Here is a 103,285-nt window from a genome sequence, read left to right on the forward strand (position 1 = left end):
ATTACCTATTTGCAGATGTGACATGAAACTGAATGGCTTTTTAATGTATAGTAGTTTAAGAAGAAAGTTTTTAAGACCTTAGAACTAGGAGAGAAGTTTCATTTATAAAGTTTTGAATTTCTGAGCTATTTATTAAAAAGAACACATAAAACAATTTCACATTTGGAGAAAAGGAAATAACACAATGTCTTGGGAACTGGCACTGTTTCTGACTATCATACATTACTTCTTTATATTACAAACTACCTATAAATATACTTGCTCTCAGGCTTTATGAAAAAATCAAATGAGCATGTTGTGTGGTAGAAATAACATCAAATTAAAATTAAGGAATACTAGATTCTAGCCCACGAAATAGCTGTGGGACCTTGGGCAATCTTTTAATTCCTCTGGGCTTCAGAGTTATTTTTTGGAATTTGAAGGGATTAGACTAATCTCTAAATTCCCATCCGGCTTGAAAATACAATGTTCTTACAATGCTATATTTTAACCTTTCTCTTACATGGTTTCCCCCCTCACTAGAAACTGAACACCCTTTTTGTGAGTGGGAAACAGGAATCAAACCTTATTTATCTTTGTACCTCAGTGCGTAGAACCAATGCCTCGTTTCTTGACTGAATGAATGAGTGCACCCTACAGAGCTTCTAGTTTAAAAAGGCATAGCAAATTTATGGTATAACAGGTTAGTGGCTAATGTTAATATAATTATGTTATTATACAACAATAACAAATGATTGTGCATTAATATGATTGTGGATATTCAATATACAGATTCATTCTATTGTTAATTTGTTGAAAACCATTATTTTAGAAAAGGAAATCTAAACCGAAAGGTTTCCTTAATTTTGACGAGAGAAATTATGTGCTAGTTACATAGTTTTTTTTTTTCAGTTACATAGTTTTGAGAGAGGCTAATTCTACTAAATTTCATCATCCTAAGAGCAGTGTCCACTTATATCAAGCAGGTATCGAAGTGATCACTCTCCAGTACCATTTTGTAGAAAAGATTTTTATCTTTGCCTTGCTACCAAAATTACAGACTGAAAGACAATGTGATCAAGGAAATAAGGAACTAGAGTATATAGACACATGGAGAAAGTAAGCATACATGCGTGTGTGTGCACATATACACACACAGTTTAACTCAGTAACTCAAATGCCTCATGCACCCATTTTAAAATTAATATTTAGTGCAGGCTTACTGCTGAAACAGTTTCAAAACATCTCTAATATGGAATGGAAAATGAAGAGTGATTAACTATAAAGTCTATATAGGTGAAACAAATGGACAGTTCTCCCACTTCTTTTGAACAAGGGCAGATGTCTCCCTCTGGATATACCCCAAAAAGAGAGTCACAAGGGATTCCATTTCTCTGTTTCAGTATCAATGTGACTGAAATTTGAAGTGCATTTACTTCACAATTTCCTGGACCTGCACTGTTGGGAAAGTGAAGGTTTTTTCTAATATTCAGCTATCAGGCTCAATCTGAGTTTGAATGGTACTCACTGATTAACTACATAAATTGACACAAGCACAATAAGTTTTTTATTGTTAAATTACTGTTACCATATGCAGAGCAAAAAGTAAAGGGACTGATCTACTTGTGCATTAACATTTTAAATTCTTGAATTATAAACAAGTGAACAAATGATCAGTTAGGAAAGGAAAACTGAAGGGTTTCTTTATAAGTCTACTAATTTCTCTAATAATTAATAAAACATGCTCAAAAATTTTAGAAAAACACCTTTTTCTACATATGATATATTAATAAACAAATTATGTTTACCTCAATAAACTGTAAAGACTCCTTCAATATTAAGGACAGTCTATCTCTGGCTAATGCAATTATTATTTGGATATAATATAAGCATCAAAAAATAAAGTGGTGGCATAGTTCAAAATTTTCCAAAGTGTTAATACTCTTAATGCTGAGTTTCCAGTTCCAGAATTGTCCATTCCCCTTGGGGTGAACAATCTTCAGAGGAAAAACTAGCCATGGTGATGCTTGCTGAGGAATCATCAAGGGGAGAGGTTAGTTCACTCCATCTGTTCAAAGTGTCAACATGTGCTTTACCCTGAGGTTTTGAGCTGTCTCGTGCTAAAAGTAGTGTCTGGCTGATTAGATACTGTGCTAAATTTAAGTCTTCAGGAACAGAATTCGTAATATTTAAGTTTGAATCCTGTTCAGAGAGCAGTTGCTTTAATAGTGTCCAATCTTGTTCTGCAAAGTGCTGATCATCTTCAAAATCCATGTCTGTAACATGTGTTTCTGATTCCATTTTCTGCTCAAATGCTTCTATTACATCCATCTCATATATTGGAGAGAGGGTTTTTGAAGGCCGATGGTCATACATGTAGGTTTGTGCCAGTGTGTCACAATCATCTATGTCTCCTGAAATAATTCATAATACTACACAATGTAAAAATTGCACATGTTGGTACCCCTCAGAGTTTTGTAGAACAATATTAAAACAATATATTAGTTATAGTCCAAAAAAACAGAATGGAAAAAATAACACTTATACAAAATTGACAAGATTATTGAGGCATTTCTTTTTCTATATTTAAAAAAAAAAAAAACAACCGAAGGATGTTTAGCAGCAAAATCAACATAGGCAACTAACAATAATTCTCCATACTTTAATTTGAAAACTTGTGATACAGAAAACAACAAAAATTATTTAAACATAAACATAGAATGTGCACATGTATCTAATTCACTACAATATGAAATTAAAGAGAAAAAAAGACATGGTTATTTGATGGTGACTTTAAGTTAAGTCAGTTCCAAAAGGGGAATAAATAGATTTTATCTAAAGCCTTATTTGTATATTGCACATGCAAAAGAGGATGCAAGCAAGGACAAACAAAAAAATACAAATTTAAAGAGCTCCCTATTGTTGTGATTTTGCTGAACAAGGGCTATTAATCAGTGTCTTTCTTAGTTCTGATATACAATAGCTATGCAGTCAGCCACTATTGCATATTTTAAATGTGGGTCATTAGTTTAAATTACTATAATAAGGAAGACAAACACACAAAACAATTAGACAGGAAATCATCTATACATATGAAATAAGCCTGGGCTTTTTTCATATATTATTGTTGCTTCTAAATATAATCTCTTTTAGGAAATGTATCTTTTTACTTGAAAGTTTTAGAATTATAGTGATCCTCAAAGTTTTAATCTCTGTAAAATGCATATAAATTGTAATAATTAATCTAGTTAAAATAGTTCAGTGCTTTTAGTTATATTACTATAGTTATTGCACAGCCCTCTTAGATATATACTAGTATAGTATAGTCCATAAAACATATCCAATGTATAATAAAATTTCTAATAGTCAAGAATTCTATGTTAAATTAGACATAAATAACTAAATAATAGCAAACTAAGTTTTTCTCTTTATTCTTTCATGTAAAATCTCTTAATAGATTAGCTCTAATAATAACCAAAATTTTACTAGATCTTAACTCTGCACTAGGATTTTAAGGGAACAATAAAGATTAACTAGCTAGTTTTCATATTATTAAGAAATTTAAGTTTTCTTTTGAAATTTGTATCTGTTACTTAAGTAATTATTCTAACTAAAATAAAACATTTGGGGCTACCTACAACTTCTAAAATTCTATAAACTCATTTTCTTATGGAGTTAGCATTTCTATTTCTGTACGTTACCTGCAGATAAAGCAATATTAGCTTTTTTGGTAGCTGTAGAATGGTTCTCTTTCACTTGACCTTCCTGAGGCAGAAGTTGACTCCGACAGGAGTCCAGAAATTTTGTGGAGCTGTTCTTTGGTATGTCAGAATTGGGTTCTCTTTGATGAAGCTCCAAATGACATGGTCTTTCTTGAGATTTTATATCATTATCTGAGAGTCTGCTATGTTGCTGAAAGTCATTACCCACATTGCTTCCCCTGTTTACTTGTTTATCTTCTGGAAGAAGCTGTCTGCCTCCTTTGGACAGGACATCTACTGTGAACTTTTTTCCTGTGGCTGAAGCACTCTGTTTATCTTTCCTTGATGAGTCAATGCTGCTGGGACCCAAGAGAGAGCTTTCGTTTTTATATACACTATTGCCTTTATCTTGTTTACATTCTAAAATACTACCTTCACGTCCTTGTGTGTACCTGGAATAGCATGTCTTTCTTTGATGTTCATGAGAAATGCCATCAAAAACATCAGAAGGTGAAAGAGAATTCACAGAAGGCTGAAAGGCAGTATGAGCTTCCCCTTCATCAGATCCTAGTTCTTCACATTCATCTACTGAAAGTAAGACTGATCTTTTAAAATTTTTAGTTGCAGAAAACTCGTGATTTTCATTTTCTGTTGCATCTTCAAAAGCCAAATTAATTATTCCCTGAAACTGCTGAGGAGCTGAGTTAGATGTACAGAAATTTTCTCCAACATTTTCAGCTTCAGATCTTTCATCTTCTGTTTCATCTGCTGAGGAAGAAACTTGATCTACTTCTTGAGCAAAATGGACACTGCCTCGTAGAATATTTTCTTTTTCCCTAGGGTGGGCTACTGTAGATCGAGACCAAATTTCTGGCCGTTTCCTAGGAATCTCGTCATCACTTGTCGAATTAACTTGGAAAAGATCATTACTACTTTGCTTTTTCATTTTCACCTCAATTCTTAAGTTACTGTCATATATTTTTAATTCTTCAGGAGTACTGGTATCACTGCTACTTCTTCCAAGAAAATCATGGCACAACATAGTGCCACATTTAGAAATGCCTCTGTCATTTGACCCATCATCATCCTGAGACCCTCCAGCATCATAGTCTTCAGATCTGGGCTTTATGTCATCGGAGGATGTGGTGGCACTGCCACTGTCAGATTCAGGACTCTCTCTCTGAGGCAGACCACTGGTACTCAAATTCCAGTGGCTCAAAAATGGAACTTCTGCAGTTTCATGGCTCTCTGGAGTTTCTGTTGTTTCCATATCTTTAGGAGAATTTTTTCCTGATATTTGTTCCAAAACACACTTGGACGAAATATCTGAGTCTGCTGTAGCATGTTTGATTTCACTCATAGCAGAGTCATCAGACAAGTGACGAGGAATTTTCTGTTCTTCTACATGAATTTTAGATTTTCTGTCATCTTGGAGAGAATTTAAGGTACCATTTGTCCTTTCAGGAACACATGGTAAAACATCTTTGACACATCTAATGCTTAATCTTTTGTTTATATCTTGTTTCCCTCCTTGCTTCTCCCTATCTGATACTGAATGGATTTGCTCTGCATTTGCTGAGTCTAAATCACAAACAGGATTAGAGTTCAAGGAGTTTTCACTGGGATTTGAAATCATGGATTTTAGGACAGTGGTGTTATAAAATTTTGGATCTGCATTACCACTCCCATCAGAAAGGCAATGTATTTTAGCTGTGTTGTGATGATCTGATTCTTTGCTGGAAAATTTTGTTTCACTTTTATGTGAACAAATCTGTTTTGACTCCAGTTCATGCTTTATTGATTTATCCAGATTTGAAATAGTTTGGCATTCTAATACTAATTTCTCTTTCTCTTGATTGCTTAATGGCTTTTGTGGGTCAGGTTTGCATGATGACTGGAATGCTTCTCTACTGCTGATTTCTGATGTGAGATTAATTAGAGGTTCATCAGGCTTCCGTTCAGAAATATCATCATCCTTGTTATTATTATCATGCACATCATGAAATATATTTTCTTGGACAACACATGTTTCACTTTTTAAAGGTCTTTCAGAAGAAGGCTGAGTTTTCAATATAACCTGTCCAGGAAGCGTTTTCTGTTTTGAATCTTTATTACTCAAAGTTTCACTTTTCTTAGACTGATTTAAGTTTTTAGACATTGCCGCTATTTTTGCATTAACCTTAGGCAAAGGTGTGTGTCCTTGCTTGACAATTTTTTTCTTAGGTGTTTGTTTATCTGTAGTTGTATTGTGGTCCAATTTTGTCACATTTTCATCAGACTGCCTTGAAGAGACTGAAGATTTTACTGAATTTGGTGACTCGCCTTGAGATCCTAATAAAAGAAAATTTAAAAATATAATGCACTTTCTAATTTGTGAATGAAATGCAATATCTGTTTTTAAATTACATTGGAAGAAATAAAATAAACAATGAAATGACATATCTATGACAATGGACAAAAGATTAGGTGTTAGTAACATGATAAAATAAAAAATTTTTTATTACAAATATAGGGGGACTATTCCAGCATCTTAGCAAAATTACTTAAATAGGATCTTTCTTCCTCAAGAGTCTTGATCCTTATGCCAGAATTGGATTTGCATAAATAAATGAGGGTGCAAAAATCCGATTTTCTTATATCAAAAGAGCAGGAAGGGTCTTCCCTTTGACGTTTTTGGGGGAAAAAAAGATTGTTCCACACAGCTGAAAGAAGAATCAAGCTAAATATAAAATAGAAATGTTGAAGTTACTGGCTTTTTTTTTTTTTCTGTCAAACATGAACAAAACTAATTTACTTCTCATAACAAGATCATTATTATTGTAGATCATTTGGGTTAACTACTTAGATGTGCAGTGGAAACTAAAACTGGTAATTGGAGGGCAAGGATTAAGTTTGAGAATCTATTTGTTTACACTGGTTGAGTCCTAGAGATGATAATCAAAACTATCAAACAGAATTGCCAAATCTTTTTAAATGTTTAATTTTTAGTTATTACTAGAACATGAATAATTTTTCTCTGGCTTATTTTAAAATTTACTTTCAGTATTAATTCATTATCAAACTCAAAATTGTTTTTAGGTTTTTACATACTGCTCTTAACCTACATGAATGCTTAATGCATAAAGCAAATTAATTTTAAAATCAGTTATTAAGTCAGCTAAGTATGCAACCTGATCAGTATGCTTTTCTTTCTTAGAACATGGCAAAACAACAGGCACAGCACAGAGGGAAAATTCTTCTTCCTATATATCACAGTTCTCATGACTGTGCCATTACTTTTTTTTTTTATGTTATGTTAATCACCATACATTACAACATTAGTTTCTGATGTAGTGTTCCATGATTCATTGTTTGCGTACAACACCCAGTGCTCCATTCAGTACATGCCCTCCTTAATACCCATCACCAGGCTAACCCATCCCCCCACCCCCCTCCCCTCTAGAACCCTCAGTTTGTTTCTTACTTTTTTAAAGGGCTCTAATATTAGTGCTGGTTTTGCACATGGAATTCCTATAGTTATCAATGAAACTGAAGAAACCTGGGCATAATATATAGAAGGACCAAAAATACAGATAAATTAGTGACTCCCTTAATTACTTCTCATAAAAGACAATAAAAACCAAACCCACACCCTGAAGTACCAAAATACTTATCTAGGGGTGCCTGGGTTTCACTCTTGGTTTTGGCTTAGGCTCAGGTCACGACCTCAGGGTCCTGAGATCCATCCGCCCGCCTCCTCCCCAGCTCTGCCCTCCAGAGCCTACTTGGGACTCTTCCTCTGACCCTCCCCCTGCGTGCAGGCCCACGCTCTCTCAAATAAATAAATCTTTAAAAAAAAAAATACTTATCTAAAAGTAAAAGTGTAAAATCTCTATAGTATTACACAAATCTAAAATGAGTGAAACCATGTTAGATTCTTATTTGTTGCTAAAGTTCCAAATCAGAGTTCTGCTTATTCAGTTTAAACACAGAAGTAATACCCAGGATTATATCGGCTTTACCTTGAGTTTTAGCAAGATTAGACGAGGCGTTTTTTGTCCTCTGCTGAGCTGTAGCACACCCACTGCCACTTCCTTTTCTCTTTAAAATTGCCTGTGGTACTGGATCACTATATCCTTTGCTAGTGACCTTCTTTAGCACACTAAGAAAAATGATTTGCATTCAGTACTGCACTCAGATGGCAACACATGAACTTTTAAAAAACTCATATATGAAATATATTTTTTCTCAAAGAAATTAAAAAGTATCTTTTTTTCAAAAAATAGAAAAACCTTATGTTCACAGGACTTTACGTTTATAAACCTGCAGGTCAAGTATGACAAAGCAATACATAATCAAGTGCCACAAGTGTAATCTATCATTTTGTATCAATAATCAATCATTTTTCATATACTATTTTCTTTTAATAAAGTTTTAAAATATTGTGTAAATAAATATATTCTCTAACAAAGAAGAAAAGATATTTTTTAAATATTTAGCTAGAAGTTAGCATATAATTAACTTTCAGAGAAAGCTAATATATAGGTAAAATAACTAATGAAGATTTACCCGCTACTTATATTAGTTTCTTCTTGAATCCCTTTTTTATTTGAAGTTCCACTGGTAACTTTTGAAACAGGTCGAGATTTTACTGCTGTAAATTAAGAAAAAGTCAGTCATGAAACAGAACACTGAATATGTAAAAGTCATGCATAAATTCACTGGCCAGACACTATATCCAAAAATAAACGTTAATGTGGGAAGAAGTATGTTTTCTCTCAGTTTGCATGAACACATGTAAATAAATGCCTTCTGGCATCTGAAACTAAATAAACATCCAAACACAGAATCATTTTTTTCTAGGAACTTTAACTGTCAGGAGCTATTCAAAGTGAGGGTACTAAAACCCACCTACAGTAGAAGTTTTGGTACTTTCCACACTGTTTTTTACTGTCTGTCCTGGAGATTCACAAAAGGACAGTTTATCACCTGAAGGCTTCTCTTCTCCTACTGATCCATTTTCTTTTGGTTCATTCAGGCATTCAGTGGAAATCAGTAATTCCATACTTGAATTGGTCGATCTGCTGGAAGGCCCTGCGATGCTGAGGCATGGAGAATCTTTTCCTGTCACTTTCTTCAAAGGCTTTGCTTTGGCTTGCACATTTAAGTTTCCAGTGAGTACCTTGGGTCTGGCACCTGTAATGTGCCCTTCCTGATTTCTCACTCCTTTCTCATTTAATGAATTTTTCTGTCCATTTGCTGCTGCTGCTGATCTTTCCACAGCTTGTCTAGGCGACGTGTTTGTTGACTTAGCATTATCACTGTTTTCTGTTTGGGACTTTATTATAGCTTTGGGCTTTCCAGAAACATTCTTCCCCCCAGTTTTAAGTTCTTTTGTAACCTTAGATGCTGTTTTTGTACCACCCTTTTCCTTTAAATCATCATGTTTCAAAGTTTTATTTACAGTGTTTCTATTAGTACTTGAATGTCCAGATGCTCCTAATCCATCAGATTTCATCTTTTGCTTAGCAGAGGGATAATTCCAACAATCCTTCTTGATATTTCCTCTCCAAGATTTGTTTTTTATAACACCAGAGTCAGAAACTTGTCTCCTTTGCTACAAAGAAGAAAAAAATTCTTTAGAACTTGACTGAAGTCTTTGACTTACAGTACTTTGTTTCAATAAGCCAGCTTTTCAAAGAGGAGAAAGTAAAGATCACATTATGATATAGGGCCACTCAAAATTTGAATTATCTTTGACCATTTGAATGTATCTTTAGTCACATTCCCTTAATTGAATCTGAAATATAGCATAAAAAATTAAAAGGCAATTCTTTTTTAAAAAGGCATACTATTTAGCTTTGTGAAGTTATGGTACAGATTAACACCTAAAGGTGTCAGGATGCCGTGGGTCAATGATAACAATGCCCAATATTTTTTGAGGGCCCACTCCCAGGTTCTGTGCTAAAACACTTTTCATACGTTATCTCACTTAATACTCACAACACTCCTATGAGAGAGCTCCTGTTGCTATCTCTATTTCGTAAACAAGAAACGGGATTAAATCCGGTATGTGATTTACCAAGGTCACATGCTTGTAAGGATGGAAGTAGGACCTGAGCTCATGATTTACTGCTTTAAGCAGGTAGTATAATGCCGGCTTATATATGGTATAATTTGAGGGACATTATAAAGATTTTCATTAAAAACTGTCTCTTCAATCCTATCCAAATGCCAGAAATTTTATCACTAAAGGTTTAATCCTTGGAGCTGGGGGCTGCAAGCCCCTGGGAAACGAGACAGTACCTCTGAAAAGTTTGGCTTTTGGAAGAAACAAAATAGTAATACAGCTCTGGCTATATGGAGAAAGTGGAGGAAAAGGGGTCCTAAAAATAGGTGAAGTAGGTAAAAAGAGGAAAAGAGGACACTTAAGACACTGAAGACAATGCGCCTATATCATTTTGGTTAGAACCAACCTTGCTATGGAAGGAAATAACAACATTTTAAAAAGTGGTAGGAAGTGCAGAATAAAACTTTAAGATTATATTGCCACTCTTTATGAAATACGTACCCCCCCTTTGAAAAGCTGTATGAAACTGCAGAGGTCTGAGGAAAAGCCTGTGCTGTCTTCATCTTTTTATCCCTTAGAACTGTGCCTATAACATACTGGGTACTCAAAAAATGTGATGCACGTTGTCAAACCTGAGCATATATTGATATACAGTTCAAGGGCTAATATTTCTGAATATAGAAAACTTCCATTTACATTAAAAATTTGTCTAAGATAAAGATAACATATATGGGGGGTGTGAACACACACACACACACACACACACACACACACACACACAGTAATAAATAACCTGGCTAAGTTTAAGGAAAAGCTAGGTGTAGTGCTAATAAAGGTAATCATTAGGTTCTTGTCTCTTATCTTTAATTGACTTAGGATATTTAAGAAGTCATTAACATCTCTGGGCCTCACATTCTGTATTTCTAGAGGGTGGAGACTGGTCCTACTCAGGGCAGTGTTCCAGGATTCTATGTAATATTTATAAAGTTCAAATAGGTTTGGTCCTCATTTTTTGTTTTCTTGATCAAATCTTAGCTCAAAAAATAACCTTTCTCTATTTTTAATACCTAAAATCAGGTAGACTTCTGATTTTAGACTTCTTCTCACCCTTAAAATTGATCTACTTAATTTACTGTATCCTTGAATCTGTCTATTTTAAATTTAGCATCATGCTATGGGTGAGATCTATGCAGTATATAGGGTAACCATACTCCTTTAGAAACTTTATATTAACATAGTATAGCATGATGAGGATTCAATGTATACACATATCTAGGCATTCTCTAACTTATATCTGCAAAGTTTATATATATTTCTTACATACAAATGGCCAGGTGGGAAGATGCATGCTACTGACAAATATGAGACCACATGCTATTGAGAAAAATGAGAAAAAGAGGGCAACTCTCAAGAGAATTCCCCTTAGACACCCTTTTGGTTCCAGTACTATTCCTTTTTTTGTTTGTTTGTTTAACTTTTTATTGTAGTAAAATTTACACATAATCAAAAGAAGATAGAATAGTATAATGAACCCCCATGTACCTATTATCCAGCTTTAACAGTGATCAGCTCCTGGCCAGTTTTGTTTCATATGTAACTACCATTTTATTTTGAAACAAGTCCCAGACATCATTACCTTAAGTATTCTGGTACCAGCACTCTTCTTAAATCTGTCTTACCTCATTAACCTTCTCCCACTTTCAGAAGATCTCATCTCTTCTTGTAAAACACATTTATTCATTCCGTACTTACTGAGCACTTACTACATACCAAATAATTGCACATTAATTGTTTCATTTAATTTTCACAATAATTCTGCTAGGTTTTATTAGTCCATTGTACAGACAAGCAAGCTCACCTATGGCCGAGATAACAAATGTGAAGTCAAGGCCACACTGTCCTGGCAACTGTGCCAGGTGGCAGTGTTGCATCCCTTGCGCTTGGCTGGAGAGCCTTCTTCCTCCACCCAGCCTTCCCTCCCACACTCCCACACACACTTTCCCGCCCCTATGTAGGGGTAGGCAAAAACACCTTAGGCAGATAAAAAATGACGCTGAGAGGCCCCAGGAAACCTGTACCCTGCACTCAGCCTTTTGGCCTCATGGAGGCCACACATTTTCCATTTCACTCCCTCACAAAACCAATAAAATTCTAGGTAAGGATTTAAAAAAAAAAAAAAAAGTGAAGTCAAGGTTTTAATTCTTATTATACGATGTCTAGCACCCATTTCAGTATACTGCCCTTCTGAGGGAAACATATTACCCAGTTTTCTTCCCACTGTGGTTAACAGCATAAACCTTCAGGCAACCTGAATGCCAGGAAGGTAAGGAAGAGCAATGAGAGTCTGTTCTCTTTCACTGTAAGGCAAGGAAAGAAGAAAAGCCTGGTTGATAAGAGTGAGTAGAACAGCAGAAACAAAGGCAGATCGGGTAATTCTTGGGGGCCCTAAAAAAACACTGGGGATAACAGGGAACATAGAGAAAAATATCCTAAGTTACCACTTCTTAGAGTATGTTCTGTGGAACCGTACAGTATAACTAAGAATGGTCAAGGGCGAGTCTAGCAGCGTTCCATGCTTAGGGGAAGAAAAATGTTTCACATTATAATAAATACACCAACTCATTTGTGTGTGGGAAGGGATAAAAAAAAAAAAAGACAAAATTTACCATCTTAACCATTTTTAAGTGGGAAGTCCAGTAATGTTAACTATATAGACCTTGGGCAACAAATCTCTAGAACTTTCTCATCTTGTAAAACTGAAATTCTATACCCACTGAAAAATTGCCCTTTTCCTATACCTCCAGCCCCTGGCAACTGCTATTCTCCTTCTTGTTTTTCTGAGAGTTTGACTACTTTAGATACCTCAGATAAATACAGCAAGTAACTTTTAAAGTAAAACACAACTAACTATACTCTTGGTACTGATTGCCTTTTTCACACCAAAAATGTACTGTGTGAATTAAAATCTTAGTATAGAGAAAACTGGGCCAACTAAAATCTTCTTTAAGAAGTAGGTTAATTAGAAAATTAGACATTGAATTAGGTCTAGAATTTTAGACAACTTCTCATCTGTTGGAATAGCTCCAGTATGTTAGTTGCCAAAAAGGTTTTCAAGGAAATAAAAAAGGTAGAATAGCTCACTTCCTATGCCAGCTGGGTATTAAAAATCCACATAATTTAAAAATTTATAGAATATTTGCTTGATTAAAGACTCAAAATTATTTTCATTAAGAAACAGCTTTACTTAATGAAAGAATACATTTAAACAATCACTGAAATATAAAATAATGAAATTTAAATTATTTAGCTTCTTTTTTCATTTGGACCTGTAAAATTTTAAAAGTTTACCTGAGAACTACTGAATACAGGCTTTTTGCCAAGTCTTCGATCATCACCTTTGTCAAATGCAGCTGTAGAAAGAAACAATTTATTTTTATAGGAAACACTAACATTACCATAAAAGTAGAGGGAAAACAGTATGAAAAAGGTCATGTTTTAATGGAAGTAACTTAAAAAAGGCTAAAAGCAATCTAGTACACACAAATAATTCCATATTATATTTTAGAACTTCTTTTTTAAAGAACCCTATTTTCAATCTTATTTTCTGGTCTCTATGGATTTTATATTATTAAAATTAATAATAAATGTAAAATCTCATGAGAGGATTCATACATTTACAAAAAACGAGAATTTTCTCAAGCTGTGAAGTTTTAGAGATAACTGGTTTCATTTAGTTTTCCAAATTTCAAAAAATTATGGATTGTGGCAAATGTAATATTTTATAAACCATTAAATATGAGAAAGTGTCTATCCTAAAAAATGTAAAAATACTCTGTTGAAATTAACTACAAATATTTCCTGGTTTTGCAGCGATATCATGAGGAAGAAGGAAAGAGAAGAGAAAAAAATAAGGTCCTGTTGAAAATAAAACAAGAAACAATCTTCAAACCTATATCATTCTTTTTAGAATTAATAAAAATTCACTTTCTAGATTAGGTTTAAATGGGAATTATTGGGGAACTCATGTTTTTATATTCTTCAAATAAGAATCTGAATGACGTCAGGAAAATATATAGAGATAATGGGATGAGAGCTATAAATATAGTTCAGCTAATGTATTTATTTCTTTTGAAGGTTATATTTCAAACTATTTAAAACATAGTTTGAAGAAATATCATCTCCAAAATCATTTGTTATTTATTAAATCAGCTGGTGAAAAATATATTAAATTATATGTAACATTCCCATTGCATCTTCTACTACTTGTGTTCTATAGGATCTGTGCTATAAGACAAAGCAGGATCCTAGAAATGGTATTATAAGGACTGATTTATACTAAGCAAATGACTTTGCACTATCCTATACAAAAAGAAATTAATATAAGATTTCTCCCAAAGGTCAGTAACTCAATTAGAATATAAGAAATGCTATAACAAAGACAATCTAGAATCATTCCTTTATCTGGGGTTTCCCAATGCAGTAACTATCTGTAAGTCAGGACTCATTATAATTCAACATACTGAAGATTAAAAAAAATATATTATTACACTGATAGGATAGATTGAAAAGTTCTTTTTGACAATTAGTACAATTACCAATAACATTTTATTTTACATATGTATACATATATATTTGTATGTATTTTTAATTAGCACTTTATAGAATTAAGATAAAGAACGTTGTTTAAGGCACAACTTAACTATGAAATCCTCTAAAATGAAGAAAAACAAAGTTTACTACCAATCAGAAGAGAGCTGAATGACACCTCATGCAATGCCGATCTTATTTCTTCACACTGAACAGATTTTTGTAGTAAAAACTGTCATCTAAAAATCAGTATAGAAATAGTCATAAGGAAAAAAATCTCAAATTCCTGAAGACCTTGCGATTTTCATTGTTTCATGATTTTGTTCTTTCATTATTTTGTTGGAATTTCTGTGAAAAGTGCTCTTCAGTTCACATCTAGCTACACTATCATGTTATGCTCATAATGCAAGACAGAGCAAATCATATTCTGACTATCCCATTAAAGAATTTAACATATCTATGTACTATCAAGAATATATCACATATGGGCTTTCATGTTTTATAGTACAAAAACGTTCGCTTCCTAAAATATAGTCTCTTAAAATGTTTTTAAAAGTATACTTGCTGAATCTGCAAATATTTTTTCTAAGGCACCTGCTTTAACCCAAAAATAGTCATGAAGCCATTTTTAGTTCCACACCCTCAAAATTTTTATCTTAATATTTTTGAAACAAACATACATTCTGAGCATTATACATCTTTTGTTTAATGCTAACGTTTCAAATGGTACCTATTAAATGTCAGAGACTACTGTGAGGCTCCTGAGGGACACTCCGCAATACCACACACCGTATCACTGAACCAATCAATTGTGAAATAAAGCCATCTAGTTTAGACAAAACCACAAGAAATGATATATTATGCAAAAGATGGAAAAGCTTTACGGCAAAATATATTTAAAAAGGAAGAGAAAGTATGTTTGGTAATATGTTCTACATGGATTACATTTTCCTATACTTCTAATCTCTTTATAAGAACGCTTTTAAGCAAATTTAGCTGGAACATTGCTGCTAATATAGAGTAGGATTAAAAACTGATAAATACATATATAAAGGAAATGAATCATTTTCCAAGAACAGCAAAGCATGATTTATTAAAACTGCCTAAACATACTATCACTAGTTTCAATTAGCAAGCTATTATTGAACAGAAGCAAACAATATTAATCCCACCACTTATTAGCATCCCCTCAAAATATCTCGTCACAGAGATCGTAAAATAAGAATAAAAAATCTCAAGGCTAACATACCTGCTTGGATTTTCTGTTGATCATCTGTGCTCATCAGCTTCCAGCTTTCTGTGTGACGAACAGCATAGAAAGACTGAACCAGGAAGATCCACAGCTTATCACGCAGAGCCTGGATCTTGCACGTAAAACCCTGTGTTCAAGCAACAAATCAGCAGCTGGTGAGAGCCACATTGTCATAGCAACCAGTCATTATTCCTTTCCGAATCTACTTACTCCTAAGCTAGATCAATGATGTCATCACTTAGATTTTTTAAATCGTCGGGTACATGTTATTTATGAAGGCTTACTCTTCAAAAACAGAATTTTATAGTGAACATGAAGCTAAACCTTACCGTTTTAACCAAACATTATTTTAAATCACCAGTGGCCTTTACATGAATACATGAATACCTTCTACAGCCTTTTCAAATCAACTATGACATTACAAGGTCAAATACTCTATGTAACAGTAATAAATATGATGAAATTTTTTATCTTTCTTGTTGAACAAATACAAAATGCCAATAATTTGCAATAAGCTTACTAACATTGATTAAGTGCATTTAAAAATAGTATCTTAATTTTGCTTTTTCCTAGTCAATCCAATTTTAAATATGATTTTTTTTCTGAAGACAAAAAGGAATTAAGAATATATTATAAAAATAAAAATAGATTATTAAAAATTCTAAAAAATTATTTAAAATGTTCTGTAAGTTTTATATGTAGGACATTTAATACAGTGACAGGGGAGAAATACTAGAGTTACACTGTACCAATTAATATTGTTAAGTTCCAAACTATGTTTAGAATTAGTGAGTCAAACTGCCAAATTCTGAACTTTTGCAGTATGTCTGTTTAGAGGTAAATGAAATTAAAAAATTTTTATTTTATGAAAAATTCCAAACAAACACAAGGGTAGGGACTATAACCAACCCCCTATCACCTAGTTTCAATGAACCATGCAACATTTAAAATGTGCATATATTTTAAAATCTTAAAACAATTCAAATATTATATCATTTAAATAAATTTCATCACTTTCAATACCATTTCCTTTGTACTGTCAGAGTTCAGTAATGTGTCCAGAGCCATAAGAAGAGAGCAACTATTCTCAGTGGTAATGTTTTCTTCAATTGCTTTTAAAATTTTGTCCAATAGATCAGCTGTGCTGCTCATTGCTTGTGACTACAAAACAGAGACATTTATATTTAATAGGAATACATGTAAAATGTGTAAGAAATGTGAAAGTCTGGCTTAACAACAGACCATTTATCATAACTGGCCATATGAAGTCAACCAGAAATCTTATCCTCTGTTAATAATATAATTATTATAATTACATAGTTACGATAATAACCATTATTATAAAAATCCCTTTCCTTTAAAAAAATATCTGCACACAACACACACACACACACACACACACTGTTCCTAGGAGGCAAAATAGTCCTAAAAATGGAACTAGAAATAAATAATCAAAGTTCTTTATTCAATAACTAAATTTACAACAAGTGGATCCCCAATAAGACTGAGAATTTTGCATGGACCATAACTGTATTACTGACAGAACAGTATCTTTATGACTGGTTTCTAAAATATGGCTTATGCTGATTGAGAGCTACTGTTGGCCAGAGTTACATTATGCCTTGCCAGTGCATTCATACCTGCCCCCTCCTGCCTTCATTATCTTGTGAGCCAAAAATCCTGTCCATCACTGCTCTAAATCCTATGCAAGCGTGCCATCTGCTATGGAATTTATTTAAGTCACACTAATTTAATCAAAGGCAACCTGCATTTGAAAACTCTTACATAATGGTAATCAGAATACAAAGATGGGGCTAAATATAGGATATAATTTTAGACATAGTACCTGTAAGAGAAGAGCAAAATTTTCACTTTGAATGATCTTGGAGAAGTTTTCTATAATAAATGCAATACATTCTTCTTGCAGCTGAGATGCCATAGTCAGTGCTACTTCTGTCCACTTCACTCTGGGTAAGCTGATGATTAGCCTGTCACTTTCCATCAGAAGAAAAGCAGCATTCTTATCATTCTTATAATTTCAAAAAAATTGGAAAAAAAAGTTAATTACTATTCATATATAACTTTCTAAGCAAATAAAATACTTTTGTTTTCTTATGATGTTTCCTGCAAAAAAAAAAACCCCAAATTCCAGGTAGCTAATGTCTTTGTCATTACTTATAATATTTATTTGTTCATTCAGAATTATCCAAAAGGGCAAAATTTGAGCTGGGAACAAACCACCTCTAAAAAACCTGAGAACAGAGGTATAATATAACTACAAAGAAAAACTTGACCTCTCTGTGATTTTCACTACTGAATTAGTTTTTGTGCTTATAGATATCATTCATAACTATATGGCTACACTGACATAACCTTAATTCTTTTCTGACTATAAAATACATGTACTTTATTACAAATTTAGAAAGGTTAAAAATTACTTATATTCTCCAATGATTTTCTTCCTCCTGTCTAATTAGGTAAGACTCTATATTTTATTCATTTAATGATGATTCATTTTTATACCACAGGAAAAAAATATTCATGAATACTGATCTCTATGGAAGGCAGAATGACAATTTACAAATACCATGTGCTGCAAGGGAAAGGAAAAAATGGCAACGTATACATTACTTTATCTTATTCATATTTGATTTCTAGTTCTTGAAACAATGCTTAGTAAATAACTGTTTAATGAGTAAATAGTTATCTAATAGATAGTAGCAGATTGAAAAACATGGCCACAAACTGTTTGTAGCTCCATCCATTGAGAGTTGGAATTTATTTACTCATCCCTTGAATCTAAATTGGCCTTTTCACTTGCTTACAGAAATAGTGGTACTGTGCAAGTTCCAGAGCCAAGGTCTCAGGAAGCCCTGCAGCTTCTGTCTTTATGCTTTTGCAATTCTGGGACCACAAAGCCATGAAGGAGCTGGGTAAGAAAGAGCACATAGAGTGGGAACCCAAGCTCCAACTTAGCCACCAGCTAAAAGCAGCTGCAGGACAGAACTCAGGAAGAATCAGTAGAAGAATAACCCGGTCAACCCACAAAATTATGAGAAATAATAAACTGTAGTTTTAAGTCACTTAGTTTTGGGATAGTCTGTTAAAGAGTAATAGATAACTGATAAATCTGGAAGTGACAGACTGAAATCCTTAACATAGGCTGCATGATGTAAACTTTGCACACCCTTTGTATGTTTCAGATCTCAACTCAAACTCTATCTTCCCTGATCTCTAGCCCTACATCAGATCCCTTTTATATGTGCCATCAGAGAACCTGTCCCTTCTCTTTAGAGTACTTGATTCATTTGTAATTATTCGATCATGAACACAACTACTTGATTAATATTTGTCTCTCTCACTAGGCTTTATGTTTACTGAGCGTGAAACCATGTCTGTTTTGGCTCACCACTATATCCCCAGGGCCTAGTACAGAATTGGGTCATAGTAGAGCCTCAAATATTTGTTCATTTCTTAGCATCATCAGAGGGTGAGAGTCTATATGTGAATTCCTAAGCTGAATTAAGTTTAATCCTTGAACAACAAAACTTTTAACATTTTACCCACTTACCAAGAATTCTTTTAAAATGTATTATATAGTTCCCTTACTTTATTAGAGTAAAAATATCGTACATTGCTATAATTCCTTTTATTTATTTATTTATTTATTGGTACCAAAACCCTTTCCTCCTCTGGTGACATCCTGAGTAACTGTGCTTTTAAGCAATAAGCTCAATTTGCTCTACTATAGGGACTGTTCTGGTGGTGAAGCCAAATGTAGGGTATTCAAATAAACTTGGCAGGTATCTACAAAGTGCTGACCACACACATAATGTTATGTGCTATGACAATTAAAAAAAAATACAGATATAAAGTATAGTAGTAATTTATGTTGGAATCTGTTGGAAAACTAAATTTGGACATAAATGATAACATAGGTGGTATGTGATCTTATTCCAATACTGATCTGAAGACATAACATTAAATGTTAGAGTTCAAAGAAGGTTGAGGTTCAAAGGAAGAAGAAAATGTAATACATTTCTAGACCAAACACATAAAATTTTAATCCAACAGTTAACATATGTTCCAAACTTCAACAATATATAAAGGGTAGTACTAAGTCACCCATTTCCCTCCTCCCAATCAATATTATTTATTTTCTGTATCTTTCCAGAGTTATTTCATACATACACACACAAGAAATATATGTAACATTGCCCTTATTTTACTCAAATGGAGGAATTAATATGAATGATACTCTATACTCGACCTTTATACTTAGAGTACAACTTAAATATTTTTCTTATCTGAATATAAAGAGCCTTGTTATTGTTTTAACAGCTACATAATAGCCCACAATATGGATAAATCATTCAACCAACCCTCCACTTATATTTACATTGTTTCTGATTTTTTGCTGTTACAATGTTGTAATGAAAGATCATGTAAATAAAATTATTTCATACATATGGGAACATTTCTATAGGATAAATTCCTAGAAACAGAATTGCTGGGTCATTACTACCTGTCTTAGCTTGGGTTCTGCCTAAACCCCGAGCCTGAGAAACAGGCTTGTATGCAGATTATTTATTTTGGGAAGTGATCCCAAGAGAATCTGAGGGCATTAGGGAAGTGAAACAGGGAAGGAGGGTAAGCCAATGGAAGGGTATGTTTTCCTTCTTTTTTTTTTTAAGGTTTATTCCATAAAACTTTTATTTCAAACTGATAGACACACACACAATGCGTATGTGTGTATCAGATCACAATGTAAAATATATTTCTTACTGTGGGTTAAGGTTTTATTTATTTATATTTTTTCATATTTGATCATTTTATTTTTTACAGATATATAATTTTACCAATACCTAAGTATCACATTTTCTTTTTTTTTTATTATGTTCAGTTAGCCACTGTATAATACATCATTAGTTTTCTTTGTTTCAAGTTTTTATTTAAATTCTAGTTAATTAACATATAGTGTAATATTACTTTCAGGAGTAGAATTAGTTTTTGATGTAGTGTTCAATGATTCATTAGTTACCTATAACACCCAGTGCTCATCTAGCTCCTTACTACTCAGTGTGAGCCACACAATCTGCATCACCCGGAGCTTGTTAGAAACATAGAATCTCAGGCTCCACCTCTGACTTACTGAATTAGAATCTACATGTAACCAAGATCTTGAAGTGTTTTGTGTATATATTAAAGTTTGACAAGCACTGATATAGCATTCACTATTATAGGCAACTGGGGCTCAATCTTGCAGGGACCCTTTGAAAAGCCACAGAGAATGCACTTTGATTTATTCTGCCCTAGGGACAAAACAGGGAAACATTTAACCACTGGCTCCCATCTCCCATTAATCAAGGCTTATCCCCTGGGATGTTAACTTCCTTCTTCGACTCCCAGGTTTGCCTAGGTGTCAGAATTACTGAGTTGTAGGGACCTTGTGTAGAGTGATAGTGAAGACTTAGGACAGAAAGTGAGAAATATGTTTGATGTGGCTGAGGGAAATTGCTGCTGGATTGCACACATATGCAGCTGGATCCTGCAGCAATGGCTGGAGTTCACACATTGGCCAAGAGGATATGAGGTGGGGCACCAGAAGTATCCTAAACATTGCCAATATATATTCAATGGAGGACTGTTTTCCAAACTGTAGATTTCTCTCCTAGCAACCTGGAGAAATATTTTTAGTGGCTTACGATCAGCATTAGAAAACAAAACAGAGAGAAAAGAGAAAAATAGGAAATATCAGTACATCATGTAATAATGGTAAGTACTCTTCTGTGAAAGTTGTTTTGGTTTTATATGTGTGAGTGTACTGGGTTACAGTGTAAAAAGAAATTCTTACTCTCAGTCACAGTCAAAAAAGGTTGAAAACAAAGCAAAAGTTGTGCTAATTCTTTTCATTCTAAAAGATAAAAAAAATTTTTTTTAAAGATTTTATGTATTTTGAGAGAGAGAGAGAGAGAGAGACAGCGAGAGAGAGAGCACAAGCAGGGAGAGTGGGAGAGGAAGAAGCAGGCTTCCCGCTGAGCAGGGAGCCCAACGTGGGGCTCTATCCCAGGACCCTGGGACCATGACCTGAGCCGAAGGCAGACGCTTAACAACTGAGCCACCCAAGCGCCCCAAGATAAAAATGGTTTGATACTGTAATTTCCATGTCCATTTCTCTTAAATGAAGTTGATTTATTCAAATTAAGAGGTGTTTGTATCTTCTTTGTGATCTAATTTTGTCCTATTTTTAAAAATCAACTTATAGAAATCCTATCTATATTAGGAAAATTAGAATCAAAAGTATGATATGAACTGTCATTTGTCTTTACTTATGGTCATTTTTACTACACAGAAATTTTGCATTTTTATTTAATCAGAATTTTTTAAGTCTTCTGAATTTTATATATCCACTCCCCTGCCAAGGTTATAATTCTCCTAGGACTTGTTGTAGTATTTTAATGGCTTTTTTTTTTTTCACATTAAAACCTTTGATCTAGGGGTGCCTGGGTGGCTCAGTCGTTAAGCGTCTGCCTTCGGCTCAGGTCATGATCACAGCGTCCTGGGACCGAGCCCCGCATCGGGCTCCCTGCTCAGTGGGAAGCCTGCTTCTCCCTCTCCCACTCCCCCTGCTTGTATTCCCTCTCTCTCTGTGTCTCTCTCTTGTCAAATAAATAAATAAAATCCTTAAGAAAAAAACACAAAAAAACAAAACCTTTGATCTATTTGGAATATTTCCCTGGCATACCAGGATGTGAGTTACAGATTCAACTTAAAATTTTTCCAGCCTAGCTTCCTGGTTGTCTTAATACCATCTATTGAACAAACACTATGACTCATATTATTTCCTAATCCTTACGATATTGTGTTAATCAAATAGGTCTTAAGCTATCCTTTGGCCTTAGGACTAATAGCATAATATATACCATTTTGTTTTACGCTAGAGACCATGCCCATACCTACTTTTGTTTTAACTTTCCTAAATTTAAAAACTCTTCACAATTTGCTTTTTTAAAGGGCTTAAACAAAATATTCTGACACAGAAAAATCTAATCATGTTTTGAAATAGTTCAAGTAATTACACATTATAAAATCATAAATTTTCTAACCCCTTTCTCTCTTATACTCATGCCTCCCCCCTGCTTTCTCTTCTTCCCAAAAGCAATGGTTGTACATGGTAGGAGGGAGCAGTCACATCTTACTGAACTGCCCTCACATTAATAAAAAACAAACGAAACCCTTCAAATATAGTTCAATGCAGCATTTTCTTATCTCTGTTGGTATATGACAGTGTTGGGCATGTCACTAATGGAGGTCACCAATGGAGTAGAGCACCCAACATGGCACATGCAGCTGAACTGAATTAGAACAAAAGACTGAGAAGATTGTCTGCTCTTTCACTTTTTGGATAACTTATTTTAAATTTTAATTTGAAAAAATTAAAAATATTCTATTAATTTTTTTTAGTATAGTTGACACACAATGTTACATTAGTTTCAGGTGTACGACATAGTGATTCAACCTCTCTATACATTATGCTGTGCTCACAAGTGTAGCTCCCGTCTGTCACCAGACAACACTATTACAGTACCGCTGACTATACTCCCTACGCTGTGCCTTTTATTCTTGTGACTTACTCAACTCCATAACCGGAAGCTTCTATCTACTAGTCCCTTTCACCCATTTTGCCCATCCTCCCACCCCTTCTTTCTTACAACCCCAATTTATTCTGTATTTATAGGTCTGATTCTGCTTTTTGTTTATTCATTTGTTTTTTTTAAGATTCCAAATATAAGTGAAACTATATGGTGTTTGTTTTCTCAGTCTGACTTATTTCACTCAGCATGATACCCTCTAGGTCCGTTCACGTTGTCACAAATGGTAATATCTCATCCTTTTTATGGATGTGTAATATTCCTGTGTGTATATGTGTGTGTGTACATCTTTTTATCTATCTATTAGTGGACATTTAGGTTGCTTCCATATCTTGGCTATTGTAAATAATGTAGCAATGAACAGAGAGGTACAATTATCTTTTTGAATTAGTGTTCATTTTCTTTGGATAAATATCCAGTAGTGCAATTACTGGGCCATATGGTATTTCTATTTTTAATTTTTTGAGGAACCTCCATACTGTTTTCCACAGTGGCTGCACCAGTTTGCATTCCCACTAACAGTGCACGAAAGTTACTTTTTGTTGATAATGCTGCCATAAACATTGGGGTGCATGTGCCCCTTCGAATCTGTATTTCCGTATCCTTTGGGTAAATATCTTGTAGTGCAATTGCTGTGTCATAGGGTAGTTCTATTTGTAACTTTTTGGGGAACCTCCATGCTATTTTCCAGAGTGGCTGACCAGCTTGCATTCCCACCAACAGTGTAAGAGTGCTGACAACTATGCTGTGTCAAATTCCTTTTTTTTCCATCTCTTAATGATATTATAGGCAAATTCCAGTATTGGTGTACAGAAATGCAACAGATTTCTGCACATTTACTTTATATCCTCTGACTTTGCTGAATTCATGTATTACTTCTAGCAATTTTTTGGTGGAATCTTTTGGGTTGTCTACATAGAGTATCACATTGTCTGCAAGTAGCAAAAGTTTGACTTCTTCCTTGCCGATTTGGATGCCTTTTATTTCTTTTTGTTGTCTGACTGCTGAGGCTAAGACTTCCAGTACTACGTTTAAATAGTAATGGTGAGAGTGGACATCCTTGTCTTGTTCCTGACCATAGGGGAAAGGCTCTCAGTTTTTCCCCATTGAGGATGATATTAGCTGTGGGTCTTTCAAATATATGGCCTTTATGATGTTGAGGTTTGTTCCAACTATCCCTACTTTGTTGAGGGTTTTTATCAAGAATGGATGCTGTGTTTTGACATGGAACTTTAATGTTAGTACTCATCATAGTCTAACTTGTATTTTGCTTAGTTATTTAAATGCCATTTCTTCCATCAATTTGTGAAATGATGAAGTCAAGGTCCACACTTCTTAAAAAAAAATCTTTGCCCATAGTGAGCACCTACCACATTATCTTCAGAATGGCAGCAATTGGTTTTAAGATATGCTTTGTCATTTACTGTAGACATTGTGAACTTGAATAAAGCACTTACTTCTCTGATTCTCTTTTCTCATATGTGAAATAGAGATACCTGTCTTATATAAAATTTTTAAAATGAAAATTATTTTTTGAACTGTAAAGATCTAAAAACACCTACTAAATAATAACAATAATAATAACAGTAATAGTAGTAAATGATGTTTCTACTTCTAGTAAACTGAATTATAGCTGGGCCATTTGTTTGCCTTCATGAACAGGGAGTAACTATTCACTGACCAAAGAAACTAATACAAAATATTAAGCAACAAAACTACACAGTCCTTCATTAGTCTAAATATAGATTGAGATTTACTTTTTGCAGTGGTATCTCACTAGCTGATGGTCTACACTTATTTTCCCGGTTAGGTTTAGATGTATCTTCCACGTCACCCAGTCTGATGTATCATTCAGGGTTCAATCAGAGAAAGAGAACCACTAGGAGGTAATTATATATATAAAGGAATTTGTTACAGGGATTTGACCATATGCAATCGTGGGAGCTGGTTAAATGGTCTTTGCATATGATGATGTAGTTTGAAGACCACAGGGAAGGCAGCTTAGAAGGGAGGACAGATATAAAGTACAGGACAGCAAGAACAAGCTGACATCCAAGAGCACAAACTATAACCCACAAGGATGAACTCATTTCAGTTCTCACTGCCTCCAACCTGGATGAAATGGGTATCCTTCAGGAGATGCTGGTGCCCTTCATCATGGAGCTAACCATATCCTTCGCACAGGGGTAAGAGCAGCCAAAAAAGGACAAAGGGCAAGGTGGAGCAGTTGCAGCTCGTCTGCTACTCCATGCCAACTAGGTGAGCCAGTAAACAAGCAATATGTATGAAAGAAAGTGCCTGCCCCAATAGTCCTGGTGTTTAAAAAAAAAAAAAAAAAAAAAAAAGGCTGCTGCTTCACTTTTATCCTCCAAATCGCATCCCAAATTGTCTCCTGTGGCCACTTCAACTGGAAACATTCAAAGAGGGAAATTCTGGGAAACACAGTTTATCCTAACCAAGCTGACAATGTTACAAAACTTACTGCAGCCTGTCCTTTGTCAGCTTGGCACCCATACACTTCTCTTTAAACAATATTTAATTCCCAAATGGAGACAATAACAAAGTTATGCTTTTTGCCTAACATGGTATAACTATCCTGTATACAATGAACATGCTAACCCTTTCCCAATAAGAGGATACAAAGTCCCTTTTTTGTCTTTGGATGATATTTATTGTTTTCCAGACTGATTCACACTCTCCTTTGGTATCCTGTAACTTTAATACGGAGATATAAAATTAACTATTATTAACATGCCTTAGATGGTAGAGATATGAGACAGTGGAAAAAGTATATACAAACAGTGGTTTATATAAACAAATATTCACATAAAAAAGGGAAATGGGTATTTATATCATCACTACTACAGCACTCATTTCTGTAACTGGTAACTTGGTCATAGCTGGTATTTACCAAGCCTGCTGTTTGAGGATGATAGAAAACATGGAAAGACCAGTGAAATCATGAGCATGGGCTCACTGCCAGACTTGATTTACTGTGAAGTGAGTTCATTAGTCACAAGTGATGCTGTATGAAATACCATGATTGTGAAAAAGGCAATCTGTAAGTCCATGGATAGTGGTTTTAGCAGAAACACTGGGGGCAAGGAAGGCAAATCTATATCCAGAGCAAATGTCTACTTCACTGAGAACACAGCACTCTTTTCCAAGTAAATGCTGGTCCCCTTGGGAAATGTTGCCATAGAGAAGTTTCAGCATTGTATCCAAATCTACTTTGGTGAGTGGAAGGAAATTCATGTTGATACCATAGCACAACCTCCATCTGTGGCACCTCTCTCCTTTTGTTCATGAACCAAAATATACTTCCTAGTGGTTCTGCATCTCTGAACCCTAACTAATGAATCTGGTACAGAGGAACAGAATCTTAAGGACAGGTTCTCAACTGGTTCTGGGTTATCTGGAATTGGTTCTCTCATCTTGCTTTTATAATGTAATTCTACATTTATATTTAAAACACTGAAAGTTCCTATAAAATAAACTTTTTGATGACAAACACAAACAAGGGTATTCGGATTATACTCACTAAAGACTGAATCAACATATTAAGACAACTTTTCTGAATCTCAGAAGGTACATTTGCAAAACTTCTCTCAGACCAAAACCTTGCAAAATGCTTTACAATCCACCTGTTAAAAAAAAATCGAAGAATCCTAAGTTAGAGAAATGAAAATATTTTTAATTATAATATATAATACTTTTATTTCCAATGATATAAGTTGTACATATATATGTGATGAATAACCTTTATAGTCAATTTTTTTAAAGACCTTTATAGTTAATTTTGTGAGTTCTCTGATGGACTTAACTGTCCTTCCTTTTCTGTAAACACATATTTTAAATCCACTCTGAGTTATATGCACAGATTTTAACATAAATAATCATGGTTCAGCTAAAATAAAATTGATCCCAAGCATCTTGAGTAATATCTAAGTCAATACTTTTCCTCACAATTGTTACAACTAGTTAAGCATTAAGCTATACATAATGTGCCCAAGAAAATAGGCCAATTCCAAAATTTCCCCAGAAAATGAGAAGAATGGAAGAACAAAATCCCTACATTAATAGTATCAATACTACTTCAGATCACTTACTTCATGCAGTCAGCAAAAAGACTGTCCACTCCAACTGTATGAGCAATAATCAGGCACTCTAATACAGATGCCAACCTTCTGGGAACAGGCTAAAATTGACAGAAAACACCACATGTATTCTTTTTCAACTTACAGAGGCTAAAAGTATTTGGTTCATAAAGATGATCTGATTTATAAACCTAAACTGCAGAATAAATGTGTGTAATTCAAAAGTCTGGTCTATTAAAATTGAGTATCACTAACAACCTTTAGTTTTCTAGAATAGAATTTGAGCTCTCTCAGCTGTCAGAATGCACACAAGTTTTATTCTAATTTCATTTAGCTTAATTTTATTTATTTAAATTCAATTTAATTAACATAGAGTGTATTATTAGTTTCAGAGGTAGAATTTAGTGATTCATCAGTTGCATATAACACCCAGTGCTCATTACATCACGTGCCCTCCTTAATGCCCATCACCCAGTTACCCCATCCCCCCACCAGCCCCCCTCCAGCAACCCTCAGTTTGTTCCCTATAGTTAAGAGTCTCTTATGGTTTGTCTCCCTCTCTGTTTTTGTCTTATTTTTCCTTCTCTTCCCCTATATTCTATCTGTTTTGTTTCTTAAATTCTACATGAGTGAAATCATACGGTATTTGTCTTTCTCTGACTGACTTATTTTGCTTATATTTGGCTTAATTTTTTATTTTATTTTTTATTTTTTTATTTTTATTTTTTTAAGATTTTATTTATTTATTTGAGAGAGAGAATGAGATACAGAGAGAGAGCATGAGAGGGGGGAGGGTCAGAGAGAGAAGCAGACTCCCTGCTGAGCAGGGAGCCCGACGTGGGACTCGATCCCAGGACTCCAGGATCATGGCCTCAGCCGAAGGCAGTCGCTTAACCAACTGAGCCACCCAGGCGCCCTTGGCTTAATTTTTTAAAGTAAAATGGTATAATAATTTCTAGAACATCACATTGCAATGCAACCATATGGTCTAATCTGCTTCCTAAAGTATAAATATAACTCTAAGTACATGTGCAATGGGAGGTCCTACACTGACCTCAGACAAAATGATAGAATTAGATCATAATTATATAACATATTTTTAAAAGCTCATATACAGAAGTAAAGAATTAAAACAAATAAAATGTAGATATAAATAGTGACAACAAGTCACTGCTCTTGGTGTTAAGCCTCTGTGCTACATATTGCCCATATCATTTATTCTCAGGTTTTGGATTATATCCTAAGCACATCTATTGCCGATTAGGGTGAATAGAGTTCAACTTCTCTTTTTACACATTCGTTTATTGTAATGTGAGGTTTATACACTTAATAAAGATCACTGATCAATTTATGTATATAGTCTCTAAATGTGTCCTTCTGAAGATCCCCTGCTCTCAGAGAAGAGCAAAAGCTTCTTCAGAATTGGATTCAGCATTGTCTTTCTAATAAGGTCAGTGATTTCCAACTTTCAAAATTATGAAGTGCTATTAATTTGAGTTTCTAATACTCTTCTCCTGAAGTATTATATTAATGTTTAATAAATTGAATGTAAATATTTTGTTTTGCAAATTAACATTTGGTTTTTCCCTTTGAGGTAACTGGAGGTACTTTAGGTTATTCTAAAATCAGAAATGGCTGTCACTATATAGATTATACAGTGGTAATTCTACCAAGTTAAATTATTTGGTTTTCTGAACCACTTCAGATAACAGCATCAAACTCATGGGAAGAAATTACTGGTATAAACATAAAAACACCAAGAGTCTGAAAAATTGTAAAACTAAAACAAGAGTTAAAAAGTCCAACAATCTAATTTTATTTAGGAATAACCAGCCCTTTACATTGTGATGTCCATTAATTGATATACAACTTAAGAAAAATTTCCATAAATAATATTAAAATACAAAGTAACTTGGGGTGCCTGGGTGGCTCAGTTCATTAAGTGTCTGTCTTCAGCTCAAGTCATGATCCCAGAGTCCTGGGATCAAGCCCCGTGTGGAGTTGCCTGCTCAGCAGGGAGTCTGCTTCTCCCTCTGCCTCTGCCCCTCCCCACTGCTTGTTCTCTCTCTCTCAAATAAATAAAATCTTAAAAAAAAAAATACAAAGTAACTTGCTGCTTAAAGCAGAGACTAGCAAACTATACTTGTGGGCCCACCACCACCAATCTAGCCCACCACTGTTTTTTTGTGAATAAAGTTTTATTTGAACACTGCTATGCGGTTCATTTACATATTGTCTATAGTTGCTTTTGCTCCACAACAGCAGAGCTGAGTAGCTGTGATAGAGAACGTATGGCCCACAAAACCTACAATATTTGCTATCTGGCCTTTTACAGAAAAAGTTTACTGACCACTGGCTTGAGAGGTTAACTTTAGCTATCTGAGAATTTTACTTATATAAAAATGCTAATTCCCAAGTATTTTGTAACAGGATGACTGACCTTTAGTCATTTTCAAAATATGCTTGCAGAATTGGGGATGACATATATTTAAATTACTATCTAAAATATATTTTTAAAGAGGTGGCAAGGGGCACCTGGATGGCTCAGTCAGTTAAGCGTCTGACTCTTGGTTTCAGCTCAGGTCATGATCTCATGGATTGTGGGACAGAGCCCCAAGTGGGGCTCCGCACTCAGTGGGGAGTCTCCTTGAAGATTCTCTTCCTCTGCCCCTCCCCCCACTCTCACACCAGAGAGTGCTCTCTCTCGCTTTCTCTAAAGTAAATAAATAAATCTTAAAAAAAAAAAGAGGTGGTAAAAAATATATAATGTAAAGCTAACTGTAATTCTATAAATTAAGTCTAAAAATTTTAACTGTGTAAAATGTAAAATTGTGAAGTTAATGAAATAACTAAAGCTTGTCAGTAGTTCCAGGGCCAGTTACCCATTACTTTATACCCAAATTTGTATTACTGTGGAGTATGTTATAATAGGCTTACTATATTTAAGTCACTGCCAAGAAACTATGTAAAGCAAAAAGTTTAAAGATCAAGTGATAAAATAAAAAATTATTGTCACAAATATCTGTTACCACAATAATACAGATGATATTAAAAGAAGCACAATAAAATGAAATAAGTTTTCAACAAAGTATACTGACAATCTTTTTAAAATTTCATTTTCTTGTTTTAATGTCAACAAATATGCCCTTTGCGTTTTTAAAATTAAGTGAATTACTGCAAGTAAAATGCAAGAAGCTGCAATAACTATACATACTCCACGGGAGGAAAAGATGGCGGAGGAGTAGGGGATCCTATTCCAACTGGTCCTGGAATTGAGCTGGGTATCCACCAGACCACTCTGAACACCCACAAAATCAGCCTGAGATGTAAGAAGATATACTTGGATCTCTACAAACAAAATATCGCAGGCAGTTGGTTTTGAGGTATGAAGCGGGAAGCCATGATTCCACTGGCAGGTATCGGAAGATTAACAGAAGGGGGAGGGAGCTGCTGGGATCCTGCACCACTGGTGCACAATAGCCTCCTGCGCTGGGGACTGGGCACAGACTCGCAGACCAGTAGGGGTGGGTAAAGGACTTTAGGGCAGCCCCCTGGACTGAAACCTGGAGTGGCAGGGCTTGCGTGCGAACTGGGGGCAGCCGGTGGTTTTAGAAGCACAAAGGACAGAGATGTGACCCCGAGCCCCGACCTGGAGGCAAGGACTGGGAGCCCTGCTGAGGGGCGCACAACCCAAGACACTGGAGTTTTTAGCAGCACAGACAGAAACAGAGACAGTGTGGCCTGGAGAGCTCACTAAAGAACAGACTGCGATCTCTCTGTTCTGAGGCAGAGGGTTGGAAACGGTCTCTTCTGCTCTGACTCTCTGAAGAGACGCAGAAAGCCACCAGGGAAAGCCGCCAGAGAAAAAAACCCCAAAAAACTGGTTTTTCACTGAGCCCATCCCCCCCCCCGACAAGGGGCAGGGCAACTCTGCCCAAACAGGGTGGCCTGAGTAACAGCACGGCAGCTGTTACTAGCTCCTCCCCTAGAAGACAGGCTGGGAGAACAAGAGGCTGACAACCCTAAGGTCCCTATAAAACAGGTGCATCTTGCTTGGGTTGTGGTCAATAATTTGGACTCTGTACATTCCCTCAACCATCCCTCAACAGAATGACTAGGAGGAGGAACCCCCAAAATAGGAAAGACTCAGAGACTTGACTTCTGCCACAGATTTACAAATGGATACAGATATAAGCAAGATGTCGGAAATGGACTTCAGGGTAACAGTTATAAAGACGATAGATAGAATGGAGAAATCGATTAATGGCAATATAGAGTCTCTAAGGGCAGAGATGAGAGCTGAACTGGCAGAACCTAAAAATGCTATCAATGACATCCAATCTAATCTAGATACTCTAACAGCTAGGGTAAGAGGCAGCAGAATGAATTAGTGATCTAGAAGACAAATTGATAGAAAAGAAGGAAAAAGAGGAGGACTGGGAGAAACAGCTAAAAATCCATGAAAACAGAATTAGAGAAATAAGTGACACCATGAAATGTTCCAATGTCAGAATTATTGGGATCCCTGAGGGGGTGGAGAGAGAGAGAGGACTAGAAGATATATTTGCACAAATCGTACCTGAGAACTTCCCTAATCTGGGGAATGAAACAAACATTTGTGTCCTAGAGGCAGAGAAGACCCCTCCCAAGATCAAGGAAAACAGGCCAATGCCCCGGCATGTAATAGTAAAACTCGCAAATCTTAAAACCAAGGAAACCATCTTATGGGTAGTTAGGGGGAAGAGATTCCTTACGTACAGAGGGAGGAACATCAGAATAATGTCAGACCTATCCACAGAGATCTGGCAAGCCAGAAAGAGCTGGCAAGATATATTCAGGGTACTAAATGAGAAGAACATGCAGCCAAGAATACTTTATCTGGCAAGGCTGTCATTTAGAATGGATGGAGAGATGCAGAGCTTCCAAGACCAGCAGAAACTGAAAGGATATGTGACCACTAAGCCGGCCCTGTAAGAAATATTAAGGGGGGTTCTATAAAAGGAGAAAGACCCCAAGAGTGATATAGAACAGAAATTTACAGAGTCAATCTATAGAAACAAAGACTTCACAGGCAATATGATGACAATAAATTCATATCTTTCAATAATCACTCTCAACGTGAATGGTCTAAATGCTCCCATAAAACGGCACAGGGTTGCAGAATGTATAAAAAGACAGGACCCACCCATATGCTGTCTACAAGAGACTCATTTTGAACCTAAAGATACATCCAGACTGAAAGTGAAGGGATGGAGATCCATCTTCCATGACAACGGACCTCAAAAGAAAGCTGGAGTAGCAATTCTTATATCAGACAAATTAGATTTTAAGCTAAAGACTGCAGTTAGAGAAACAGAAGGACACTATATCATTCTTAAAGGGTCTACCCAACAAGAAGATCTAACAATTGTAAATATCTACGCCTCCAACATGGGAGCAGCCAACTACATAAGCCAACTGTTAACCAAAATAAAGAGTCATTTTGATAATAATACGTTAGTTATAGGAGACCTCAATACTCCACTCTCAGCAATGGACAGATCATCTAAGCAGAAAATCAACAAAGAAACAAGAGCTTTGAATGAAACACTGGACCAGATGGACCTCATAGATATATACAGAACATTCCACACTAAAACAACAGAATACTCATTCTTCTCGAGCACACATGGAACTTTCTCCAGAATAGACTACATACTGGGTCACAAATCAGGTCTCAACCGATACCAAAAGATTGAGATTACTCACTGCATATTCTCAGACCATAATGCTTTAAAACTGGAACTCAATCACAAGAAAAAATTTGGAAGAAATTCAAACACTTGGAAACTAAAGACCACTCTGCTCAAGAATGTTTGGGTCAACCAGGAAATCAAAGAAGAACTTAAACAATTCATGGAAACCAATGTGAACGAAAATACATCAGTCCGAAACCTATGGGATATTGCAAAGGCGGTCCTAAGGAGTAAACACATAGCCATCCAAGCCTCACTCAAAAAAAAAAAAACAGAAAAATCCCGAATTCACCAACTAACTTTATACCTTAAAGAACTGGAGAAAAAGCAACAAATGATGCCTAAGCCACACATTAGAAGAAAAATAATTAAGATTAGAGCAGAGATCAATGAATTAGAAACCAGAAATATGGTAGTAGATCAACGAAACTAGAAGCTGGTTCTTTGAAAGAATTAATAAGATCGATAAACTACTGGCCAGACTTACCCAAAAGAAAAGAGAGGGGACCCAAATTAATAGAGTTATGAATGAAAGGGGAGAGATCACGACTAACACCAAGGAAATAGAAACAATTATTAGAAATTATTATCAACAACTATATGCCAATAAACTGAGCAATCTGGATGAAATGGAGGCCTTCCTGGAAACCTATAAGCTGCCAAGACTGAAACAGGAAGAAATTGACAACCTGAATAGGCCAATAACCAGGAACGAGATTGAAGCAGTGATCAAAAACCTCCCAAAAAACAAGAGTCCAGGGCCTGATGGATTCCCTGGGGAATTCTACCAAACATTCAAAGAAGAAATAATACCTATTCTCCTGAAGCTGTTTCAAAAAACAGAAACAGAAGGAAAGCTTCCAGACTCATTCTATGAGGCCAGCATTACCTTAATCCCCAAACCAGGCAAAGACCCCATCAAAAAGGAGAATTTCAGACTGATATCCCTGATGAATATGGATTCCAAAATCCTCAACAAAATCCTAGCTAATAGGATCCAACAATACATTAAAAGGATCATCCACCATGACCAAGTGAGATTTATCCCCGGGATGTAAGGGTGGTTCAACATTCACAAATCAATCAACATGAAAGAACACATTAATAAGAGGAGAGAGAAGAACCATATGGTCCTCTCAATTGATGCAGAAAAAGCATCTGACAAAATACAACATCCTTTCCTGATTAAAACTCTTCAGAGTATAGGGATAGAGGGAACATTCCTCAAGTTCATAAAATCCATCTATGAAAAACCCACAGTGAATATCATCGTCAATGGAGAAAAGCTGAGAGCCTTTCCCTTAAGATCAGGAACATGACAAGGATGCCCGCTCTCACACTATTGTTCAATATAGTACTAGAAGTCCTAGCAACAGCAATCAGACAACAAAAAGAAATAAAAGGTATTCAGATTGGCAAAGAAGTCAAACTCTCTCTTTTCGCAGATGACATGATACTTTATGTGGAAAACCCAAAAGACTCCACCCCCAAATTACTAGAACTCATACAGCAATTCAGTAGTGTGGCAGGATACAAAATCAATGCACAGAAATCAGTTGCTTTCTTATACACTAACAATGTAACTGTAGAAAGAGAAATTAGAGAATCGATTCCATTTACAATAGCACCAAAAACCATAAGACACCTCGGAATAAACCTAACCAAAGAGGTAAAGGATCTATACTCTAGGAACTACAGAACACTCATGAAAGAAATGAAGAAGACACAAAAAGATGGAAAAACATTCCATGCTCGTGGATCAGAAGAATAAACATTGTTAAAATGTCTATGCTGCCCAGAGCAATCTATACCTTCAACGCCATCCCGATCAAAATTCCAATCACATTTTTCAAAGTGCTGGAACAAATGATCCTAAAATTTGTATGGAATCAGAAAAGACAGTGAATCGCCAAGGAAATGTTGAAAAAGAAAAACAAAGGTGGAGGCATCACGTTGCCTGGTTTCGAGCTATATTACAAAGCTGTGATCACCAAGACAACATGGTACTGGCACAAAAACAGACATATAGACCAATGGAACAGAATAGAGAGCCCAAATATGGACCCTCAACTCTATGGTCAAATAATCTTCGACAAAGCAGGAAAAAATATGCAATGGAAAAAAGACAGTCTCTTCAATAAATGGCGCTGGGAAAATTGGACAACTATATACAGAAGAATGAACCTCAACCCATTCTCTTATACCATACACAAAGATAAACTCAAAATGGATGAAAGACCTCAATGTGAGACAGGAATCCATCAAAATCCTAGAGGAGAACACAGGCAGTAACCTCTTTGACATTGGCCACAGCAACTTCTCAAGATACATCTCCAAAGGCAAGTGAAATAAAAGCAAAAATGAACTGTTGGGACTTCATCAAGATAAAAAGCTTCTGCAAAGCAAAGGAAACAGTCAACAAAACAAAGAGGCAACCCACAGAATGGGAGAAGATTTTTGCAAATGACACTGCAGACAAAGGGCTGATATCCAAGATCTATAAAGAACTTCTCAAACTCAACACCCAAAAAACAAATAATCAAGTCAAAAAATGGGCAGAAGACATGAACAGACACTTCTCAAAAGAAGACATACGAATGGCTAACAGACACATAAAAAAATGTTTGTCATGTTTAGCCATCAGGGAAATTCAAATCAAAACCACGTTGAGATAGCACCTTACACCAATTAGAATGGCAAAAATTGACAAGGCAAGAAACAACAGATGTTGGAGAGGTTGTGGAGAAAGGGGAACTCTCTTACACTGTTGGTGGGAATGCAAGTTGGTACAGCCACTTTGGAAAACAGTGTGGAGGTTCCTCAAAAAATTAAAAATAGTGCTACCCTATGACCCAGCAATTACTCTACCAGGTATTTACCCCAAAGACACAGATGTAGTGAAAAGAAGGGCCATATGCACCCCAATGTTCATAGCAGCAATGTCTGCAATAGCCTAACTGTGGAAAGAGCCGAGATGCCCTTCAGCAGACGAATGGATAAAGAAGATGTGGTCCATATATACAGCCATCAGAAAGGATGAATACTCAACTTTTACATCAACATGGATGGGACTGGAGGAGATTATGCTAAGTGAAATAGTCAAGCAAAGAAAGTCAATTATCATACGGTTTCACTTATTTGTGGAACATAAGGAATAGCATGGAGGACATTAGGAGAAGGAAGGGAAAAAGGAAGGGGTGGGAATCAGAGGGGTAGATGAACCATGAGAGACTATGGACTCCAGGAAACAATCTGAGGGTTTCAGAGGGGAGAGGGGGAGCAGGTAGCCTGCTGATAGGTATTAAGGAGGGCACGTGTTGTAATGAGCACTAGGTGTTATACGCAAATAATGAATCATGGAACACTACATCAAAAACAAATGATGTACTGTATGGTGACTAACATAACATAATAAAATAAAATTAAAAAAAAAACCTATACATACTCATAAACATATTAAAAACTAGAGGCAATGGTCCAAAGGCTATCCATAAGAGATTTTTAAAAAAAAATGTTATATGTAATTGGTTTATTAAGGAGTCTCAGCCCAGAGGAGATAATAAGATAAAACTTTTTTCCCAATTAGTGCTGACAACTATGCTGTGTCAAATTCCTTTTTTTTCCATCTCTTAATGATATTATAGGCAAATTCCAGTATTTTCTGGTTATTTTTGGTATTGGAATTCAGCACAGTACTGTTTAAACACCTATCTTATATTTTACCTTACATCTTTCTCTCCCCCATCGCTGACTACATTTACAGTTGGGGAGATCTGGAATAGGAAATAGAGAACATGGTCTGGTCTCCTGCTCCTCCATTTTCTGGGTCTAACTCTTGTGGAAGAGGGCTACAGATGGGGCCACGGATGGCCATATAACTAACCAGACACAACATGGTAGTAGGTTGATGTCACTGAGTTTGCTGTAATTAAAATGTTGATGGCCTTTGCTGATGACTCTTTTAGGAGCACACTGAATTTCACCCTAGCCTCTCAGTGGATAAGGATTCTTTTAGTGGTTCATGATGCACAGCGCTTCCCTAGGTGGGACACAGCATCATTTGGCCCTGTACCAGCATCCTCTCATCTTCATAGACCACTAAGATCCCTGCCTACCATGTGTAACTGGGGTGTGGAGCAGATGCCCTATACTTTCTTCTATATATGACAATAGCTATTGTCCCTAATAACCAAGCTAGTACTGGCTTCTCCCTTTAGAAATCCCCACATCTGAGTATACTCTCACTGGTTTCTCAGGCATATTCCAGACTCTCCCAAGAAATCTCTTACCGTTTTCTCTTATTCTTTAATGGAAGCTCCAGAGTGGGCTGGTTTTACAGATGTGGTATATGTCCATCTGAGGGATAAGACATATCTCCTCATTACAGATACCCTCTATCTTTAATCTTTATTCAGGATATGCTTATATCTCCCTCCTAACTTTCACTTGGCTGGGAAGATGGGGGAAGCAGATGAATGAGAAGGAAAATCTTTCATCAGAATCCTTAATCCTTCACCTTCTACAAAGTTGAAGACACCACGGACCACCCTCCTTCTTCTAGTCCCTTACTTCTAGAGACTGGAATGAATGACTGATTAAAGGTAGCTGAGGAGTTTAACTGTTTCTCAGTAAACCCTGAGTGGGTGATAGTGGAGGTGGTGCTATATGCAACTATTCATGGCTCTGTTTTAGTACATGGGGTACTTCTTCAGCTACTACTTATGTAGAGATAGGAAAAGTCCTACCTAACACAAAAATCTAAATTTAAATGTTATTCAAATTATTCAAATTACCTAATTAAAATTCATACAATGCATACTATTGTCTCAAGTACCCAATAAGAAGGAAATGCTGATTAAAACAATTCTTCTATGATTTATTTTTCTGTTGATTATAAAAGTAATACATGGGGGCTCCCGGGTGGCTCAGTCGGTTAACTGTCTGCCTTAGGCTCAGGTCATGCTCCCAGGGTCCTGGGATCAAGCCCTGCTTCAGGCTCCTTGCTCAGTGGGGAGCCTGCTTCTCCCTCTTCCCTGTCCCTTCCCCCGTGCTCGTGCTCTCTCTCTCTCTCTCTCCCCTTCTCAAATAAATAAAATCTTAAAAAAGTAATACATGACCACTGTAGAAAATTTAGAAAATGTAGAAAAGCATAAATTAGAAAATAAGAAATAACCTATCAGTCATAGTGTAAATTAAAACAATGGAGAATCTAAGAATAATGTACAAAATGGCATCTGTACAAATGCATAGTATGAGATCTTTCTTTAGACAATAAATTTATGTTTGCATAAACTAAAGTTAAAAGTTAGTATTCATACTCCACCTGAGGAGACTGAGAGAAATATATTCCACCCAAGTACATGCTATAAAGAGAAGTCACAGAAAGGAAGAGTGTACTTTCAGGGAAAAGAACCAATGAAACACTTGTGATAAATGTGTTTTGATAAATGGAGAAGGTAACTTTGGTCCCTGACTTCCTTAATTCCAAACCCTGACTGAGTCCCAGGTGTATATTCTACCTTTGAATTATAAAGGATATTCCTATATCCTTTCAATAAACCCCATGTCGATTTTATTTTACTTAAATGAACTGAATTCATTTCTAGTTTTTTGCAAACATACCATATGAGCTGTTTCCCATAAGTTAGAGTTCCCATAAGTTAAATTGACTTAATGTTTTAAGATTCAAAGCACTATCCACTATCAGAGTTAAAAGTCTAGTAGGTAATAATGGGTGACTTTAAGCATTGGGTACAAGATTTCTGAGACTCAATAATTACCTTCTGAAAGAAATTACAGTAATCTCTTCTTAAAATATAGATTGCTACTTCTTTTAATCCTTCTAGTCCATACATATCAGCCATATTGAGTATCTGACTAAAATAAAAATAGATGTTAATTCTCCAATTTGAAAACCAAGGAATAACACAATAATTTCCTGATAATATATAGTCTGTCTAGAAAAATAATCTAAATTATTTTAACTCTAACTTTCTGCCCTACATAATAGATATCCTTTATGAATAATAAAAAGGACAAAGGTCAAAAGCTGAAAGCACTTTCACATGACTTGGTTAGTAGAGAATAACAAGAAGTAAATTTGGAGATGTTTCAATCAAATTCCCCTCATATTTTCAGTGACATATATATCAAAGTTCAGGATGCTGTTTCAAAGGCTGTAAAAGTTACAAAACTCTTTGCAACAAATTTGTATAATAAAAACTTACTTAGGAGAAGGGTAATTAATTGATGCTTATCATATTGAAAATCCCTACAAATGACCTTAAGATTGGAAACAGTATCCAATGACTCTGAGAGTTTCCATTGCTTCTTTCATTTGGCAAGTATTTCCCAGCACCACACTTACTTTAGGTACTTAGGAAACCGACAAGTGTTGAGAGCATGATAGAATTTCACATAGGTTTCCAGGGGGAAACTTCAGTACTTAATCCCCTGAGACATGACACTTTCCCTCCAAAATCATGTTTATTCAGTTTGTAATTAAAGGAACCAATGAATATTTAAATTAAAAGAGCAGCTTTCATTTGTTTGATATTAGAACAGCAATAAAAGAAGAGGACATCCAAAAAATTAGAAGAGCAAGGTAGATTTCACTTTCCGGTATGATTTTAGCAACTTAGATGGCATTTCACTAAAGAGTACTTAATAACCATTGTTGGTCTTTAAGATACCTATATTCTTAAAGTAATTTTAAGGTTTTTCTTTTTCTTTTCTTTTACTGTTTAAGAGAGTAAACCTAAAATTTAAAAATAAAGTAGTAAGAGAACTGTTTGAAATTTGATAAAGATTCAATTTTACTTTATAAAAACCTGTTATTTATTTTCTAAAACAAATATAAGATTTTTCTAATAAAATTTGAGTCAAATACTTTTCTTAATCTTATCACTGTGAGTTGCTAGATCATCTTTTCTTCTAAATAAGGTGACATTGTTTTTAGATATTCCCAACACACAAGATATGGCAAAATAATAAAAGTGAAGCTTTTACTTCACTGGTACTTTAAAACATAGCTCAACAAAGCAGAAACCACAAAGTAGTAATACTTTTATGTTTAAAATCACTAAAAAGTAATACATACCCAACATTAGCTTTGTCTGGAAAGTCCAAAGTTCCTCCATATATAAAATTCATCATAACATTCATTTCCACATGGTTTATACTGAAAAATAAAAGAAAACTTAATTCAAATCCAGAAATAATTAAGGTTTAACTGATATCAATGATACATTCTATTTTCTAAAAAATTTTAGCCAAGATAAAGGGTTTTTTTTGTTTTTTGTTTTTTTAAAAGATTTTATTTATTTATTTGAAAGAGAGAGAAAGACAGCTAGAGAGGGAACACAAACAGGGGGAGTGGGAGAGGGAGAAGCAGACTCCCTGCTGAACAGGGAGCCTGATACAGGGCTCAATCCCAGGACCCCAGGATCATGACCTGAGCCGAAGGCAGACGTTTAACGACCGAGCCACCCAGGCGCCCCTAGCCAAGAAAAGTTTTAATCTCACTTTTATCTGAAGAATATATTCTTCAAATAACATCCAGTTATTCCATTAATTTAAAATTAAGTATAAATGCAGCTATCGATTTTTATATAAGTAATAAAATGTTATTAGTATGTTATCAAATCACTGGTACTTGTTGAGCATCTTCTGTAATGAACTTTTATTTTTTAAAGATTTTATTTATTTGACAGGGAGAGTGAGAGAACACAAGCGGGGGAACAGCAGAGGGAGAGGGAGAAGCAGACTCCCCACTGAGCAAGGAGCCTGAAAAGGGTCTCAATCCCAGGACCCTGAGATCTTGACCTGAGGTGAAGACAGATGTTTAACCGACTGAGCCACCCAGGCAGCCCTGTAACTAACTTTTAGAGTTAGAAGGGATGTGAGAGGTCACAATACAATCTCTTGCTCATTAGGAAATCCTCTCCCCCGCATCACTGACAAATGGCCTCCGGTCTTCTTAAAGCCTCAGATAAACAACTCTATACACTAGAAAGATTCTTGTTACGCTGTACAGATTTCTGAATGTGTAATACCTATCCAGCTGCTCTAGTTTGACCAGCATCCTCTTTATACAGATGAAAAGTAAAGATATGACTTAAGAAGTAGTCTGGAGTGATAATTTTTATGTCCTACTGACTACTGGATCTCAAACTGAATTCACGGCCTCCTTCCTCTTCCCTACCTACCCCCGTGCCCCAGGCTCAGTCTTCTTTCTGCTATTCCTATTTTGTTCATAGTACTGTTATAGGGCTTCTTGCATCTTGTCATACCCTCTGCCTCTGTGCAAAGGGGACTGAATTATCTGGTTCATGGGCAACAATCACTGGTCATTGTTCAGGAGGAACTCAAATTGAGAGGTAACTATATTTCCTTTTTCCTTTCTTCTCTGCTGAACAAGCATGAGGAGGTGATTGGGAAGAAGTGCATCTACTATACAATTTCAGACTTTCTTTTGGGTGGGTTATCACAGAAGGGACATAGTAAGCAAGTAAACTTTGGTTCTTGCATTAACACACATTTTACTGCTTTAACAGTTTTTATCTATAATAAAGGAAATGTTAGGGCGCCTGGGCATTGACCCTTGATTTTGGCTCAGGTCATGATCTCAGGGTCAAGAGAGGGAGCCCGCATAGGACTCTATGCTCAGCAGGAAGTCTGCTTGAGATTCTCTCCCTCTCTTTCCCTCTGCCCCTCCCCCTGCTTGCACACACATTCTAAAATAAATAAAATCCTTAAAAATAATAATAATAATAAAGGAAATGTTTTCTTACTTCATCTGCTAGTTCTTTCATATTATTTTGATCAGGAATAAAGTATATTATTTGCCCACCCCAACTCTAATACCATCTAGATTATCATCTACATACCTAAGAGGCTGAGGTTCATCTTAATCTTCTCCCTCATTATATCACATCACTTATACCTTCAAAATTTCTTGAATTCAGCCTTTGCTGTCTATTTCTCCTCTCACTACTCTGGATTAGCCTCATTTTCTCTCATCTGTACTATGACTATATCTTCTCTCTCATGCTGGTTTCCTACCTGAAATAATCTCTTCATATCCCATTTCCCACACTGCTATTAAAGTGAAAACCCTTCAACAATTCTCCATAGCCCATAGAAAAAAAGTCCAAATTCCTTAGCTTGGTATATAGTGTTCTTTGATCATCTTACCTCTAGTTCTCCCTCTCTAGAAGCTGTTCCAAGAAAAATGAACTACTCATTTCCTATACCTGAACTACTTACAATTCTTTATACATCTATGCCATAGTACATCTGTTTACTGTTTAAAATGCTCTCCCTCTCTACTTATTTCATCTTGCAGACACCAGACATGTGGCTCTTTATCTCTGATTGTTTCTTTAATGTCCCCAAGGCCGAAAAAAAATCACTGAATGGTAAACAGTAATAACTAACATTTACTGAGCACTTATGAGCCAGTTACTGAGCTAGTAAGTATTTTGAATGCCATTTGCTCATTTAATCATAACTCAAGGGCGCCTGGGTGGCTCAGTTGGTTAAGCGACTGCCTTCGGCTCAGGTCATGATTCGGGAGTCCCGGGATCGAGTCCCACATCAGGCTCCCTGCTCAGCAGGGAGTCTGCTTCTCCCTCCGACCCTCCTCCCTCTCATGCTCTCTGTCTTTCATTCTCTCTCTCTTAAATAAATAAAATCTTAAAAAAAAAAAAAAAATCATAACTCAATAACAGATATTATTAGTCTTATTTTATAAATGAAAAACTGAAATTAAGTAACTTGCCCAAGGCCAAATGGCTAGTGATACACTATAATTTAAATCCAGGCTGACTGACTCCAAAGTGTAGGCTCTTAAGCAGTACACTATACTATACATTTCCATTATCACATTTATCAAACTGATTTGTAATATCTTTGTTTACACATTTGTTTCTCCTTTAGACTGAGTTCTGCTGGAGCAGGCTGTATTTTAGATTTATCCTTGCATTTCTAGTAGCAGCCGAATGTCAGCATTGATTCAGTATCCCCCAGGATGAGAATTTTCTTCCCCCACACAATACTGGAGCTCTGCAGTGGAATCAGCGCTGATAAGATTCCTACACTTTGTTAAGCACAGTATCTAATATCTGCTAAAGAAAAGAAAGAAGGAAGGCAAGAAGAAAAGAAATGGAGTCCCACAGGGTAGGACTCAGAAAGGTGTTTGATTCTATTATCTTATAATAACATATGCTCAATAAACGTTTGAAGAATGTTTAATGAATGGCTTGTTAAGGCACTTATGGCATCTTCCTAACCCTTCAGAGGAATACTGAGTTGAAAATATACAAGTATTTTTCAATTATTTTTTTATTTTATTTTATTATGTTATGTTAATCACCATACATTACATCATTAGTTTTTGAGGTAGTGTTCCATTCCATGATTCATTGTTTGTGTATAACACCCAGTGCTCCATTCAGTATGTGCCCTCTTTAATACCCATCACCAGGCTAACCCATCCCCCACCCCCTCCCCTCTGGAACCCTGTTTGTTTTTCAGAGTCCATAGTCTCTCATGGTTCACCTCCCCCTCCAAATTCCCCCCCTTCATTTTTCCCTTCCTACTATCTTCTTTTTTTTTTTTTTTTTTAACATATATTATTTGTTTCAGAGGTACAGGTCTGTGATTCAACAGTCTTACACAATTCACAGCACTCACCATAGCACTTACCCTCCCCAGTGTCTATCACCCAGCCACCTCATCCCTCCCACCTCCACCACTCCAGCAACCCTCGGTTTGTTTCCTGAGATTAAGAATTCCTCATATCAGTGAGACCATATGATACATGTCTTTCTCTGATTGACTTATTTCGCTCAGCATAATACCCTCCAGTTCCATCCACGTCATTGCAAATGGCAAGATTTCATTCCTTTTGATGGCTGCTTAATATTCCATTGTATATATATATACCACATCTTCTTTATCCATTCATCTGTCGATGGACATCTTGGCTCTTCCCATAGTTTGGCTATTGTGGACATTGCTGCTATAAACATCGGGGTGCACATACCCCTTCGGATCCCTACATTTGTATCTTTGGGGTAAATACCCAGTAGTGCAATTGCTGGGTTGTAGGGTAGCTCTATTTCCAACTTTTTGAGGAACCTCCATACTGTTTTCCAGAGTGGCTGCACCAGCTTGCATTCCCACCAACAGTGTAGGAGCGTTCCCCTTTCTCCACATCCCCGCCAACATCTGTCGTTTGTTAATTTTAGCCCTTCTGACTGGTGTGAGGTGGTATCTCATTGAGGTTTTGATTTGGATTTCCCTGATGCTGAGCGATGTTGAGCACTTTTTCATGTGTCTGTGGGCCATTTGGATGTCTTCTTTGGAAAAATGTCTGTTCATGTCTTCTGCCCATTTCTTGATTGGATCATTTGTACTTTGGGTGTTGAGTTTGATAAGTTCTTTATAGATTTTGGATACTAGCCCTTTATCTGATAGGTCATTTGCAAATATCTTCTCCCATTCTGTCGGTTGTCTTTTGGTTTTGTTGACTGTTTCTTTTGCTGTGCAAAAGCTTTTTATCTTGATGAAGTTCCAATAGTTCATTTTTGCCCTTGCTTCCCTTGCCTTTGGCGATGTTTCTAGGAAGAAGCTGCTGTGCCTAAGGTCGAAGAGGTTGCTGCCTGTGTTCTCCTCTAGGATTTTGATGGACTCCCATCTCACATTCAGGTCTTTCAACCATTTTGAGTCTATTTTTGTGTGTGGTGTAAGGAAGTGGTCCAGTTTCATTCTTCTGCATGTGGCTGTCCAATTTTCCCAACACCATTTGTTGAAGAGACTGTCTTTTTTCCATTGGACATTCTTTCCTGCTTTGTTGAAGATTAGTTGACCATAGAGTTGAGGGTCCATTTCTGGGCTCTCTATTCTGTTCCATTGATCTATGTGTCTGTTTTTGTACCAGTACCATACTGTCTTGATGATGACAGCTTTGTAATAGAGCTTGAAGTCTGGAATTGTGATGCTACCAGCTTTGCTTTTCTTTTTCAACATTCCTCTGGCTATTCGGGGTCTTTTCTGGTTCCATACAAATTTTAGGATTATTTGTTCCATTTCTTTGAAAAAAGTTGATGGTATTTTGATAGGGATTGCATTAAATGTGTAGATTGCTCTAGGTAGTGTTGACATCTTCATAGTATTTGTTCTTCCAATCCATGAGCATGGAATGTTTTTCCATTTCTTTGTGTCTTCCTCAATTTCAATCAATGTGATACAATACATTAATAAAAGAAAGAACAAGAACCATATGATCCTCTCAATAGATGCAGAAAAAGCATTTGACTAAGTACAGCATCCTTTCTTGATCAAAACTCTTCAGAGTATAGGGATAGTGGGTACATACCTCAATATCATAAAAGCCATCTATGACAAACCCACAGCAAATATCGTTCTCAATGGGGAAAAACTGAGAGCTTTCCCCCTAAGGTCAGGAACACAGCAGGGATGTCCACTATCACCACTGCTATTCAACATAGTACTAGAAGTCCTAGCCACAGCAATCAGACAACAAAAAGAAATAAAAGGCATCCGAATTGGCAAAGAAGAAGTCAAACTCTCACTCTTTGCACATGATATGATACTTTATGTGAAAAACCCAAAAGAGTCCACCCCAAAACTGCTAGAACTCATACAGGAATTCAGTAAAGTGGCAGGATATAAAATCAATGCACAGAAATCAGTGACATTCCTATACACCAACAAGACAGAAGAAAGAGAAATTAAGGAGTCGATCCCATTTACAATTGCACCCAAAACCATAAGATACCCAGGAAGAAATCTAACCAAAGAGGCAAAGAATCTATACTCAGAAAACTATAAAATACTCATGAAAGTATTTTTCAATTAATTTAATACACATTTACTGGACCCTACTATGGCTAAGTACTGGTTTCTGCTGATTCAAAAACTCCACATCTTTAATGCTTAGGAAAAAAGTCAAATCTCTACATATTCTTATTTATATACTATGGATATGAGAAGATGTGATCTCAGAATAATTATGTCACATTATCTGTAGTCTGTTAATCTAGAACACTAGCATAATTACTACAATGTATACTATCCCATGCACTTTCCTTCAAAATTTCAAGAGCCATTCTTATTGTTAATGAGAATTGGTCATTTATGTTTAAATAATAGTTTCTTTTAAGACTTGACATATTTAAGTAAAAGATAATAATGACTAAATAAAAACAAAAGTAGTTTTATTAAAATAAATAGCAAAATCTAGACATTTGAGCTTATATATCAATATATATGATAGTTATAAAAATGACAAGAAACCACTTTCCTGCAGTTTTACAGATGTTTTACTAAACTGCATTCTCATTACAGTGTTGTAAGTCATCTGTATTTTTACTAAAAGTATTTATAATGACATAATCAACTGGCCTAGAAAAACAACAAATCACTTCAAAAGCCCACAATTTAAATGGAAAGACTGAAAGCACTATCCCCATTTAAATGTAATCAGAATAAAAGCTTTTAGGAGATGAAAACATTACATACACTCAGGGAGAAAAATCTATCAGAGCTCTAAGACCAGAGAATAAACATGCATTTCATCCACTAAAATCTCTGTGCTTCATGTGTGCTTCCTAAAGTTTAAGGATTCTTTGTGTGTGGGCTAAAGTAACATAAGGACTTATTTATAAGTTAGTTCATTCACATTCAATATTTATCGAATGATAGGCTCTATTCTAGACCTTGAGGATACAAGAAGCTTACATTCTAGAGGTAGGACATGGACAGTAAATATATAAACAAATACATAAAGAAGACAATTTTAATAATAAAAGTGCCATGAAAATAACACAACAGGATAATATAAAAGAGGGTAACTGGAGAGTTGGGCTACAGTAACTTTAGGTGGAATAGTATGGAGAAAACCGAGGGGCCAGACCATATAGAGTCTTACAGGTTGTGGTAAAGATTTAATTCTGTGATAAGAAGGCACTGAACAATTTTAGTCAGAAGAGAAATATATCTAATTTATATTTCAAAAGATCATCCTGAAAATTCAGTGCAATCCCAGGAATCTCCAAGGGAGATGAGAAAATCCGAATTTATGCTCCAAAGCCCCAAACCACCACTGAAAGACTTCTATTTACATAAAATGTAAATATGTGGAGTTACAGAAATATTGGCTATGGTTCAATTTCTAGTGCAGGATGTCGAAAATTTCCCCCTTCTTCCACCAAAACTGGAGAACTTCCTTCCACCTCCTAACACCAGGGCATAGGTAGAACGAGGATTAGGGGACTCTACTATTCCTACCTCAATTTATTGAAGGCTGTCCCTCTTGAAAAATATCACGTGCATTATGTCTATGAGTTACCAACTCATTAAAAACACTGTGATTCTTTTCTGTAAGGACAGACAGGATTTCATTCTAATCTACTGCAGAAAACATCCTGCAGACATACAACAATGGCACAGTTCCAAAAAGGGCTGCTGATCAAGCAAAGCAGGCATTGTTGTCCTGGTACTGGTAATGGCCCTTACCTGAACCCATTTCTCTCTAGAAAATGAGAATAATCTAATCTAGGAAAAAAACAAAAGACAAATATTAATAAACACTATATACTACATACCAAGTACTATCTCGTTTAACCCTTCCAGTAACCTCAGGAAACTCAGGGAAGGTAAGCAATGTCCCTCAAGTCATGTAACAAGTTAGGACTGGATGTTGGACTGCCTATAATGACACCAAAGTCCATGACCTTTCTACTACACTACATTACCCATGGATACATCTACTCAGGTTCACAATATAAGCTAATGTGAAGAAAGAATTTGTTTTGTAGATTACTTTGTTATAATATAAAAATTCCTAAGAGTTGTGATTTTTTATTTACTTTTTTAAAGCTTTATTTATTTGTTTTTTTGTGTTTTTTTTTTTTAAAGATTTTATTTATTTATTTGACACAGAGACAGACAGTGAGAGAGGGAACACAAGCAGGGGGAGTGGGAAAGGGAGAAGCAGGCTTCCTGCCGAGCAGGGAGCCCGATGCGGGGCTCGATCCCAGGACCCTGAGATCATGACCTGAGCCGAAGGCAGTTGCTTAACCAACTGAGCCACCCAGGCACCCCTATTTATTTGTTTTAGAGAGACAGAGACAGAGCATATGTGTGTGTGTGTGTGTGTGTGTGTGTGTGTGTGTGTGTGAAGTGGGGGGAGGGGCAGAAGGAGAGGAAGAAAAAGAATCCTTCAAGCAGATTCCCTGCTGAGCAGGAAGCCTGATGAGGGGCTTGATCTCACACCCACCAGATCATGACCTGAGCCGAAACCAAGAGCCAGCTGCTCACTGACTGAGCCACCAGATGCCCCAAAAGGTGTGATTTTTAAAAAGCAAAATTCCTAAATCCCTTTTAGCCTCAAAATTCCTAAATTCCCTTTAGCCTTCCTACAGCTTTATATCCCATGATACTAATAACATTTTTTTAAAGATTTTATTTATTTATTTATTTGAGAGAGAGAGAGTGAGAAAGAGAGACCACGAGAGGGGCGAGGGTCGGAGGGAGAAGCAGACTCCCCACCGAGCAGGGAGCCCGACGTGGGACTCAATCCTGGGACTCCAGGATCATGACCTGAGTCGAAGGCAGTCGCTCAACCGACTGAGCCACCCAGGCACCCCAATACTATAAACATTTTAGGTGGTAATTTGAACACAAATTGATATGTGGTACAAGAGGAAAAAGCAAACGTATTATGTGATAATAATAATGGATGTATATAAAACCCAGTATCTTTCATTTTACTGTTAGAAAACCTTGCTTTATCAAACATGATAAAACAGTTGAGGCAAAAAGAAATGCATCCTTATTTCCAATGTGCTAGCACTGGAAGTGAATAAGGGAATTAGGAGTGAGCCTCCACTGCGGATCTAGCAGCTCTAGGTGAGATGAACCAGTAAGGAGCAGACTTGCTCACCACAACCGAAGTGATGGGAAAATACTGTAAGGGGAGTGAGCCTGATCATTGCTGGCACTACTACAATGTATTTTTTATTTGGATGCCACTTTTTTTTTTTGTATAGTTGACACAAAACATTACATTAGTTTCAAGAATACAACACGATGATTCAGCAACTCTGTATGTTATGCTGTGCTTACCTCAAGTGTAGGTACCATCTGTCACTGTGCAACAGTATTACAATACCATCCACTAACATATAATGTATTATTTGTTTCAGAGGTACAGATCTTGCACAATTCACAGCGCTCACCATAGCACATACCCTCCCCAATATCTATCACCAGCCACCCCATCCCTCCCACCTCCCACCACTCCAGCAACCCTCAGTTTGTTTCCTGAGATTAAGAATTCCTCAGATCAGTGAAGTCATATGATACATGTCTTTCTCTGATTGACTTATTTTGCTCAGCAAAAAAAAAAAAAAAAAAAAAAAGAAGATAGCAGGAGGGGAAGAATGAAGGAGGGGAAATCGGAGGGGGAGATGAACCATTAGAGATGATGGACTCTGAAAAACAAACTGAGGGTTCTAGAGGGGAGGAGGGTGGGAGGATGGGTTAGCCTGGTGATGGGTATTAAAGAGGGCACGTTCTGCATGGAGCACTGGGTGTTATATGCAAACAATGAATCATGGAACACTACATCAAAAACTAATGATGTAATGTATGGTGATCAACATAACATAATAATAAAAAAAATAATAATAATACCATTGACTATATTCCCTATGCCATGCCTTTTATTCCTGTGACTTATTCATTCCATAACTGGAAGCTTGTACCTCCCACTCCTCTTTAACCATTTTGCCCACTCCCATGCCCTCCCACTCTGGCAACCATCAGTTCTCTGTATTTGTGGGTCTGTTTCTGCTTTTTGTTTGTTTATTCTTTTGTTTTGTTTTTTGGATTCCACATATAAGTGAAATCATGTGATATTTGTCTTTCTCTGAATGACTACCACTGACCAACTTTAGTAGCTTGTTCAAGGGAAAGCCAAATACAACTCTGAAACAAGTTTGGCTACTTATATTTGGCTTTTCCTTGAGCAAGTTACTAAAGTTGGTCAGTGGTAGTCAAGCCATATTATAACAGGAGATATTTATCCATCATATCCATCATAATTAAGGATGGAAAATTACAGGTAAGGGAGTAGAGACCACTAGTTGATGATACTATTTCTTTCTTGTCTACGGACCTCTTAATAAATAGGCTTCATCTTTAAAAGCCTGTGGGTTTTGAATGTTTAATCTGATCACTCACGAGGGCTGATTAAGGATTGCCTTTATTCCCATAGCTAAACTCCGAGGTCATCTTAAACAATATAAAACAGATAAAAGTGGAGCAGCTCTGGTTGAAGGAGTGCCCCTTCCCATATAGATTTCCCCTCAGATCCCAATCTCATGCCATGTGTTCCCTAACATACCTACCAAGAACTTTAGGGTCCTATGGGATAAAGTTTGAAAATCACTGATTTAAACAGTGGAGTAGAAGAGCAGTCTGCACTAGCTCAAGAGTTCCCATGCCAATGGGAAAGTTCTAAATTCTTTAGTGACTGTGGTGGAATGGACACTGAGTTAAGTATCAAAAACCATGTGATTTACATTCAGTACAGGCACCTATTTAACAGGTGACTCCAGGAAGATATTTAACTTAACTGATCTTGTTTTTATTCATCTGCAATATATGAATATACCCTGCTCTCTGAAAGACTGATTCTAAAAATAAAGGGCATAGTAAATGTGGAAGAAGCCCAGAAAATACATGGTGTAACTATATGGTATTATTACTGCTGAGGACAGAATCTATTTGGAGAAAGGAAGAAAGAGCTACATAATGGGTATCAGATAGTAAAAACTGTCACTAAACCTACAAGGGACTACGATTTCTTCCAGGAAAAAAAACTAGACATGAGCTTTCTATAAATTACTTTCCCCTGCTGTAGAATAAGATCCCATAATCATACTTTTCTTTTGACTTTTATCTCACTACACAGAATCATGTGATTTTTAATGAATGTCAGAAGTTGCATTTTGAGTCAAACTAGTATTATCTCTCCATTTAAATTTCTGCATTTAAAAATTCAGAATAAAAAACTGAATTTCTGAATTCAGTTCTAATGAGAGTGGATTGACAGTTCTTTAAAATGATGTCTAAAACATGTGAAACACAGTCCCTGGACAAGTTTCCAAAATTACACCAATGTAGACTCTGGCCTCTACTAGCACTATTCTTCTTTCTATATTCAGTGGATATTTTAAATTCATCATAAAGAAAGAGATCTTATCAGTAGGATATATACATCTTTCAGACTGTTTTTCAATAGTGATGATAAAATTTCACTGCTTTATCTACACATTCCTTTTACCCACAGGATAATACATTCTTTAGCTTGGCATATAAAAGCTTCCATAATCAGAAACTACCTGGTTGCCAAAGGCAGGGGGTAGGAGGGTGGGTGAAAGGTAAAGGTGTTCAAAGGTACAAATTTCCAGTTATAAGACAAATAAAGCCTAGGGATATAACTTATAGCATGGTTACTACAGTTAATAATACTATATTGTATATATGAAAGTTGCTAAGAGAGTAGATTTTAAACATTCTCATAAGAAAAATATGTATAACTATGTGAGATGATGGATATTAAGTACATTTATTGTGATAATTATTTTGTAATATATACAAAAATCCAATCATTATGTTGTACACCTGAAACGAATACAATGTACAATTACATCTCAATTAAAATTTGTTTAAATAAAAAAAAAAGAGCAGCTCAGATGGAAAAATAGGGAAACAGGGTTACTTAAATGTAAATATTATTTTTTTTAACATCACCAAAGCAATTCATGTAATGTTTTAATGCTATATTAGTGAAGGACAGGAAAAACAGAAGAAAAACAAACCTGCATATATATGTGGAGGACAAATTAGTTAGAGAGGAAGTTCATTTTAGTAGCAATATCAAGTAAAAAGTTGGTGGTTATATGCCATTTTACATCCTCCATTATTGTCTCTCTATTACTATTTCATTAGTCTTTTTTTTTCTTTAAAAAACACACTGTAATAAGGTCATCCACATGATTCCATGGATACATAATTGAAATCACTAATGGTGGCAGCTGCTGAAAATACATCCAAAAGACAGGTTGCAAAATACACTGAAATATGTGTATTGAAACTGCGGTAGTATAATTAAAACATAATCTTCAAAAGGCCCTAGTATGAAGAAAATGGGGTTGAGTCCTTTTGCATTTCATTTCTACTAAATGAATAAAATATGAAAAAAAGGACAAAATAAAAACACATTATATATTCTTATAAATAATGTTTCAAAATTCCATTTTTTATAGAGTGAGAAATTACAAAATGATAGGCATTTGGAGATCTGTTCTAGTTAGGAAGAGAACCATTGTGACTGCAACCAAGAATCAAGATCAAAGCCAGGGTGACAAATAAATGGTAGGAATTGATCAATACTTTCTGTGCATCCATTGTCATGGAATTGCCACTATCACTATTCCACACCCAAACCTCTGGCTAAGATGCAGGGCTGAGGGGTTCCCTCAGAACTCCCAGGTAATTTTCCTACTGAGAAAGCTCTCCCCCATACTATAGACTCTCAAGGGATCATCTGTGACCAAAAAAGGTTTCTTTTTCTCATTTAAGGTACTAGTTCATCTCTTAATAACTATCTTGGCAGTTTATATAAACTGCCACCAATTGTGCAGATTCACCATTGCCTTATGATAGGTCAATGAAATCCACATCTATCCAAATTACTCTTTTAAAAAAAAAAAAAAGGAAAGAAAGAAAAGAAACTACCTTTTGCAGACTGAATATTTACAGCCCCACCCACCCAAATTGATATACTGAGGCCTAACCCTCCAATGTGGCTATATTTAGAAATGGGGCTTATAAGGAATTAAGGTTAAATGAAGTAATAGGGTGGGGCCCTGCCCTAATGTGCTAAAATTAGTGTCCTTGGGGCGCCTGGGTGGCTCAGTTGTTAAGCGTCTGCCTTCGGCTCAGGTCATGGTCCCAGGGTCCTGGGATCAAGCCCCGTATCGGGCTCCCTGCTCAGCAGGAAGCCTGCTTCTCCCTCTCCCTCTGCCTGCCACTCTGCCTACTTGCGCTCTCTCTCTCAGTCAAATAAATAAATAAAATCTTTAAAAAAATTAAAAATAAAATAAAATTAGGGTCCTTATAGAAGATATACCAGAGAGTTCTCTCTCTCCCTTCTTTTCATCTCCCCATGCCCCCATGCACTAAGGAAAGGCCATTAAGCACATACAAAGAACCAGCTGTCTGCAACCCTAGGTAAGAGCTCTCACAAGACACAAATCTTGCTAGCGCTCTGATCTTGCCAAATTGTGAGAAAATAAATTTCTGTTGTTTAAGCCACCCAGTAGTGGTATTTTGTTATAGCAGTCTGAGAAGACTAACACATTATCTCTATTACTAAATGCTTTGTACTATCTCTCATTTTCGGAAGATGTACTTTGACGAATTCCACAACATGAGAAACATTTCACTGAACACATGGGGAAATCAGATTCATAAAGAATGCTTTGTATGAAGTATTATTTGCAGTCAAGCTGCCCTGTAAGAATTATGCTTACCCTTGAAGAGTAATGTACTCTTGGGAGCTTTCAGCCCAACAGCCACTCAGCATTGCAGCAAAATAACTAGATCTGGCACTTAAAATGGCTCTAAAGGGAAGGGGAGGGAAAAAACACAGGTAAACATTTATGTACTATGCAAAATATAATTTTTTATTAAATTCTTCACTTTAACTCTTATAACATAATAATCTGTCTTGTTTGTATTTACTGGTAGGATTATAATAATAATAAAAATTATAAACCTATATTTATACCTAAATATTTTTTTTGTTTTGTTTTTTAGAGAGAGAGAGAGCACATGCATATGTGGGATGGGAGGTGGAGGGAGAGGAGGAGGAGGAAGAAAGAGAATTTTGTGGGTTTTTTTTTTAGATTTTATTTATTTGACAGAGAGAGACATAGCAAGAGAAGGAACACAAGCAGGGCGAGTGGGAGAGGGAGAAGGAGGCTCCCTGCTAAGCAGAGAGCCCGATGCAGGGCTCGATCCCAGGAGCCTGGGATCATGACCTGAGCCGAAGGCAGACTCCCAACGACTGAGCCACCCAGGCACCCCAAGAAAGAGAATCTTAAGCAGGTTCCACACCCAGCAGGTAGCCTGACATGGGGCTTGATCTCACAACCCTGAGATCATGACGTGAGCTGAAATCGAGAGTTGGACACTTAACCAACTGAGCCACCCAGGCACCCCAATATACCTAAAGATTTTGATTACTTAATTAGAACATTAATTCCAATGTCCTTATCTTTTTTATTTTTCCCCTTAAAGCTCTTTAACTTTAATAACAATTGAAACTATTTTCATGAGTAAGAGAGTAATAAATCATTTGCAAATGGAGAAATAAAGAACAAAAGATGTTATTTAACATTTTAAGGGAGTAGTAATAAGAAAGACACTAGAACCATAAAGGTCCTGAGTTCAAGTTCAGAACTTACCCAATTGTGCTACAGAACAGCTCTTAGATGTAAGAAATGGTAAGAAAGATATTTTCTTTTGAATTTCCATTCTATCTTCTCACATAAAATGTCCATTCATTCTTTAATTCAACAAATATCTATTGACTTCTATTTTGTGCTAGGCACTATTCTAAGTAGCACTAAATGAGATACACAGAACAACGTTATATTCTAGTGGAGAATGGTATGGAAGAATGGAGAGGGACAAGGAGAAGAAAAATATGCTTCTGGCAATGGCTTACTAGGTTGTCTCAGACCAACACTCCTGAAAATAGCTAGGGAAAAAAGGGAGATACATATAGACATACACATAAATATATAGAGATTTTTTTAAGAAAGCAAGAATGATTTGAAGGTATCAGAAAGGTACCATCCTGGTAGACTTTGAGACAAATTATAAGAGAGAAGACAAAAACGCTGACCCAAGTATTTTAGGTAACTTTTTCCATTGAGGCAATTGCCAATATCTCTGATGAACGCAGATGCAAAAAACCTTCCTTAACAAAATATTAGCAAACCAGATTCAACAATACATTAAAAAAAAAAATCATTCATCATGATCAAGTGGGATTTATTACTGAGATGCAAATGGAAGGGTGGTTCAGTAACTGCAAATCAATCAAAGCGATATATCACATCAACACAAGAAAGGATAAAAACCATATAATCATTTCAATAGATGCAAAAAAAGCATTTGACAAAGTAAAACATCCATTCATGATAAAAACCCTCAAGAGAGTAGGTTTAGAGAGAACATACCTCAACATAAGGGCCATATATAAAAAACACACAGCCTTCATCATACTCAATGGTGAAAACCTGAGAGCTTTCCCCTAAGGTCAGGAACAAGACAAGGATCCCACTCTCACCACTTTTATTCAACATAGTACTGGAAGTCCTAGCCACAGCAATCAGACAAGAAAAAGAAATAAAAGCCATCTGTATTAATGAGGAATAAGTAAAACCGTCACTATTTGCAGATGACGTACTATATATAGCAAACCCTAAAGACTCTGCCAAAAACCTACTAGAACTGATAAATGAATTCAGTAAGATCACAGGACATATAATCAATATACAGAAATTCAATGCATTTCTATACACAATGAAGTATCAGAAAGAGAAATAAGAAAACAATCCCATTTATAATTGTAGCAAAAATAATAAGATACCTAGAAATGAACCTAACCAAAGAGGTTAAAGACCTGTACTCTGAAAACTATAAAACACTGATAACAGAAAATGAAGACAATGGAAACAAATGGAAAGATTCTCCATGCTCATGGATTGGAAGGAAAAATATTCTTAAAATGTCTATACTCCCCAAAACAATCTACAGATTTAATGCAATCCCTATCAAAATACCAACAGCATTTTTCACTAAATTCAAGCAAATAATCTTAAATGTGTATGGAACCACAAAAGACCCCAAATAGACAAAGCAATTCTGAAAAAGAACAAAACTGGAGATATCATAATCCCAGATTTCAAGATATACTATAAAGCTGTAGTAATCAAAACAGTATGGTACTGGCAAAAAATAGACAAATAGATCAATGTAACAGGATAGAGAACCTAGAGATAAACCCATGATTAATGTGGACAAGGATTAATTTTCAAAAAGAGTCTCTTCAACAAATGGTGTTGGGGAAATGGGACAGCTACAAGCAAAAGAATGAAACTGGACCACTTTCTCACACCATACACAAAAATAAACTCAAAATGTATTAAGGACCCTCCCCAATGTCTATCACCCAGCCACCCCAAATACATTATATGTTAAAAAAAAAAAAAAAAAAAAGAAGAAGATAGTAGGAAGGGAAAAATGAAGGGGGGGAATCGGAGGGGGAGATGAACCATGAGAGACTATGGACTCTGAGAAACAAACTGAGGGTTCTAGAGGGGAGGGGGGTGGGGGGGATGGGTTAGCCCAGTGATGGGTATTAAGGAGGGCACGTATTGCATGGAGCACTGGGTGTTACACGCAAACAATGAATCATGGAACACTACATCAAAAACTAATGACGTAATGTATGGTGATTAACATAACATAATAAAATAAAATTAAAAAAATTAAAATAAAAAAAATGGATTAAGGACCTAAATGTGACACCTGAGACCATAAAAATCCTAGAAGAGAGCACAGGCAGTTAATTATTCTGACATTGGACATAGCTACATTTTTCTATATATGTTTCTTTCCTAAGGCAAGAGAAACAAAAGCAAAAATAAACTATTGGGACTACATCAAGATAAAATTCTTGTGCACAGCAAAGGAAACAATCAACAAAACTAAAAGACAACCTATGGAATGGGAGAAGATATTTGCAAATGACATATCCAACAAACAGTATCCAAAATATGTAAAGAACTTATACAATTCAACACCAAAAAAGCAAACAATCCAAGTTAAAAATGAACAGAAGACATGAACAGACATTTCTACAAAGAAGATATATAGATGGCCAACAGATACATGAAAAGATGCTCAACAGCACTCATTAGCAGGGAAATACAAATCAAAACCACCATGATATATCACCTCACACTTGCCAGAATGGCTAAAATAAAAAACATGAGAAACAACAAGTGTCAGCAAGGATATGCAGAAAAAGAACCTCATGCACTGTTGATGGGAATACAAGCTGGTACAGCCATTGTGGAAAATAATATGGAGGTTGCTCAAAAAGTTAAAAATAGGACTACCTTACAATCCAGCAATTACTCTAGTAGGTATTTACCCAGGAATACAGAAATACTAATTCAAAGGGATACAGGCACCCCAATGTTTACAGCAGTATTATCTACAATAGCCAAATTATGGAAGCAGCCCAAGTTTTCACTGATAGATGATGAGTGGATAAAGAAGCGATATATTTATAATATATATAAAAGGAATGACATCTTACCATTTGCAACTACATGGATGGAGTGAGACACTGTAACAGTAAGTGAAATAAGCCAGTTGGAGAAAGACAAATACTGTATGATTCCACTCATATGTGGAATTTAAGAAACAAAACAAAGGAAAAAAAAAGACACAAACCAAAAAGCAGACTCTTAACTATAGAGAACAAACAGATGGCTACCAGAGGGGAGGAAGGGAGGAGGATGGATGAAGTAGGTGAGGGGGATTAAGAGTACACTTACCATGATGAGCACTGAGTAATATACAGAATTGTTGAATCACTATATTGTACACCTGAAATTAATATAACACTGTATGATAACTACAGTGAAAATAAAATTTTTAATTTTTAAAAACCAAAAAAACTCATCAAATTGGATTTTGATTATATGTGAATTCTAAACATAATAAACTTAACTGCAAAAAAAAAGAATAAAAATAAAACCTACTTAACAAAGAAAATTACAGGCCAAGATGACTTCTCCAGTAAAGTCAAACATTTAAGGAAGATATAAAATCAATCATCCTCAAATAAATTTTTATTAAAAATCAAATACAAATAAAATAGAAAAAAAAACCAAGAAGAAATACTTTCCAACTCATTTTATGAAGTCAACATAATCTCAAGACCTAAACTTAACAAGGATACTACAAAAAAAGGAAAATTATGGGTCGACTTCTCTCAGAAACATAGATGCAAATATATTCAACAAAATATTAGCAAACTGAACCCAGCAATAAATACATTGAATAAAATATCATAATCAAGTTGAAATTATTATAGGAATGTAAGATTGCTTTAACATTTCAAAATCAAGCAATATAATTTAGCACATTAACAAAATAAAGGAGAAAAATTGTGATCACTGAAACAGATGCAGAAAAGCATTTGACAAAATTCAACACCAATTTGTGATTTTAAAAATTTAGGCAATTCCAATCAAAATTTCAGAAAGCTATTTTGTACATATTGACAAAGTGATTCTAAAATTTATATGGAGGCACCTGGGTGGCTCAGTTAGTTAAGCGTCTGCCTTCGGCTCAGGTCATGAACCCAGGGTCCTGGGATGGCTCAGTGGAGAGCCTGCTTCTCCCACTCCCTCTGCCCCTCCCCCTACTTTGTGCACACGTGTACTCTTTCTCTCTCTCTCTCACTCATTCTCGCTCTATCTCAAATAAAATCTTTAAAAAAATAAAATAAATAAAATTTATATGTAAAGGCAAGAACCAAAAATAGCCAATACAAAACTGGAAAAGAACAAAGTTGGAGGATTCCAACTACCTGATTTCAAGAGAAACTATATAGTTATAGTATTGAAGACAGCATGTATTTTTGAAAGAAGAGACACACAGATCAGAGGCCAGAAATAGATCTACACTAATATAGTTAACTGAGTTTTGACAAAAGCACCATGGCAATTCAGTGAAGAAAGGATGGTCTTTTCAACAAATGGTTCCAGAACAATCTGACATCCACACACAAAAAAGTAAAACTCTTTAACTTACACAAAAGTTAACTCAAAATTGATCAGAGGTCTAAATATAAAATACAAAACCCTAAACTTCCAGAAGAAAACATAGGATCTTGGATTTAGTGATGAATTTAGATACAATATTAAAGTACAATCTATAAAAGAAAAAACTGGTAAGTTGGATTCTATTACAATTAAAAACTTTAGCCTGGCAACTACAGTCAGGAATATTTTATTGTATATTCAAAAGTTGCCAAAAAAATAAATCTTAAAAGTTTTCATCATAAGGGAAAATATCTTTTTGTAACTTTGTATGGTGATGGATGGTAATTAGACTTAGTGTGGTGATCACTATGTATACAAATATTGAATGATAATGTTGAACACCTGAAACAAATACAATATGAGAATTTTAACTCAACAAAAAAGTTAAAAACTTTTGCTCTGTAGAAGACACTGCTAAGAGAATGAAAAGACAAGGCTTGGGGAGGAAATATTTGCAAATCACACAGATAAAGGACTTCTGTCCAAAATATAAAGAACTCTTAAAACTCAACATTTGACAACAAACAACCCAATTTAAAATGAGCAAATGATATGAACAAAAAACGCCCAATGATATACAGATGGCAAATAATCATGTGAAAAGATCCTCAAGATCCTCTGTCAATAGGGAAAAGTAAAATGAGGGCACCTGGCTAGCTTGGTCGGTAGAGCATGTGACTCTTGATCTCAGGGTTGTGAGTTCAAGCCCCATGTTGGGCGTGGAACCTACTTAAAATTTTTAAAAAGTTAAAAAAAAAAAAAAAGGAAAATGAGATTCCAGTACACAGAATGACTGAAATTTCAAAAAGTGACAATATCAATTACTGATGAAGATGAGGACCAAAAGGAACTCTCACTCACTGCTAGTAGAAATACAAGTGGGGGGCGCCTAGGTGGCTCAGTCGGTTGAGTGACTGAATCTTGATTTTGGCACAGATCATGATTTCAGGGTCGTAAGATCGAGACCCACATCAGGCCCCCACTGGGCATGGAGCCTGCTTAAGATTCTCTCTCTCTCCCTCTGCCCCTCCCTGACCTCCCGCTCATGGTATGGAAAGGAAGGAAAGGAAGGAAGGAAGGAAGGAAGAAAAAGAAAGAAAAGAAAGAAAAAGAAAGAGAAAGAAAGAAAGAAAGAAAGAAAAAGAAAGAAAAAAAAGAAAGAAAGAGAAATGCAAGTGGTACAGCCACTTCGAAAGATAGTCTGGCAGTTTCTTACCAAGCTGAACATAATCTTACCATATGATCTGACAATCACACTCCTGGGTATTTAACCAGCTGATCTGAAAATTATGTCCATCAAAAACTTGCACATAAATGTTTATAACAACTTTATTCAAAATCACCACGTCTAAGGCAACCATAATGTCCCTCAATAGGTGAATCAATAAACTGTGATACATTCTTTACAACAGAATATTACTCAGTGATAAAAAAAAGGAATTAGCTCTCAAGCCACACAAAAATATGGATGAATCTTAAATGCAGGGGTGCCTGGGTGGCTCAGTCGGTTAAGCATCTGCCTTCGGCTCAGGTCATGATCCCAGGGTCCGGGGATCGAGCCCCGCATCGGGCTCCTTGCTCAGCAAGGAGCCTGCTTCTCCCTCTCCCTCTGCCTGCTGCTCCCCCTATTTGTGCTCTTTCTGTTAAATAAATAAATAAAATCTTTAAAAAAAACAAACTTAAATGCATATTGCTAAGCAAAAGAAACCAGTCTGAAAAGGCTACATACTGTTTGATTGCATTATATGACATTCTGGAAAAGTTAAAACTGTGAAGACAGTTTAAAAAATTACCAGAAATTTGGAGAGGGCATCAATTACAGGGAAGTTTTAGTTGAAATTATTCTGTATAATACTGTAATGGTAGATGTAGGACAATATGCATTTATAAAAACCCATAAAACTTTACAGCACAAATGAACCTTAATGTACATAAATTAAAACAAAAACACTTTGGAGGAGGTCAGGGGACCCTAGGGTGAAACGAAGACTGTGACAAAAGAATCTAACTGCATACAAATATATGAAATAACCTCACTGAAGGGACTGGAAAAGAAAGGTCCTGGCCTAAATAACTTTGGAAATGAGTATAGACTATAAGAAAAGGCAAAGGAACATTATACTCAAGTTGGTGAAGTTATTTCCCATGAAGCAGGGATTAACAATTCTGAAACCATTACACATGAATACTGGAATTGAAGAATCAAGTACTAGATATTAGATGATGAAAGCCAAGTTTGTCACTGCTATAGAAGATTACAGATGAGTAAGGGGGTAGACTAGGATGATCTATGTGGTGACAGATTAGTGTTGGAGACATCAATATGAATTTATATTTAGTTTAATATAAAGATGGATTCAGGGGGTGCCTGGGTGGCTCAGTTGGTTAAGCATCTGCCTTCGGCTCAGGTCATGATCTCAGGGTCCTGGGATCAAGCCCTGCACTGGGCTCCCTGTTCAGTGGGGAGCCTGCTTCTCCCCCCTCCCTCTGCTGCTCCCCCTGCTTGTGCACACTCTCTCTCTCTCTCTGTGTCAAATAAATAAATAAAATCTTTAAAAAAAGATTGATTCATATAGATTTATAGCTATGTGCATATATGCAGGTTAGTGTATATATATACATATATATTCTTTGCTCTGTCAGCTGAGTGACCTAAAAGAAACAGCAACAAGCACACCCAGTATCCAGATATTGGTTTCTAATACCATCAGAATAAAAGAACCAGGGTTCATTAGAGAAATGGTTGGTTCGAGGGCAGATGAGCTTAGAGCATTTTTAGTGTCAAAAAGTAAGGAAATACCACACACACACACACACACACACACACACACACACACAAAATGATGTGGGGGATTGTCAAAGGGACATAAGAACAAATTGAAAGAGCTCCTGTAGCTAAAGCTGGAACAATTTCAGCAACAAAATAAATAAGCCAAAGTACAAAATAAGCAAAAGTACAAACCAAGCACAAAATATAAGTCCAAGTACAAAATAAATATTAATCCATACTGATGATACACAGATATGACTGAATAAATAAATGGGGAGAAAGAGGCAAATTTCTTGTGCAAAAGAATTCCAAAAAATTTAGATACATACTATTCCCTCAAGAAGGTGAGCCATAACTCCCATCCCTTAAGTGTGGACTATATACAGTTACTTCTTTCCAGAGAGTACAGTGTGCAATTGGGAGATGGGTTGGAAGTAACTTTGGGGATGGTGATGGGAATAACTTTACAGTGCAAAAATCAAACAAAAACTACCTTAGCCAGGTGATCAAGGTTAACATAAACAGTGATAAGTCTAATGATGATTACATGTACCCATGAAATGATGTAATAAGAATGACATTTTATCCTTTTGAACTTTCTCACCAAAACCTATAACTTATTTAATGATGAAAAAAATCAGATAAACTCCAATTGAGGAACATTTCTACAAAATACTTGCCCAGAGCTCAAACTGTCAAGGTCATCAAAAACAAGTAAATTCTATGAAGATGTTAGAGCCAAGAGAAGCCTAAGGAGACATGACCACTAAATGTAATGTGGCATCCCAGATGGGACCCCAGGGGAATAAAGGACACCAGGCAAAAACTAAAGAATTCTGAATAAACTATGGACTTTAGTTAATAATAATGTCTCAGTGTTGGTTCATTAATTATAACAAATGTACTATTCTAAATGTATATATAAGATGTTGATAATATGGGAACTGAGTGTGGAGGCATACGAGAATTCTCTGTACTCTTCCCAGTTTTTCTGTAAATTTAAAATTGTTCTAAGAGGGGCGCCTGGGTGGCTCAGTCGTTGGGCGTCTGCCTTTGGCTCGGGTCATGGTCCTGGGATCAAGCCCCGCATCGGGCTCCCTGCTCCGCGGGAAGCCTGCTTCTCCCTCTCCCACTCCCCCTGCTTGTGTTCCCTCTCTCGCTGTCTCTCTCTCTGTCAAATAAATTTAAAAAATCTTAAAAAAAATAAAATAAAAAAATAAAATTGTTCTAAGAAATAAAGTATATTAAGAAAAAAATTAGGGATTCTTCTTCCACTTTTGAAAGATAGCTTTTCTGGGGCGCCTGGGTGGCTCAGTTGTTAAGCATCTGCCTTCGGCTCAGGTCATGATCCCAGGGTGCTGGGATCAAGTCCCACATTGGGCTCCCTGCTTGGCAGGTACTCTGCTTCTCCCTCTCCCTCTGCCTCTCCCCCTGCTGTGCTCTTTCTCTCTCTCTCAAATAAAATCTTAAAAAAAATAAAAAATAAAAATGAAAGCTTTTCTATATTAACAAGTAGAAAAGTGATTAAAAGAATAAAATATGGCACTGGGGGAAAAAGGAAGTACAGGACTGATCCTTAAGAGAAGGAAAACCAATGAGGTAAGCCCTACAGTCATGATGCTTTTTCTTCCTAGAAACAATTTCTAGATTATGGCATAGGGAGGACAAACACAAGAAGAGCCTGGTTGTCTTACTGAGCTCAGAAGACTAATATAGGAGCTTCAGGAGGATGAGTCAGCTGGAATTTATGAGACACAGCACTATGGAAGAGGGAGTTATGAGAAAAAGAGCTCCAGAAATTAGAGGAATTAGGTTTTGTCTGAATATAATCTTAACATATATAGGGTAAAGCTCCATGAAGCCAGGCAAAGAATAAAGGCCAGGGAGCTGGCCAACATTCAAGTTCCTTCCAGCCAGAATTGAATACTTGGAGCACTAAGGAAAGCTCCCAGAAGGGTGACATCCCAGTAGACGAGCTATATAACATTTAGAGCAAAGGCAACACTAGATCCACCTTAACAAAATTTAAAAACAAGTCTCATAAAGATAAAGCTGATCCACAATAACTATATTACCTGCTAAAACATACTTCAACACTTTTAGACAACAAAATTCAAACACTCAACAATATAACATCCAGTATGTAATAAAAAATTCTAGGTATTTAAAGAAGTAGCAAATGTTAATTATAAAGGCAGAAAAAGCAGTCAACAGAAGCAGACCCAGAAATGAAAGAGATGATGGAATTAGCAGACAAAGCATTTTTTTTTTAAGAGAAAGAGAGCAAGTAAGTGCGCATGAGTGGGGAGGGAGAGAGGGAGAGAGAGGCATGTTGTGTTAGCAGGCATGAAAACAACATTAATCTGGTTGTACATCTCCATCAGAGCTCCTGGGTGATCAGGTGCATTGTCAATGAATAGCAATATTTTAAAAGAAACCTTTTTTTCTGAGCAGTAGGTCTCAATGAGAGTTAGTCTGTCCTTTGTAGCTCTGAAGACAGGCACTGACTTCTCCTCTCTAGCCCAGAAGGTTCTAGATTGCACTGCATCTTTTTTTTTTTTAAGTCTCAAATTTTTATTTAAATTCCAATTAGTTAACATATAGTATAATATTAGTTTCAGGAGTAGAATTTAGGGATTCATCACTTACATATACAACCCAGTGCTCATCACAACAAGTGCCCTCCTTAATATCCATCATCCATTTAACCCATCCTCCACCCACCTCCCCTCTAGTAATCCTCAGTTTGTTCTCTATAATTAAAACGAGCCTTTTCCTGGTTTACCTCTCTTTTTTTCCCCCCTATGTTCACCTGTTTCACTTCTTAAATTCCACATATGAGTCAAATCATATGGTATTTGTCTTTCTCTGACTTATTTCGCTTAGCACAACACTCCAGCTCCATCCATGTTGTTGCAAATGGCAAGCTTTCATTCTTTTTGATGGCTGAGTAATATTCCATTGTGTATATATACACCACATCTTCTTTATCCATTCATCAGTCAATGGACATTTGGGCTCTTTCCATAATTTGGCTATAGTTGATAATGCTGCCATAAACATTGGGGCACATGTGCCCTTTCGAATCTGTATCTTTGTATCCTTTGGGTAAATACCTAGTAGTGCAATTGCTGGATCGTAGAGTAGCGCTATTTTTAACTTTTTGAGGAACCTCTATACTGCCTTCCAGAGTGGCTGCACCAGTTTGCATTTTAACCAAGAGTGTAAGAGGGTTTCCCTTTCTCCGCATCTTCACCAACATCTGCTGTTTCCTGTACTGTTAATTTTAGCTATTCTGACAGGTATGAAGTGGAATCTCATTGTAGTTTTGATTTGTATTTCCCTGATGATGAGTGATGTTGAGCATCTTTTTATGTGTCTATTAGCGATCTGTGTCTTTGGAAAAATGCCGATTCATGTCTTCTGCCCATTTCTTAACTGGATTATTTGTGGGTTTTTTTGGAGTTGAATTTGATAAGTTCTTTATAGATTTTGGATATTAACCTTTTATCAGGTATGTCATTTGCAAATATAATTGCATCTTCTTCCAATAGAATAAAATCTGTGAAAATCTGTGGTTTAGTGTAGCCACCTTCATGAATTATCTTAGCTAGATCTTCTGCATAACTTGCTGCAGCTTCTACATCAGCACTTGGTGCTTCACCTTGCACTTTTATGTTATGAAGGCAATTTCTTTCCTTCAACCTCATGAACCAACCTCTGCTTGCTTCAAAATTTTCTTCTGCAGCTTCCTCACCTCTTTTAGTCTTCATAGAATTAAAGAAAGTTAGGGCCTTGCTCTGAATTAGGCTTTGGCTTAAGGGAATGTGATGGCTGGTTTGAGCTTCCATCCAGACCACTAAAACTTTCTCCATATCAAAAATAAGGCCGTTTTGCTTAACATTTGTTTGTTCACTGAAGTAGTACTTTTAATTTCCTTCAAGAACTTTTCCTTGGCATTCACAACTTGGCTAAGTGTTTGGCACAAGAGGCCTAGCTTTCAGCCTGTCTTGGCTTTCAGCATGCCTTCCTCACTAAGCTTAATTATTTCTAGCTTTTGATTTAAAGTGAGAGATGTGCAACTCTTCCCTTCACTTGAATACTTAAGAGTCCATTGTAGGGTTATTAACTGGCCTAATTTCAATACTGTTGTGTCTCAGGGAATAGGGATGTCTGAGGAGAGGGAGAAAGACGAGGGAATGGCTGACTGGGAAAGAAGTCAGAACAAACATAACACGTATCAATTAAGTTGGCCATGTTATATGGGTGCAGTTCGTGGCACCCCAGGACAATTACAATAATAACATCAAAGATCACTGATCACAGGTCACCACAACAAATATAATAAAGAAAAAATTTGAAATATTGCAAAAATTATCAAACTGTGACACAGAGACATGAAGTCAGCAAATGCAGTTGGTAAAGTGGCACTGATAGACTTGTTTGTTGCAGGGTTGCCATGAACCCTCAATTTGCAAAAAATAACAACAACAAAAACCATACTATCTACAAAGCACAATAAAGCCAAATGCAATAGAAGAAGGTATGCCTGTATAAATATATAGCATGTCATAACTTCCAGGTGTGGCAGCCTCTGATCTTTGACTGCATAACTGACCAGTGGCCCCAGTAGAGCACTCTGCATTCAGTACCACATGGGTCCCAAGGCCACTTTCTCACAGGCTGTTCCCTGCCAGTGACGAGCACATCAGAGACACTAGGCAGGCCTATTTCAGAGAGATAGGGCCTTTTCTGATGGGTGACTTTGGCCTGGGGACTTTCTAACAGTCTGCTGATTTTCCTCAGAACTGCACTGCAGCCTAAGAAGCTACTACTCAAGCTTCCTTCTTTCCTCTTCTCCTTCCATCACGGTCAGATCAATACTGCAGTTTGACAGCTCCTTCAGTCACCTCTGGATTCCTTTCCATGTTCTCTCACATGCGTTTACCCTAACACATTTCTTGCAAGTCTAACCTCCATCCTCATGTCTGCTTCTCTGAAGATTTGCACTAACACAGCATGCTATTTCCATTTAAGTAAGATTAAAAGCATCTGAGACTTAAATAATTGTCCTGACTTTAGGACAGAAACTTAGAAAACATTCCTACTTAATAAGGATACAAGCCTCAGTTTAAAAAAAATAATGCTGTCGGGGGCGCCTGGGTGGCTCAGTCAGTTAAGCATCTGACTCTGGATCTCAGCTCAGGTCTTGATCTCAGGGTCGTGAGTTCAAGCCCCATGTTGGGCTCTACGCTGGGCGTGGAGCCCACATTTAAAAAAAAGTGCTGTAAATGGCATGGTGTATTAAAAATCTTTGCCAGATTTTTCATTTTTCAATATGCCAAAAACCATTTTCTCCTTTCGATTAAATTTAATCTCAACTGACAAGGCTGCTTCTGGCTCTGTCAAAATGCCCTAATTTCCCCCTTGCTCTTGCTTTAGTACATTGCTTGCTATTCAATACTTCCTGATGTTAGCTGAACTAGATTCACTACTCCAGGCAGAATAATGGCCTGGATTACTCAGAGAGGCTCTAAAGAAGGAACTTTTTACTAGGACTGTTTATTTATTTATTTTTTTTAAGTACTCTTGCCCCAAGAATACTTTTTAAACTTTTAATTCTATATAACTAAATAAAGGTTAAACCCAGGGTAGTGAATCCAAACTTTTTATAGAGCTGTGACTATACCCATTGCACTTCTTTACAAACATCTTAGAGAACATAAACTTTAAGAGCTTTTTCTTAAGACATCCATCTTGACATCCATTGATTACAGCTTTCATAAGATTAGCCTTTCCTAAGTTAAAAAATTATTTGCAAAGTGTAATGGATGCCCTCTTTAGAACTGACAGTTTTTGGTTAATCAAAAAAATTGAGAGAATTTAAAAAATTATTTGTGTATATCATAATCATTTTATAATAACTTAAAAATAAATATGGAGGGGCACGTGGGTGGCTCAGTCGTTAAGCATCTGCCTTCGGCTCAGGTCATGGTTCCAGGGTCCTGGAATCGAGCCCCACATCAGGCTCCCTGCTGGGCAGGAAGCCTGCTTCTCCCTCTCCAACTCCCCCTGCTTGTGTTCCCTCTCTCACTATGTGTCTATCGGTCAAATAAATAAATAAAATCTTTTAAAAATATAAATATGGAAAAGGACAGCATAGGAAATATAGTCAGTAATATTGTAATAACTGTGTATGGGGACAGTGGTAACTATATTTATTGTGGTGAACATTGCATAATGTATAAGTTGTCAAATCACTGTTATGCACTTGAAACTAATATATGTCAACTATAACTTCAGTTAAAAAAAAAAAATCATTTTACTGAGCATTAAAACAACTCCAGAAATTCCAAATTATATAGGTGGAAGTATGCTAAAAAACTTCCATACTCTTTATGGGGAGAACACTACCAGTATCCACTTGATAATGACCCTAACTTCTTGCAGGGAATAAGCAGTCTCAAAAAAAACTCTCTACCCCTAACACTGAACAATCCTTTCTCTTTTGAAATTCTCCAAACTGTTTGCTTACTCGCTTGTAGCCAACCAATCACTGACAAATGTACCTGAAGACCAGTTAGAACGTTTCTTCCACTTCCAAAAACCATATCTCAATAAAACACCTGCCAATTATTAAAAAAAAAACAATGCATATGCATTCATTCACAATCTTTCACCGTAGGCCAATCCCTTTTTTAATGTGAGTTCACTGACTAGAGCCTCTTATTTCTCACAAAAGCTATACATATATATACATCTATAATTTCTAATTCAAATTTCTCTAAAATGAAGAATGAAATCTAAAACTTTTGCGAAGCAACTGAAGTATAGAATCATTTTAGATTTTTATAATTTCCCCTCAAACTTTTATATTGTTCATCTATACTAAATTCAATAGCAATTTTTTAAAGTGTGCCTTTTTTATTAGATCTTCCCATCACTTTAGTTTCCACTGGAATGATAACTTTTTTTTTTAAGTAATTTTTTTAAAGATTTATTTACCTATTTTAGAGAGAGAGAGCACGAGCGGGAGAGGGAGAGAGAATCTCAAGCAGACTCCCTGCTGAGTGTGAAGCCTGACTTGGCTTGATCCTGTGACCCTGAGATCATGACCTGAGCCAAAATGAAGAGTCAGACACTTAACTGTGTTACCCAGGCGCCCCACAATAACTCTTTCATACTTCTTGTGTCATTGGTTTATTTGATATTTCATTGAGTTATGCTGTGAAAATAAGAAGTTAAATGGCATTAAATAGGTTTGGGAACAACCCAAGTGACCTTTGGAAGACACAAACTCAATGACAGGACCGAAAAAGTGTAAGTACACTAGAGAAGGGCCTCCTAAGCTTTCACAGTTCTGCGTACTGTGCTGTTAGCATGTTCTATAGAGAATATCTGAAGAGCAGTTTTAGTCAAGTTCAGTTAAGGAGCTTCTACTGCAGGTGGTTTGTTTCCTTTCAGGCACCCAGAGCCTTCAGCTTTGGTTCCCCACTGCGACATCTCTCAAAGACCTGTGGCACCAAGGAATTTTATCTCTTTCCCCTCTATTATTACCACATCAAACCTCACAAGTGGACAGGGTTGACCATTTATCACTAACAAAGTAATTAATACTAAGATGGTAGTGACTCACTTTATTGCATGGTAATTTGGAATTTTATTATCATTATTTCATTAAGGCTTCCTGGCAATCTTCCTGGCAAATCCCGAGTAAGAGAGCAAACTTTTTCTATAAAGGGACAGATAATAAATATCAGATATAAATATCAGGCTTTACAGGTTACTGTTGCATATGCTTGTCTTTTTGTTGTTCTATATAAAAAGAGGGCAGTGACCAGATTTGAGCCATAGTTTGCGAAACTCCACTATAAAATCAGGTACAACAGGTAACAATGTGTCTCTCTTCCAGATACCTAATACATATTTATAGCAACTAACATTTATTGAAAGCTTATAGCGTGCCAGCTATTGTGTTTTGTGTTTATTACCTGATTCAATCCTCACAGCCATCCTATGCTATAATTACTATTATTCTTTTCATAGATAAAGAAATTGAGACTTGAAGACACTAAGCAACTTCTCAACGATTCCATAAACGGTGGAGTCAGAATCTAAACCCAGAAAGACTGACTTCTGAATTACTAAACTATACATTCCTGAAAAAGCTTTCAGCTGAACATATAACTGATTAATACTATGGCACAAACTAGAACATTGACCTCCTGAGTGTCAATTTGCTAAATATTCAGAAAAAAACTACATTTTAAAGGGGAGTTGAACACTTTAACTTAATGAATGAAAGCCTAATGGTATAATATCAGACACTGAAATGAAAGGTATTTTGGAAAGAAAAAAAAAAAGAAAGGTATTTTGGAAAGGCTATCAGATTGAGTGTCAAAGCTAAAATCAGGAATCACTGCCATGCTTTTTCAATAAAGCAGCCCCCCAAAAATCTTAATTATGGAACACAGAAGTACAACAAACAGACTATCTTAAAAATTTAACAGATTCACAATTTCTCTCAGGAAACACTACAATAATAAATAATGCCATAAAATGTGAGATCCGCAATAGACTGCACCAGGTACAAACTTAGGGGTAGGCTGAAGATGACAGGAGGAAATAAAGGAAAACTGAAATGTACAATATCCAGATGGTATTCATCTGGTGATTGAAAGCAATTCAGGCAGGAAAGTAATGTTACAGAGGTCTACAAAAGAGGGTAATGTATAGTAGTGTCCCAGGAAGCAATACTCAGAAAAGGAGTAACATAACTAACAGGATCAATGAACTCTAAGGGGTCCTCCTTTTATTATAACCCCCCCCCCCACAAATAAAAAGAGCTCTCTTCATTTCTCCTTTAAGTAGAAGTATTGGAGATAGACAAGGACAAAGATGTGGGAAGAGTGAAGAATATGCTTCAGAGGGGAAAAGGCCTATGTAGATGGAGAAGAGTAAAGTAAATGTGACTTTACCTGGAGGCATACTGCTATCCCATCTTTGGATTGGGGGGAAATGCAAGTGATTCAAACCATATTTCTCTGCTTGCCCCACATAAGTGATTACAGGTTGTTGCTACCATCTACACAAAAGCTTATCATCAAAGGCCTATTGCCTGGATGATTATAGCAAACACCTATATAGTCCTTTAAAGTAATTTAATCCTCATAGTCACCCTGTGAGATGAGTACTTTGAGAATACCCATGTTTGATAAGGATGTTAAAGCACAGAATGGTTAAACTGCCCAAATTCACAGAGCTAAAAGATGGTAGGGCTAGAATTCAAACCCAGGCAGAAAGGCTCCACACACAGTTCACACACTTTTAACCACTCTGTTATAAAATAACTTCTTTGGTTTAATTGTGCCACCACAAGCAAGTGACTGACATCAGACTGTACTGCAGCATATCAAGGACTCCAGGCATTAAGCTGGGAATCAAGATAAAGACTGGACAGAGCAACTAGCAACCGGAGACATAATCTTGGAAGAACCAGGTATCAGGGACGTTCATGAAGAGAGAGCATGAGAGAAAGACGGGACTCAAGAAAAGAAGAAACTACCTCATTACCACAGCAATTTGGACCTATTAAGCTAGCAAACTAAGCGGTTATAAAATAGAGCCCTAATGTGAATGTAATTCTGATCATAAATTCTGGTATTTATGAGTACTCGCATTGATCTTTCAATAGATGAGTCCCTATAATTTAAAAATTAAAACAGCCATATCACAAATGGATTTTTAGCCACATCACTAGGATAAATGCTGACACTGATCATTTAGAACAGAAGTAATTCAGAAAGTTCTGATGCTGGGCTCTAAACTACATGACATGAATGTATATCTTCCGAACTACTGACAAAATATTCCTTAAATTGAATAATAAAATTATTATGTACTAAACAGAGAGTTATTTAAGTTTGGACTAGGAAGATAATCTTGAGATTTAGGTTTTGCCACTGTAACTCATATAAGTGTACTAACAAAGTAGAAAAACTTAAGACAGATCTTCTTAGAATATATGCTCAGGAAATTACCTTTCTAGTTAATATATAGTTATTTTTTATTGCTAGGTGAACAAAATAAACCAGACATGTGAGCAAGAACTCTCCTGGAATACAAACCTAATATTCTAGATCCAGCTCCTAAAACATAGTCCACTCTCAGGCAGCACACAGAGAGGCCAAATATAGACACTGTTTGAGGATATATTGCAAATGATCACAAGGTCTTGCTTTCCCTGTATGACAATAACCTTAGGGCTCTATAAGTAAAACTTTGGTACAATGCCCCTGTGGTTTCAAGAAAAACCAGAACACAAAATAAAATTAATTTATAAAATAAAATTGCATTGCCCACCCCCCCCCAAAAAAAGAATCAAAGAAGCAAAGAAACACACATACACACGATTTGGGAAATATATATCCATGATATGGAATATATATTAATAAATCTGTATTACACCCTGTATTTTACTATATGTAATACAGATTTCATAAAAATTAGAAAAATGTGCATATGTACTTATAATTACAAAATACATGTTCCCAAGAGAAAAACTCAAATTCTGAATGGTAAATAGTCTGACTGAAACTAGTAATCCTAGAGTTTAGCAATGTACTGCTGTCAATTAACTGGCAAAGCCAACATGATTTTTGAGAGCACGAACATCACTAGTTTTGGCATGGTAGATTCCTGTAATCTAAACCCATTGCTAATTTCACTAAGATTGTGTATCCTTGAACCTAGAAGACTGGTTCTTGCCATTGCAAATAACCTGGTTCTTCCTCTTCAGGAGCACCAGAATAACTTATCAACATTCTATCTGAAACACAAAGAGAGGGAGGAAAAACACTGGGTTCCTCAGTCTTCTGGTTCCATTTCTTGTCCATTGTGAGGCCCAGCTGTATTTCTTTCCCTTGAGTTCCAAAAGAAAATCTGTATTTATTAAAATTTTTTCTTCTTTGAAGCAGATTTTAGTTACTTGCAAAAAAGAACAGGCTTTAATTTGAAATCTAAAAGCCTAGAATGTCTAAGCAACCCAATTCTAAAGCATAATAATGGCTTTTAAAAAGTACATTGAAATATTAAGCCTTCTAATCAATGCTATTCATAAGAATATCTATTCTGAATCAAAGACTTTGAGCCAAAATGCAACTAGAGAAAATACATGTCATTCATGTAGAAATAATCATTTTCAATACTATAATGCCTGTGAAATTAAAAACTGCATTTAATTATATTTTCTGTGACAGTGGCTTTCAAACCTATTTTAGCAACAGAATATTTTCTTCTAATGAAATCTTAGGTTCACACCTAATACAAAGCAGAGATCTGCTCTGGTTGAAACATGTGCACATGTCTGGAAGGGGGCATGTGAGCCTGGCTGAACCTGCAGGCAGAAAACCCTGCCTGATGTCCAACCCCTTCCCCTGTCACGGGTCCCCTGAGGCATCACCATGAACCCCTGTGACTTTTGTGAATCAGAGCTTGAAAACCACTGTGCTAGGAAGAGACAGCCATGCTTTTAAACTTTACTTTCACAACCAAGACACCAAATCAGTCAAGTGCCTATTTACCTGTGAGCTTTAAAACTTTTTCCATCAACATAAATATCAATATCTGGGCAACAATGTTTCACGTAAAGTTTCAATAAATCTTCTCCTAATTCAGATGCAGGATCCAAGTCATAATTATCTTTAAAAGAGAAAAACAAAACTAAAAAGTAGTTTCTTTATTATAAATATCCAAAAATTTTGTGTTTTAATATTACTAAAGGTTTTTCCACAGTTATCTTGATTAGCTACCAAGAGAGAGCAATAGTAACTACAATATTTAACTAGTAAATTCAAAATAAAACAATATTAAAATCATCTCTATCTTGCTTTGAAAAATAAATTTCAACTTAATTTAAATATAAATATACCTTTCAATACAGATTTATAGTTAAATATAGGTAATATTATCACAAAATTATACACCAAAATTGAAGCCACTGAATGAATGTCTGACATAGGAAGTTAGAAAATTTTCCAATTTTGATACCCTTTTTCATTACCTTCCTATTCCTGTTCATGAGTTTTTGGTGAAAATGAAAATGACATTTGAGCCAATATATATTCAACTAAAATCAACTAAAATGGGATTTATGGAGCACTTACTATGAGTTTAGTACTATATACAGTATAGAAAAATAAAGAAAATAAATATTTTTAAAAGTATCTCTACTTCAAAAGATTCACCATTCAGAAAGTGAGAAGTGAAATATAAAACATGTTTATATTTTAAAAATTACTGCACTGTATATCATAGCTTTGTCAGTCCAGAAACTTTAGTCAATACATCTGGTGAGAATCCGTCACTGGGGACAGATTCCCACCAACCAAATTTACAAATTTATAAATTTATATATTTATAAACCACAATGTCATCATTGGCTCTGATATCAAGAGAGATCCAGAATCCAACCACGACTCAGTATCTCCATGGCTACCACCCCAGTCTAAGCCACTATCATCTTGCACCTAGATCTCTGCAATAACTTCCCAACACATCTACCACTCTTGAGCCCAACAGAGGCATGTTTTAAAAATATAATCCAAATCATGAGCCATCTCAGTTCAAAACCATATGGCTCTCTCCATTTTTTTAAATAGTAAAAGCCAGTCTTACAATGATTTACCAGGCCCCACAACACCCAGCTCCTCACTATGCAGGTGGTTGGGGACTAGCCTGAGCTCTCCGAGCCTGGAGGGCCACAACTGTCCAAGGCAGGATGACAGGGGGAAGACTGTGCATATGACTATTACCTTGCATAACAGGATAAACCTTAGTGTCAGAATTGAATTGCTGGATACCCAATTGATATTGGAGAATTAGTTGGTGTGGGGGGAAAAAACACACACACATTTTGGTGTCAGAAGTGGCCGAAGAAAAAAACCCACCGTCAGAGAAATCCCAAACTCAATGTTCCTCAAGCTCAAGTCTTCATTCCACTTTACCCTAATCTTGTTCTGCTTATACTCCAGAAGCCTGCCAAATAGTACCACCCAAACTCTCCAAAATGGCTTATAAGGAAGGTGACCACATGTCTTGGTTTGCCTGGGACAGTCCCAGTTAATGCCTGTTGCCCCAGAATAATTATTGACCACAATAATAATTCTGCACTTTTTACTCTTTCAAAAGTATCCCAATTTGGACAATAAGAAATAAGGTCATCCTTTATATAAGGCTTTCAATAATCTGGCTTTGATTATATCTCCAGGCTCATCTCTCACTGTAACCATTCTTGTCCCCTACTCCACCCTAGTCCCACAATAAACTATTTCCAGTCTTTAAAATTTGCTATGTGCCTGAGCTCTCTCTGCCTCTAAGCATGTTGTTTCCTTTACCTGGAATACTTCTCCCCTAAATTCTTTTTGCCTGGTTAACTCCTGCTTTTTTCCCTGAGATTCAACTCAGACATCACTCCCTTCATGTAGCTTTCTCTGGATGCTAAGTCCAGGTAAAATGTGCCTTATCTGTGTCCTCATCACACTCTGTGCATAATCCATCTGACTATATCTCCTCCTAGACTGCACGACAGGAACTCTGTTTTGTTCACTCTTAAACATTCAAAACCTAATGCAAAATCAATATTCCATTTAAAAATGTGATAATTAGGGGGCACCTGGCTGGCTCAGTCAGCAGAGCATGTGATTCTTGATCTCAGGGTTGTGAGTTCAAGCCCCATGCTGAGTGTAGAGATTACTTAAAAATAAAATCTTTAAAAAATATGTGATAATTAGAATGGCATTCCAGGAACAAACAGCAAGTGCAAGAATACAGTTCTTTGGGGGAAACGCCAAATAATTCAGTAAGACTAGAGCTCAAAGGGTGGGAGGCCATTGTGAAGAGAAGAAGCAGCAGAGTTCTAGGCAAGAGCCAGTTCACAAATTTCCTTATGTCACTGGAAAGAACCTGGGATTTATATTAAGGCTATGGGAAACAATTGAAGAATTTTAATAAGGGGAGTGCCGTGATCAGACCTGCAGTTAACAAATATTGTTCTACACAGTATAAATGGAGGGTGGCACAATGAGAGGCCTGGCAACTAGCTGGGGTGCAGATGCTCAAGAAAAATTGCAAAGACCTGAAATTAAGAAATGGTAGGAGGATAAAGAAGAGAAGTATTTAAAATATTTAAGAGAGGGGCACCTGGCTGGCTCAGTTAGAGAAGCATGAGACTCTTGATTTTAGGGTTATGAGTCCAAGCCCAATGTTGGGTGTAGAGCTTACTTAAATAAGGCGCTAACTTCCTGTTGTGTGTAGGACCTGATGGATGTAAACGCCATTCACTTTGTATCCCTTGTGCCTGGAGTACAGATTCATTCCATATGTGTTTGCCCTCTAGGGGGTTATGTATCATTGGGGAGCACGGGGTCATAGAACACAGGAAGTTTCAAGGAAGGTGACATTGACAGTAGGAAAGCTTGCAAAGAAGTTAGTAAGATTCGGACAACAAGTATCTGATAAACTGGTAAACATGGGGGTTTCCATGGAGGAATGGAGAAAGTAGTTAAAAGACAGGGGGTTGAGGGGTAAATGAGCTCTTTTCACTTACATCCGCAATGTGTTTGGCCACTTTAATGGGCTGCTGTGGGACTGTGGCAGAACTCTAGATGAGAGACAGGAAAAATGGGTACTAAATATCAGCTTGGCCAACTGCTATACCTGTGTGGCCTTGATAAAGTCCCTTATACTTAGAGTTCTCATCTGTAAAAATCAGCCTACAGCTACTTGCTTCTTAGAGTTATCTGAGACCAAATGAGATAAACTATACGAATGGATCTACCTCAAAGCTTAGAAGAGACATCCATTCATTCATTCACCATAGTTAGATACTGTTAACGTACATACAAGGATTCTAAGTGGGCTTAAGTCAGTTTGGTTATTATTATTGTTGTACTAAATATCAATAATAAAATCTTTCAGTTAACAGATACTTTCATATACATTCAATTCTGCTACAATGCTTGTTTTTAAAATACCAGTTCGATCTAACACAACTGATATATTAGGGAACAATTTGAACATGATGTGAAATTTTCATTTGCTTACGTGCATTTCACTTCCTTGCAGCTCATTCACAAGAAATACTAGGTCACTGCAAAAAAAACTGCACCCACCTGAACGGAACCATGTAAGAATACATAAAACATACACAAACACCTTAAACATCTACCAGATACCTCAGTTCACTGCATATGTTATGACCTACATCCTCCATATCTGGTGTTACAAATTTCCATCTGATTGCAGATAACCAACTGTTAGGAGACCATTTTCAATGAATATTTTGTGTTTCTGTATGGTCTGAGGCAGAGCATACTTTTCTGGGCAGAGCGCTGGAAAATCTGGATAAAGAATGATTAAAGAACAAACATGCCTTGGAGGCTAGAGATACTGTGAGGTTCCAGAAATATTTACAGATTTTCTTCCCCTCAAAACCATTTCCCTATACTCCAGGGTGGTGAAGCTACCTTCCTCTCTCTTCACCAGGGAAGATTTATTTACCTTCCAAAGTAAAGACCCCTCCCTCCTACTCTATTTCCCTCTCTCTATCTCTATCAGATCTGCCAGCAGCCTATGAAAGTCTCCTAATTTTGGTGTTCCTCTCTTATGGTGCAATCCCACTTTACATGCAGGGTAACATCAGGCCCTCACCACTGAACCTTGTGGGGACTGGAGGTTGGGAACTTGCACTAAGATGCTCTGTAAATAATAAATAGACCAGAGATCTCAAGTTTCCTGTTAGAATATCTACCATTACTGTATCTCTGTATCATCTATACTTTAACCTATCTATACTTACTCCTATGTCCTTAACATCATCCTTCTGCCAATTCACAATAGTTCACAAGCTGCAACCCTTCTGACACCCACTTCCACAAACAAATTTAAGTTCTTTTTCAAGGTCAATTACCATATTTATTGTAGTATTTAGGTATTTCTTAACAACTCAACATGTGTAAAACCATACCATTTTTATTAGATTTCTATCTTTTTAAAATGTGTCACAACAAAATTGTAATTTTTTTGTGTCATGACAAAATATAATGATTTTTATGCTGCATGTTTTTTTAAGTAATACATATATTGTGTTATAACAGAACTGAATCTATAGTCTGCTAAAGCTTCTATTGGTGTGGATCAAAATAAGGATGATGACATGTGGAGGCTTAAGAGGAGAACTGTGAATTTATTCATAATAACCCCATCTCCAATTGCTTGGGAAAACTAGGAGTTGACTATAGTATTACTTTCACTTACCCATAAAAAATTTGCTTTCACTTACTTTTATTACATTTACTTTCAATTACTTTTATTTCATTTACCTATAAAAAAGAAATCAGTAGAACTGATTTTTGAAGTACGTTTTTCTCCAATTGTATCAGAATATAGTTACTTTCATGGCATTAAAATGTATAAAAATCCACTAAAAAAAAGCCTCACCAGTGGAAATTAAATTGTCCTCTCCATCACTGATATCCTCTGGAACTTCATGCTTCAGAAGAGAACAAGGAGATGACTTTTTATCTAAGAACTCTACAGATGATCTTCCATCATTGTCGGTGCACTTTCCAAAGCTGAAGTTATGTCTCTTTTGTGGTACTCCCTTCTCTACTATCTTTTTCCTAAGAATTTCCTCTTCATAGTTTTTTAGGCTTCTGTTTGATGAATATACAATTCTAAAAGAAAATGTAAAATATTAATGAAAATAATGTTGGTGATTCTTAAAAGCTAGTTTCCCAAGTGCTACTTTCATATAATACAACTATATAATTTTAAAACCATTTTTATCTGGACTAACTGGAAAAAGATCTCAAATAGCAGAAAGTTTTAAACGTAGTCTATGACATATTTTAATGTTAGAAAGGAATATACAATGCCATCAAACTAGATAACCTAGATAAAATGGACAATTCTTAGAAAGACACACACTACCACCTGACTTAAGAAGAAACAGTATCTGAGCAGACCTATACCAACTACAGAGATTGAATTAGTAATCAAAAACTTCCTACAACATAAATCCAGGACAGGTGGCTTCACGGGTGAACCTACCAAATGTTTAAAGAAATGACACCAATCCTTCACAAACTTTTCCAAAAAATAGAAAACAGAACACTTCTTAACACATTCTGAGGCCATTACTATCCTGATACAAAAGCAGACAAAGACACCATAAGAAAAGAAAACCATAGACTAATATTTCTTATTAATATAGATGAAAAAAAAATTCCTTAGCAAAGTAATAGCAAACTGAATCTAGCAACATATAAAAGGATTATAAACCATGACCAACTGGGGTTTATCTCAGGAATTCAAGGGTAGCTAAACAAATGAAAATCAATGTTATACATCACATGCTATCATCTGAATGTTTGTAGACCCTCAAAATTTGTATGTTGAAACCTAAAGCCCAGTGTGATATAAGGTAGGAGGTGAGGCCTTTGAGAGGTTACTTAGGTGGAGCCCTCATGAATGGGATTAGTGCCCTTATAAAAGAGGCTCCCAAAAGATCCCTCACCTCCTTCCACCATGTGAGGGCACAGTGAGAAGTCAGCATCTACAACCCGGAATAGGGTCTTCACCAGAATCCTACCATGCTGGCACTCTGGTCTTGGACTTCCACACTCCAGAACTGTGAGAAATAAATTTTTGTTGTTTATAAGCCATCCAGTCTGTAGTATTTTTTTAGAGCAGCCCAAAGACATCATAAAACCTTTTAAATTTAGTCCTCTTAGTAGGACTAAGACACCATATCAACAGGACAAAAACCACATGATCACCTCAATAGATGCAGAAAAAGCATTTGACAAAATCCAACACCTGTCATGATGAAACACTCAAAAAACTTGGAATAGAAGGAATGTCCTCAACCTGATTAAGAACATCTATGAAAAACCCACAGCTAACATCATATTTAATGGTACAAGACTGAAAACTTTCCTTCTCAGATCAGAAAGGATGCCTGCCTGTTCTCACTACTTCTATTCAACATTTAACTGGAGGCTCTAGCCAGGGGATTAGGCAAGAAAAAGAAATAAAAGGCATCTGGATTGGAAAGGAATAACTAAAGCTATCTCTATTTACAAATGACAAACTTGTATATAGAAATCCTTGGAAACCCACCCCAAAACCTATTTGTTAAACAAGTTCTACAAGGTTGCAGGATACAAGATCAATATGCAAAATCAACTGTATTTCTAAATACTAGAAATCAACAGTCTAAAAGGAAATTAGAACATAGTACCATTTACAATAACATCAAAAAAATAAAATACTTAAGAATATATTTCACAAAAAAAGCATAACACTTATACATTCAAAGCTATAAAACAATGCTGCAAGCAATTATATAAAGGGAAACACATTCTAGATGATTTAAGATTATTAAGATGGCAATACTCTCTGAATTGCTCTACAGATTCTATTCAATGCAGTATCTATCAAAATTCAACTACTTTTCTGCAGAAATGGAAAAGTCAGTCCTCAAATTCAAATAGAAATGCAAGGGACCCAAGGGCACCTGGGTGGCTCAGATGGTTAAGCGTCTGCCTTCAGCTCAGGTCATGATCCCAGTGTCCTGGGATCAAGCCTTGCATCAGGCTCCTGGCTCAGCGGGGAGTCTGCTTCTCCCTCTCCCTCTGCCTCTCCCCCTGCGACTGCTCTCTCTCTTTCTCTCTGTATCTCTGTCTCAAATGAATAAATAAAATCTTTAAAAAAAAAATGCAAGGGACCCAGAACAGTCAAAACAATCTTGACAAAGAACAAAGATGGAAGATTCATACTTCCCAAATTCTAAGCTTCCTACAAAGCTACAGTCATCTGCACTGTGTGGTACTGGCATGAGGATAAACATATAGATCAGCAGAACAGAACTGAGTGCATAGAACTACATATATGGGCAACTAACTTTTGACAACAGTGTGGTGATATTGTGATTTATAACATGAAATATATATTTGGCCTTTGTCCACTGTTCCTGGCACATATCTCCTAAAACCCTTGTAATTTCCTATGCAAGAGTCATAGGGACATTTTTGCTATAATGCTTAGCTTTGTTCCCAACTCCTGAAATAGCTCCAGGGCAATAGAAGTGGAATGGATGGCTCTTCTTATTCATAACAAGCCCTTTGAACCACAGCAGAGTTTACATTAATGAGCTAGGTGACATTTGGAAAGCCCCCAAGGATGGGGCTGCTTGGCAAGAGAGTTTGAATTAATCATCAATGGCTAATGATTTCATCCATCATGCCTAAGTAATAAAGCCTCCATAAAGACCCTAAAAGATGGGATTCAGTGAGCCTCTGGGTTGGTGAATACATGGAGAAGCTGGGAGAGTGGTGCACCCAGAGAGGGCATGGGAACTCCACACCCCTTCCCACATACTCACCCTTTCCATCTCTTTCATCTGGCTGTTCTTAAGTTACATCCTTTTATAGTAAATTGGCAATCTAGTAAGTAAAATCCTTTCCTGAGTTCTGTGAGTTCTGTGTTCTAGCAAATTAATTGAACTTGAGAAAGGAGTCATGGGACCCTTCAATTCATAGCTGGTTGGTCAGAAGCACAGGGAACAACCCAGACTTGCAACTGCATGTGAAAAGGGTTTGGGACAGTCTCATGGGACTAAACCCTTAACCTGTGGGATCTAATAATATCTCCAGGTAGTGTCAGAATTGAATTAAATGGGTAGGACCCCCAGCTGGTATCTGGAGAATCTCAGAACTGTTTGGTGTGGGGGAAAACTCCCACACATTTGGTGACCAGAAGGGTCAGAAGTGAATTATTCTATGAGTACAGTATTAAAAGTAAAGGAGACATTGGGGAGGGTATGTGCTATGGTGAGCGCTGTGAATTGTGTTAAGACTGACGAATCACAGACCAGTACCTCTGAAACAAATAATACATTATATGTTAAAAAAAAAAAAAAAAGAAGATAGTAGGAGGGAAAAATGAAGGGGGGAAAATCGGAGGGGGAGACGCACCATGAGAGACTATGGACTCTGAGAAACAAAGTGAGGGTTCTAGAGGGAAGGGGGTGGGGGGATGGGTTAACCTGGTGATGGGTATTAAAGAGGGCACGTATCGAATGGAGCACTGGGTGTTATACGCAAACAATGAATCATGGAACACTACATCAAAAACTAATGATGTAATGTATGGTGACTAACATAACATAAAAAAAAAAGTAAAGGAGACACACAGTAAAGTGTTTTTCCTTTAGAGGTGTCCAGACAATCCAACAGGAAAAGAATAGTCTCTTCAAAAGATGGTGCTGAGATAAGTGGATATCCAAATATGAAAGAACAAAGCTGGATACTAGCCTCACAATTGTATACAAAAATTAATTCAGAATAGGTGAAAGATCTAAATGTAAGAACTAAAAAAGTATACATGGGTATAAGTCTTTATGACCTTGGATTAGGCAATGGTTTTTTACACATAACACCAAAAGTACAAGTAACAACAACAAAAAAGAAATAAAGTGAAAATCATAGAAATTATAAACTTTGGTACTTTCAAAGACACTATGAAGAAAGTTAAAAGACAATTCACAGAATGGGAGAAAGAGTTTGCAAATCACATACCTGATAAGAGACTTGTATCTAGAACATATAAAGAATTTTAAAATCCTTTCCTATAGAATAAAATTCTTTTTTGAAAAAGATTTTATTTGAGAGAGAGAGAGAGCATGCGCATGCATGCGCATGAGAGAGAACATGAGCAGGGCGAGAGGTAGAGAGAGAAGCAGACTCCCCATGGAGCAGGGAGCCCAATGCAGGGCTCAATCCCAGGACCCTGGGATCACGACCTGAACCAAAGGCAGACACTTAACCCACTGAACCACCTAGGTGCCCCAGAATAAAATTCATATATAGAGACTATGTACAGAATATCAAATACATAAAGAATTTCAAAATATAAACAATACGTCTCAATAATATAAAGACAAATGACCCAACTTAAAATGGGCAAAGAAACTCCATAGTTTTCCAAAGAAGATATATAATAGCCAATATGCACACGAAAAGATATTCAACATCAATAGCCACCAGAGAAATACAAATCAATATCACAATGAGATACCACTTCACACCCACTATGGTGACTATAATCAAAATGACAGATAATAATAAGTGTTGTCAAGAATGTAGAGAAATTGGAATCTTCATACATGCTGGTAGGAATGTAAAATGGTATAGCCTCTTTGGAAAAGAGCCTGGCATTTCCTCAAAAGTTTACCATATGACCCAGCAATTTCACTTCTAGGTATATAACACACGAGAAATGAAAACATATGTTCACATAAAAATCAGTGCATGAATGTTCATAGTAGAATTATTCATAACAGCCAAAAAGTCAAAACAACCCAAATGTCTATCAACCAATGAATGGATATGGTATATCCATATGCACAGAAGAGATTTAATATAGCAGTCCTGACACTATCTTTTAAAAGACTTAATTATAAGGTTGGCCCTTGGCTGGTATCCGGGAACATGATTTCAAGAGTGTTCCTGGCATTCTATAAATGACAAGTGTGGCTCGTTGTGCCTAAACCATTTATACGAATAATATGGTTTATGCTTAACACCTGCTTTCCTTCCAGGAGTCTGGAATACGGATGCACAATAGATAAAGGGTGCCTACATGACAAACACCTAGTAAAAACCCTGGGCACTGAGCCTCTAATGAGCTCCCCTGGTTGACAACATTTCAGAAGTGTTGTCAAAACTCATTACTAGGGGAATTAAGCATGTCCTGTGTGACTCCACTGGGAGAAGACTCTTGGAAGTTTGTGCCTAGTTTCCTGTGGACTTCACTCCATATTCCTTTTCTCTTTATTTCTTTTGTAGTAAATCACAGCCCAGAATATGACTATATGCTGAGTCCTATGAGTCCTAGCAAATCATCAAACCTGAGGATGGTCGTGATGACTCTTTATCCACCATACAATGAAATATTCAGCCATGAAAACAAATGAAGAACTGATAAACACCACAACATCAATGAACCTTGAAAATATCACACTAAGTTTAAAAAGCAGGACATAAAAGGACATGTACTATATGATTCTACTTATATGAAATGCCCAGAATAGGCAAAACCATAAAGACAGAAAGTAGATTATTGGTTGCCAGGAACTGGGGGAAGAGAGAGTGGGAAGTGACTGCTGGGGGCACGGAATTTCTTTTTAGGATGGTGAAAATATTCTGGAATTGGAGACTGGTGGTTGCAAAACACTGTAAATATACTAAGATGACTGAATTATACAGTTTACAAGGGTGACTTTTAAGGTGCGTGAATTCTATCTCAGTTTTTTAAAAGACTGAGAATAGGAGAGGAACTGGAGGCAGTGTAATAGATAACTCTTGAGCTTTAATATAAAAGGGTGCAGAGCATTAGAGTACCAGCTGGTAGAGTATTAGTTGGAAGGGAAATGAGGTCAGGAAAGGCTTCTGTTATTTTTAAAGTGGGAATAAAATACCATGTTTATATACCAATGAGAAGATCCAAAAGAAAAGAAAAGAAAAGAAACTTCTTTTGGGAAAGTGAAAACTGCTGGAGCAATGTCCCTCAATAGGAGAAAAGAGGGTGAAAATGGTTTTAGTGGAGGGAATGGTTTTAGAAGCACTGACAGTTCATCAACAGTAACAGGGGAAAAGACAAAGCATACGGTGTAAATGCAACTAAATGAATAGATGTTGGAACAGTTTGTGAGAGTTCTAATTGCTTTGATTTTTCTCAGTGAAATATAAAGAAAGGTCATCAAGTGAGAATGAAGATGGGGGAAGAACAGCTGAGGGTTCAACAAAAAGGAGGTATGAAATAATCTAGGAGAGAAGGAGAGCAAATAGGACTAGGGAAATATCATATGACTGCATACAGTCAGCACTAAGTACCTACTTGAGGTTCATGGCCGTGATTTAAAGTGAGACCAAATACCATGTGTTTTTCTCCTGCCATTTAATTGTGTGAATGCAGGCGTGGAGGAGTCAAAGAACTGGATTTAAGGTTTGGGGTTTTGACATGCATACAAGGCAAATTCAGAGGGGACAAAGGAAAAGAGGCTGTATGTAAAGGAAGTGATACAATGATAGACAAAAAAAATTTAAACTAAGGATAGAAACAAGGACATAAGAGGATAAGAGACAATAAAACTGGTAAGAGTCACTGCAGGTCCTGATGGGAGTCAATAAATTATTAGATTCAGGAGTTTTAAAGGAGTAAGGTAGAGAGATGGGAAGAAGTTAGAGGTTGAAATGTCTGGAATCAAGATTATGGAGGATTGCAGTTTATTGTTATTGACATGATTTAGGATTTGACATGGTAGTGAGGCAGAACAAGATTACTGGAAGACAAGAACTAAAGGAACCAAGAGGCCATGGTATTGGAAACATATGTTGCAATTTTAATTACCAAGAATTACATTACAAGAGAAATTGACAAGAATTTTTTTGAGAAATGAGGAGGACTGACTTCTGGGGAAGATGGTGGAGTGGGAGGATCTTAAGCACACTTCTCCCATGGATACAACTAGATAACACCCACATCTGTGTAAATAACCTAGAAAACGAAGTGAAGACGGGCAGAACAGACTCTCCACAGCTAAATGTAGAGAAGAGGCCACATCAAAAAGGGCAGAAAGGGCGGAGATGCTGTCAGGAGCCAACGGCCCTTGGGACTGTCTGTGGGAGGGAGGGATACCATGGGTGTAAAGAGGATCAGACACCAGCCTGGGGGAACCACATGGGAAAGATGAATCCCCACAACATTTGGCTTTGAAAACCATATGGACTTAACAATCAGTAGGGCTTAACACCTGGAACTTTAAAAATCAGCAGGCAGAACTCTGGGAGAGCCAGGAGTCCCCTCCTTTAAAGAGAGAGCACAACAAAGAGCCAGAAGAAATACAGCATAGAAGCAGCAGTTTGAACGCCTAGGGTATATGGGAAGGGGATTTATTTACTAATCTCAGAGTGTGTGCTGGAGGGGCAGGGATCTTAGGGAACTTCTCCAAGAACAAAACAGCTGCTAAGCACCATTTCCCTCTCCAACACCAAAGCCTAGATACACAAGCACCTACAGGAACAAGCAGAGCATGTACATTCTCCACCTACATGCTAAAGCATGCTTCACACCCCCATTCTGCTGCAGAAATGCCCTCTCCTTCAGAGCCTAGGCAGGACTTTCCCCCAGGGGCTGCAGACCCTGACCCACAACTGACTGACAGAGACCTACTGGCTCCTCACAGCCCATCCCGCATTCTGCTGCAGACCTGCCCCATCGAATACATCCTTGGCTGAAGCCCATCTAAAGCAGTGCCATAAGCCTGGCAGTGTCAAGCACCCCTGACAGGAGCCATCAACACTTCAGTGTGACTCCTGCCCTGGGGGAGAGGGGAAATTAACAACACACACCAGTCCAAATGCAGCCCCAGCAGTGGGCTGGGGACAGACATCAGGTCTGACTGCAGGCCCCACCCACCAATGAAAGCTTCTCAGAAGACAACACAGGGAAAACCCCTGCAGTTCCATGCCATTGCATCTCTGGCAAATGCCTGGTCTGACTCAGTCAAGCCCAAGGCAGTCCCAGACTGACCCACTAACAACACAGGGGCCAAATCCTGCTCACAACAGGCAAAGAGAGCCATTGCAGACAACTAGACTGAAGGCAAATGTGGTTCAGCAACAACACTAGGTTACACACACCACACATAAAAGATACCTCTGAAGCGCCAGGTTCTGGTCAACAGGGGACACAGAACAACAGGGCACTATAGGACCTCTTCTTCATAAGGCCACTACTTTCATGAGGAGGAGAGATAGCTGACTTTCCTAACACATATAAACAGATACAGAAAGTTAGATAAAATGAGACAGCGGACTATGTACTAAATGAAAGAACAGGGCAAAATCACAGCAGGAGGGCTAAACAAAATGGAGATAAGTAATATGTCTAACAGAGAATTTACAGTAATGGTCATGAAGATACTCACTGGACTTGAGAACAGAGTGGAGGACCTCAGTGAGACACTCAACAAAGAGATAGAAAATATGAAAAAGAACCAATCACAGATGAAGAACTCAGTAACTAAAATTAAAAATATACTAGAGAGAATAAATAGTAGACTAGAGGAAGCAAAAAAATGGATCAGCGACCTGGAGGACAGAGTAATGGAAAGTAATCAAGCTAAAGAGGAGAGAGAAAAATAGTAATAAAAAAATTAAAATAGACTACGGGAAGCCAGCAACACTACCAATAAAATAACATTTGCATTATAGGGATCCAAGGAGAAGAGACAGAAAAGGGAGCAGAAAATTTATCTGAAAAATAATGCCTGAAAACTTACTGAATCTGGGGAAGGAAACAGAAATCCAGATCCAGGAGGCAAAGACAGCATCCAACAAAATCAACCCATGGAGGTCCACACCAAGACACACAGTCATTAAAAGGATGAAAAGTGGTTATAAAGAATTTTAAAAGCAGCAAGAGAAAAGAAAACAATTACATACAAGGGGAAAACCCCATAAGGCTATCAGCTGATTTTTCAGCATAAATTTTGCAAACCAGAAGAAAATGGCATGATATATTCAATGTGCTGATAGGAAAAAATCTGCAGCCAAGAATACTCTATCCAGCAAGGCTACCACTGACAACTGGAGAAGACATAAAGAGTTCCTAGGCAAATAAAAGTTAAAGGAATTCATCACCATTAAACCAACTCTATAAAAATTTTAAAGGGGACTCCTTCAGTGGAAAGAAAAGACCACAAACAGTTGTTTAAAAAAAAAGTCAGAAGTACAAAAGCAGTAAAATTAAGTTTATCTACTAAAATCAGTCAAGGGAGTCCCAAAATAGAAGGATATAAAGTAAACTATATAACTAAAATGTGGCAGGGGTAGGGGAAAAGGAGTTAAGAATGGGTTCAAACTTAAGGAACCATCAACTTAATACAGACTGCTGTATGTGTAAGATGTCATATATAAGCCTAATGGTAACCTAATAGATATCAAAAAATAAAGAGAAAGGAATCCAAGTATATCACTAAAGAAAGCCAGCAAACTGTGAGAGAAGAGAGTAAGAAAGGACAGAGAAGAACTACAAAAACAACCATAAGAAGTAACAAAATGGCAATAAGTCCATACCTTTCAATAGTTACTTTGAATGAAAATGGACTAAATGCTCCAATCAGGAGACATAGGGTGACAGAATAGATAAAAAAGCAGGAACCATCTATATGCTGCCTACAAGAGACTCATGTCATACTAAAGACACATGTAGATTGAAAGTAAAGGGATGGAAAAACAATCATCATGCAAATGGAAGTGAAAAGAAAGCCAGGGGAGCAACACTTATACTGGACAAATAGACTTTAAAACAAGACTGTAACAAGAGACAGAGAAGGACACTATATAACCATAAAGGGAACAATCCAACAAGAAGATATAACAATTGTATATATTTATGCACCCAACATGGGAGCACCCAAATATATAACACAATAATAATAAACATAGAGGAAGTAATCGATAGTAATACAATAATAATAAGGGACTTCAATACCCCAGTTACATCAATGGGCAGATCATCCAAACAGAATCAACAAGGAAACATTGAACCAGATGGATCTAACAGATATATTCAGAACATTCCATCCTAAAACAGTAGAATACACATTCTCTTCAAGTACAAACACAGCACTCTCCAGTATAGATCACAAGTTAGGCCACAGAACAAATCTAAACAAATTCAAAAAGATGAAAGTCATGCCATACATCTTTTCTAATCACAATGCTATGAAACTAGCAATCAACCATAAGAAAAAAATCTGGAAAGAACACACATACATGGAGGTTAACATGCTACTAAACAATGAATAGGTTAACCAAGAAATCAAAGAGGGAAAAAAAATACATGGAGACAAATGAAAATGAAAACAACAATGGTCCAAAATCTTTGGGATGTAGCAAAAAAGGTCCTAAGAGGCAACATTGTAGCGATTTAGGCCTACCTCAAGAAGCAATAAAAATCTCAAATAAACAACCTAATGTTACACCTGAGGGAGCTAGAAAAAAAACAAAACACAAAACCACAAGGAAAGAAAAAACAAAGATTAGAGCAGAAATAAGTGAAATAAAAACTAAAAAACAATAGAACAGATAATGAAACCAGGAGCTGGTACTTTTAAAAGGTCAACAAAATTAATAAACTTTAATCCAAACTCATAAAAATAAAAAAGAACGAGAGGAGGCAAATAAACATCAAAAATGAAAGAGGAGAAATAATAACCAACACTACAGAAACATAAAGAATTATAAGAGAATATTATGAAAAATCATATGTCAACAAATTGGACAACCTAGAAGAAATGCATAAATTCCTAGAAAAATATAACCACCCAAAACTGAATCAGGAGAAATAGAAATTTGAACAGGCCAATTACCAGCAATGAAATTAAATCAGTAATCAAAAAAACTCCCAACAAAGTCCAGGACTAGACGGCTTCACAGGTAAATTCCAACAAACATTTAAAGAAGAGTTAATACCTATTCTTCTCGGGCACCTGGGTGCCTCAGTCCGTTAAGTGTCTGCCTTCGGCTCAGGTCCTGATCCCAGGGTCCTGGGATCGAGCCCTACATCGGGCTCCCTGCTGAGCGGGGAGCCTGCTTCCCCCTCTCCTGCTCACCCTGCTTGTGCTCGCTCCCTCCCTCTCTCTCTGTGTCAAATAAATAAATAAAATCTTAAAAAAAAAAAAACCTATTCTTCTCAAACTATTCCAAAAAATAAGAGAGGAAGGACAGCTTCCAAATTCATTCCATGAGGCCAGCATTACCCTGATACCAATACCAAATAAAGACACCTAAAAAAAAGAAAACTACAGGTCAATATGTCTGATGAATATAGATGCAAAAATCCTTAACAAAGTATTAGCAAATCAAATCCAACAATGCATTAAAAAATCATTCACCATGATCAAGTGGGATTTATTTCCAGGACGCAAGGGTGATTCAATATCCACAACTCAATCAATGTGATACATCACATCAACAAGAGAAAGGATAAAAACCGTATGATCATCTCAATAGATGCAGAAAAAGCATTTGACAAAGTACAATATCCATTCACGACAAAAACGCTCAACAAAGTAGATTTAGAGGGAACACACCTCAACATAACAAAGGCCATATATGAAAAACCCAGAGCTAATATCATCGTCAATGGGGAAAAACTGAGAGCTTTCCCCTAAGATCAGGAACAAGACAAGGATGGCTACTCTCACCACTTTTATTCAACATAGTATTGGGAGTCTTAGCCACAGTAATCACACAGAAAGAAGAAATAAAGGGCTTCCAAACTGGTAAAGAAGTAAAACTTTCACTATTTGCAGATGACATGATTGTACATAACAAAAATTCTAAAGATTCCACCAAAAAACTATGAGAACTGATAAATCAATTCAGTAAAGTTGCAGGATTCAAAATCAATGTACAGAAATCCACTGCATTTCTATACACTAAAAAAGAAGCAGCACAAAGAGAAATTAAGAAAACAATCACATTTACAATTACACCAAAAATAATAAGATACCTAGGAATAAAACTAACCAAGGAGGTGAAAGACCTGTACTCTGAGAACTATAAAACATTGATGAAAGAAACTGAAGATGACACAATGAAATGGAAATATATTCCATGCTCATGGGCTGGAAGAACAAATATTGTTAAAATGTCTATACTACCAGGGGCGCCTAGGTGGCTCAGTCAGTTAAGCATCCAACTCTTCATTTTGGCTCAGGTCATGATCTCAGGGTTGGGAGAGCGAGCCCAGAATCAGGGTCCACACTCAGCACAGAGTCTGCCTGGAATTCTTTCCCTCTTCCTCTCCCTCCCTCTTTGCCCCTTCCTCCGCTCATGCTATCTCTCTCTTAAATAAATAAATAAATAGATCTTTTTTTTTTTATGTCTATAATACCCAAAGCAATCTACACATGTAATGCAATCCGTATCAAAATACCAATAGCATTTTTCACAGAAACAGAACAAACAACCTTAAAATTTGTATGGAACCACAAAAGACCCTGAATAGCCAAAACAATCTTGAAAAAGAAACAAAGCTGGAGGTATCACAATCCCAGATTTCAAGATATACTACAAAGCTACAGTAATCAAAACAGTATGGCACTGGCATAAAAATATAGACAATGATCAGTGAAACAGGATAGAGAACCCAGAAATAAACCCATGATTATGGGGCACCTGGGTGGCTTAGTCGTTAAGCATCTGCCTTCGGCTCAGATCGTGATCCCAGGGTCCTGGGATTGAGCCCCGCATTGGGCTCCCTGCCCCGCGGGAAGCCTGCTTCTCCTCTCCCATTCCCCCTGCCTGTGTTCCCTCTCTCGCTGTGTCTCTCTCTGTCAAATAAATAAATAAAATCTTTAAAGAAAAAAAAAAAAAACACCCATGATTATATGGTAAACCAATCTTCGATAAAGGAGGCAAAATATGCAATGGGGAAAAGTCTCTTCAACAAATGGTGTTGGGAAAACTACAATACAAGCAAAATAATGAAACTGAACCACCTTCTCACACCATACATAAAAATAAACTTGACATGAATTAAGGACTTAAATGAGAGGCCTGAAACCATTAAAATCCTTGAAAAGAGCACAGGCAGTAATACCTTTGACATCAACCATACCAACATTTTTCTAGATAGGTCTCCTGAGGCAAGGGAAATAAAAGCAAAAATAAACTACTGGGACTATATCAAAATAAAAAGCTTCTGCACAGCCAAGGAAACAGTCAATGGAACTAAAAGACAATCCAGTGAATGGGAGAAGATATTTGCAAATGACATATCCAATAAAGGGTCAGTATCCCAAATATATAAAGAACTTACACAATTCCACACCAAACAACAACAACAACAACAACAAACCACCCAAATAATCCCATTTAAAAATGGGGAGAGGACCTGAGTAGAAATTTTTCCAAATAAGACAGACAGATGGCAACAGAAACATAAAAAGATGTTCAACAGCCCTCATCATCAGGGAAATGCAAATCAAAACCTCAATGAGATATCACCCCACACCTCTCAAAATGGCTAGAATCAAAAAAGACAAGAAACAAGCGTTGGCAAGGAGGTAGAGAAAAAGAACCCTCATACAATGTTGGTAGGAATGCAAACTGGTGCAGCCACTGTGGAAAACAGTATGGAGGTTCCTCAAAAAGTTAAAAATAGAATTACTAAATGATCCAGTAATTCCACTACTGGGTATTTATCCAAAGAATACAAAAACACTAATTGGGAAAGATTATACGTACCACTATGTTGACTGCAGCATTATTTACAATAACCAAATTATGGAAGCAACCCAAGTGTCCATCAATAGATGAATGGATAAAGGTCTAGTATATATACACAATGAAATATTACTGAGCCATAAACATGAATGGATCAAGAGGATATAATGTTAACGGAAATAATCAGTTAGAGAAAGACAAATACCATTTGATTTCACTCATATGTGGGATTTAAGAAACAAAACAAATGAACAAAGAAGAAAAGAGACAAATCAAAAAGCAGACTCTTAACTATAGAGAACAAACAGATGGTTACCAGAGGGGAGGTGGGTGGGGAAGATGGGTGAAATAGATGAAGGGGATTAAGAGTACACTTATCATGATGAGCACTGAGTATTGTATAGAATTGCTGCATCACTATATTGTACACCTGAAACTAATATAATACTGTATATCAACTATACTAGAATTAAAAATAAAAATTAATTAACGTATTTTTTAAAAAGTGAAATGAGGAGGACTGACTTAAGGGTCTATAGATGACTGGCTAGTGGTATAGACTGGAAAGATGAGATTCAAAGACAGTTTAGGAAGATGGGAGGAAGAAAGATCTAAAGGCAGCAATTGGTTTTCAAATGTTTTAAAATGCACCTGGCAATTGGTTTTATTCAGGTATGCTGAGCCAAATGATTAGGAAATGACTGCCATTGAAAAGATAGTTTGTAATTTGCAGTACCCAAGCAGAGAGAGGCACACCACACCAGTAATGGCCACATGGGGAAGCAATAGGGTTGGTCTGGAAGCAGGAGGTAGAGCAAAGCACAGGCAGAAGACTTTATTATGTTTTCTGTGAAAAGGAATGAGTGGGGCAAGGTAAACAACCGAAGAAGCTTAATATTAGATAGTTTTAATAATTGGGGCTGGAGGTGAGGTGGGGAGGGGTGGGGCATGCTCTGGGCTATGAGGATGATCTTTAGTTGCCTGGTGTTTGGCCCTGGGAAGATTAGGGCAGAGGAATATTGCCTTGTGGAGAATAAGAACCAGATTGAGGAGGTGGGGGTGTTGGAATGGATTTAGGATGACCTGACCCTAGGAGGAGTAATCTCTGCCCAGTCAGTGAGGCCCCAGATGCCAGAGCATCAATAATACAGAAAATAAGAAAATATAGTTAAATACAGTGAATACAACAAGACACCTATCCCACCCACTTCGAGCCCTGCTAGTATAAGAAATGTGAGAGAAAATACCCATTACCTGAAAAAGCTGCAGGGGAAACAGAATCTTTTGTTCTGTGCTGCTCTATGTGTTTATACCTTCCTGACAAGTTATCTTAGCATCCCCCAGTTAATTGATGTTAAGTTGCAAATTCAAAGGTCATTCCTCTTTAAAAAAAAAAAAAAAAGACTATGGAATAAACCATTGAGTGAAAAGAAAAAAAGGTCTTTCCTCTTTTCTTTCCTCACACACACGCACACACACATACACACTCTGACACCTACAACGGGGTAGGTCTTCTTGGAAAATTGAAGATTTTTATACTAAGTTGAATTTTTGAATTTTAATCACGAGGTCATGAAGCAACAACTATTTTCCATTGCCAATCATGTGAATCATGTATGATGCTGTTGTATATAAAACAATTTTTCACAGACTGTATTTCCCACTCTAACTCAAGTGCATAATACCAAAGGACTCTACAGTAAGTAGCAATATAACAATATTTCAAAAATTTTATTGGTTATCTAAAGAGAAAGGATGTGCAATAAAGCCACTAATAAGAACCGAATTTCATAAGTAAAATTTAAAAAATTTTTTCAGAAGTTTCATTGAAAAAATTAATCTCAATATTTTATATTATAATCCTCTCCTTATACTTTATATTAATATAGATGAAATTTCAATGCACTCTGCTAAAAAAAAAAGGGGGCACATCACAAGCACTTTCTCTGTGCAGGACACTATACGAGATACCATTGAGGATGTTCACATCAATGAAATGATCTAATTTCAAGGAGCTTATATAACCACAGACATACATGACTAACCTAATACAAAACAAAATATGATTAAGTGCTTAAAATAGAGGCCTGTGAAGTGCTCTGAAGCACAAAGCCATCTACTCCAACCTCCTTGTTCTAAATATGAGAAAACTGAGGCTTAAAGAAATCATAAAACAAGATAATGCACAGCTGGAAGGCAGATCTCTGCCTTGTTGCCAAGTCCAGTGCCTCCTCCACTCTACCATGCTGTCTCTTAATCTTTTTTTTCTATTACTTTTAATGACAATAAATAAAGGAAAACACTGATATAGTTTCTTCCTTTATCTGATATATGAAAATTTGACATATCCTATGCATCTTCATCTAAACATACACTCAAGGGGAGCCTGGCTGGCTCAGTCAGTAGAGCATGCAATTCTTGATCTCGGTCAGGGTTCTTAGTTTGAGCCCCACACTGGGTGTAGACATTACTTAAAAATAAAATAGTTTTAAAAAAGAAGAAAATAAAATAAAAATAAACATACACTCAAGAAATATATCATTTCATAGAGCCTACGACAGGCCTACTACTATAAATAACACTTATGAAAATGTATTCAGTGCTTACTGTATGCCAAACCACTGTGCTAAGTGCTTTATAAGCATCTAATTTAACCCATACAATAACACTTTGAGATAGGTATTGTTATTATGTCCGTTTTTCAGATGGACATAACAGTAAGTGATTAGTCAACGTTCACACAGTTAGAAGTGGTAGGCCTGGCTTGACTACAGAGCCTGGTCCTTAGAACAATGCCAATATACCACCAACTAGGAAAAAAAAAAAAAAGTATACATTTTAAAATTGATAGTCGGAACTCAATGATGAGCCTATGATCTATACTGGGAAATGATAATGATTTTTTAAATTGCACTTAAAGTATCTGTTTAAATTATGTCATATTATTCTTACACACAGGGTAAGTCAAGGTTAGACAATTTTCCATTTATGCATATAGGAGTTTCATATAAGAAATTCTGAAATAATAAAGAATTCAGATCATAGCATGTCAGAGCATAAAAAGAAGAAAAATAAACCAAATCACACAAATATACTTAAAATTTAATTACCCAAAAATAATTTTCAACACTAAAGTCAGTATGATTTGGATTACAGGCAAAATGTATGTCAGCAAATAACTAAAAGACTAGCACCAAAAAACACTTAGGATCCAGATTATAAAAACACAAAAATCCAACTTTGAAAAAGCCAGTATTGGCTTTAAAACTTAGTTCCACATTTACTTGTCATCATTCAGCACTCAAATCAAGAGCCACCAACCAGTACATACCTAGCCCTTTACACAGGACCTTGCCCATTACAGGGCACAAATAGACACCTGCTGAGTAAGTGTATGTGATGGGTGGTATGAGAGAAAGTCACTAAAATATCATTTAGAACAATACCGACTTTCATGTATTGGAAAAAGGGAAGAAATTATGGTAGGGCAGGATTTAAAAAACTGAAATGAAATACAAATAAACACTTTAAGATTTACAAACATAAAAAACTTAGTGAATTTCTATGGTGCTTATTAGGTGCCAGACATTTCACACCTGACGAAATTCCAGGCACAGAAGGATTAAGTTTGAGGCACACAGCTACGAAATGGCAGAGCAGAGAATTTGAACTCAGGCATTCTAGCCTTAGAGTCCATGTCATTTAAATGTCATAAGTCTAAAAGAGATATAATTTTGAGAAACTACATTAGAAAATACTTCCCTTCTGGATACATTTAGCAAAAATGAGTGTCAAATCATTACGCATATGTGCAGATAATAGTAAAGCATTAAAATAAAATTCTATTCAATTAGAATGGGGATTAATTTAAACTAATTTTTCCCATTACTTAGGTGGTAAAAATTCATGAATTCACAAGTTCAATGGATGTTCTATTTTCAAAAATTTTGACCATATGCAAGCCATAAGAATAAAAAGTTATGATCTCATATTTTTACAAACATAATTTATTTAAAGTTTTGCATACCAATAATAAGGAAGTCAGGAAGTCAGTATATACCAACAGTTCTTGCATACCAATGATTTTTGCATACCAACAATACAGAAGTCAGTATATAGCAATGGTTCTCAACAGGGGCTAATTCTACCCCCAAGAGGACATTTGGCAACATCTGGCAGACATTCTGACTGTCACAACTTGGGAATTGGGGGGGGGGGGGGACTCAGGAAGAATGCTACTGTCATCTAGGGGCTAGAGGACAGGGATGCTGCTAAGCATCCTACAATGCACAGCACAGCACACACACCACAACAAAGAATTATCTAACCCAAAATGTCAATAGTGCCACTGTCAAAAAACCATGGCATAGAGTAAGTCATTCAAATTACTAGAGAACACACCATTTCTCCTCTTTCAGGCTCAATCTCAAATTACTACTTAGTCTTTCCCAATACTAAGCCCCTAACACTCTGATACTCACACTTAGCCTCTACTCATACTATTACTAAGATAATTTGGAATTTAAATGAATGGATTTTTTTTAGGTTATAAAACAGATATGAAAATACAAGAAATAAAAACATACACACATTTGTGTTGAAAAGGTAAACAGTTGTATATTAGACTTAAATGTAAGAGAAAAAAGATAAAGCACTTACTGTAAAAATTTTCTAAATTCTGAAGCTTCAAAGTTCTCCACAACAATAGACTCAAGATTTGTTAAATTATCAGATGTCTGTCCAATAGTATGAAAAGAGAAGTCAGGAACCCTTGCTAAAAGGACTGCTTTGTGTGCTTTGAACAAAGTACTACCTACACAGAAAGTAACATCTGTATGGATTTCTTCCCTTAGGAGCCTGTAATGAATAAAAAGGAACCATAGTTTAATTAGTGATACTCAGAAATATATAATATACCTATTTTTATAAAATAATTTTTCAAAATAGCATGCACTAAAAATACAGAGGTAAGTAACAAAAGTAAAATAGGTTAATATGAAAATGAGTTTGTTCTCAGTTCATTCCAAAGAACACTGTTTAATACTTGCTTAGAATCTAATTTTCTAAAATTCATAGTGAAAAAAAAGGTAATTACACTAAAAAGAGTAAGACTATTTTTCCAAAAAATATCTTTTAATTTCTTCTGGTAATAATAAAACTTATCTTCTGCTATTTATGTTGATTTTCCTTTAAAATGTATCTACTTAAGATTTATTTCAGAAAAAGAACACAAAGTAATATGGTCACTGACTGTTGAAAAGAATATATTTTTTAAAATCTTACTAAAAGAAGCAAAAGAAGTAAAATGTCAACAACACAAGCAAGCTGAGTATAACAATAGACAATACAGATTAGAAACTGGTACATTTTGTTCTGACTATTGTTAAATACCAAGTCTGAAATGCAGGCTTGGCCGTCAAGAATGTGACATTTTAAGCCCTTTTCCAGTTTTTTCCTCACACAAATAGAACAAACTATACTCTAATCTATTATTAAAACGATGGGCTCATGGGATAACACATTCAAATCCCTTTACTAATGCACATGGTTATGGTAAAGCCCACTGATTACGGATAAAGTGAAGGAAGAACAGAGATCAGCATCATAATACAAACTGTCATAATCTTTTGTCCCTGTGGTAACTATATATTTCTACTCTCTAAATACTAAATAATACTTCATATCACTACATCATTGTCTTCGGCAAGGTATGTATTCTCAGAGGATTTCCTTATCACAGGATATAACTGGCAATCACACCAGTACACTATAGGAAATACAACTAATGGATAAAGATATCCATTACAGTGAAAGCGTAGAATGTTGCCACTGACACTCTCACGCCCCCAAGATCAAGTTAATGGCTCCTTCCTCTGATCCCAACACACTTGAGGCATACCTCTATAAAGAGCTTCTGTCATTGCATCATCATTTTTTTGAGTCTTTCTCCCTACTAGACAATAAATTCCCAAAGGCAAAAACAGTATATTCAGTATACAGAGCTCAATATCTGCTTGTTGAATTTTGTTGTATTTTACACTAAACAAATGCTTCAGAGCACAAAACTTTCAGAACCTTGGAAACAATCAGCAAACAGAAGCATTTTAGTCAATATTTTAATCGATAAATTATTTTCATAAGTGGTTTTTAAAGTTATGCAAAAATGTACTGGTCTCTCAAACATTAATAAAAACTCAAATTGCACAAATACTCAATTTATTCCTTCCTCCCACCCACCTTTGCTCCATCCTCCACTCTTCCCCAAGTGAATAAGGAAGCAATGCAGCTGGTAGCCATACAACCATCACTAGGGAATCTGCCTTGTTCTTAAGATACGCTCATGAGTATTTGTTAAATAAAAAAATTTAATGTGTTTAAAAATTGTCAATATGAAAATATAGTGCTTTTTATTTTATAAAACTACTTATATCAGTTACAAGTATATCTTGTATGTTACAAGTAACAGAATTATCTGACTCAGACTGACTTAAATATTAAAGGGGGTTTACTGGCTCATCAAATAGTAAAGTCTAGAGGAAGGACAGGTTGGAGCAAAGGCTCAACCATGTCTAGGTTCAGCTTTCTTCCATCTCATTTCTCTGCCAACTACTGCATTAAGCTATCTAATGCATTTTGGACTGCTGACGATCACTAAAAATGTATTAAGCATGTACTATGTACCAAGCACTGGGTACAGATAGATGACTAAAACATATGTGCACTCAAGGATTTTACTGAATAGTAGGGAAGACCGGCCTGAAAATTAGAGTGTGATATATTCAATAACACAAATAAATTTTTTTCAGAGATAGGCATAAAAGACCTTACAGAGGATAAGAAAACCAAATGAGATTTCAAAGATCAAATAAGAGTTGGTCAGGGGGGGCGCCTGGGTGGCTCAGTTGGTTAAGCGACCGCCTTTGGCTCAGGTCATGATCCTGGAGTCCCGGGATCGAGTCCCACATCAGGCTCCCTGCTCAGCAGGGAGTCTGCTTCTCTCTCTGACCCTCCCCCTTCTCATGTGCTCTCTCTCTCTCTCATTCTCTCTCTTTCAAATAAATAAATAAAATCTTTAAAAACAAACAAAAAAAGAGTTGGTCAGGGAAGCAAGGCAAGGTCATAGTTAGTTCCTGGATCCACGTTCCTTGCTAAGGTATGTGTGAGTATGGAGCTACAAACTGGTCAGCAGAGAGTACTGGGGGGCTAAGAAGTGACAGATGAAGCTGCTGGGATAAAGACAAATAAGAGGCAAAGAGTTTAACTCCATCTTACAGTTGAAGGCGAATCACCAAATGGACAAATTCATTTTTCAAAATATCACCTATTAGTTGTGTAGACGAGAAATTAGGGGGGAATGAAAATGAAGATGAGAAAATTACTGCACAGTGCAGATGAATGATGTAAAGGCTCGAGCCAGGAGAGATCAATGGTGATAGAGACTAGGGAATGGAATTAAAATATACTTTGGTAATAAAATCGGCAGGAGTTGGTGACTGGATGTAGAAGGTGAATGGAAGGGAATAACCTCTCTTTTTTGGCTTGGACAACTGGGTGCTAATGATACCACCAACTTTTACTGTATATCTGCTATTCCAACCTTCATTCTCAACTCCAGACATATTTCCAATGGTCTCTTGCATCTGACTTCCTCAACATTCACCATGCTCCTCCCTTTCAAATGCCCTAAGACTTGGCCCCATCTTCTGTGTTTCCATTTCTCTGTACCTCCACATGTAATTGGTCACTGAGTCCATCAATTGCACATGTGAATCCCTTTCACTTTTTCCATCACCACTGCCATTATGTATCCCTTGACTATCATACAATATCTCCTAGCTGGTTTCCTTGTTTCTAATTTTTCTTCCCTCAACTCAAGATCTAAATATGTTAATCTTTTATTTAAAAAACACCAACAGCTCTCCACTGCCTCCACAATACATTCCAAACTCTTCACTGAAAAAGAAGGCCTCCATGATCTAGTCTTAGTTTACCCATTCACCCTCATCTGCTGTCACTTTGGTTGCAGGCCATACCCACAATCCCCTCCCAAAAAGCTACCAAATTCATTTATGGCTCGTCTTTGTAGCACATGACCCTGATGCTCTTAACCACATCTGAATGAACAATGGAATGAGCCAAGGTTAGCCATCAGCCAATGTGGTATTTAAACAAGTAAACTCTAGCAGAGATGTTCTATAATAAACAGAAACCGACTAATGACACTGTAAGAGAGTTTCAAAGCAAATCTAAGAGTAAGAAAAAGAAATGGGTAAGGATAGAAGCAAAGATGAAGGAAATAAATTACTGGAAGATCAGTTTGTAGAACTACTGCAGAGAAAACAGACTGACTGGGCTCATATTCTGTTTGTGTGACCTTGGGAAAGTCATTTTAACGTTTTTGGAGTCAGAATGTCAAGGTTTTTATTAGGACTCTACCACTTCATGCCTAATGCTCAGTTTCCTTATCTGTTAAATGGGAATAATACCAAGACTTACTTCACAGGGTAGTCAACCCCGCATCTAGCTAATAGAATAGCAATAAGTTTAGGGATTTTTATTACAATTGTCCTGAATAATGGTCTACTTCTCAATGAGGTCTTACTGTATAATTGCTGTCATATTCCAATCAACTTTCCAATTCTACATCAGATCTGGCTTTTTGACTACTGAAATAGTTTCCTATTTTACTTCTCCATATACCCTATTATCTCCGGTCACCCAGAGGTTTCTCTGTTCCTTGCTGTTTAAGAATCTAATACAACTTGCTTTCCCAAAATAAATTAAACTCTTTCAAATCTCTGTGCCTTTGTGAAAGCCATTCCCTTTGTTTAGATATCCTCTGACTTCTCCCTTCCTAATCTTTACCTAATCAACTATGAATCAATCCTCAAGAGATCACTCAAACGTCACCCTAAAAAGCCTTCCCCAAACTCACCCCAGTCCCCATAACTTTTGTTTGACTATTATCTCTCTTACCAGAGTGTAAGCACAACACCAAAGCTATGTCTTATTAATCTTTGATTCTTCAGGACCTAGTACAAATCTAGGTACATGGTGGGTGCTAGATACTTCATTAATATTTGCAAAATAAATCCATTATATTGCTGTGTTTGAAAAAGATTAATTTGGCACAGCAATTAGGGTGCTGGGTGCACATACGAAGTTTTCTTGTTAAAAAAAAACTGCCACTTTTTTTTTTTTTTTTGCTTATAATAGGAACTTGGAAGTTCAGGATCCTATCCTTAATTACTGCTCAGATGAGGATACAAAGTTCACCTACTATGCCTTAATTTCATTTTCTTTATATAAATCAGACATGTTATCTTCCTTAAATTCCTGACACCTTAAGACTTACAATACAGCCAGAAGAATAAAGTCACTGAAAAGGAGTGCCTCATCCTTACAGATTCAGCCTAGAAACAGAACAACTTCAGTTTTATTTTTCCATCTTTTACATTAATCCCCAACTGGTGGAGACAAAGCAGCATCTCTGGCAGATAAGCCCAAATTAAAGGGACATTTTTTTAATTTATAGAAAGCACAGTTTAGAGCCGCTGAAGCCTAAGTGTAAGGGATAGAAAGCACTTTAAAAAAAAAAAATGTAGAATGCTGCACAGCTATTGGTTATTAGTGGTAATTATGTTTACTCTAATTCAGTAGTTCTTAAAGTGTGACCCAGGCAGCCAGCATCAGCATCACCATCACCTGGGACCTTGTTAGAAATGCAAAAGCTCTCTTCCTAACCAACTGAATGAGCACTATGATCTGGGACCCAGTAAATCTAAGTTTTAACAAGCCCTCCAGGTGATTCTGATGCACACTAAAGCTCACGAAATCAGTTTTGGTGGAAATGGCAATTGGCTAGGGAATATTTCTAAGCTTCATTTTCTTTATAAACTGAGATGTCATTAACTGGATTCACCATAGCCTGAGTTAAGCTTCAGGACAACCCTCCATTTGCTTGCGTCCTCATGGGAGCTGGGAGTAGCTGGGAGCTGTAGAGTGTTCTAGGTGGAGAGGGGAAACCAGTTTGCAATCAGGAAATATTTCTATGTAAGCATTTCAGGTAAATTCTTTAAAGAAAGTTCAGAATTAAGAGACCTCCAAGACTCCACTAATTTGTTCTTTTTTTCCTTAATCTAAATAAATATTCATTTTTATACCTAATTTTATCATTTTTCTCAAACTAAGCGTATTTTTTTAAAGTGTACGCGTCAGGACCATGAAACCTGGATCCATCCCGACCTTAGCGATACGTCTTTCAAGAACTAAGCCTATTCGTCTTATTGTCGTAAACTGGTGCTGCACATAACTATGATACTAATTTTGCTTTCCTTTTTTAATCTGGTACGTGCTCTCTGAGGTGCTCGGGATTGGTTTTTTAGGGCGAGGGAACTGCTCTGTAGTGAGGAGACTGGTGCACGTCCCACAAAAGCCTGAGGCGAGGACCACGAGGAGGGGAGGGATGGAGTGGCCGAGAAAGAGCCACAGCTTCTGGGGCGGAGGCGGATGCCTTAAGAACTGAAGCAGCCAGAGTTCCCGCCTCCTCCTACCTGAGCAGATCCTGGCTGAGCTGCTCCGATACCACCGCCTTCAGCCGGCGCCGCTCACAGGGCCCCTTCCTTTGCAACCCCTTAGTGCAAACTCCAGGGGACCCCAGAGGTACCACGGGCGCCGCGCCACCCTCCCCACAGCCGGCCATGTCCCACAAAGGTACCGCGGCACCCCGCAGGCCCAGTTCAGGATCTCAACCTCCGGCTGCGGAAGAAGGGGGCGTTTCCGACCCAACGCTCCGCTCCTACCCGAATCCGCCCCTCAGGGAAAGGTTGACGCCTCTCCAGTTTGCACACGGTCCCTTATAGCCGCGGGACCGCTCTCCCGGGCAATCTGGGAGGCGCGCCGACACGTGACCCAGGAAGGGTGTGCGCAGGCGTAGTAGCTCTGTTTACTTCGGCCGGCGGGCACCCCGTCCCCGTTGCCCAGGGAACAAACCATCTCCAGGGAAGTGACCAATCTCTCTGGGTTATTTTTCCTCGATGTCTTTGCGTTGCGGGTGGTGCGTTATAACCACTCATTTTAGTTGATG

The 103,285-nt window shown here is 36.6% G+C and overlaps 1 protein-coding gene across 5 annotated transcripts; it reads right to left on the bottom strand.

The window, feature by feature from the left end:
- Window positions 1-856: 856 nt before the first annotated feature.
- On the bottom strand, window positions 857-103,077 carry BTBD8 (BTB domain containing 8). Of its 5 annotated transcripts, none has more exons than XM_078072762.1 (18): window positions 102,753-103,077; window positions 96,859-97,056; window positions 78,335-78,570; window positions 73,420-73,537; window positions 53,686-53,775; window positions 40,152-40,232; window positions 38,833-38,929; window positions 27,330-27,418; window positions 26,762-26,864; window positions 17,415-17,597; window positions 16,592-16,729; window positions 15,566-15,695; window positions 13,078-13,139; window positions 8,649-9,276; window positions 8,229-8,313; window positions 7,682-7,821; window positions 3,681-6,011; window positions 857-2,393 (listed from the first exon to the last, which is right to left on the bottom strand). In XM_078072762.1, exons 1-18 carry the CDS (start codon window positions 102,899-102,901, stop codon window positions 1,924-1,926), a joined length of 5,328 nt encoding a protein of 1,775 aa, XP_077928888.1. In that variant the 5' UTR covers window positions 102,902-103,077; the 3' UTR covers window positions 857-1,923. The 5 variants fall into 5 exon arrangements, with proteins under 5 accessions (XP_077928888.1, XP_077928887.1, XP_077928890.1 ...); XM_078072761.1 differs by having other exon boundaries at window positions 8,571-9,276; XM_078072764.1 differs by lacking the exon at window positions 96,859-97,056 and having other exon boundaries at window positions 8,571-9,276; window positions 102,753-103,076.
- Between the last annotated feature and the right edge of the window lie 208 nt (window positions 103,078-103,285).

The sequence above is a fragment of the Halichoerus grypus genome, chromosome 5, assembly GCF_964656455.1.
Source record: "Halichoerus grypus chromosome 5, mHalGry1.hap1.1, whole genome shotgun sequence".
NCBI lineage: Eukaryota > Metazoa > Chordata > Mammalia > Carnivora > Phocidae > Halichoerus > Halichoerus grypus.

Bases quoted from the DNA above. Each gene is read 5' to 3' on its own strand.
- BTBD8 (XM_078072761.1), bottom strand. From the start codon at position 102,901: ATGGCCGGCTGTGGGGAGGGTGGCGCGGCGCCCGTGGTACCTCTGGGG. The intron at 27,419-38,832 runs GTAATTATTGAG...TGTCAATTTTAG, and splicing joins ACTGTAATTTCTTTCAGAAG to CCTGTTCCCAGAAGGTTGGC. The intron at 8,314-8,570 runs GTGGGTTTTAGT...CTTAATTTACAG, and splicing joins TACCAAAACTTCTACTGTAG to CAGTAAAATCTCGACCTGTT.